The sequence below is a fragment of the Anopheles gambiae genome, chromosome 3 (genome assembly GCF_943734735.2).
Source record: "Anopheles gambiae chromosome 3, idAnoGambNW_F1_1, whole genome shotgun sequence".
NCBI lineage: Eukaryota > Metazoa > Arthropoda > Insecta > Diptera > Culicidae > Anopheles > Anopheles gambiae.
Window position 1 is genome coordinate 71,016,001 of NC_064602.1, and position 144,179 is coordinate 71,160,179.

Sequence of the window (144,179 nt, forward strand, 5' to 3'; positions counted from 1 at the left end):
ATGAACAACGAATTTATTAATTTATTTTACTTCTTTATTATTATTATTAATTAAACGGCACACCAGTCAACATAGCAGCCATTCGTTATGCTATTACTCGCTCGACGAAGATGATGCACTTCACGATATTCTATATCCTGTCACGACTTACACACTTTATGCAATAAAAAGAAGAGGCATTGATACGACAACATTCAGGAATAAATGAGAGATTATATGGGATTGAAAATATCAAAAAGTTGAATTTTCACATGTTGGAAAAAATGGCTTTAACTATTGTCAAGTCCCTCAAACATGCTGGGGTCGTGGACTTTCCGCGGAGTAATTTCCTATAGGGAAGTTCTAGACAGTTTCTCTGTAAGCTGGAGCAAAGTCAGCTGTTAGTACGTGATATTTCAATATTGTTTAGGATTCTACATTCTACGATACATTAGAAACGGTGGTTACAATTCCTAAATTCACGGCTGAATGAATCGTCGTTGCAATTGGCCAAGAATTGGTTTATTTGCTACAAGGCCGTAGAAATCAATGGGATATATTAAAATACTATACTATATTTTCCAACATGTTCTTACCTTACATAGTGTCCATCTTTCCCATATCAGCCAGATGGTTTCATACAACTAATTAAAATTACTACAATGTTCTTTTTCAGACATTCGTAAATCGTAAAATGGAAGTATAAATAAATGAAATAAAGAATTCTAAATGGTCATGTGTTCTTTTTTGCTCCTCGTTGTAATTTAAATGGCAGCTTTTGCTTTCCTTAGAAAAAAGATTTTAATTATTGAATCTCTTCTCACTTGCTTCGTTCTCTACAAAACTACCTCCCCCTTCCCAGAGTTACTTCTTAGAAACTAGATCAGCTTCCTGTATTGTACACTGTATTGCCTCCTTTTTTTATTTATATCCACCTTCTTAACCAAAAAGCACGTTTCTCTTGCTCAATTCCTTACATTCCCTCGTGCATTTCCCCCCTCGCTTACGATTCACTTCCAACCGAAAAGGGCAAGCCAAAGAAAGCTTAAAAAGCATCCAAAAGAAAACATCTTTTATACACGCACACCTTCGCTCATTTGGTCACCTATTCACGCGTTATATGTTTTCGGAACGAATATCATTGTGCGCGGGCGATGATGATTTTTTCTCTCTCCTTTCCCTGTTTCCCTTCTCTACGCACCGCTGATCGTGCGCCGATGCGCTTGGAAGTACCGATTGGCACTAGATTGGGTCACAAATTAAGCTTGACGAAGAGGAAGGAAGGAGAGCAGAATGTATTCAAGAATGTGTGTGATTTGAATAAAACTCAAACGGCCACAAAGCGATCAAACCGTTGCGCTCCTTTGAAAATGGACAACGGTTTGATGAATGGTGCGCGCGGACGCGGTAGTTTTGCTTTGATGCAAGTTTCAGTCGGTTTTATTGATTCACTCGCACAACGCCGCGTGTTCGTGTTCGTGTTCGGGGGCTTATTGTCGTTCTGATTAACCACCGCCCAGGAACAATGGTGCCCACAAATCGAGCAACGCACGCTTTACATGATACAGCTTGGTAAAGAATGTGCATAAAGCTACACAGTGGACGGGCGCACGGGATGGTTAAACACAAGCAGGAGGGTCTACATCTGCATCAATTAAAAGCAATATCACGCATGGCAGGGTAGCGGGAAGTTTGTAAATGCGATTAATCGATCGTTCCGTTTCAAGAGAGAGAAGTGTATTGTGTACTTGTAATTGTTTAATGCTCCTGTGCAAAAGCTGTGATGATCTTGAAAGAACAGTGGCGAAGTGAACCAAAACGTAAGGTTAATGTAGGATAACGCCATGTTGATTACAGGATTTCCTATCATTTTTGTAAATTCTCAATGATTATTGAAGGTTTCTCGAAATTATTAGAATTCGTCCTACGATTTTTTAGCCGTTTGGCAAATATTTTTTTGTTGATTTTGAGCACATAAACGTCAAAGCACTGTTTTTCTCCTTTGAAACACCCTATTCAGTGAACGGTCATGGTAATGATCATCCCGTCTGTTGATTACGTTTCCCTCTCTATGGTAATAATGCAGCATTATTATAAATTAAGGCAAATCCATTTCTTAGCCCAATCTTTGCTTTTCCACTGTGACCCTTATAAAAAGTCTTACAAAACCCATATTTACATGGCATGCGGATTGTACATTGCTTCACATGTTATTTTTTAATTAGAATAATCAAACATGCATTTTTGAATGGAGAATGGTTTGTAGTCTTCGATTAAGTTTAAGATTGGAAAATTGATCTGGACACAAAAAGGACAATCTAGCTAAAGGTAGACTTATTTATAGATGATTGGAATAGGATGGTTGGTTCAAAGACTATCAATCTGGATGTGAAAGAAGGATTGTAAATAGAGTTTTTTTTTTAATTATGTAAGAAAGTTCCTTAAAACGTTACATTTTATTGTAAGAGTAGGAGAAAGGGATTCGAAAATTGTAATTTTAGCGTTACGTTATTGATGGATGATGCCCTTTACTACTTCAACTCTACACTGTTTTCCTTGGGTAAATACAAAAATCATCAACACATGGCGAAGGCTTTGGTCAGAGAAGGATTAGTACCGATTACACTCGGCTAATCACTGAGTGAGCTGAGCGAGGTCGATGTCGCCAAAGAAGGTTTTATTCAATGTAGCGGAACTTGGGGCAAGTGTGCCACCTTAAGCATTTCAAGTTATAACTCACTAAAACGTGTTTTTCAAAAGCCAATTTACATCTCATAACCATTTTACATCTATTTCCTCACTTATAAATGAGTTTCGCTTGAAAAAAGTGCAAATAAAACAGTTTTTGAAGCGTTTTAAAAAGGGTCCAAAAAGACGTTGTTTTTTGGGCTATGGGGCAAGAGTGCCACTCGTATGGGGCAAGACGGCCACCTGGTTAAAATAACCGTATTTCTTAGATAATTGGAAATTATTACGTTTGTACCACTAGTGTATGTATTCCTACATGTATTTAGTCACCAATGAACCCTTTTTGACCACCAACTGTACCACAATATGGTTTGTTACTGTTCTCTTTTTCTGGCGTGGAATCCGCTCACAATAGCGCACCATTCCGCAGCACGCTACAACAATGTTTACATTTTTGACAGCTCGCGCCTATGAAAGATGGTGGCACACTTGCCCCAAACAGAGATGGCTCTTTTGCCCCAAAAGTTGTAACTTTTTTGAAATTGAATTTTTAAGTGACAAAATAAAAGTTTTTTTCAACCAACCCCACAAAAAATTTCATGTTTTCTCAGCTATACGATGGTGTAAATATTTTCTCGGTTGATTGTTCGCATGATTTTTGAGAGCTTATTTGGTTGGATTAAAAAATTATAATATTCTGCTCAATTTTGAAACTCAATATAAATCAGTTCAAAACAATGGGGAATATCGATTGGTCTATATGAAATTCGGCTCAGTATACCTAGTCATTGGAAAGGAACCAACTGTATACACAATTGATCATTAAACTAAAGTTTTTAAGGAAAAATGCTTGGTGGCACTCTTGCCCCGTATGGCACACTTGCCCCAAATTCCGCTATAGCACAATACAGCACTGCAAAGGTTGTCTCGTGATCGTGTATTGTTCGCTGAACTGAATTCGCACGATTAATTAAAGCCACTAGAAGCAAAAAAAGCTCTTTTTTATTGAGAAGCAGCTTTTTGCCTTGGCTTATTTGTTTTTAATTAGGCTGCCCTTGTCGAGAGGCAGTGAGTGATTCAACCATTGTTAAGGGTACGGGTAAGCCCATGTCACAACTTTTGTATGGGACTTTTATACTACATTTTTTTCGACAACTATCAATCAGACTGTTATTTATCTTCTGCGGACACTGTCTCATAGTCAACCTCTCGTGTGTCTGCTGTATTTTTCACGCGCTCTCTCTCTCTCCCACTTACCAACTTAGCCATTATTATGTTTCTCTTCTGCTTTCGGCCACTGATCCCATTGTGGCGTACGCTTCTATGAAAGCTCTTTCATTCCTTTCACTGTGTTGTGTTGTGCCAATTGTCCTGAAATGTCTTTGTATGCGTGTGTGTGTATGAGTTTGAGCGTTTGTAGTTCGAAAAAACCCGCTCATAATCCTTTCGCCATTGTCCAATTTCTCCTTTTACTGTACCAAAGCCCGAATGGTGGCTTCGCCACGATTTGCACCGATTTTTCGTGCTCTTCCTACTCTGCTCTTCTATGTTGGTTTTTATTTTGCCTTCATTATTTATCACTTGTAATTCTTTAGTTTTGGGGTGGGGATTAGTGCGGATGCTTGGGAATTTAGTTTCCTTTTCATTGGGATGATGGCGCGGGCAGCAGGTCTTGGCCCGGCTTACCCGGTTGTAGTTGCCCGGTGGTGGATGATGATTATGATGATGGTGTCGTTCGACCAGATGGAGGACCATCTGGAACTAATGCTGAAGAGCGGGCTCTGAAGAGGATTATTGCACGAATCGTCCCCGAGGCAATCGTTTTTGAGCTGCTCAACTCATTACCTAACTATGAGCCCTTCCCACAACTCTAGCCTGTGTTTGGGTTTTTGTTTGTGTGAGTGTGAGGGAATTGTTTGGTGATCGTCTAATGCAGCTTTAGCTGTGGTAGACATGAAGCAATGCTTTTGTGTTATAGTTTTCATGAGTTGTATATGATTGATTTATAATATTGGATAGTTTCAATATTCTATACACATCGACACACACGCACACTCAAATGATCTGTAAAGATCGCTATCTTCAAAGTTTACAGTAAAGTGCAAACGGTTTCGCTCGCACGCCATCAGCACACCGATACAGGAATGATCCTTTGCCAAAGCCGATCATGCAAATGAGCAAGAGGGATCATTCATTGAAGCCGCCTGCGACGGGAAGCTCAGCACAGCTCAACGTATGGAGAAAGGTCCGCCGTCTTGAGATCAATTTCCCTGTACCACAACCGAAGGAAGACGACGCTCCAGACAGTCTGTCGCCATTTGGGCAGCGAGAGGAAACCGTGTATCAGGTGTGTCCGTCTCCGGGACTTTTGTTAAGCAGCGGGCAAGAAAGATCTATCGTTTTGCTCCAGGTAAAAAGCAAACAACTGCAGATGATGATCGGGGTGGCTACCTTCTTTCAGGGGTTTTGTTTTTACAGGTGCTGCTGCTGCTGCGGCTGCTGTGTTAACCTTCCGGGAAGGTGTCATTTGTGCATCCTGTGCTTTTTGGTAGCAAATAGTGTTAGGTAAATATTTTTCTATAATTTTAACTGAACGCGCGACGGTGTATCCTTTCAAAGGCATTTTGCACGAGAGCACTCGAACGGGATTTTCATTCAAAATTTTGAAAGGACAGAACGTTGTTGCTCAACTATAAAGTTGTTAAAAACAAAACACAATCAAAATGTCATTAAATTTTGAGCTCAAAACAGAGATTCATGAGCCTTATTTTACCTAAAGAAATAGTTTTTTTTTAATTTTTTGTAACAGCAACTTACTCTGCATCGTTATTTTTGTGATCGTTAAGAGTACTTTATTAATGACCTCACAAAAATCTCCATTATTTCAAAAAAGATAAGGAGATGGTTACACAAAGCAAACTCTGTTGTATTTTCCACGATTTGAGCAATCTTCGTATCTTAATAATTGCGTTAATACCACAGTAACACACTTTGCTGCTAAATGTTGCCTCTAACTTATCTTTGATTGTGAGCATAATAAAGATTTTGAAATTAGAATAGAATTAGACTAAGAAATGTACATGTCCATCTTAAAATACATGATCATGTATTGCTCATGTATAGAATATTTTCCTCCGCCTGTACTGTACAGACGTTCAACTCAGAATTTGGTGCGAATATACACATCATACAGTGATCAATATGATCAATATATGCTGTTTTGTTATTCTTCTTTGGCACGTATGGGGGTACGGTCTATTCGGGGCTTGAACCCATGACGGGCATGTTGTTAAGTCGTACGAGTTGACTACTGTACCACCAGACCGGCTGTTTTGTTATACAACCTTTGAAATAAATTTGATGTAGAAATTCGCAACCAAATATTGACGGTTTCATTAACAACGCACTAGTGATAAAATAAAAGACTCGGGTTAATCTCGCTCCTTGCCTTAATCCGGCAAAAGTATTTATTTTATTCTAGCGCACACGCGCGTTAAAAAAATCCTGATTATTGATCGCAACTGGCCACTTCTTCTTGCGGTGCCACTCGCTTTCATTCGCTCAATATTCGGGAGCGGCTTTAACCTGGCTGATCATGGTGGTCTAGTTCGGCTGTCACAACTGCTTTGGCAACAGTAACCCTTCAAAACATTGATTTTCAATGCGAAACAAATTTTAGATTAATTTATGCCAAAGGAATGAAAACTCTGTTTTACTAGAAAAGTGACATTTTTTGAAGCCTTCCAAGCCAGGAAAGGAACGAGAAAAATATCTAAAAACTCCGTAAGAACCTCATGTCAATTGTTAATTGTCCAAATGGAACTAATAACATTCAATTGTAAAGTTTATATTTTTTTTCACGAAAAATAAAACGAAAAACGTAAAACCTTTTCACCTCTCCACCTGGAGGTTTTGTTGATCCCATTAAATTAGCGCTTCATCTGGCGCACAACGAATGACGATGACCTTGCGAAAATCCACTTGTACCAATTGTTTGTAGCAGTGGCATAGCAGGACATCACTAACGAAGAAAGAGAGGGGCTGGGATACAGAAAAAAAGAACGTTCTCCCCCGCAGCGGGAAAGGAAACGAAATTCCAACCCAACACAAAACACGACCAACAATGGCGTACGGCATCAAACAGTGTGCTACCGTGTGTGCCGTCTTCGGCCCATTTCTATACTCAAAACACACCATCACTATCTTTTGAAAATAACAACTAAAAGCAATGGAAAAAAATGGTAGCATTTCTCGCTTTTCTTACCCATACTCTTGGGAAAGGTGAAGAAGGGACACACCGTGTGGCAGGGAGAGGGGAGCATTACAATCCAACAATGGTACAATCGATTTTCGGAAGCCACATGCAGCTCTCCCGGTGGTGTGGCATAAAAAGTACACACTCCAAAATGGAGAATTCTGCGTTCTGTCTTCAGAGCTACTGGAAACGTAAAATTTCGATGAAAAGGTGAAGTAAAACATTATGTAGAAATATTTCACCTTACGGGTTCGTCAGAGAGCGAGAGAGATCAACGGGACAGGCAAGACAAGTGTGTCGGAGAGTGTGTGTGCCGTTGCTGACACATGACCTGGACCCTGGTGGTTTCTGTTGCTAACCCGCCATCCATGCCTATTCCCATCTGGACCGTCGAGATCCGGAAGCCTCGATTACCCCCCTCCCGAAAACACCGGGGTAGGTGGGAAATAGTTTTAATTGAGTTTCCATTGTTTCGCATATCGAACCGTTCTATCGCTGGCGGTGTTGCTGCCACTGCTGCCACTCCGCACCCCCCGGGGGCTGATGATGATACTGCAGTTGTTGTTTGGGTTGATTGTTGCGCAAAATAAAGGCGCATAGCAAAAGATAGCGCAAGGCGCAAGGGAAGCATATTCCGTTGTAGTGTGTTTGTGTGTGTGTGTCTGTGTGGAGATAGAAAAAGCGGGTAAAAAGGGCGCCGACAGCCGACTAAACAATGCGCCAAACGGCCTGTGGGGGCTTGGAAGAACTTCTGTTCGGTAGCCCGGTAGCGGCCAAATGCCACCGCCACTGTCCGATGTACTATCGATAAATTGGCTTTTATCGATTTGATTTTCCACACCGGAACGGTGCCGGTCTCCAGCAGCGAGGGGGCGGGGGGGTAGGTAGGTCGATGTGCAGGAAAGATAGAAAACGGTAGTCAGGGAAAATCCATTCTGCTGCTGGTACCGGTAGAAGTCTATTAAGAGTTGGCATATGGTACAAGGCAGGCGGTTTTCTATACTTTTTTTTTGCTATTTTGTGTGAAAGGGAAATAATTAAACACATACCTTTTGATTGAAATGAAGGGCAGAAGGAAACAATCGCTGGTGAGTTGAAGAATCACAAAAATAGTAGCATTATGTCTACGATAATAGCGTACAACAATGGGCAGTGTGCTGTTTGGATTGCTTCATAAGCGAAGATCGAATGGTCGAATGGAGCGAATTCAAGGTCTTTTAACAACTACACGTCGGTAACACGCTTAACGATGAAAAGTATATTTTAGGCCATAGTAACTCGTCAACAAGCATGTCTCCCTAATACTCCATACCAAATGCCAATCTATCGCGAACATCTTCAGTTCGCCTTCGTGGCGCAATCGGTTAGCGCGTTCGGCTGTTAACCGAAAGGTTGGTGGTTCGAGTCCACCCGGGGGCGGTGATTATTTTATTTTATTTTTATTTTGTTATGCATTGATTTGGCGATTTTGATGAAACCATAGTAAATATATGTAATTTCGATTAGTTATTATTATGTGCAGTAAGAAAAAAAGTTTTTGTGGTATAATTTTGGCTGATTGTTGTATAATTTTGGCTGATTGTTGTATAATTTTGGCTACTAGTTGTTGTTGTCGTTATTGCAAAATATACTTTTCCTTTCGCTAGCATGCGTATCTTAGCGTAATTGAAATGATTTTTCTTCTGACATTTAACTAGAATGGAAGCTTCTGGAACAATGTTTCAAAGAACTTCATTTGTTTAGACAAGTTCAGAGTACATAAAGAGTAGTAGTTTACACAATCATACAGATACAAAAGGACTGTGAATTTCAGTCATCCATATCCTACTCCACGCGTCCATATCTCTCCCCATTTTTTTGACATTTTTCCAAAGCCTCCATAGCGGTCAAAACTTGCCAACTCTATGTAAACAATAGTTTACAGTTATCAAATGTTAAATAGCTGGTTCATAAAGCTGAGTTTGAATTGTTAGATTTTGAGAGTCTGAGTTTTGCAGATTTGAGGTTTGCCTTTCCTGTGATTGCCAAACAATGAAGAAGCAATGGCAAGTTATATCTTAGAATCGTTCATTACTGTTCAACTACGAAACCTACAGAAAAGCGCTCTAGTAAGCACGAATTTCTTCAAAAAGCGATACAGTGTTATTGTAAAAAAAATACTGATATATTCATCTCACGAAAGACTGGATTACTCAGAATTTCCAGCTTCTTCCAAACAATGTTTTCTGGTATACTTTCCAGGACCACATTTCAAATACAAGCTTCTTTGTTGAAATATCGATCTTCGTGTGATCGTTAGGGATGAGTTAGGGCAAAATAGTTTATTTCATTTTATTTGTAATATAATCCTTCTTCCTCTTCTACGTGTAACAGCTACAACTATATTTTAACCTATGTAATCCTATTAAAGCATTTTTGACGTTTAAAAAGAAACGCTCAAGACATATTGCTGTATATAGTATTTGAAAGCCTCCAAATCATACATTAAACAGTTTTTTTCTGATATGCTTCATATTGGAATTAACCCTTACATCAGGTTTTACCCCTCCATCGCAACAGCTCGCAGTGGACAGGACTTTTAGAAGAGGAACATTCACACTCTTAAATCATTCTCAGATGTAAATTAATGATTTATGTACGTAACGTATGGTCTGTTTCATCAATCTTGCTTCTTCAACTGTTGACCCGATTGAAAAGGTCACGCAATCCTAAATATAAGTGAGCAACAACCATTTCGTGTATTGTGAACACTTATTTTCTGAATGCATGCATACACAAAAAAACCTGTCCTGAAACACTCAAAACCATTAACAATTCCCATAGTGTGTCAACGGTGGTGTGAAAATTCTTTCCACAATGCTCCACCACAACGCAACGCGCTTAAAATGAAAGTGTCGCAACTGTCAACTGTTTCAGGGAAACGGAAATCATTTCATTTCATTCCACAGGATGCCGGGTCCTGTGGCTTCTGGTGGACTTTTTTTTTAATTAATTACTAAGAAAGAATTCCATTTTCCCAAGGCATCATTTCCATCCTCGGCTCGGGGCGGCAGCACCTTTGGTATGGTATGGTAAGGCTGTACAGTACGGCCAAATATCGAAGCAAAAAGTTAACCGAGCCAAGCAATTCGGTTGACATTTTGCGGTCCAGCAGCGCCGATGAAAGCACCGCGCTCCGAAAAAAGCCATCCAACTGCCTGTTTGAAGTGGTGTATGAATAATTAATTAATTAAAAACATCAAGTTTTGGGTTTGGGTCTGTGTGTCTGTGTGTTTCTGTGAGCGAGAGGCACGCGTGCGTGCGTGCTTCAAGAGGGAGGGTTTTCCATTCGGTTTGGCAGCCGTCGCTGGCCGCTGGGTTTTGATGGGTGGAAAAACTCGACATCATTACAGCATAATAACCGTTGTTTGTGGTTTTCATTTGCTGTAATTGTTTTTGGACCTTTTTCCCCTCTCAAATGGCAGATTTTTTTTTCTGTGTTTTAAGGAGTTTTAATGGCAAAGACGGCGAGTGGAAAAATGGTTAACCATTGGTAAGGAAAACTTTAAGCAAAGTGTCAAGGAGCGGTGTAAATGTCAAACTCGTGTTTCGGTTTTTGTAGACTTGGCAAAGAAGAAAGTGGCATTTTAAGGTAAATTTAAACAAATTTAAGAAACAACTGTGCAACCAAAGCATTTTTGATCTCATTTCATACAATAGCTTTCTTCATTTAGTCCTTTTTATTTGTAAAGGAACTATTCACTAGAACAGTCACTCGCTACCAAGCATAATTAAAAGACGAGAGAAATAAAAAATAAAAAGAAACACACAATACAATACTGTACAATGTTTGCTGTAAAGATAAAATGCTTTTCTGTTTCGCAAACAGTACGCAACATAATGCAAACCATAGAAGAAGCAAACGTCTGGGAAAGAAATGGGATTTTTTTGCGTGTGTGTGTGCGCGCGCTCTATTTTGTAGACAGAAAATCGAAAAAGTTTCATTCGCAATTGTACAGTAGTTGAGTGCTCGGGCTGATAATAGGCAACAACAGAAAAAAACCGGCACACATACACATTCTCCCTGCGAAAACTCCCCCCTCTGGCGCTGAAGTGGTGGAGCTGGCTGATGGAAAATGGATGAAAAAGTGTAGCCAAAGCGTTGCTCCTCCAAAGAGCATTCTTCTCGGAGTCTTTTTTTTGCACTACCAGCATGCCCGCTAGGTGGTGGGCGGGAATGTTGCTTCTCACTTTCTTTTTTTTCAACTGCTCTGCTTTTTGTTGAACTGAAGAAGCAACACAAACAAGGCACGGAGCAGCTTCCCTGAGTCTCCTGGGAGGTGCGGGTGGAAGGTGTGTGGAATGTAGTGAGGGGGGATGGGGAGTACAAGCAACATAAAGCCCATCATTTTATCGTTTTCATTCGGTGAAGTAGAATGAAAGTGCTCATATTGCTCCATTTGAATGGGCGCCTTTCTTTCGCCTTTGACGGGGTCTGTCTATGGCGGATGGTGTGTTTGTGTGTCGGTTGGAATGTCGCGTCGGCAGGGATAAGGATGGAAAGGACTTGGCTGAAAGTGATGGCAGCGGCTTTTAAATACAATGTATATTTTTTTGTATTAGGTTTAAAAATTTAACTAAAAGAGCAAAATTATCTTGAAAATAGCGAATAATATAAGAAAACCTTTTTTGTAGAAATTAGATAACCTGTTCCAATGAGACATTTGAACTGTTACAGAAAGTTTGACGAGAACCAGGGTGTTTTCATCAAGCATATTTGCTATTTATCTTGCAAAGGCAAATCAGGATATTTTTAGATTGATATCACTCAAAAAGACACAGTCCACTGTACAGATTCCCAAAACTCTCTCAATACTAAGTACTAACCCCCCTTATGCACACGCACACGCGATCAAGCCTGACATTTTTTGTAGGTATTTTGGGAATTATTAAACATTAACTAAAGAGAATAAGCTCCTTGTTTGTTCAAAAAGTTAAAGTGCATGCAATACAAAGCTCGTTTCAACGTATGTAATGTAGTGTTGAGGAAATCTGATTCAGATTCATGAATCTGAATGAATCTTTAAAATGATTCAATGAATCTGAATTTCGGATGCAAAGATTCATGAATCTAGAAAGACTCTTGAATCTCGAAAGATTAATGAATTTCAAAAGATTCGTACATCTGCAAAGATTCTAAGAACTTCTCATTATGATTCTTCTTCTTCTTGGCGTAACAACCAAGCCAGTATATACAGGCTTTCGAGACTTCTTGGCAAGTCCCACGCAGCCGGAAAGTTTGCTACGGGAAGATGATCCATGCGAAGATTGAATCCATGACGGGCATGTTTTTAGTTGGGATCGTGCAAATACAATATTTGGAAACACAAACCTATCTTAAGATTCATGACGCTGAGGAGATATATAAATTTTAATGAATTTATGAATATTTTAGGTTTATGAATATTTGAAGATTCATTTATCTTTTGCGATTCATAAATCCTTGAAGATTCGTGAATCTTTAGAGATTCATCTTTGAAGAGTCTATTCGAGATTCGATTCACTCATCACTACTGATTCACATGAATGAATCTCAACGAAGGATTTATGAAACTCAACACTAGTGTACTGCGTGGCGTTTAAAATCAGATTCTTATATAAGAATAATTTATCAATCGTTCTAGCAGACTGTGTCCATGTGAGATTTAAAATACGAAAAGATTGATTGTACCGAGTCGTCGAGTGATGAAGAAACATATAAAAAAGGAAAGGAATAATGTCAATAACCTATATCATTTATAACCAACACTAAATTGCGGTACATATTTACTGTAAATCAAAATAACTGTGTTCCTTTAAATAAATATGATTTTTTCGTACTTTGCATAAATTCTGTTAAATAAACGTGTTTGCTTGCCGGAGCTCAGAAGGACCAACGTAACACGTTTATTTGTGTTTGAAATATATCTGATAGAAGAAAAATCTATTTAATGCAGTCATAGGTAATGCTGCTTTCACACACCAATTTAAAACATTTGCAGGCAATTTCATAATTAATTTCTTAAACTTTTTTGCAATAGTTTGATTGCTCTTAGTTTTACACGTCGATTCTTCTAACCTCCTTCTAAGAAAATTATCCTTCCAGCTAATTCGTCCTGTTTCTAGAATCCTCAAACATACTTCTATTACATCAACCACCTCTATTCCCCCTTTTCAACCAAACACAAACGCGCGCGCGCTCGCTCACAACAGAATGTCATTTGCATAGCGATATTTTTCCGTTTTATTGTTCGCTTTTTTGTGCTTTTTTTATCCTTAACCTGAAAAGTAAAACGGTTTCCCTATTTTCTCCCTCCATTCGCACACAGCCGAGTCCTTACCACAATTAACAACGTTCAATTCATTTGCATATGAAACCGAAATTGTTCCGATATTGAGCTCTCCGGCGCTTTTAAATGCGTTCTTTCTTTTTTATAGCGTCATGTGTGCGTGTGTTGTGTATGTTTGACGATTTTATTGTCACTTTTGTTGTCGCGCCGATGTGTGTACTGCTGCACGCTGCACGGTTGGGAAAGTCAACCCTTCGAGTGCATCAATAATGGGGAAAGCTTGTTGAAACCCGTCCAAAGAATGGCACGTTGTGTTGTGCGCGGCACGTGGTAAACACGTCAGCGTGAAAAGGTGGGTTTGCCGCGTACAGCACCGGATGCATCGTCCTTGATCAGAGGGGGGCTTAGTAGCAAATTGGAAAAATTTGTCAACATTAACAATACGTGACCATTGGGAGTACAAAAAAGGCTAATCAGTCTAATAAGCCTAAAGGGTTTTAAGTGGTTTTAGGAAAAAGGTCCTTAAGAATGGTAAAACAATCTTTTGTTTTGCAACAGCAAGTTGAACGTTGAATTGAATTTAGGTTAAAATGTAACCAGTCTCTCCCTATTTGCCCGAGCACAAACGAACATACAATGTCATGCATACCATTATTGATTTGCCACCATTGAAACTAGGTGCCTGGAGCGCTGTGTCATCTGCACTTTTGCCAAACAAATACCTAAAAAACATCCTCCCCCCAGACATACACACACAAGCTCCAATATTTCCTTTTCGAAACCTTCAAAAAATGGTGCACAAATGTGTGTAAAGTAATCCTTTAATTCCGGCTGACATTGCTCCACAACCCGGTCTCCGACGGTTCGATTTAAATGCCATTGTCGCTGAACTTCGATTTGCCTTCGCCGCACGCTCCCAACGAGCAACCTAAAACAGGCGCCCTGTTGCCACGTTTCTGCGCCAAACAGCAGCAACAGCAGCAAAAGCTTTTTTCCCCGCTTTGCTGCGGCAAGACACGGGCAGCTGTACGCATCCAAGACACAGCCAGACAGTTGACTCGCTCACGCGCGTACACGCGATACAAGCAAGCATCGCTTCCATTGCTCGTCTCCCCACTCACTCTCTCGCTTAAGTGCGCTTGCAACAAAAGACAACGCCTTCTACGTTCGTTTGTCGTGCGCAGGAGGGTGGATGGAGCCGTGAAGAAGCAGCTGCTTGACACATTCCGCAGACCCAAAAGCCAATCGGAGCGGCTGGAACAATGCGGGCATGAACACACGCGACAGCACATGCGCTAACGAGGCTCGAGGACGACCTCCTCGGCGTGTGCTGGAGGATCCTTGCGCTGTGCGGAGAGTTTTGGAGGATTTTTGCCGCCCTAATGCGCACGCGCACACGAACGGCAGCAGCTCCCCCTCGCAAAACGTCGATGGCCTCTCTCACCTGTCGCCTGAGGACGAACGAAAAACCGCCGAAACAGGTTTTGAGTCGCTGTCTCAATCCTCCTCTCTTTCTCTCTCTATCTCTCTATCGTTTGGTTCTCATTTCATCTCATTCCTTCCCAATGCTTCTCCACCGGAACGACCAGCTCCAGCGCGCGGCTGAGTAACGCAAAAAGCGTAACGCTCTCTCCGAGCTGCTTTGCATGCCGTATCGATGGTTTGCAATGGGTCGTGGCGTCGCTTCGGGCTCCATGTGTGTGCCTGTATGTACGTGTGCGTGTGTGGGGTTGTGGCTCCATCGGGTCGTGCATGTGTGTGTGTGTTTCCCGGGGGCGCACAAACCGGGTCGCAGCAAATCCTTATCGCAGTGTGGCTACTGTACCGCTGCCGGCGACGTGTAACGACGCACGCTTGGTCAAACAAAACGCGAACTCGTCCACCCAGGGACAGGCTACACACTGCACACATTTGTTGGGGCCACAGGGCGGTTTTGTGTGCACGTTGATCCTGGCTTGTGTGCTCTATTCTTTTTGTTAAGTGGCAGTGGGAAAGCGCGGGGGCCGGGGAGAGCATTACACCAGGCCCGAAAAAGCCGTCGGGTTGCCCGGATGGGTGACAAATCGATTGATACCGCGATTGACGATGGGACCCCTAACGTGTTGGGGGAGAGGATAGTCCCAAGCGAATAAACAATAGTGTGTGACTGGCGAGAGAGAGAGAGAGAGAGAGAGAGAGAGAGAGGGGGAGAGGGGGTGAGAGTGTGAATGATAGTAAACCGGGTTAGTGCGTACACGTTACATTGTGATTCACAATCAGCTTACGGTGGAGCAGTGCATTGGTGCGTGAACCGCACGGTTGCTGTAGCGCAACTAATTATAAACGGATCGCATTTCGAATATGATACAATTGTGACAGCTTTGTGGAGTAAATGTGTGTTTATTGTGTAAAAAACAACCACCAAACAATAGTGAAGAAAGAAAGCCAGCGCTTACAAAAAAAAAGAGTTATTAAGTGATTAATAAGGTGATAGAGGTGACAATAATCGATGACAAGAGTTCTCTTAGTGAAACTAAATTTCCCAAAAATTTAAAAGGAGTGGTGTGTGTTACTGTTAATTGAAAGAGGAAATTTCTTACAAGTTTTTCTCTCATATTTTAAATTTGCCATCAAAGCTGCAAGTGTGAGTATGATGTATGGAACAATTTTGTGTCTTCTTATTAATCATAAGGTTGTACTTGTAAGGCTTTTTAAGCAGGTTGTGTACTAATTGCGAGTCAAACTTCATGCGTATCCTGAAGAATGATCCGGCTAGCTGTTATAATAATACTTAAATGCAAGACAAAAAAAACATCGATTTGCTGCCCATAAACACACCTAACACAGTTGACAACAGCGATGACAAAACATGCTTTTTTGCACATCCAAATAACTTTACAAAACATAATCGATTTGTTGGTGCAGTGTATTAATAACGGGGATCTTTATATTGGAGCAAACAAAATTGAACAAACATCGCTGTATTGATGCTTTTTTTTATAGATCGTTAATGTCGTGGTGCTAATTTGATGTTACCTTCCGTTCAATGGAAGGTGTTTATGTACACTAAAATTATCATCTGTGCTGTCGGGCTACGAAAAAAAATATAATGCATGTGACGATCAAGCTAGTGAATAAACAGTTTTCAATGAATAACCAAAATGAAATAACAATTTATTGTGGAAACTCTAAGCCCCACTAAACAAAAGACGCCATGTGCTTTACTTTCCTCGTAGAATTGTTGTTCCATCATATGGGGCAGAGTCATTAGATGTACTCAAGCCTAAGATAATAAAAGGCATCTTCAGTAACACACAAGAGCAATGCATTCCAGTAATCGAATCTTCCTCATGAAGCTTCAAAAGCTTCACACAATGACAACTTCAAGTAGTGCTAGATCGTGCTCTGTAGGTGTTTGTTTTTTCACAAACCTCCGCGCGCCTAGACTGCACTAATTTTCAAATACAAAAGTGCTGTCTTAATTTCCATCTCATCCAGCACCGGCATGACGCACAAAGCCTACAAAAGCCTCCCCCGGTTTGGCTGCACGATGATAATGATTAAGAGATAGCCCAAACCAGAGCTCATCATCCGGTCGGAGTCGGAGTCATCTCCGGCTGGGAAGGTTTTGCTGTGAAGCAATCTCCGTTAAAAAGCAATATCTTCTCGTGCAACCCGACTGAGTGTTTGTTCAACATTTCAAATCAACAAGCAATACGGCACACCACGGCGACGGCGCTTGTTTGACCGTGGCTTGATGATAGGCTTTTGATTCCATTTTCAACCGAATGACACTGAAGTGTTGATGAAGTTGATCCGTCCGATTCGATGTCGTCGTCGTCGTGATGAAATGCTGTGTTCCCACTCCCCTTCCTTTCCCCACCGCAAACCGTCGATATTGATGCCCGTACGTGCGCGCGTGCCCTTGCCGTCGTCTTGCGCGGCCTAGCCGAGAAAGCCGAGAGACTGTCTAAATTTCAGATCTTACGCCGCTGTATGCGCCGCTGAATGGCAACAAAGCAGATGATGAGACTCGAGTCGAGTCAAAATGTGAACCACACAAATGCTGATGAAAGAAAAATAAACATCTTGACGGTTTGCACGGTTTGATGGTTTCGGTGCGGGGCGGTGCGGTTCGTGATTGCATCTTATCTGTGCGGTGGGTGCTTGGCAGACGGGAATTTCTACGAGGGAAGTAAGGGAGTTAAAAAGCTCTTTTTTCTATATCTTTAATTAAATTTTAACATTGTTTTGAGTACTATTTTTTGAACAGTAAGGGAAAATTAGTAAAAAAAGTTGTATTTTTCCAACAAAACGTTGATTGGGAAACAATCTCCAAGTTGTCTAAGCATAGGGACTCTAAATTTATGGATGTTTCAACTTAAGGTTGTTTCACAAGAGTTTTCACAAGAGTTTACAAAGATTATATGATAATTACATTCAACACTAAATTTTGAAAAATATGTAATTCTAAGTATTGTCTTGACGTGCTTACTGAAAAATACTTGTAGATAATTGTATCAAAATAATATCGTACGCTAATTATTATGTTTTAAGGACCGATTTCAGAATCTTCAAAATTAAATTGTAAAATGAGTAAAACCCTAGGATAAGGAGTAAAGAACATGATTTAAACAAATACAATAAGTGTAGTACGAACATCAAATAACTATTTAATGTGGTAAATCTTTGAATGCATTTTTAGAAAGCATAGAATATTATTTTCTGATGTTCAAAAAAACCAATGAAACAGTATTAAATTTGTTATGTTAACAACCTTAACAACTACCGAAATGTCTAGCTTTCTGCGGAAATGGCTTGCAAAAAAGAATGTTAGATTTTAGAACTGCGCTTCATTTTTGACTTAAAGAGACAAAGGAGGACAATGGGCTCAAATTCTTCATAAAAACAAATAAATAAATAAATTCGTTAACAGAAATCAAACGAATACTTTACAAAACAGTGGGAAGAATTCCAGCTAGAAATCCATTTAGATGGACCACAAATATGGATCCAAATACCTGTCACAACCAATGGTTGGGGTATCAAAAATGCGACAAAAAATTATAGCCTTACACTTCTCACCACATTCTATCCACATTGTACAATAACACAAGCAAAGGACCTTGCCACTTACCAACAATGCAGCTCTGCAGAGATTTTCCAATAGCGAGCGGAAAATGTTTCCGGCTCAAAAAACCAACCAGACAGAGCGACGCATTATTGCAGCGCAAATAGCCGACGGCAAAATCAAAAACCTTCGCCGTGCGCCTCGAACAAAACGTCCGCTGCTCACACTTGGTACGCAAGGAGAGCACACACACCCTCCCATAAAGCCAACCATGTGCCAGCTAACAACGTGTGCCTATACGCCCGGGAGGGAGTTGTTTTTTTTCTTCCTTCGAGTAGCGAGCAAATTATTTAATCGGATCCGTATGCTTTCGACAACAGGAGTGGCTCGAAAAACAGTGAAGGGTGTCCCATGGCAGAGACCAAAACACAGGAGGGGAAACAGATTAGGGAAGCGAGCATAATAAATATGTTAAACATTTGAGTCGTATTAGCAAATGTGAGTGTGGTGCTGCTGCCTCCGCTGGTGGTGCTGTCCATATAAGTTGTTCACACTCTCGAAGGAACTGCACCTCGCTTTGAGGCGACCTTCCCAGTTTTTGGGCAAGCACACCGCGTCGGCTTCATTACAATCGTTCGGGCATTTTACAACCTCCAAAAAACGGAACTTGCGTGCAGCGTGGAGTTTTGTGCGGATTAACCCTCAACTCTGTCTGGCTGTTCGACGACGGGGGAGCATCAGCGTGAGGAGCGAGTTTCCTTAGAAACAAACACATTTTTGTTCCCTTCTTTGCGTGCAACGGGCGGACACAGCATTGTGCTGTGTGTTGCAAGTGGGCCACGTGTCGTAATAACCAACGCCGAAGAGCTGAAACCACTTTTACGCTGAAAAGTTGGTCAAAAACGTGTGCGCCCAAGAATGAGGTCGGACACCACTCCAAAAGATGGCGGCGGATCGATTGTGTAAGGCGCGACAGTATTATTCAATTAGAGCGCGCGTTCGTCTAATTTGCCTGACGTTTTCCCTCTTCTGTTTCCGCCAAGCACGGCAGTAAAGGTGAAGAAAACCCTTTTTTTCGAGGTGAATGAAAGTGAAACTCAATCCCATTTCGGGGAGGTCAGTCAGCATGTCCTTTTCTTCCGGGGTTTGGGTGCTGGAGCTCCTGCTTCTCGCTCGCTCTCGCTCGCTCTCTCTCCCTCTCCAGGGATACAAGAACGATAGAACAAAAGCATAAAAATATCTTTCCGGCAAATAAAACCTGCACTTTGGCAACGGTTGTAAATAATGGAAGCCCTTTTGCGGCGAAGAAAAATGCTCTCAACAGTGCGTAACTTTACAACCTTTTTCTGTACTGAAGCCACACTGCTTGGAAAGTTTTCGCCACAATTACAACAATGAATCAATCACTGGGAAACGGCACCTCGTTTATGTATTGCGTTCGGTAATGATGGACAAACCGGCACGTGCTTTTTAAAACAAAACGTAGCAAAAAAATATTCATTCACTACTACAGTTGTGCCTTTCCGCTGTAAATGGCATAACCGTAAATGTCATGTTAAATGTGTTATGTAATTAATCTTAAGAAATATCCGCCATAGTTCTGACTTATTTTTGGATGTCTATTTTCAATTAAACGCATTTGAATGTGGAAAAAAACATCTTTCTTGACAAAAAAGTCCTCAGTAATTTGTTATTTTTAGAAACCTTGCTAGTTTCAAATCCAAAAGCAAGTGTGCGAGCAGTCATTAAGGAAATTTAGAGATTGCAACCATTTTAACACAAGAATTTTTATAATTTCGCCTGAAATAATACAATTGACACTTTGACAGCTGTAATTTATCCAATTTAAGATTTCAAAGATTTGCAGTACAGTCTGTTCCCGAGTTACGCGGTTTCTGCGTTCCCGACGAATCCGCGTAACTCGAATATCCGCGTATGTCGAATTTCACGTTTTTTGACTAAAATACTATTGATTACCCGTTTTTTATTTAATTTAATACTTTTATACACTTTATCATTTATTTGATATGATTCGTGGAGAAAATTCTTATATTTCTGGCTTTTAAGTAGTTTCAATTTGTTTGCAAAAATGCAATTTATACCGAACCTGAAGCAAATTGTACTGATTTGACATTTAATCTGTCAAATTTAGAAAACCGCGTATCTCCGAATCCGCGTAAGTCGAGAACCGTGCAACTCGGGAACAGACTGTATACTCAATGCAATCAAACCTTCCAAAAGAACATTTTGCAACACATATTGCATAACTTTAGGCGGTAAGGAACAAACAGATAAGGACTCAATTTAAAATTTGGAATAAAATGAACGAGAAACATGTTGGAAATGAAAATGTTATCCACAGAAAGGTTCATTAAAAAAACTAACACAAATATAATCCTGAAACGCATAAAAACAGGATTTTCCCGTGTATGGGTAACAATTTTGCTTTTATGAGTAGATCATTGAAGCATATAAAATGTTATTGTAAAGATTATTTGTTAATTAATTTGTTATTTGCTGCCCGTTCTCCTTTACTTTTGGCAAAATCCTACAGAACATTTTGTTTCCTTGTTATTACAATATGATATTTGATGCTTGTACAATTAATATTTATATCTATTAGTCGATCGATTTGAACAATATTTTACAATATACAATGTACGCTATGGGGCATAATGAGGCACTTGAACAGAATTACGATAGTTAAGCAGTTGGCGAAATCCTCGGCTCAAAAGCGTCGCTGACACCGTTGAAAGCTCGGCACATAAGTCATAACGGGTCAGAGGAGCCAAATTGCGTTCTACGATCATCGAGGGAATACAATTGAACACTACATATCAACTTGATGTCCTTATTGCGCTAACTGTGGCCGTTGTAGTTGCCCAACGATCATTTTCGCACAACGATCAAATCGAAACACTCATAAGGAAATACTCTGAAATGGACAGCCTCTAACACAATGTTTGCAATTAAAAGTGAAACTCAAGTGGAGCTTTACTTATACCGATTTATATTTTAACGCGTCAAGCAATACAATTCGAGAAACGCAAACCATGCAAGGAGGATGCTTTTTAACAACATCGCAACGGTTGAGTTTGCTGCTGCCAAACAAAACATTATGCCACCAGGGGAAGAACACTTGAAAATTGTCAATTTTATCAGCCGCTGCTGTATACTTATTGAAAATACACAACAAACACACAGCAAACACAGAGTATAAATAACGATTCACCAGTAAATGATGCAGACGCCCCATCCAATGTAACCACGGCGGATGGGAGGACAAAAGCTGCACAGAATGCGCGCGTACACTATTGGATGGCGCTTTGACTGCTCGCTTCTTTCATAACGCTTCAATGAAACGATAAACTCGCAAATGAATGTGCACTCGAAAAACATCATTAAATAAAACTTCTCCCTTCTCTCCACCACCATGGTGTTGGGAAGGCCTTTTCCTCGGTGACATTGAGCATTTTTCGTAACAATTTCGCGTCTCGTAACCACTTGCAACGCATTTGAAAAGGAAAAGGTTTTTCCCCGATTCAATGGCACAGCATCGCGGCGCGGACCACCGTTCGCCAAGTGGCCACCGAAACATTCGGTGACATTCGGTGACGTTATTAGGTAAGAGAGGAGGGTGTCGGAGAAAAACCGACGGAAAACGACGCTTATGATACCATAATTCTCCAATTATCGTGCCCCCATTCGCTGCTGCCATCGTTGCGAATGCCGGGCCCGACTCCAAACCACCCTAAGCTTTAGGTTTTGCGTTTTGCTATGATGAATGTAATAATATTTCGTCTTTTCTCTGGCTTTTTTTGTCTGTTTGTTGCTGTTCTGTCTGCACTGTTTGCGCTGTGTGCGATTGGGGGGTTGGATAGCAGGAAAATGGCACCACTTTTCCCGTTAAAAGGGAGCCGCCGGTAGGATGATAGCGTCGGAGTTTCATTCTACTTAATGCCACTCTAGGGGAAGCCTGGTTTTTTCGCCCTGTACCTGTCAGTGGGGAAGAAAGAGCCACATTGATGGCACTCTAGGGGTAGGGGCGACACAACACAATAATGTGCTGCTGGTGGTGGCATTTGTGTTTGTGTGTTTGGGACTGAACAGATTATGTCGCATTGAGTGGAGCATTATGACGCATTATTATTATTATTCGGGGGTGGCAACCGATGGATCCGCGTACGCCGCAGCCCGACCAGTCAAGAAGTTACTAATTAAAGCCATAAATTGTAACGATGCGAAAAGATGTTTTTTGCTTTCCGTTTAGCTGCTGGTGTCGGTGGTTGGATTGGAAACACATTGAGAACCAGCATAAGTTGTTAAGTGGGGTGGATGAGCTGACTTACTTTGAAGCACTCGTACAGGACAAACATACGATAAAGCGATAAATCATGTGATAATATTGAGTGAACTTTTGCCATGGTGTTTGAAGCCACAGTTAAAGCTGACAGTGTGAATGAAAGATAGTATATATGGGAAAGCCATATGGGTATTGCCACCATAAACAATTGATCAATTCATTTGATCCATTTATTGTGAGTTTTGTATGATGTCACGTCCAAGGTAATTTGAAATTATTTGGTTAATTTTCCATGCGAAAACATTGAGGATTCTATTTCATCCTAATTCAATTAAAATATGCAAAAAATCAAGAAAACTTATAGATTTTAATCCGTTCTTGCAGATTAGTCAGAAGGTTCAGACCTCTTGATTGTGATGAATAGTGATCAAACTGTATCAAACAGCGCGTCAAATGTGAACTTTTATCTTAGCTTATTTAAGGAACAATAAAAACAGATTATAAATTATAAATTATTGGCTTCGATTCATATCAATTGCTCGTCATCAAATAGTTCATCTGAATTACTTGTCTCTACATCTTCTGAAAGTACAACGTACAATATGAAAAGAAAAAGAAAGTAGAAAGTACAATATATTTATTATACAACTTAAATTTGTTTTTCTCAGTACTCAAACACAGGAAAAATAATATTTTACTCCAAAAAGTAATGGTAATAATTTACTTACACCATTTATGAGTCCGAAGAAATAATGTTAAGTTGCTTTTGAACATTGTTGAAATAGAAGGAAACAAGTCCACTAACAAGTCCACTTGGACTAACGTAACTAACCTTGACTTGATTTATTTGCTGTATGGAGTAGTTTAGACTTTTGTTTGGCCTTCATTTGCAAAAATAGTTAAATTTTTTTTTCAATAATTTATTCCAATACCATCAAAATAAAGACTTTACTTTTAAGTAACAATACAATCAATGAAAATTAAGCTTCAAACAACTTAGGGTTTTCGAAATGAACATAAAAAACGAACCCTGGTAGTGTAAAAGTACGTTAATTTGGGGAGGACAAACATTTGCAACATTTGACAAGGGGGGTCCCCGAGCACTTTTTGAATCGTTTTTTTAAATAATGCAGATATGAATGGAAAACTATATCTTTCTAAAAGTAATACATTCTTACAAATAAGTGTGTGGAATGTGTTGATAACGTTTATAGCAATCAAAAGTTGTTACGAACTTTGAAGATCATTTTTGAACGCTTACACAAACTTAACATTCTTTTTGCACTCTTATATATAAATAAAACCTCTCATGACAAGAAAGCATGAAAAAGGTCCTAGGACGTTTTTTTTTCTTTAATAAATTCGGCGATGGTCTCGATCTCAAGGAAGAAAAGTCTACAAATAAGCAAGTACAGGATAATCATTGTCGGACACTTGGATTTAAGGCAATTTTTATGTATCAGTGAAACAGGAAATCACACCAACTTTGTGTAGCGGCTTTCACTTCTCATGTACAAGATTGAGCAAACAAATGAATGTTAACGCTAGGGTTATCACACAGCTGACTGTGTGATAACAACACAGCAGTCAGAGCGCGGTATGAGCATACGCGTTATATGGATTTGAGGTGTGCGGTGCAAACTCACGAACAAGAGCGCGGACTTATCACTGGAGAGAGGCCGCGTGTTTTTTGACAGATAAGCCAGATAGATAGCGAAGAAATCAAGTGAATAATAAAGGAGAATATAAAAACAGAGTAAGACACACATTTAGTTTACAGTTTTATTTCATACACCAGAAATTCCGAATGCAGTATCCTGCGCAATCATTGGTCCTTCGAACCGGATTTCTGGACATAAAAAAAAAACTGTAAAATTTTGTGTATCGAGGTTCTTAACCTCAATCACGCGTTGCGTAAGTGAAGTGAAACACATGCTTCTAATACACTCTGTATTGTAGAAAAAAAAAAGTCTGCTGAATATTTGCTGGTTGGTGAGATGGCTACAGAAACGAAGAAAACCCAAGCGACGATTGTGACGCTGCGATCCCGAGCCCAGATGCGAGCAACAGAAGAGTTTATTAACGGGTTCAACGAGGAGAAGGCGAATCAACTGGCAGAGAGGTTATCCAATTTGGAAGCAGTTTGGAAGGCGTATGAAGCGGCTCAGTTGAAGCTGGAATCGTACGAGGAAGATGATAAGCTGCTGAACGAATTGTTCGACGCACGGAACGCGTTTTATGACAGGTATTGTTCAGCTAAGGGTTTTTTAACGTCACGTAAAACCATGGCAGTCTCTGATCTGGATGTCACGGATACGGGGAAAGGCACAAATCTGGCTAATTTACGTCTACCTAAGCTGGATTTGCCTACTTTCGATGGTAACACGACGGATTGGCTCAGTTTTAAGGATCGATTTGTGTCCATGATCGATGAGGCAGAGGACATGCCCTCCGTAATGAAGCTGCAGTACTTGTTGTCAGTGCTAAAGGGTGAAGTGTCAAAACGTTTCCAGCATGTGCAGCTTACAGCCGACAATTACAGCATAACATGGCAAGCGCTATTAGATAGGTATGATAACAAACGGGCACTAAAGCGTGAATATTTTAAGGCCCTGCATGCCATTCTGCCGATGAAGGGCGAGTCGACTGAAGAGTTACGCCGGGTTTTCGATGAATTTACTAGGCTGACCCAAGGAATGAGTGCGTTGAAAGAGCCCATAGGACAATGGGATACACCGCTGTGCAATCTGTTGTTCTATAAGTTGGATGGTAGAACCTTATTGGCTTGGGAAGAGTATACTAGTAAGGATCAGGAAGATTTGTATACCAAGTTGCAAGAGTTTTTACAAAGACGGCTGAGAATCCTTAGTGCAACAGTTCAATCGACCTATGAAGTATCAAGATCGAGTGTGGGAAAGGTAGCCGGCGTGAAGCAGCATAAGGGTATTGTGTGTGTTAGCACCGTGCCACCCGCTATCCTCCGCTGTTATGCATGTGCACAACAACACTACTTACATCAATGTGAAATGTTTAAAGGAATGCAAGTAGCTCAACGTGAGGAGGTTATCACATCGAATAAGCTGTGTCGGAATTGTTTTCGAGTTGGACATATAGCCCTGCGATGTAATTCGAAATTTAAATGCCACAAGTGTCATCAGCGCCACCACACACTCTTACATGTCGATCCGATTGTGCAAAATCCATCTCCAGATAACATTGTGGTTGCAAATACTGCCGCATCGGGAAATACTATTGTTTTACTACAAACCGCGTTGGTACAGGTGATAGATGATAATGGAAGAATGTTTGATGCAAGAGCATTGTTGGACTCTGGTTCGATGTCCAATTTCATCTCGACGGCTCTTGCAAATCGTTTAACTAATCGCAAATGTTCTGCTAGCGTATCTATTTTAGGTATTGGCCAACGTGAAAATCATATTCATGAAGCAGTAGATGTGATCGTGGCATCCAAGACGCAGCAATTCAGCACAAAGCTAAATTTTCTCATTTTAGATTCACCTACCGCACAGCTTCCCACTATGGAGGTGAATACAAATGAATGGAAGATTGAAGGATTAGTACTAGCCGATCCATTCTTTTACAAGCCAGGCCAGATTGATCTACTTATCGGTGGAGAAGCATTCTGGGCCATTCACATGAACGAACGAATCGGTGTTGGGTCTGATAAGCCAGTATTTGTGAATACTAAGTTTGGATGGACAGTTGCTGGATCGACTTCAGCAACAAGCCAGAATCGTCACGTGTCAACAAATGCAGTTGTGCGTCAGGACACGTTAGAATCGACCATCCGGCGATTCTGGGAGATAGATGCTTTACCATCCTCATCCTCGGCTTCAGACGAAGATCCATGCGAGACATTCTTCTCCGAAACTACTTCTCGCAACAACGAAGGAAGATTAGTTGTCAGATTGCCGAAAGTAAAAACATCAAGAATCAGTCTAGGGGAGTCCAAAAGTATAGCACAAAGAAGATTCTTCAACACCGAACGTAGACTACAGAAGAATCCTGAGGTATACGAGCAATATCGAATGTTCCTAAAGCAATACGAAGAGTTGGGACACATGGAATTACTTGCAGAGCCTGTAGATGATAGTATGGTCCATTGTTACTTACCGCATCATCCAGTGTTGAAGGAGTCCAGTTCAACGACGAAAGTAAGAGTAGTTTTTGACGCGTCGTGTAAAACTACATCAGGGTACTCCTTAAATGATGCGCTTCAAGTTGGTCCAACTGTTCAAGTAGATCTTTTCTCGCTGATTGTTCATTTCCGGACTCATCGAATCGCTATTAGTGCAGATGTCGAAAAAATGTATCGACAGGTTATGGTACATGTTGATGATCAGCCATTACAGAGAATTGTATGGCGTCCAAGTGCTGCAGAAGAGCTTAGAAGCTACCAATTAAAGACTGTTACTTATGGAACAGCTTCTGCTCCATTTCTAGCAACCCGAGCTTTAAAGCAAATTGCCCTCAATGCAGCTGATAAATACCCAATCGAAGCACACGCCATCACGAACAATTTCTATGTCGACGACTTTCTATCTGGTGCTAATGATGAGGAGTCTGCTGCTACGTTGCAGAAAAACGTATCCAACTTATTACAGCAGTATGGGTTTGTTCTAAGAAAGTGGGCATCGAACTCGAAACGCGTCCTAGACGATATCGCAGATGAAGATTTAGCAACCCCACGTTGTCACAATCTAGGAACTGATCCTGCTATCACTACTCTGGGACTTGTATGGTTCCCTGGAAGCGATAATTTCAGCTACAATTTCAAGAATGTCGCATTGCCTCCAACTATTACCAAACGCACACTTCTATCAGCTGTTGCTAAAATATTTGACCCTCTGGGGCTGGTTGGACCTGTTGTGTGTAAGGCAAAATTACTAATGCAACAGGCTTGGACATCTATCGACCCAATTACTGGTAAACCTATTGATTGGGATGTTAATCTTCCAACAAAACTGCAACATGCTTGGAAGGCCTTTCAACAAACGATTCATATTGTGGAGAATTTAAACATTCCACGCTACGTTTTTGGGAATGCAGGTTTAGACAAATGCGAATTTCATATATTTGGCGATGCCTCCGAAAAGGCTTACGGTTCCTGTTGCTACATACGTGCTCCTTCAGAGTCAGGGGTTTCAATTCATCTACTAGTGGCAAAGTCTAAATTGGCTCCTGTTAAAACTCATCATTCCATTGCCAAGCTTGAATTGTGTGCTGCATTATTGAGTGTGCAACTTTATGACAAAATATCGACTGCATTAAGATTCAATCCTACGAAGATTATATTTTGGAGCGATTCTACCACCGTTTTGCATTGGTTAAACGCATCACCATGTCGATGGAAGACATTCGTAGCAAATCGTACTACACAAATATTAGACGCTACGAACATTAACCAATGGAAACATATAGCGGGGATTGATAATCCAGCAGATTATATCTCCCGAGGTTTAGATCCAACGGATCTATTAGACGCAGAGAGATGGTGGTTTGGACCATCATGGCTTTCTTTACCAGAAGATCAATGGCCAGCAGGTCATTTCACTCCTTGCGAGAATGCCGACATACTAGAAGAACGTCGTAATACAATCATGTTGGCATTAGCAGCCGTTGCAGCAACATTCTCTGATGAATTATTTGCCAAATATTCATCATATACTAAGCTTCGACGCGTTTTTGCATACTGTTGCCGGTTGCTAGTTAAAACGAAACATCGTAAAGGAGCGAAGGTCTGTGTAGAATTTCCTGAAGATACTAATCCCAAATGGTTATCAACAGCGGAATTACATCTCGCAGAAGTAAACTTATGTTTATTACATCAACAACAAATGTTCCCAGACGAACTACATGCTTTGACGAATGGAAGCTTTATCTCACGATCATCGCAGTTGAGGTGGGTTAACCCAGTTTTAGGAAAAGATGGATTAATTCGGGTCGGCGGACGACTTAATTTAGCAAACCTTCCATTGTGCACAAAAAACCCAATCGTGTTGTCAGCGAAACATCGATTGACGGTTATGCTGGTTGAAGCCTGTCACAAAAGGCAACTACATGCGGGCCCACAACAAATGCTCGCCTCGTTAAGACAACGGTTCTGGATCATAGGTGCAAGAAATTTGATTCGATCGGTGTATCATCGATGCGTTACATGCTTTAAGAAACATCCAACATTTATTACTCAGACCATTGCCGACCTACCCAGCAGCAGAGTGGTTCCAGCGCCTCCGTTTTCAATATCAGGAGTGGACTACTGTGGACCCTTTTATGTAAAATTTGGAACACGGAAGACAATACCACGGAAGGTATACTTATCAATCTTTGTCTGTTTTGCGACGCGAGCAGTACATATCGAAGTAGTTAGTGATTTAACTACCCAAGCCTTTATTGCCGCGCTACAGAGATTCATCTCACGTCGTGGAAGGGTCAAGGAGCTACATTCAGACAACGGCACAGCATTTAAGGGTGCAGCAAATCTTCTCCATCAACTCTATGTACAATTGAAAACCGATCCCAAATCGCGAGAGATTATTTTCAACTGGTGTGCTGTGAACGAGATAACATGGAAGTTCATTCCACCGCGAGCTCCTCATTTTGGTGGGCTTTGGGAAGCCGCGGTAAAATCAGCAAAGCAACATCTACTTAAGGAGTTAGGATCGTCAACACTGCTTTACGATGACTTCTTGACGCTATGTGCACGTGTGGAAATGTGCCTCAATTCGCGACCACTCATTCCTATCCCCAATTCACCTGATGATCTCGACGTATTAACTCCGGGCCATTTCATCACTGGATCTAACTTTCAAATGGTGCCCGAGGTAGACGTCAAGCACATTCCGGACAATCGCTTAACACACTGGGGGCATACGCAAAAGCTAATGCAATCAATTTGGGCAAGATGGTACCCAGAGTACCTCCAGCAACTTCAAGCCAGAGCTACAAAGGTATGTAAACCACCAGTTAAGATAGAGATAGGACGAGTCGTAATTCTAAAGGAAGATCATGTTCCACCGGGCCAATGGCCACTTGCAAAGATAGTAGCGCTTCACCCAGGCAAGGACAATATAGTGCGAGTTGTTTCATTAAAAACGCCAGATGGAAAAACAATTACTCGCCCAGTCGTCAGGATAGCATTACTCCCTATAAATGAGTAGTATTAAAATAACATTGTTATTTCAAGGTAGCCGGGATGTTAACGCTAGGGTTATCACACAGCTGACTGTGTGATAACAACACAGCAGTCAGAGCGCGGTATGAGCATACGCGTTATATGGATTTGAGGTGTGCGGTGCAAACTCACGAACAAGAGCGCGGACTTATCACTGGAGAGAGGCCGCGTGTTTTTTGACAGATAAGCCAGATAGATAGCGAAGAAATCAAGTGAATAATAAAGGAGAATATAAAAACAGAGTAAGACACACATTTAGTTTACAGTTTTATTTCATACACCAGAAATTCCGAATGCAGTATCCTGCGCAATCAGACGGCCAACTGAAATTCTGATGCCTACCTTTACTTCGTTGAATCGTAACTAACTCTAACGTAACTAACCTTGACTTGATTTATTTGCTGTATGGAGTAGTTTAGACTTTTGTTTGGCCTTCATTTGCAAAAATAGTTAAATTTTTTTTTCAATAATTTATTCCAATACCATCAAAATAAAGACTTTACTTTTAAGTAACAATACAATCAATGAAAATTAAGCTTCAAACAACTTAGGGTTTTCGAAATGAACATAAAAAACGAACCCTGGTAGTGTAAAAGTACGTTAATTTGGGGAGGACAAACATTTGCAACATTTGACAAGGGGGGTCCCCGAGCACTTTTTGAATCGTTTTTTTAAATAATGCAGATATGAATGGAAAACTATATCTTTCTAAAAGTAATACATTCTTACAAATAAGTGTGTGGAATGTGTTGATAACGTTTATAGCAATCAAAAGTTGTTACGAACTTTGAAGATCATTTTTGAACGCTTACACAAACTTAACATTCTTTTTGCACTCTTATATATAAATAAAACCTCTCATGACAAGAAAGCATGAAAAAGGTCCTAGGACGTTTTTTTTTCTTTAATAAATTCGGCGATGGTCTCGATCTCAAGGAAGAAAAGTCTACAAATAAGCAAGTACAGGATAATCATTGTCGGACACTTGGATTTAAGGCAATTTTTATGTATCAGTGAAACAGGAAATCACACCAACTTTGTGTAGCGGCTTTCACTTCTCATGTACAAGATTGAGCAAACAAATGAATGTTAACGCTAGGGTTATCACACAGCTGACTGTGTGATAACAACACAGCAGTCAGAGCGCGGTATGAGCATACGCGTTATATGGATTTGAGGTGTGCGGTGCAAACTCACGAACAAGAGCGCGGACTTATCACTGGAGAGAGGCCGCGTGTTTTTTGACAGATAAGCCAGATAGATAGCGAAGAAATCAAGTGAATAATAAAGGAGAATATAAAAACAGAGTAAGACACACATTTAGTTTACAGTTTTATTTCATACACCAGAAATTCCGAATGCAGTATCCTGCGCAATCATTGGTCCTTCGAACCGGATTTCTGGACATAAAAAAAAAACTGTAAAATTTTGTGTATCGAGGTTCTTAACCTCAATCACGCGTTGCGTAAGTGAAGTGAAACACATGCTTCTAATACACTCTGTATTGTAGAAAAAAAAAGTCTGCTGAATATTTGCTGGTTGGTGAGATGGCTACAGAAACGAAGAAAACCCAAGCGACGATTGTGACGCTGCGATCCCGAGCCCAGATGCGAGCAACAGAAGAGTTTATTAACGGGTTCAACGAGGAGAAGGCGAATCAACTGGCAGAGAGGTTATCCAATTTGGAAGCAGTTTGGAAGGCGTATGAAGCGGCTCAGTTGAAGCTGGAATCGTACGAGGAAGATGATAAGCTGCTGAACGAATTGTTCGACGCACGGAACGCGTTTTATGACAGGTATTGTTCAGCTAAGGGTTTTTTAACGTCACGTAAAACCATGGCAGTCTCTGATCTGGATGTCACGGATACGGGGAAAGGCACAAATCTGGCTAATTTACGTCTACCTAAGCTGGATTTGCCTACTTTCGATGGTAACACGACGGATTGGCTCAGTTTTAAGGATCGATTTGTGTCCATGATCGATGAGGCAGAGGACATGCCCTCCGTAATGAAGCTGCAGTACTTGTTGTCAGTGCTAAAGGGTGAAGTGTCAAAACGTTTCCAGCATGTGCAGCTTACAGCCGACAATTACAGCATAACATGGCAAGCGCTATTAGATAGGTATGATAACAAACGGGCACTAAAGCGTGAATATTTTAAGGCCCTGCATGCCATTCTGCCGATGAAGGGCGAGTCGACTGAAGAGTTACGCCGGGTTTTCGATGAATTTACTAGGCTGACCCAAGGAATGAGTGCGTTGAAAGAGCCCATAGGACAATGGGATACACCGCTGTGCAATCTGTTGTTCTATAAGTTGGATGGTAGAACCTTATTGGCTTGGGAAGAGTATACTAGTAAGGATCAGGAAGATTTGTATACCAAGTTGCAAGAGTTTTTACAAAGACGGCTGAGAATCCTTAGTGCAACAGTTCAATCGACCTATGAAGTATCAAGATCGAGTGTGGGAAAGGTAGCCGGCGTGAAGCAGCATAAGGGTATTGTGTGTGTTAGCACCGTGCCACCCGCTATCCTCCGCTGTTATGCATGTGCACAACAACACTACTTACATCAATGTGAAATGTTTAAAGGAATGCAAGTAGCTCAACGTGAGGAGGTTATCACATCGAATAAGCTGTGTCGGAATTGTTTTCGAGTTGGACATATAGCCCTGCGATGTAATTCGAAATTTAAATGCCACAAGTGTCATCAGCGCCACCACACACTCTTACATGTCGATCCGATTGTGCAAAATCCATCTCCAGATAACATTGTGGTTGCAAATACTGCCGCATCGGGAAATACTATTGTTTTACTACAAACCGCGTTGGTACAGGTGATAGATGATAATGGAAGAATGTTTGATGCAAGAGCATTGTTGGACTCTGGTTCGATGTCCAATTTCATCTCGACGGCTCTTGCAAATCGTTTAACTAATCGCAAATGTTCTGCTAGCGTATCTATTTTAGGTATTGGCCAACGTGAAAATCATATTCATGAAGCAGTAGATGTGATCGTGGCATCCAAGACGCAGCAATTCAGCACAAAGCTAAATTTTCTCATTTTAGATTCACCTACCGCACAGCTTCCCACTATGGAGGTGAATACAAATGAATGGAAGATTGAAGGATTAGTACTAGCCGATCCATTCTTTTACAAGCCAGGCCAGATTGATCTACTTATCGGTGGAGAAGCATTCTGGGCCATTCACATGAACGAACGAATCGGTGTTGGGTCTGATAAGCCAGTATTTGTGAATACTAAGTTTGGATGGACAGTTGCTGGATCGACTTCAGCAACAAGCCAGAATCGTCACGTGTCAACAAATGCAGTTGTGCGTCAGGACACGTTAGAATCGACCATCCGGCGATTCTGGGAGATAGATGCTTTACCATCCTCATCCTCGGCTTCAGACGAAGATCCATGCGAGACATTCTTCTCCGAAACTACTTCTCGCAACAACGAAGGAAGATTAGTTGTCAGATTGCCGAAAGTAAAAACATCAAGAATCAGTCTAGGGGAGTCCAAAAGTATAGCACAAAGAAGATTCTTCAACACCGAACGTAGACTACAGAAGAATCCTGAGGTATACGAGCAATATCGAATGTTCCTAAAGCAATACGAAGAGTTGGGACACATGGAATTACTTGCAGAGCCTGTAGATGATAGTATGGTCCATTGTTACTTACCGCATCATCCAGTGTTGAAGGAGTCCAGTTCAACGACGAAAGTAAGAGTAGTTTTTGACGCGTCGTGTAAAACTACATCAGGGTACTCCTTAAATGATGCGCTTCAAGTTGGTCCAACTGTTCAAGTAGATCTTTTCTCGCTGATTGTTCATTTCCGGACTCATCGAATCGCTATTAGTGCAGATGTCGAAAAAATGTATCGACAGGTTATGGTACATGTTGATGATCAGCCATTACAGAGAATTGTATGGCGTCCAAGTGCTGCAGAAGAGCTTAGAAGCTACCAATTAAAGACTGTTACTTATGGAACAGCTTCTGCTCCATTTCTAGCAACCCGAGCTTTAAAGCAAATTGCCCTCAATGCAGCTGATAAATACCCAATCGAAGCACACGCCATCACGAACAATTTCTATGTCGACGACTTTCTATCTGGTGCTAATGATGAGGAGTCTGCTGCTACGTTGCAGAAAAACGTATCCAACTTATTACAGCAGTATGGGTTTGTTCTAAGAAAGTGGGCATCGAACTCGAAACGCGTCCTAGACGATATCGCAGATGAAGATTTAGCAACCCCACGTTGTCACAATCTAGGAACTGATCCTGCTATCACTACTCTGGGACTTGTATGGTTCCCTGGAAGCGATAATTTCAGCTACAATTTCAAGAATGTCGCATTGCCTCCAACTATTACCAAACGCACACTTCTATCAGCTGTTGCTAAAATATTTGACCCTCTGGGGCTGGTTGGACCTGTTGTGTGTAAGGCAAAATTACTAATGCAACAGGCTTGGACATCTATCGACCCAATTACTGGTAAACCTATTGATTGGGATGTTAATCTTCCAACAAAACTGCAACATGCTTGGAAGGCCTTTCAACAAACGATTCATATTGTGGAGAATTTAAACATTCCACGCTACGTTTTTGGGAATGCAGGTTTAGACAAATGCGAATTTCATATATTTGGCGATGCCTCCGAAAAGGCTTACGGTTCCTGTTGCTACATACGTGCTCCTTCAGAGTCAGGGGTTTCAATTCATCTACTAGTGGCAAAGTCTAAATTGGCTCCTGTTAAAACTCATCATTCCATTGCCAAGCTTGAATTGTGTGCTGCATTATTGAGTGTGCAACTTTATGACAAAATATCGACTGCATTAAGATTCAATCCTACGAAGATTATATTTTGGAGCGATTCTACCACCGTTTTGCATTGGTTAAACGCATCACCATGTCGATGGAAGACATTCGTAGCAAATCGTACTACACAAATATTAGACGCTACGAACATTAACCAATGGAAACATATAGCGGGGATTGATAATCCAGCAGATTATATCTCCCGAGGTTTAGATCCAACGGATCTATTAGACGCAGAGAGATGGTGGTTTGGACCATCATGGCTTTCTTTACCAGAAGATCAATGGCCAGCAGGTCATTTCACTCCTTGCGAGAATGCCGACATACTAGAAGAACGTCGTAATACAATCATGTTGGCATTAGCAGCCGTTGCAGCAACATTCTCTGATGAATTATTTGCCAAATATTCATCATATACTAAGCTTCGACACGTTTTTGCATACTGTTGCCGGTTGCTAGTTAAAACGAAACATCGTAAAGGAGCGAAGGTCTGTGTAGAATTTCCTGAAGATACTAATCCCAAATGGTTATCAACAGCGGAATTACATCTCGCAGAAGTAAACTTATGTTTATTACATCAACAACAAATGTTCCCAGACGAACTACATGCTTTGACGAATGGAAGCTTTATCTCACGATCATCGCAGTTGAGGTGGGTTAACCCAGTTTTAGGAAAAGATGGATTAATTCGGGTCGGCGGACGACTTAATTTAGCAAACCTTCCATTGTGCACAAAAAACCCAATCGTGTTGTCAGCGAAACATCGATTGACGGTTATGCTGGTTGAAGCCTGTCACAAAAGGCAACTACATGCGGGCCCACAACAAATGCTCGCCTCGTTAAGACAACGGTTCTGGATCATAGGTGCAAGAAATTTGATTCGATCGGTGTATCATCGATGCGTTACATGCTTTAAGAAACATCCAACATTTATTACTCAGACCATTGCCGACCTACCCAGCAGCAGAGTGGTTCCAGCGCCTCCGTTTTCAATATCAGGAGTGGACTACTGTGGACCCTTTTATGTAAAATTTGGAACACGGAAGACAATACCACGGAAGGTATACTTATCAATCTTTGTCTGTTTTGCGACGCGAGCAGTACATATCGAAGTAGTTAGTGATTTAACTACCCAAGCCTTTATTGCCGCGCTACAGAGATTCATCTCACGTCGTGGAAGGGTCAAGGAGCTACATTCAGACAACGGCACAGCATTTAAGGGTGCAGCAAATCTTCTCCATCAACTCTATGTACAATTGAAAACCGATCCCAAATCGCGAGAGATTATTTTCAACTGGTGTGCTGTGAACGAGATAACATGGAAGTTCATTCCACCGCGAGCTCCTCATTTTGGTGGGCTTTGGGAAGCCGCGGTAAAATCAGCAAAGCAACATCTACTTAAGGAGTTAGGATCGTCAACACTGCTTTACGATGACTTCTTGACGCTATGTGCACGTGTGGAAATGTGCCTCAATTCGCGACCACTCATTCCTATCCCCAATTCACCTGATGATCTCGACGTATTAACTCCGGGCCATTTCATCACTGGATCTAACTTTCAAATGGTGCCCGAGGTAGACGTCAAGCACATTCCGGACAATCGCTTAACACACTGGGGGCATACGCAAAAGCTAATGCAATCAATTTGGGCAAGATGGTACCCAGAGTACCTCCAGCAACTTCAAGCCAGAGCTACAAAGGTATGTAAACCACCAGTTAAGATAGAGATAGGACGAGTCGTAATTCTAAAGGAAGATCATGTTCCACCGGGCCAATGGCCACTTGCAAAGATAGTAGCGCTTCACCCAGGCAAGGACAATATAGTGCGAGTTGTTTCATTAAAAACGCCAGATGGAAAAACAATTACTCGCCCAGTCGTCAGGATAGCATTACTCCCTATAAATGAGTAGTATTAAAATAACATTGTTATTTCAAGGTAGCCGGGATGTTAACGCTAGGGTTATCACACAGCTGACTGTGTGATAACAACACAGCAGTCAGAGCGCGGTATGAGCATACGCGTTATATGGATTTGAGGTGTGCGGTGCAAACTCACGAACAAGAGCGCGGACTTATCACTGGAGAGAGGCCGCGTGTTTTTTGACAGATAAGCCAGATAGATAGCGAAGAAATCAAGTGAATAATAAAGGAGAATATAAAAACAGAGTAAGACACACATTTAGTTTACAGTTTTATTTCATACACCAGAAATTCCGAATGCAGTATCCTGCGCAATCAGACGGCCAACTGAAATTCTGATGCCTACCTTTACTTCGTTGAATCGTAACTAACTCTAACGTAACTAACCTTGACTTGATTTATTTGCTGTATGGAGTAGTTTAGACTTTTGTTTGGCCTTCATTTGCAAAAATAGTTAAATTTTTTTTTCAATAATTTATTCCAATACCATCAAAATAAAGACTTTACTTTTAAGTAACAATACAATCAATGAAAATTAAGCTTCAAACAACTTAGGGTTTTCGAAATGAACATAAAAAACGAACCCTGGTAGTGTAAAAGTACGTTAATTTGGGGAGGACAAACATTTGCAACATTTGACAAGGGGGGTCCCCGAGCACTTTTTGAATCGTTTTTTTAAATAATGCAGATATGAATGGAAAACTATATCTTTCTAAAAGTAATACATTCTTACAAATAAGTGTGTGGAATGTGTTGATAACGTTTATAGCAATCAAAAGTTGTTACGAACTTTGAAGATCATTTTTGAACGCTTACACAAACTTAACATTCTTTTTGCACTCTTATATATAAATAAAACCTCTCATGACAAGAAAGCATGAAAAAGGTCCTAGGACGTTTTTTTTTCTTTAATAAATTCGGCGATGGTCTCGATCTCAAGGAAGAAAAGTCTACAAATAAGCAAGTACAGGATAATCATTGTCGGACACTTGGATTTAAGGCAATTTTTATGTATCAGTGAAACAGGAAATCACACCAACTTTGTGTAGCGGCTTTCACTTCTCATGTACAAGATTGAGCAAACAAATGAATGGCAAACTCTGTTCTAAAAACACAAAAGTACATAGAATAAAATTCAGTTTTTTTGTCAGGCTTTCCAAATATGCCTTTTAAATGTACTACACCAATTGTCAGGTCGTTACAGTCATCAAATTGGTTAATATCTGGGTAACTGAATCAAGGTAGACCAACCAGATCTGTACTGAAATTTGGAAAGTCCGGAGTTTTAATAACAACACTTTATCATTTCATCGGTTGAATCATTCCCATATAAAATACTCTTAGCTTAGTAAAACGACTAAATGAGTATTTGTTTTTAAAAAACTTCTATAGAGAGTAAAAATTTTCTTGCACAGAACACTGGCTAGTATTTCAATATGGTTTGGATTTTTTGCACTACCGAAAACAACGATAATGGACATCCTAAAAATATGCCAAATATGTAAGCCTGAATACATGACGACTATTAGATAATATTATAATAATGTACTAGCTGCCATATAAAACGACAGAACAAAATCAATCCCTAATGAATTCAGGATTGTGTATTTGTTATTCGGAAAGATATTCATAATAAATGCGAAATAATTTTCGGGACTTTCTTTTTGAAACTTGGGGCCTCATTTCGATCCCCCGCTTAGGGCCCCGAGATGGATAAAATAGTATAGAATAGGTTTTCCGATTTTTTTACGGAATTCTATGAGCTGATCCTCGTTTTATGGACAATTATTTTCAAACTCAGTCTAAAGTTCACAGACGTTTTACTGCTTGCTTAAACGAAAACAGTCCCATGAATACTTCCTTCGACAATCACTTTAAATTATTCCCCGTTTTATGAGCTCTTAGCTTGCATACTCTCGAGACCTGCTAAACAAAATCGACGAACAAAAAACAAAAAAAACACCCATCTCCCTGCACACAACGGTAGCGACACAAGCATGAAGGAAAAAACGTGTCTCGAATAGGTGAAATAAAAGCCAAAAAAGTGGTGAACAAAGCGTACCGTTCAGTGCCACCCAATATATATGCCATCCTGTCTGGGACACGTACACAAACACATACCCACAAATAGTCAACATCCCAACAGGGAAACCAGCATCACCGGGACAACGCAAAACCTGCAACCATGCAACTCCCCACACCACGCGCAGCTCGGGGCGTCAGGGAAACGAGACGCTGGAAAGAGTTGTGTGTGTGTGTGTGCCCTCAAACCCCATCATCCCACCTTCCAAGCGCGCGCGCGTCTGCATTGGCAGCATTGGCTTTTCATTAGGATTCAGTTCATTATTTCATTTCAATTTTCCAATGGAACACACAAAACAACAGCCATTCTTCCAACAGTACGGGAAAAAAGGCGGCCCGTCGACGGGCGACGAAAACAATGGCGACACAATGGCGACAATGAACGGGCAGCGGCGGGCAAAAGAAGAAAAAGCGACTGAGGAGCATTCCCCTTTCAAACAACCTGTCAACCGGTGTGACACGACCGGTGGAGGTTTGTTGGGTCCGAAGGAAATGAGTCGGGTCGGGAGTTGCTTTTACAGCGGCAGTTTTCCCGAAAACAATCCCGCATCCTCATTATTTCGTTTCCGAGTGCATTGAGAGCGGGATTTAATGAAAATGGATGAATTGTCGAACCTCTGTGGGGCCTCGATTGGATCAGGTTTTCCATATCCCCTGCGGGGGGGGGGGGGGGGGGGAATGTCTATTGTTTGCCACACAGCAAGGGAAGGTTTGATTGAAATAGTGTGCCCTTAGTGTGCAACACTTGTTGTTGTTGCCGTGTTTGTGTGCTGTGAAAATCCAAAGTATTTCATTATTAAGAGCGGCCTTCCTTCCTTCCTTCCCGTCAATGTCTTCTCAATCAAATCCACTCCATCACGGAATGTGGTGTATTGAGATGCTCATTAGTCAGCGTGGGGATTTATTCGTCCGAAAATCCCGAACCATTTAGCCCCCTTCTCACTTGCTTGTCACAATCCTCAATGGTAACTCTTCATTCATCCGTTTTATGAATAGTTCGTCAAATGACGGCTGAAAGCTCTCGCACTATCATTGGACATTTGATATTCCCAATTGAAGATTTGCTTCATATTTTTTTGCTAATGCAACTATTCAAACCGATACTGTCACTTTGCAGTCTGCAGAGCTTTGGCTTTACCATCCACCCCATTGGCAGATCGCGCACACGATCGCGCAGCTTTCAATCGGGCAAGCGACGAACCCCCCCGTCCGATAGTGCTTAACGCGAGCAAGTACAATGCCAACACTGGCAAACAGGAACATTGCTGACCAATAGAGAGATTCGCGTTGTGATCTGATATATTCGTGCGGTCGTTTTCGGTGTGCTTTTTTTCTTCTCCTCATTCGCCTGCTCACCCTAAATATAACCCTTAATTGACACATTACTCACGCCCGGCCCGACAAAGCGCGCGCGAGAAACTTACTAGCCCGGGCAACACAAAAGCGGGACAACACAGGCAACACAGCAACAACAACAAAAAAGAAACCCCCCTCGAGCTGTCGGTCAACTTTGATGATTTTATCATCAATAAGCCTTGCCACGTACAATGACAAGCTCGATCAGTGTCAGCGCGCGAGTGTTTGGTGTGGTGGTGGTGCTCGCAGCAGCTCGCGTCGTTCAAAAGCTCCGTTTCAGTGCCCGCGGGGGGGTCCATTCCGTGGGTGTAAATGGCACCTACTGGAGTCTCAAGGGGGTAGAGGGAGTCCTGAGGAAGCTGTACCAGCCTGTCTAATCTCCACTAACAACGTGTTCGCCGGGGGTGCGCTGTTTTGAATCCCTTTTTCCAACGAGCAGAAAGAGAGAGCGAGAAGCGAACGGGGCAAAAAGGTGTTATGATTGATGCAATAAAGGTTCCACCGTTCCACAGTTCCCCCCTCCTTCAACCACGCCACCACCTTTTTGTATAACAACCTTGTCCAATTCGGCTCGATTCGATCTGTCAGTTTTTCTCCATTCATCGTGCCCATCGTGCCGCCGCGGCATCTCTCGCACGCCGTCGTGTCCTTTCGGTGTGGTTTGGGAGGGGTGTGGATTGAAAAGTGTCTAGCACGGTACGGCTGATTAAAACGCTACGTTTCGTGGGCAGTTTGAGCACGAAATCAATAGAAATCGCTCCACTGCCTGTTCAATCCGCGGGACCTTTACCTTTATTAATATCTTTCGCTACATTCATTGCATTCTTTCCGCCCCTGGCCCGCTATGCTTATTTAGCCGTCGTGTCTTGTGTGTGTGTGTGTGTGTTTCTCTCCTCATTTTTTCTACTACACCATCCTCTACTTTTCTCATCATTCCCTGCCACGGAGCTGTAAGCGGAACGACGCCCCATGCCAGCGCTCATTTGTGTGGATGAGTTTTGTTTTTGTGTGTGCTATTGCTGATACGAATATCATCTCAGGCGCGCAGCGATCGCATTCTTTTTCGAATGCTGCGCGACTGTTTCTCGCTTCTTTTGTAAATGATTAGAAGCTTTCAATGGGCCGGACAGATGAGGGGCGGCAGTGTGAGGGCTGCTTGACTTGTTCCCTCCTTTGTAGGGGGTTACATGCCTTTTTTCCATCGTTATCGACGCGGATACTGCTGCTGCCGGTTGTGTGTGTTGTTGAACCGACGAGTAGGACATTGAAACAATTGCTGTTGTTTTAGAGCCTTAAACTAAGTATTGTAATCATGGATCGATGAGTTAGTTAATAGTAAGGAGCGAGTAATATTAACTGCCTAATCTTTTGTGTACTTTGAAGAATTTAACGTATGTTTCAGATAAAAAATATCCGAATTCTTCACCGATTTTAAACTGTATTCTTCAACAGCATGTTATAACACACGTGTTTTGTTACTTCTATCAACTTTTCTTCAGTTTCGTTTTATTTTTCAATCTAATTTGATTTTGTTTCTCTTGAAGATCATTTGTCATAAGATCAATCCGAACAAAAGCACCCACAATGGGATGGATAATGCGATGAAAAAGACGCTTTACACATTACTTTACCTTTCCATGTTTTTGTTGTTATTTCCCCCCGCCCAAATATGCCCGACATACGAAGATCCATTTCAGAAAGCCCCCCCAAAATTTAAGGGTTGGTCCACCCGAACAAAAAGAAAACAAACACCTTTCGTTAACACAACACACCTTCTTACGATGATCCTTCCCGACAGTCCTGACCATCGTGGCCCCGGAGATCTGACATCAGCGAGAAAAAACAAAAAGGCACAAACGGAGCACGAGCAGACGATCGTTTATTCCGGCTCGTGGTCTAAGTAAGCGGACGATACAAAACGTTTTAACGATACATTTTTGTTCCTTCTCCGCCCCCCCCCCATGGTGGGAGAACAAAAGACCGTAAAAAGGGTGGCAGCTGATGGTGGTATGGAACGAAGGTGGTACATTAATCATTTTTACACCGGCATTTCAACGATCATTTAACAAGACCGAAAACGAGGACGACGACTCCCTTTTGGTCGGTGTCGGTGGTGGAAGGCAGAGGAGATGGAATTTGACGAACGATCGGTATAGAGGGTTGCTCTAGACATGCTGGCAGCACCAAGGTTTAAGATTTAGCTCAATTCAGCGGCTTTGATTATTATCAAACAGATGAGGGAGAGTGAAAAAAGCGCTTAGCGTGTCGTGTTTGTATGTGCATTATGCACAAGATGCAACTGGATGGATTGTTCAGCCTATTATGCTCTTTTTATGGTGATGGTTGGAAGAATTGAAGGTAATGGGGAGTTAATTTATCATTGTTTGAAGTACCTTATTTTAGTTTATATCTTACACAAGTGTTATCATGTAAGAATTAATACGAATGTTTAGGCAATTGTAAACTAAATAAATGATCTTTTTCTGATCTTTGAAATGATCATCATTATAAGAAATCTAAAAAAAGCGTTAATTTCCATAATTAAATGATTTTTATAAAGTCCTTCAACCTCCCTCTAGCATTAACCCTGTCGCAGGTTCAATCATATTGGCATGTCGCATATTGGCATTCCATCACCTCACCTGCCCAACACTTCCTCGACGCTCTGGAGCCTTTGCTGCGAATGAAATGGTGTGAAAATTAATTATGATAAAATTAATTAATTTTTTAACGTCTTCCACCGGCACTTAATGGGCACTCGTGCAGTTACAAAAACAGAGGTCGTTATCGTCTCCCTCCCTGTCTTTCCCTTCCTTCCCGCTGATCAGCTCGGGTGGTTGAAAATTTATTTGCCATTTGCATCATTAGCGCGCCCCCGGGGTTGAAGTGCGAATAATGGGGCAAATAATTAACGATCATTTGCGGGATCTCTCTCTTTATAGCAGCCTCAACAAGGCGGTTTGAGAGTGCGTCAAGTTGGAGCACTGTTTTTACCCTGCCGCTATTTGCAAGCCATTTTATTGTTGCTTTGTTTTGTGACCCTGGGTAAAGAGAGAGGGGATGATGTTGAGAAAGTCAGGATGCACCGGTTCGATTGAAGGGATTGAAGGTTGTTGTTTTTTTTCACTCTCTCCCTCGTTGCCGGCGGATGGGGCGAACTGATTTTAATTAATCACAACTTGAACTTTCTTCAACTGTCACTTGGAAAAGGGTTATTAGTGGGTAAGAGGGGTAAATAAACAATCCTGTTAAAGATGATAAGGTTGTTGTTTGCTTTATTTTGCATGTACTAGTTGCATGTTCACTGTTATAAACCGCTGAGCAAAAATTAAATCTTTAATAGGGTTCAATTTGTGATTGAAGGTTGAACAATTTTTAGAAACTCAAAAAATATAACAAAATTATTGTGTGTTTTAAGTTTCTTTTTTAAACTTATTCTTAGTCCTTTAAGAAACAAACAAAAGTGAAAAAATAGTGCAATTTCAAATTTTTGGCTTTGTTTATTAAAATGATGCTCATAGTACAATCAGACATGCACCAAACGCTTCAGAATATCCCTTTTTTTGCATAAATGAACAAGGGAACAGAAAAAGGGGGAACTATGATAAAATATTACACTTAATACAGTTTAACTAAACATGATGTTGATCTATTGGGGTATTCAGCAACCTAGTGCTTGTAGCACAGACCACATATTTAAGTTTGTTTTATAGTCAAAAGAAGAAACTGTCACCTATATTTGGGATACAAGCTTTTCTTATTGCAATCTCGACACGATTTGGGTCGAGAAAACGAAATCCAATATGAATTTTCCAAACAAAAATGTATCAAGCCGACGATGACTCGATTGCAAGAATGCCTGAGACAAACGCTTAACACGCTTGGCAGGTGAGGTGTTTCGTAAGCACATCCTTCTTCTTTAATAAATTCTTCCTTTAATGAAAACACTCCCACTCAATTATGTGACAGCAAGAATCTAGAGGTATTCACATTTAAAAAAAGCAGCACCATACAAATCCCCAGGCAGTGTGCTATAGAGAGCACGTGCTACCAGCAATTTCCCTTCTTCATCACACACCAATAAAACAAAGCGGCGCAATGTGTTAGAAAAGCCATTCGCCTTTTCTTCTCCTCCCAGTAGGTGCTGTCTGAGGTATCCCGGGCCCCGCAAAATTAGCATACAGACGGCATAAATGCCGATGCCGCTGACTGAGGCCTGTGCCTGTGTGCTGAAGGAGTGCTGCCGGCGGCATCGAACGCCAACACACACACACGACCACCGCTCCTGCTGATGATGATTCGAGCTCGTTCCGAAACAAATCTTATGAATTTATAATCAGCCAATGATAAATTTTAGTATTTAATTTTATTGCACCCCCTCCTCTAGCACTCCCCAAACTGCTTGATGGGGGGCTATGGAGTATTATTTTTAGAACCAAACACTCACCGCTCGCTTCTCGCTTCCGTTCTGGTGTGTGTGTGTGTGTGTGTGTGTTGGGTTGGGTGAAAAATTGGGTGATCACCGCATGATTGCCGCCGCCCTGCTGGGGTCCTGTGCTCGGCTCGGAACGTGGCAAAGTTCACGCGGGAGCGCTTGATTAAGGCCCGAGCGCTCTATAGCTTAGCATTATTAATATTCATATCTAAATTGCCACTTTCCGGCGCATTGTTTCAGCCTGTGGTGGCAAGGCACCCGCTCGGTAGCTTGTTGGTTGGTAAATTGAGGACGTTAAACGACGTTATTTTTTAAAAAATATTTGAGAAATCTGTGCTCAAAACGCAAACCCGAAATTCTATCTCTTGTTGGTGCATTTTTTCAGTGACTACAAACAATTGTAAGGAGCTTTTCGATCGACAAAAACACACTCACTCAGAAGCATCCCCTTTTCTTCTCCGACTTAACGATAACAGACTGTGATGAAATGCTCAAAATATTTAACACTCCAACCCGTTGTGTTCCGCAATCGGATTCCGGAGTCACAAAATAAAAGTGTGAAAGGAAACGATTAAAGCAACAAAGCATCTCCTCGGAATGAAGCTGCTGCTGTGTTTCGTTGCTGGGCATAATGCGACGAAACGCTAATAAACGGAATCAAAATCTTCAATAAATAATAATTAAGTTTTTATTAATGATGACCGAATCGTCGAAACCAGCGTGGCCTGCCCGGCTAATAATCAGTTCAAGGTCCGAAGAAACAGGAATGTCTTTAACTGTCGTTTTTCTCGGGGGGTTTTTACCCAGTGAGGCAAAAGGTGAGAAAAGAAGATGCGCCCGATGTTGTTAGTAAATCGGTATTGGATCGCCTCTCCACTGTCCCCCATCAACAGCAGTGTCTTGTTGTGCTGTTAATTTTGTTGAATGTTTAATCCTTTTGATGCTTTTGAGCCTTTTGAGGTGAATGAAAAGAAGCAGTGTGTCTTGTTTGCTATTCATTGACCATATCTTCTACTTAAGCCTTTAAACTACAGTCACTTAGCAGAGGAAAATAATTGCCCCCAAAAACGATGTGTAGAAGAAACGCTAGACAAAGTTTATGGCAATTGAATTCCTCTTGGAAGGCATTACAAAGGGGGATGCTGAACGTATCTCAGTGTGGAGTTCTCACACCGTCCAAAAATTCGCACAATCACACTTGTACTGTTCTACCGTTTGATTAGGCGTTATTGAAAGGCATCACTGTTTTACCACGGTTAGAACCACTGGCTGCTTCAACACGTAAACGGCCACTTGGAACACATTCCAGCGTTGGATCCTTCGGTTCAAGTAAACGACCAGTGTCAGAACTGTACGTGTCTGTGTGTATGTGGTACCTACGCCTGGGCCACCCCCCATCGAGAAGAGGTGCTTAAATCTGTCACTCAGGAATTCGTTTGATCGCGGTGGTTTTCGGGCCGTTGCAGGAAGTTGCGTGTCTGCATTCCTGACCCTCTGCTGGGCGAGCAGATTGTTTTCTTGAAGCATCCACCCCAGCGCGTTGGAGTCATTCCGTTTTGTGGATGGGTTCGATCGTGCCCGGCCGGACATTCCACGCTAAGTGAGGTGCGTGTGGTATGGTCAGACATTGTGGCGTCATGCTTTTTGGAGTGGAGTTCGATACCGGAATTTCACAGATGAATGAGTTGGAGTTAAAGAGTTGAAGGAATGAAGAAGGAATTTTCTATGAAAGAATGTATTGGTTGGTGCAATACTTTTGTTTAAAATCGTGTTGAAAATTGAACTCATTTGTAGAGAAGTATATAAATAAGTGCATTTCTTTTTATTCCGAACAGCTTCATTAAGCCAATTTCTATTTTAGCTTCATTAAGCAATTTGTAATCGCCAACCTTCTATTCCACCTAGACCGGCTACCGGCTTTGTGGACTTCCCTTGAGTTCGCAGCACGACGTAGCACATTACCGGTAGCAGCAACGCCAAAACTGAGCCAAAATGACCGCCGAGACCGGTCGCCCTGTCCATCCGTCCATCCATCCGTCCATCCATCCTGGGTGCTATGACACAGGCACTGCCCGGCCAACTATACTTGCACAACGGGGTGTCCCACCGTTTTATTGCTACTTGAATTTTATGCCTTCCCGCAGCATCAGCACCAGCAGCAGCAGCCCCAATCTTGCCGGCCACGCACCGGTGTCGCTGCCGGTTGGCGATTTGATTGGATGTTAAGGTTAATCATGATGCCAACATTTCATCTGCGCTCCACTGCGCTTCCCCTCGACGCGAGGAGATGACGCTGATAAACAAGCGTATCACTTTTCAAAGCACCGATCACGGGCGTCGCGCGGAAGATCAAGCTACAAGCGAGCGCGCAAGATTTTGTTCGACCATAAATTGGAAATTTTACAACCAAGCTGGGTAACGTTGGGTACATGGTGGGCAATAGTGGGTGCGCGGTGGCCCACTCAGTCCGTGGACGGCTGCAATTTGATTTCCAGCTTCGAGGAAGGACGTGGACGAGGCAAGAAGCAAGGGGCGTAGTAATCAACTCTACTTGTATTTTTAATCGTTTGCCTACGATCATCATGTCAGGAGCATGAGTTGGTTCTTTACGTGTGAAGGATTTGTTGTGGACGCGCTCGTTTCAAAGTGAATGACCATTTTGAAGCCAACGAAGAATTGTCATTCGACAGGCAGTCTTGGGGCACGATTGTTTGTCATTCGCTTTGAAAAGCGTATATGTTTTACTCGTACATATTTTACCAAAACTCGTATATATTTTACTGTACCAGCAAAACTCATAGACCCAAAGAAGTTTTGTTAAGAGCTGGGGAAGATCTTTAGACCCTCTTTTGGAAGTAATAATGAATGTAGAGTCTTCATGGGATATCATGAAACAACTGTAAACAATGCTGCCTGGGTGTTTCTTCAAACAAGTGTTGAAATGTATAATTTCTTATTCGTGTTAAGTCATATTTGTGAGATGGTTGGAAACATTTATTTCTCTGACTTAAGGAAGGGTCATACATCCCAGGAGGACTCAAGCGTTTCGATCTCTTCCAGTCCAGCCTATCCGCCTGATCACGGCACTCGAACGGAAGATCGAACGAAAGGTGACATGGAAGTTAATTTGATTTCTCACATTTTTATGCATGTAGGATTATTAAAAACCTCCACAACATCGATAACGTAGAGTGATTTGAATTGGTTGGCATTGGTTGGGATTTCAATATTGGCCGTTCAATTCGAAGCATCCTGTTTCATTCGACAACCGTTCGAGTGACGTAAGCATGCGGCATATGCAATTTAGACATTATGAGGACCATTAAATATAGAGGATCTATATTGTCTATCTATACAATTATCTATATCTATACTTCTACACTATTATGTCCCTGATGAGCAAATTACAAGAGATCTTTCCATTGTTTTTTTTTTTTTTTTTTAATAACTGGACAGTCTCGTGTTTCAGGCAAGAACATAGAAGTTGCTTTATGTCGACAAATCTAAAGCTACACTCATACACTCTGAAGACGTACACCCAATACAACATAATTGGAATTTATACTACATCACTAGGGATGTAATGTCAAGGCTCCAAGAAAACAGAAGGATAAACACAGAACAGAGGGAAAAACACAGAGCTCCTCCCAAGGTCTTATTTGTTTTGCCTACAGCATACAACATGTGTATCTGTGAAGTGCTCGTTACAGTGATTTTGAAAGGTATTGTAATAAAATAATAAGTCTACAGCACGTCTGTGATCATTGCAAACCTGAAGAAATTAAAACTGACATTTCTTTGAGAATTTTTGTTGTTTCTGATAACGTCCACAACATATCGAAATCAATATAGTAAATCCAAATGTACAAGATATTTCGTATCGTTATCAAACTTTAAAAGACCTAAAGCAGATGTATTCAGAATGATATGCATCACTTAAACCGTTACTTATCAATAACGAAGATGATGTGTTTTGCAAAAATAACACTTGCAAATCATCGGTCTTTCTTCGAGGAGATTTGAAGTTTATCCCATAGCATACTATCACTAACTCGAGCTTGCTTATTACTCGGCCCTTTGACCAATCTAACTAATCAATCCCGCGCCATGCAAATTACATACCAAATGCTTCCACGTCCATCCCTAACCACATCACACTTGCTTTGCTTTCTTCTGCAGCGCGGAATTGGCACCACCGTACCGTGACGACGGTGATACGCTGATTGCTCCGGTTCCCAAGGACGCACCGAGCGGTCGAGCGGCCTGTCAAATCCATCCCGACGCGCCGTCATCGCTCGACCGGATCCAGCGGATCTACGGCAAAATGATGGATCGAATACCGTCGCTATCGATACCGGGCCTATCGCTCCCGCACTCGCTCTCCATACCGACGTCCCAGTCGCTCTCGAATCAATCATCGCACGCACTGAACTCGCTCGGGCTACATTCGCAAAATTTGCATGCCTCGTCGGTGAACGCGCTGCACAACTCGCAGACGACCAATCTGCACCAGAACGTCAGTGGACTGCTGAACGGTGCGGCCGGCAATGGGTAAGTAGACAGATGAGCATGGCAACGAGTAGCTGCAGCTCATCTACCCCCTCTTTATTACCACATTATAACGGATCGAACCACTGTTTCCGCTTCTCCTGATTCCCGACCCCAACCTCCCTTCACAGCCTGCTCGGTCAGGCGATGTTGAAGAAGCCGGCCGAGGAGCACATTAAGCGACCGATGAACGCGTTCATGGTGTGGTCCCGGTTACAGCGGAGGAAAATCGCCCAGGACAACCCGAAGATGCACAACTCGGAGATCTCCAAGCGGCTCGGTAAGTGTCCTGTTTGATTTAAAACATGGGAAAAATTGAGAGGATTGCCAGTGAGTGCTGCAAAAACTTCAAACTCTGTCAATTACTGCGAAACAATCGTAGTATGCGCTGGACATTGCTAAAGGGAGTGCGTCACAGCCAAAGGTGGGGCATTGTTTCTCAACGCTTCCGCTTTACAAAAAGTCTCCCCGCCACCATCGTCATCATCATCAAGAAGATGCTTCCCATTTGCTCCATCTGCAATCATACGCTGATTGACGAAATCCTAGCGGCAAGATGTGGCCACCTGTACCACGAATCGTGCATCAGTAAGTTTATCGCCAGCTCGTTGCTGCCCTGCCCGAAGGAGGACGAAGCACAGTGGCAAAAGTGTAGTAACCGGTGGCGCTCGGGGCATACCGTCTCGCGGGAGGGACTGCGGCGCATCTACCTCAACTACGATGCGATGCAGTGCCAGAAGCGCCGCGAACTGTGCCGGCTGACGGAAGACATTGAAAAGGTGCAGAAGGAGCTACGGTCACTGCAGCAACTCGTCGAGGGTGGCAAGTGTAGCCAGTGTGGCCAGAAGGTGAAGAAGGAACCGAAACCAAGGGGCAAAAAGCGAAACATACATGGTGTGGTGAAATAGTTTGGGCGTTGTGTGACGCCGTGGAGGGGCAGGGATAGTCAACATTTTCCGTGCTTTAAATCGTGGCGTATCGATCGTAGCAACCAGTGTTGTGACAGTTGGCTATGTTGATCAAAGTAGAAAGCATACACCTTCTATTAAGCAGTATCGTAGTCCAAGACCAAAAAAAGCACCCGAAACTAACATGTACGCCTGTTGCAAGATCTGTGGCGGTATCGTAGTACAGTCGGTTTGGCTCAGCGTCTGTGGATACCTGTTTCACACCGAGTGTCTGGAGTGTTTTCACGAAAATTCCCACAAACCGTGTGCGGGCTGTGGCACCAACGAGCGGGACGGGTGTGAACATCCGCTGGACAAGACGTACACGGCCGTGTGCCTAAGGCGTGCCTCGATCGATCGGGAAGATGAAAACCATCTAGTGCTGTGGGAGCTGTTCGAGGAGGTGCTCATGCTGGAGGCGCAATGGCGGAGGGACATTTTCCTTCCCGAGCTCGGTGTGTTTCTACGTGCGTACTATGACAAAGGTTGAAGCGGAACTGCGTAGACAGGAGTAGCGTGTGTGGTTTTGAGAAGTTATGTTTATGTACACTGTTATGTTTTTGAAATAATATTAAGTTACTGTCAAACACGTGTGAAATAATTCTATTTAATTGTACAATTTAGTGTTATCAGTGGATTTTTTCAGCCTAGATTTTGTGAACCTCTTTGGCTGAGAGTTCCATAACTCTTATTACATATTGAAGCATCAAAAACTCAAGTGAATGGTTCTAGTAATATACATAGATTCGTGAAAAGATCTAAGGTCTAGAGATGGCATAGCCGAAGCGTTTGTTTTAATCCTCAAATGCCAAGATGATAAATTTTACCGGTGCAAAGTTGTTGTGAAATTAGGTCCTCGAATCTAGGATGATGAAACAAACGATTTTTAAAAGAACAGACTAGAAATAAAACTAATAGTTCAGCTAAGCGCTTCACATAGTAATGTTATGAGTCATGTCATGAACAGACAACGCTCTGAAGTACACTCTCTATTCGAGTTGTACAGATCATTATTTTGGAGAATAGTAACTTGGTACTTAGTGCTTGTGGTTTGAAATGTTGTATCAGAATTAACGCGCTCTCTTCTGCTGAAACACTTCAACTTTCTCGACACCGAAGAGTTAGAAGAACCCCTTAATACATCCCTGAACAATTCTCTTATGCTATCTAACAATCCATGATTGCTCGTGTCAGTCAACAAGTGACAGTAGGTATACTCTCTCTCTATCATCTTTCGGATGATATCGAGAGGATCATCCGAAACCAAGGATTTACGGCGAAATAGTTCAAGAGGGCGTGTGCGTGCTTTTAGAACACTGAATTGCCCTGAATGTTGTGTCACAAAAACGTAGCTCAGAAAAATACGAATTCTGCTCTTATTAGCTTGAGCGTAGTGAGCGAACATTTGTGTGGGAGAGAAACTTTTCTCAAACAATTCACCTCGGCCGGCAGCTTATTGTTGTTGCTTCAAGGACACAGGACAAACACACATACTCTGGTTGTGATACCATCTTTAGCTGTCCCGTGGAATGGCCACTCAATTATCGATTATGGCTTCATTTGCCCAATTTTTGCCTCACTTCACGTACACTCAATACACACGCACACAAGTTCCGGGGTTGTTGGTGTACTCTTCCGCAAAAGAGGAAACAATTTTGCACAAAGGATCACTTTTCCCTTTTTTCCATTACTTCTGGTGGTGACCACAGCACCACCAGTGTTGGCGTAGTTTATGAAATGTTCAACAATGGAATGTCCTCCAACCACTGGCACCACAAAACAATCTCTTTTTTGATGCGCACCCGTCCATAAGAAAGGTGAAAACGGTGAGATGCGAGCTGGAAAAAGAGAGTGGTTGCCCGTTTCCGCTTTACAAAACCGCTCTTATCCGATCTAATGTCACATGTCGCATGTTGTGCGTCAGTAATGTCCCTACTTCCCTTCACTCACTCCCTGGGCACACTTCCACCCGGCCAAGAGGTGACTGAGCCAGTGGTTTGATTGAAATCTTATCGAAAAAAACACAGCTTTTGCGTTGTGGCGTTGAGCGCTGTCGTCCTGTCGCCTTTCGGAGTTCCAGCTTACTGAACCAACCGTAAATGAAAGTAACGTGTGGCTCATTTTTTGGAATTTTCCCGACGAAGCGTTCGCCACAGTTGAATTTCCTTTCACTTTTTCAAAACCTCCAACCTTCACTTTTTTTAGGGTAGAGAATGATATTTCAATGCGAACGATGAAAAGCTACAGGAATTCCTGTTTATACTCTCCTTTTGCTTGCTTTAGCAAAACTTCAGTAACAATTTATTTCCATTCACTGGGAATATTTGTTTTGATGTTCAGTTTATGCTCATGGTTGTATGGAGTGTACAACATTGGAGAAGTGAACAGTGAGGAAAAAAACTACCTCCCAAAACGTATGCAAATAAACCGACGGAAGATTTATGTTTGCCTAACACAGTGACAAAAACAGGCAAAAAAGGAAATGGTCCAAAAAGGCGAGCAAAAAACATTCCCGCGTGTCAATAAATCTGATTCGTACATTTGGATATTTCTAACTATCTCGCCATGCTGCATTGCAGTCCGGCAGGTCCTTTTGTAACGCAACTTTGATTTAGCAGCTCACTTTGCCGTGAAAGGAACGAATATTGTGTCGTGCGCTATTGAAGGTTTCCATCGATTGTTGAAGCTTAAATTGAATAATAAAAGGGGAAAAGAATGGCAGGCAAGATTACTATCTAAGGGTTTTGATTACATGTCATGTGGTATAAACTGTTCAAGGTTAGAAGTGTTGTGCAATATGGTTTAACGTTATCAATTGTTATAGCATCCCATAGGATCAAAATAACTTAAAATTCATACAATACTTGTAATAAAATACTGGTATCGATAACATTTGAGGTTTAAAATAGGAATAAGAGAAAGAGAGAGTGAGAGAGAGAGCGAGAGCGAGAGAGAGAGAGAGCGAGAACGAGAGAAAGAGCGGATCTTGCTATTTACGTCTTTTCCTTTCTCATTCATTGTCATCTGTTTACTATTTCTTTATTTTTACTCATAATTAACGTAAAGCGTAATTTAGTGTGTCATTGAGAATAATTTCAAAGCATAAACGATATTTTTTTAAACATTCTAACAGAATATGAAAATAAACTAACCAACAACAAACATAACAAAGCAACACAACGAAAGTTGAGGAATTATACAAAAATATAGATAAAAATAAAGTGTTGCGACGATCGCTTAGCAAAGACACTTTCGGCCTGCATACGTTCCGAAAATGTATCAAAATGGAAAAACGTAGAAGGTCAAGTTCAAATGACTAAGAAAGATGAATAGAGAGTAAACAAACTAGAAATAAAATGAAAAATGTATAGCCCTAGCGAGAGTAACACAAAAACACAAGAAATCCAATAATATATAATCGATGAGTCTCATTAAAGTTCTTAAAACTTAAAACACAAAATTTCATTTCATACTTTAACACAAATTGAAACACATTTTTGCCAAAAATGTGTTTTTAAATATAAAATATGGACATTTCCAAAGAGAAATAACTTTGTTTACACTTTGTGCATCATAACAAATCAATACAATATTCGACGGTACGGTATGCGAGGGAACCATAATTGACTGAGTTGAGAAAACAATTATAGCAGGCTAGCCCGCGACGTATTGGAGGTCCGCTTAAACGACTCTAATACTGGATATGCGTTTATCATAAATTAAATTCGATTCGTTTGGCAAATAATTTAAAATCGATATTCAATCCTTCGTATAGTGAATCGGCTAAAACGGGACTTGAACGCATGGCATACAAGGTTTTATGGCGTGCGAGCTATTGACTGAACCACGGGATCTAGTTTAAACCTGTTTAAGCTGTTTTCGACCAACCTAGTGTCATTTTATTCATGGATCAGCTTTCTAGAAATTTAATATCAATTTAAAATAGAATCTTTCTCAATACTTGTTTCACCATCGTATCATATTTGTTGGGATCAAATGAACATTACTTCCACTTACAACATCCTGTTGCACAATTCGAATGCCAGTGGATGTATCCATCATCAAGAATAATGATTATTAAAACATCTCCATTCATGTGTGTGCCCTACTTCCATTCGAGTAATTATTATTTTCCCATGCAAACTTACAAATATGAACCATCGGCTGTTGCGTGCCCTTTGTCCCGCCAGCACAACAAAACGGACGTCCTGTTGCTGCACATACCGGCAGTGAATTGAACTCACTTGATGAATCCGTTCTAAGTACTTACTGAAATTACTCCCACTCCGATCGGGGCTGCATGTGCACTTAGAGCGATTTGGTGTAGTGTTCTTTTGTACAAAAAAAAACATGACTTTCCATTTTCTATCCCAAAATCGGCGTAGAACAAAATCCCTTCGCAACCACCATTGGCTGAGCAAGCCTAGTGACATGAGTTGACTTCAATTTAGAAAATTGCACACTTTTCACTACGACATAACGCTCCACAGGAAGGAGGGATTCCGAGGCAGAGAATCCCGGGATCGAATGCTACCTCACCTTCCGGTCGGTAACAAAAAACCCTCACCCACGAACCGTGCGCACCCGGAAGGAGTGACAGCGACACGTGACATTACGCCGCAAATGTCATGTTCGCGTTGTTCCATTTCATCGTTTAACAGCGCAGGAACACACTGTGGTTGACGAGATTTTGCTTTCCCCCTGTGTTTTTCTCACTTGCTATTTAAAAGGGAGGTCAATTTACAAATTTAAAATCCTGAAATCTCCTATCGTATGCGCTTCATAGCAGCATGTTGCTTCCTTCGCTCGCTTGCCTGCGCACAGAGATTGACAACCGAAGCAATGCGGCAGTGTGTGTACACATCGTTGGCGTTTTGTTTCTACAATTGGCGGAGGGTTTCGCGTGTCTCAACGTGTGTTTGGTGAATTCAATTTATATTATCATTCAATTAAAACCGATTTCGATTAAATGATGTGTTGAGAAGAGGGTTAATCTGAGTCACGTGGCTGGTAGCCGGCGCCGCAGTGACGGCGCTGTCGTCCTCAGATAGGGGCGTCTTTACACTGCAGGACCGTGGCCTTGTCCCTCTGCGCACACCGGCTACCGGGCGCAAAAGAAACGCCGTCACCAACGCCGAAAGGAAATATGATAATTTGGATTAGTTGGGTTTGAATTTATTATCTCGTCTCGTTGCTTGCGCGCGTCCCGTACGCGTCGGGAGCGCCGTGCCGCGGGTTTGTTCGGGATGCGCTTCACCGAGGATAACGGTGCCGCCGCACTGTTTGGCAACATGTCACGGCCAGATCGGAAATCGGTGTTTGATGACGTGGCGAAACTTAACAGTGCGTGCAATATGACGTGGTAGAGTGGTACCGGCGTTCGAATGGGACCGATGGTGGTCGCCGTGCGCTTTGTTTGTCAAGTTTGGTTTGGAAGGTCGTTGTGGGAATGGCAAGGAATGGTACTTTAAACAGCTTTGTGCTAGTACACTTTGGAATCCATTGCGTCCTTTTTTATTATTGACAGCTTCGTGTTGGGACAAGCTCAAACAAATCAATAACACTCCTTAAGCAGACGCGCTTCGTTCCCTTGTTTTTGAAGCCATTCAACCCTTTGACATCAAAATAAGCTGTACATTTTTTGGTACCACGATTCGTATTGATTGAAAACGTTTTTAAGGGATCTAAATTTAAGACAAATATTTGAATTTAAAGAACAACTTAAAGTAATATTGAAATACATACGTTAGTGCTGTTGTTACGCTTCAAAATTGAACAGATTGTTATTTAAAAAAAGGAAAAACGGCAAAGAGGAAATCCCCAAAGCAATATCCAAAGCAAAAATAAACAAATTAGCTTTAGCTTTACTTTAACTTACCATACGCCCATGGGGTTCAAGCCTAGAATGGACCGTCCCACTTAGCAAGGATTGACTATTGAGCAAGGATTGACTGCGTGGTAATGAATTGAGACTCGAAAGCCTGTATAGACTGGCATGTCCGCGTCGCACGTTACGCCAAATAGAAGAAGAAAATTGTCGCCCAACAATTCAGTGAATAATTTAATGCAAAAGTGGGCTCCTGTTGCTTTCACTGATTTAGTTTTTGTGTTTCATTATCAAAGTGGGGTTTTTCATTCATTCTTGAAGCAGTTTCAAAATTTTGTAATGAAAGATTTACCAACTTCTTTTCATTTATTCATTTTCTATTTAATGTTATTTCATTCATTGCTTTTCTTTATTATTTGCGCTTCTTTTCTTTATTATTTGCGCTTTTTCTTTGTTTGGATTGGTTTTGTACATACCCATACTGATTCTGCATGGCATTCTTCTATGTTTTTATTATTTTTTTTAGTTTTGTGTCTTTTTAAATTGTTATTCGTATCTATTTATCTCCCCAAATAATGAATGAAAACTGAATAACGATACATAATAAATTCAGGTTTAAGGATCAGGAAATACCAATCAAGTTGCTGTTGCTGGTATTTAGTTGTGCATAATGTTGCTCTTTGGCAATGTATACATCAATTCGAATTCGAAGTCTTGCATTTTTATAACGTAATGAATGTTTAAAACAAAATAATGTGCAATTATAATGCCATACATGAGCTTCAAACAATGTGCCAAAAGATTGCATTCTATTCACGCAACCAAACCCATAAACCAAACCTAAACAATTAATAACAAACACACAGCTATACCAGACACGGTACACTTTCGTAGCAACGTCATTCAAAGCACACAAACACAAAAAGAAAGCATATAAAAACATCCTCTCCGTGATAAACAAAAAGGGCAGTGAAGAAATTTCTTCCTGAACTGGCCAATCTGGCTCAAAACGGCACGTCCCATACCCCCCCTCCAAAACCCCCCCCCCCCTCACCATTTGCATGAACAACATTTCCGTTTTTTCGTTGCGTTTGCGTTGCGCTTGCATTGGTGCAGTGGCTGTACAATAAGGCCCATCGCTGGGGGGGGGGCACACAATACAGCCAAAAGGGGGGACACCAGCAGCATCATGGGATGTGCCACACATTGTTTCGAATTTTAAAACATTATTCAACCATATTGTACCACTGTACAGGCACATACAATGCATTCTCTCTCCTTTTCTCTCTCTATCTCTCTCTGATGATTGTGAGCCGTAGAAAGTACGTTATTGTCATATTGGTTCGGCATCGTTTTGCTGCGAATGGGCGCACGTATTATGGGGATTGTGTTGCAGAAATGCCCTTCGGTGCATACATTTTCCTGGGAAAAGCGGTACCACTACTACTACTACTACTGCCACCACTACTACGGGCTTTGACAGGCGTCGTATTGCTGCTACTATGCTTGCAAAGGTCCCTTTTTGGACCGAGTTGGTTGTTGTGAGCGCTCGTCGTTTGCAACGGGATTGCAAAATGGCATTGTTTCCATCCGAGCGGAAGTGCATTTTCAGCATGGAAAACTTCCGCTACGCTGCACACTGCAGCCCTGGGAACAGGTTTAGCAGACCGGTGTGCCGTTCGTACCCAGCCGTCTCCCCAGACTGTTATTTACCTCACAAAGCACAGGACGCTGAAGGTGGGGAGAGAGCTCTATTGTTAGAGTTTTCGGAGTTTTCTTGCCGCTGTTAGTTTGAAAAGCGATAGAAACATGTGTTGCCAGCATTGTAGTGCGCATTGTGTGTGTGTCTGTTTGTGTGTGGGATTGCACATGCGGAGTGGCTGTTCGTGGGGATGCTGTGAAAATCCTTACGATTGTGCTGTAAAGAAGAAGTACTGTGCTCTGTTGTAATGGGAAGCAACCGAAACACAAAAGCACACATTTCTTTGCCTACACATTTCCTCCAAACGTCTTGTGTGCTACAAACTCCACCGTAGTGAAAACAAGTTTCAAAGCACAAGTGAAGGTATGTGTTTCTTCTCTTTTAGAAAACACAGAGAGAAGGAGAAGGATTTTGTACCAAGAAAGACGCCATTATTGGGCACGAAGACACGGAGCATGGCTGAAGACAATACCTTTCCAGCGAAGGAAATTAGAGGAAGTGTATCAGGATATCCGAGATTATTTCTTCATCCGGTTGTGACGGGATTCGTGCTGCCAGCTCCCTTCCCTGCCCTGCTCCACTATTCAAAACTCACATTTCATGCCCATTCAGCGCACGGAAGGTAGCGTCGGTACACGCGTCCTGAATGTGATTGAAAAGTGCTCCTTTCAGGTGGAAATTCGCCATTGTTGTGTGCCCGGGGAGTGCCAGGTGGGGTACACTGTTGCGAATGGATGGATACACCGAACGCTCCACGACGGGCTTACCAACGCTCAACGCCCGGGAGGCTGAAGCAGGCAGTTGGCTGAACGTTGAGGATATACGCAGCAGCAGCAGCAAAGTGTGGATGAAATGTAGCAAACACACATTACGGGCTGTGTTCGCTTTTGCATTAATAAATCGAAAGCAAATCACATTCAAATGCACCGATCTACGCACATCTGGGTAGTCAACATTCGGTTGATTGTATTAATTAATTGAGATCATGTCTGCCCGCTCGCTGACTGACTGGTTGCACTAGACCGCAAACCCCGCAACAGCAGCAGTTGGCAAACAATAGTGCAAAGCCACGGGAAACTGACACAAACATTGCATTCAAATCATCTGCACAAATCCATCCCAACGAGCGCAATGTACTGTTTTGAAAGAGTTGTGCAGGCGTTGTAACGTTGACCCAACATTACACAAATTGAAAATCCCTTACCTCTCACTAACCGAACACATGACCACTATAGTGGTTCGTATGCGTTACGCAGTGAATTATTTGTTGATTTTAATAATTAAGCACTTGGTTTAGTGATAAACAAGTTAGGAATGTGTTTGAGTTCGGATGGTTTTAAATGTGTGGTTGCAGTCATAATGCAACCATAAGCTATTACCTAATAAATGGAGTTTAATTGGATCGAAGTTGATTTTTTGGTAGGTTATTTGCAACATGATGAAATGTCGGTTATTCAGTAAAGAAAGGGCTCACCAATGTCAAATTGAGTGTTTTGTTTTACAAATATATGTTTATCTATACTCACAAAAATAGTACAATGTTCCAATGAAAAACAAAACATTCGAATTAACATACGAAATACAAGTGAAAGTTTTGACAAAATGTCGACTTACAACACAATTAGTCCAATGGAAAGGAAAGTAACGAAAAACAATAGATTTATTTTTTCGCAAGAAACCAAAATCACTCCCTGCATCCAGCTCACTTAGTAAAACCAAAATTACTCATAAACATAATAAAAAATCTTAAAAATAAAAAGTCATCAGGTTGTGATGAAATTAACAACAGAGAGATTAAAATGATTTCTAATAAGGCAGTACTCTACCTCACAATAATATTCGATGGTTGTCTTGAACTAGGTTACTTTCCTTAGTGCAATTCCAAACCCCGGTAAAGATCACTATAATCCTGGAAACTATAGACCAATATCCCTTCTGAGCTGCATATGTAAACTATTTGAGAAAGTTATTGCACGCAATATACGTTCTCATATAGACATTAACAACATCATCCCACAGTCACAGTTTGGTTAGACATAGACATAGATTCAAAAATTATATTATAGAAAATCGGATTAGAAAAAGATCTACGGGGCTACTAGTTTTGTTGGGCACTGAAAAAGCGTTTGATTCCTTTTGACATGACGGCCTGGTATATAAACTAATTCAATCTAATTTTCCTACGTATCTTTCGGTCCTTTCTCTCTTTCTGCTTTCTTAATAATTCGGCCTTTTCTCAGCAGTCGAAAAAGCTCAGTTCATATCGATCATACTAAACCAAACTTCTTTAAGCTCATAGTGGGAGTACCACAGGGTAGTATATTATCGCCAATACTAGTCAATATATTCATCTCTGACATCCCCACTTTTATCATTTGAACTTGTTTCTACTAGATGACTTTAATGAAGTAGCAGTGGTGGTTCAATTGATACCGAAAAACGCATTAAACGCTATTATACAGACCATTGTGCGGAGATTTATTCCAGATTCATATTCAAATTCAAGATCATTAGATCTGTCCTAGTGACATATGGGTGATGGATACGTAATTCTATTTCTATAAAATAATTCAAAATTGTGTCCCTCACGTCCATTTTGGGACATGATTAGAAACCTGACAGAAAATATAAACATTCAATGGACCGAAGGACACGAGTAGTGACTAGAATTTAGAGAAGCTTTGTGGAGTTAATATAGGTTTTAGGTATTCTTTACACTAATAGCGCTACAATTGTATTATGTTATAGGCCAGGGGACTCCAAACTTTTCAGTTCAGTTCAGGGCCATCTCGCCTTGACTAGAAAATACATGGTGAATATTTCCAAAATTCTACATCTTTCTCTTATTGAAGCTTGATTTTTGCCTCGTACTAGTAAAATTTGTGCAAGTAAATTTGTTGGTTAAAATTTGTCAAAATAATATACTATTCACATTATCGTTTATATAATATTCGCGGGCCGTATTACGGGTTCTCAAGGAGCGCATGAATCCCGCTTGTTATAGTCGTTCGAAATGACTTAAATGCATTATTATTCGTACTTTGTTGACTCATATACTGCCGATAAAATACCAATAAAACAATCCTCGAACCTATAAAATGCTATCCTGGTGCTTTTTGATAGTTGAGCGAAATTCTACTGCAGCCAAACAAAAAAAAAAACTACTGCCGAAATGTGCACACAAAACAATCCTTTTTGAATTGCATTAGAAGTGCAATTCTACACGGAATGTATGTTTCCTGTATGGACGAAAATTTAGTTCACAAAACTACATTAACAAATGCTTGTATGTACTATCACACACCAAAACCTACATCATCGAAACTTTACCATAAAAACCGTTTACGATGCATCAAACAGTGAATAACACCACGCTCGGGGCTTTTAAAAACAACAACTCACCATTCCATTGTTGCACACCAGGATTCATATCACCGTAAAAATGTGTCTTTGTTTTTCCAAACCAACAAGTCTAGTTTTCACCAACTCGAAGGTGACTGAAGTAGTTAAACCAAACTTCCATAAAAAAACTCGATTCCATATCAACACACCGATATCACCGTACGATTGTAACGCTTGGCCATCCAACATACAAAGGAAAAAAAGTAAAACCAACACCCTCTAAGGGGTGGATGGGCGACCGGCCACCAGCATGGATGGTGCAGCGTCATTGTTGGTAAGGATGGTGAGCAAATATTTGTAGTTTTGCCGGTGCGCAGCAAGGCTGACGTGTAATCGGGCCTGTCCTCCTCCCTCCTGCAATCCCACACGAAGCGAGAGACATCCTTATCCACTCGTATTCAATTTCCGCAATGATTCTCATCTTTGCACCAAATGCACGAGGGTTCGAAAACAATGGTTTGTGATTTGTTTACCAATTTCAAACGGCGGCCCTTTCCGTCCCAGTGCAACGGGGCCTGTTTGCACACATTCATAGGATTCATGGTGGGACATGTAGGGTGTGCATTGTTACAACACGGGCAGGTTAAACTGGTGAGGTTAAATTGCTTAGGCTGTTTTTTTTTTGCTGTGTGTGTTGTCGGAGTCCTCACTGTTTACAACATTATTGCGAGAGTTTTACCATTTGCGATTGGGTTTTGCAAAATTAATGTGAAACCAATCAAACGGAGCCCGGTGAGCTGTGTGAAAGGTTGTGCGATTGGCATCGAAGTTCAAACTATTATGCTTCGGTAGATTTCCAATCCAAATCTATATCATTACAATGGTCGAATGGTGGGATGAAGTAACGTAGTAGTACGGCGCGGAGTGCCTTTTGTTGTACACCATGTAGGTATTCAACAAAGGAGCAAAAAAAGACGGATTCAAACATTAGTGCATCATGAACATCGTTGTAGGCTGATTTCTGGTAGCGAAATCAATACCATACGTGCCTTATGCACCGTATTATCAGCCAGAATATACAATCCCTTGCAACGTGATTAAGTTGAATGAGTGTATCCGAACAATTGAACAACAGGACTGTTTTGGTCTCAAATTTCTCGGATAATTACTGTTTACACTATACTTGACGTCTTTTGATTTACAGGCCTTAATAAAAAGACATTACTAGGGAAGATAAACCTATAAATCGCCAAAATAAGATATTATTTGTAGACTTAGACCATTCAGCGAGTGAAATGTGATACATTTTTATAACATCATTAAAACAACTTAGCATGAGATCTTTCATTTAAAAAATTTCTGTTGCTGAACTAGAAAAAAACTCAAATTCTCTATAATTTTTTCTCTTTATTCAGCTAGTTCCAATAACCTAATATATTATTCAACAACAAAACTATGTATGATATGTATATTGGAATTTCGTATGAAACACCTTCGAACAATACCAGCTAGGAAAACACAAATATTATTAAACAACCTGTTGCAAGTTCGTGATGAACAAGTAATGATAGTAACTTCCTGAGCTAAATTATGAATTATGAAAGAAGTACATTTTCATATATTAACAGAAGAGTTCATAGTTCTGGAGTTTTTGGCTCATGTCTGAAGTTTATAAAAGGATAATTGATCTTTCAACTTTAGTTAGTGATCATATTTAGCCTTATATTGACGTAGAAGGAGCTAAATCGCAACTCCCTAAACACTATTTCCGAATGTTTTATTTTATTTTATTTGAATATCATTGTGGATCGCAACACGTACACATGATTGTTCATAAAGACATTGAAGTTGCGTATTGGTTACGTCTTCAACCGATCGATAGTAAAGTTGTCTCTCGAATGGTGTACTACTTATCCAAATATTTGATGTATCTTCTTCTATTTGGCGTAAACGTCCTACGTTTATACGTATATGCCGGCCTATAAAGGTTTTCGAGACATGATTCATTACCACGAAGGCGGATAGTCAAATCCATGCTATGGCTATCCTTGACACTCCATCCTAGACTTGAACCCATGACGGGCATGTTATTGAGCCGTTCGAGTTGATGACTGTACCGCGGGACTGCCCCTGATGATTATTATCATGAAAACCATCACTCATGACGGTGCCTTCTTCGCAATCTTCCCGCACAGGTGCCGAATGGAAGCTGCTAACCGAGGACGAAAAGCGACCGTTCATCGACGAGGCGAAACGGTTGCGCGCGATGCACATGAAGGAACACCCGGACTACAAGTATCGGCCGCGCCGGAAGCCAAAACCGATCCGGCGCGATGGTTACCCGTACCCGATGACGTACCCATCGGTGCCCGTCGATGCACTGCGAGCTGGTAAGAAAGCACGGTTGTTTGGAACATTTTGATTCACTAAAGCCCGTTGTGTGTTTCCGTAGGTATTACGCCGAGTTACTTTGCACCGGGCGCACCCTACCATTTAGGAAGCCATTTATCACAGGCCAGTCCACCCACGACACAGGTGAGTTTCAATTATAGTGGAGTAAAGCGGGATTTTAGGGTACCTTCCCAGCGATTGAGCGAGCGATCACAACAGACGGAAAGACAATAGCAATGAAACATTGCATTGAACGGCGCTTAACTAAATTGGAGTTGTTTAAAATGAAGTTAGTAATGCTTTACCCACTTCCTGTATCCTTCCGAGAAGACCGCGAAGCTTCAAATTCTCGCCCCAAAATTGAATACCTCTAAATTAGATACATTAAATCCTATTGCACAGAACCATCCACTTGAGGTAAAACATTGTTACGGCTTCGATCGAGTGTCGTCTTCAATCGCGTGTGTTTTGCTCAAGTGTGGCACTCCTGTCCTGGGAAATTGAATCGTTATTACCTGTTGTTGGCATCTGTTGTCGTGGAGGAATCTCTTCCACTTCCCAGCAACACACACACAACTATCTCAACACCATCTCCAGCCGAAGAGCAGATACTGCACACAAGACAAGTTGTTGAAGTCGTCAGAGTGTGGGAGATCTAGCGCTCCCGGGTCGTTTGCAGCTCTTCGCGTCATTCAACGTTAGCTTTTAGTCAAGTAGGCCGGGCACACACATACACACACATACACACACCGGTAGCACCTTGATTGAGAAATTTGTCACTCACATGATTAGTTGTTTGTCATGGTGATGGCTCCGTTCGCTCATTCTCGCTGTGTGCCATCCTTCTTGTGTGACAGGAAATGGATGTGATTTCATAGTGGGCGACTCTGATGGTAACGCTGCTGCTGGTAACGGCAGAGTGTCAGCTGTGGGGAAGGAGTGTCTGGAAGAAGTTAATTAAGTTAATTGCGGTCGCTTTGGGAAGTTGGGAAGCTGGAAGTGACATTGTGTGAAGAAACAGTTTAATTCTTTCTGAGTACTAGACAACATCAACAATACAAAAAAACATGCTTCCTATCCTTTCAACCAGAAATCCCCACAACCTCAAACAGCAGATGGTCTGAAGGAAGAGCTTCAACAGAAGCAAACGCTAAAAAAATACCGGAGGCAAAAAAGGGAACACAAGACCACTGCTGATAGAATCGTTTTGACTGTGAAATCATCTATAATTGGAGCCGATTATGATTAAGATTTCTTCTTCGGCAGCTTTCCCAAACGCCTCTTCATAGGGGAGTGTTGCTCCGGCTATTCTACTGTCTCTCCTTTCCCGGAGCTTTTGCACCAGTTTTACGTGTTGAAGTAGTTCCATCATTCTACGCAATCTTTCCTACCCTTTTTTCGTGCCTTTCTCTCGTTCTATTTCTCTAGTAGGAACGTAGATAAATGTTTAACACACCGTAAACGGGGTTTCGAAACCCTCAATGATACCCTTCTGCCCGTGACATGTGGTCCGTGTTGATGAAGTTGTCTATACGAGACGAATCCCCATTTCGGAACCGAGCGTGTAGGAGCCATTGCAGAGGGAGAAAGAGATGTTGGGATGGGAAAGCATAACGGCTGTGGTTTTAAAATGATTACAAGATTAATTTGATGATTTAACACTTTAGTGGTTTTCGGCCCTTCCGTAGCACATCCAGCACGTAACTGCTTTTCCTTTGCCTTCTGCTCTCTGTTGCCTGACTGTCTTTACACCGTCTTTCGCGCAGTTGTTGTAACGCTTTCACGCGCTTGTTTTTCCTGATCGCTGGTGGTGGTTGATCGCACTGGTGCTGTGGTGGTTAAGGTTCCATCCTCCTTCGCCAGAGTGTAGAGTTAATCGGGAGGAGCTTTTACCCTTGTTTTCTTGTGGTTTTGTTTCGATACACACCACTCCAACACCATGTCGGGATCTTCCGCGAGTGCACAGGCTTAAGTGATAATTCGACGGTTTCTACCGATGGCCGATCAAATTATAGGAATTATCTGCTGTCCGGGGCTGGCGTAGTTATTTTTTCATTTATTTCGATCGATTTTTTTCCGGCCTACACCGATCACCGGATGATCGCGCGGACCATGACCGGGCACGTTGCGCCACATCAGCGCTCTTCTTCTGCGGTACCTTTCTTGCTTCCTTCCTTCTGCTGGTAGTAGCTGCGTACGGTAGCACCACCAACACAACGCACAAAATCACGTCTTGCCCGCGCTCGGTAAACGGCGTTAAACGGCGATTGGGATGATTGTTTTAAGCGGGTCAGATTTGTGATTAAACGGTGCATTTAAAGGGGCGGCTTTTGATTGATGGGATTGGTTGTTTGTATCACCTCTGCCCACGGTTACGGACTTTGATTGGGAAGAGGTTGGTGTGAACAATTACACACCGATCGTACAGCAATCTGTCATGATAGTTTAATACGGTTCAGGAGGTTTGAGATTGGGTATTAAGTTGTTAGCGTTTCTGTCAGTGATGTAAAGTATCTTGTAGAATAAAAGAGTTGGAATGAATATATTGTGAATATATATAATATAACAAGATGCATGTGTTTTGCACTGTTACATTGAACTACTTCAAACATTTCATTTAAGATTGAGTAGTAATAGAGGTTCTTTCAGTTCTATCAGGCATTAAGCTTGAAGATTTGGGTAGAAGAATTTTTTTTTTTCAAAGAAATGTATGTTTAATTCAAATAATATAAGCTCAATCCTTACTCAACTTATTGATGTTACTACCAAAACTTTACAAGTTGTTGCGATTATTTAATGATTTGAAATAATGAAAAGTGCTAAAAGGGATAAAATACCAAAGCAGCATATAATACTTATTTTGAACATAAAAGACATGGTCAGACTCACTATGAATTGCCTCTGTCACTAAAGCTGTAAATTTTTAGGATTTAGGTCCATTTTAAATAAATTTTTAGCCGGTCTCGTAGTACAGTCGTCAACTCGTACGACTTAACAACATGCCCGTCATGGGTTCAATCCCCAAATAGACCGCGCCGCCATACGTAGGACTGACTATCCTGCTATGGGGGGAATCAATTAGTCACTGAAAGCCAAGCCCACAAGTGGGTACAGGCAGGCCTTGACCGACATCGGTTATTGAGCCAAAGAAGAAGAAGAAGAAGAAGGTCCATTTTATTGAAGAACTTCTTTAATTCGTTTAATTTGAAGGCTTCAAAATTGCATAGATCAATCCCGTATATACGATATTTTATATACAGGATATAATATAGACTAAACTATAGACACTAAAGAATAACTGTTTTAATGCCCAATTTTTAGACGGATCAGGCCTTTCCCAAAAATCGAAGAAATAAATTCACGGGTTCATACGGTAATGTATCAAAGATCCATGGACAACATTCGGATACGAAAACACAAAATCTTCTCACGACATTCCGATCGTCGGACAATACATCGCCACCGCAACACCTGATTTTGGTTTACAGCTACCGATTTACCCACATTTAACCTTTCTTCTCTCCTCTCCTAAACCTGCCCTGGAAACCCACCGAATCCATCTGCATCGTCATCGGCATGTTTGCTCCTTCTGAGAATCAAGACGTTCAAACTTCTCATTAGCGAAACGGTTCGAACGAGCCCTCCGAAGCATTCCAGCAGCCAAATGCAGCGCGCTTCATTCATTGGAAGGTCGAATCGATTCCGAGGATCGAATTTTCCACCACATTCGCTGCGGACCGTTCGATTTTCTCTCGGCCGTTTCGTCTCGTTCGAACCGCTAACATCTTCATCTAACGAGTGAAAATCGATTTCTTGTGACCGAGCGAGTGGGGATGGGGGGAGGGTGATGGTCTATCTGATGGATCATTGAAATTGATCCAATTTCTCACTCGATGAGAAGGAGCCAACGCAGCCGTTTGGCTGGGCTGGGAAAAGCCATGAGCCATGATTAGGATGATTTTCACTCGCTCGATGCGCTGGATTAATCGTAGCTTCTGGGCCGTTCTAGAGCCGAGAAAGCAACGAGCTGCTGCAATCAACTAAGATCAACAATTTTCCCATGAATTTGGGAGATTCTGCTACCGCGCATGGTAGGTGCGTGTGTTTGGACAATGCGGAAAATTGCTAAAAACAACAATAGCGGGTTCCGTTTCCTAGTTTTGTTTCTCACGGCATACTCACATTCTGGCACTTGAGTTTATTTTTTATATAGGGCACAGTATGAAAAAATAAACGCATATTGCAGGCGAAAGCAAACACTCCAAGCTCCAATGGCAGATCGGTGCGCGGCTGAACAACTATACCGCCATTGATTTGAAATATCAACAAAAGTGTCGTTTTGTTCCTCCTCATTTTTTAAAGGGGCACCCAACCGAATGATTCCCTGTCTCCGCTTTGAAATTGTGGGGTGGGTGTCGTTGTCAAAATCTAAACAATCCATTGTTAGCACGCAAACGCAAACACTACACCGCACCATTTGCGTACAATTACGGAGTGCTTCGGTGTCGAGGTTTGGTGTAATTATTACGTACATAGAAGCGCGCAAGCATACACCCCTTTGGATGGGCGCCTCAAGGGAAAGGAGCGCCTAACCTTAACGTGGACTCTAAACGGATGATGATGTCATATACACACACCCTTGTAAGAGCGGGACATTACCGAAACGGTTCTCAAATACGCCAGGGATGATTTCCTTTCTGCCCTCTCGCGTTGAAGTGGTGGATGGTTTTTATTTTCTTTGTAAGGATAAAAAACCATAATACTAGGTTTGTTTGTTTAGATGACTGTGTGAAAGGTGATTGTTGCAACTCGATTTGACGACATTGCACCATTGCCGGGGGCGAAGCAATCGTTATTTGTGCTTGTGTTTGCTTATGGGAGAGGGTGAACTGTGCGCTTTCTAGTTCGGGTGTCGCGTCGCGGGAGTTACAGAAAATGGGAAGGTGGAAATTGAATTTTAAATTTACATTTATTTATTATTTTTATCATGAATCGTTAGTCGAGATTGGGGAAAAGGACAGATGAATGGAGACATAATTCAAAAATAAAATTAAAAATTGGAAAGGATTATTAAAAACAAGTTGAAAGAGTAGATATAAGTCTCTTTGATGGTATTATTGATTGTAAATATAATTGTAAAATAGAACATCATTTTTTTTCATTTTATATTCTGAATAATCATTGAACTTTATTCATTCTACATCATAAGTTCGATTCTCAACTCTTTTAATAATCAGTATTGTAAATAAACCTTTTTACGATTTTAAACCCCTAAGACAACGGATACTTCTTTTGCAGGGTTTTGTATGCTTAAACAATATTTAGATTATTTATAAATTACTTTCACAATTTTCCAAAATTCCTACACATACTTCCCTAATTTATTTATCACGACTTATGTTGTTCCACAACTAAATTGTTCTAGCATTTTTTTGCTTTTAGATTATTTCATGAATATGTTTGAGTAATTTTTCCATTATTTTGACATCAAACGCAATATTTTTCAATTTCTATCAAGATATTTTGAATATTTCTAGTTTTTATTGCTATTTTTAGCTCAGTTTGTTTCTTAAAAATGTGACAACTTTCAACAATCTCTGTAGTGTATTGATTTTTACAGTAAATGGCAAATTACGGCTCGCGAGCTTTTAGACATTTTTAGTCTAACCTCATTTATTTCATTCTTCAAGTGGAGCTATACAAGCATTTTGAAAGAAATTGAGCATTTTCGGTCGCAAAATATGACGACCACTAGGGTAAAACAATACATCACACTAAAAGTGAGAATATCGTACTTTTACCAGTTTTTCGTATTATATTCATGTGAAACAATCATTTTATAATTTTTACATTTATATACTAATACAGCGTCAAACCATTTCCTTGTCTTTGCATCAATCTAAACCCTGTTCCCTTTAACCGGGTAACGCTTTGAACTGGTCAAGTGCAACAGGCAAACGAAAAAAGAAAGAAAGCTCCCACAGCATAAGCTATCATTTTCCAAGCCAATCGCGAGCATCGCTGCAGAAATAACATGCCACCACCAGCAGTGCAGTGGTTCAACAATGTCAGTCAGGCAATTGCGGTTGATTGACTGGCTGCTGACTGGGCTGCCTCCAGTTTAAATTGCTATACAAGTGCAGTGGAAGGACCTGGAGACCACAAAAGGCTGTCTTTAAACTCGTTGAACTTTCAGCGCGTTGAGCTAGTTTCCAATGGTAGCTAAATAAATCGATACGATTGTTATACGGCGCGCGATGATAAGAAGCGCCCGAGCTACCGCGAATCGAGATAGAATTTTCCGCTCGTCATTCCCAGCACCAGCAGCAGCACCAGCGAACGTCAGGAGAACAATAGCTGTGAAATCCTAAACAAACATACAAACTCATGGTGGTGGGTACTTGAAAGTACAAAAAGCCCATACCCCGCGCATCCCACCGTAGATACAACCGTCATAGATACAATTATGAGAAACCCTTCCCCCCCGGTGAAGGCACACACAAACGTGTTGAAGAGAAATTGAAAATATTGTATTTATCGCATCATTTCTTTTAATAATATACCATTACAAAATTCATCATCACCTTGTTTGCGCCAATCATCCGCGTGTGTGTGTGTGTTTTTGTGTGGTTGGAATCTTTCTCAGGCCCCGGGTCCCAAGAGGCCTTGTTTCGATTCACCCCCAATAATTACCCCCAAACGGGACGAGCGCATCATTGCGCGCTGCGATAATGTTTCAAACAATCTGTGCCCATTTATTCAACCTGCACAACCGGCAACCGAGACAGGTTCGACAGCGGTAGCGCCGCCATCGTTAGCTGAAGCTGGTGCTGGGGTTTGGTACCGAGGGTGCAAGATATAATTATGTTTTTAACACGTTGCTCTTTCTACTGTATCATTACTTGGGGGTCGGATCGCACACGGGCAGCCTAAATCTTTGTGGCCTTCAACTGGGGAAGATTACTATTTGAGGTTGTTTGGGGGGATGTCTTTCGATAGCTGCTGTAGCGGTGGCTTATGGAAGCTTATTCTCTTAGTGTGTTGTTTTTGCTACCTTGTGTCTTACACCAGAATAATCACATCAAATTACTCAATGACTTAATTCTTTTAACGGTTTTATATTGAATCGTGTCCAAAAGATTGATATCCACAAATTCTTGAATGATCTATTCCTCATAAAACACGTAGATACATAGCAATAAGTATAATAAGTTGAAACAATGCCACACACGATTCTGCAGACTCTGTTTAAGTACGTATTTAAACCCTTTTTTAACTAAAAAGCTATTGCTTCAATGACCTAATAACACATGTTTACACATACATCTTCAAATCTATGTCAACTTTGTTGATGGATTAACATAACTCGAAGAAAAGGATATTAGATACATTGAAACATGGCCTAATATTGATATCAGAATGATCCATGATATTAGAAAGATCAAGAAAGACCAGGCTAATGTGTTGCATTTTAGGACCAATTAGGCCCTGAGACTCTATTTAAGCATGAGACCTTGTTGAAATATCAAAATTGAGTACGTTGACACATAGAAAGCTTCTAGTATGTTAAAAAAAAAATTTAAAGATTCATCGGCATTTTTCAAGACTAGTGATGTGTTCTTTGGAGAGCACCCACGACTCCGATTCGACTCCAGGTATTGTTAGTCCAATTCCGACTCCTAAAAAATCTGAACCACTAATTCCGCCCGGGTTAGGGTTTGTCCGGAGTCACCCGGAGTCGTTCGAAGTTGTCCGGAGTCGACCGGAGTGAGACTCATTCGGAGTCGACCGGAATCGGAGTCGGTCGGAGTCAACAGGAGCCATCCGGTGCAATGTGCTTGTGATCAGGCATTTCAATTCGTTGTGTTTTTTGCCTTTCATTTTGCGCGTGTACTTCGTATACAGGGCTTTGTTTCGAAGGTCACCTCCGACCCCAACCGATACCGGACGACTCCAGAGGACTTAAGGCGACCCCGAAAGACTCATGATTACTCCAACTCCGGGCGATTCCGTGCGATTCCAGGCGACTGCGGATTTTGCTAGGCGAACCTACGTTCCGGAGTCGGTCCTGGAATTATCGGAGTCGGGTCGGAGTCGATTTCGGATTTTTGCCAACTTTACCCATGACTAGTTCACCATTCTATGAATTTAAGTTGATAATAGTATTCGCAGAAGAACCTGTTTTTTTATTAGTTTGTTCGATTTATGGCGTAGGTATAAACTCTGATAACTTAGTTTACACAAGAACCTAGGGAGAATCTAGATAGATACGTTCTATTCGTTCTAAAGATACGTTCTTACGATTGAGAAAACATCCCACCAAACTTTTCAACTTCTTCCCACAAGAAACCCAAGAATAGCTTCCCCTCTTGCACGAAAATTCTCAAAAGCTAAACAAAGACTCGGCTACAACCACAACACAACACTAACAACCCGAGGCAATTGCCTTTTGTCACCCGAGCTGTCCATAAGAACTGGAGTTTGTTTTGATTTGATTACGGGTCTGCTGCAGCACCATGAAAATGGAACCCAGATAAGGTGTTTTTAATGTAACAAAAATATTCCCTTCGCAATACAAGCAAATTATAGTCTCAGCCTTTTGCCCCAAGGACATCTGACTCTCTCTCTTACACACGAGCGCTCAAGACGCGCTTCCTGGCTCAGTGAGAAAATCGCAAAACAAAACGCCAGCTGCCATTTGTTTGGCACGCCACCTCGAGGACTTGCATGGGAATGTGCTGACACGGTAGCATTTTAGGGTGCAGGCTCACCCAACAACATAATCAAGACGTACGTTTTGGCTCCTTTTGCACAACGCAAAGAAGTCAAGCGGCTTGAATGGGTGTGTGTGTGTGTTTGCACTTTCACGAACACGGTCGATGGAGGGATATTTGCAAAGGGCAAGACAAAATGCAACAATGCAAACGCACACCGGAAACTGACCAAACGCCCTTAAAACGCCCCATAAACCGTCTAATTATTGTCCATTAGCTTGTGGTGCTAACAAAAGAGAGGGGAGGGTTTGCATTAGTTTTTGCAACATTTCGCAAGGAATTCCGTGGGCTTCAGTTGCCCTTCAAAGGAAGCAGTGAGTTAAAAGAAAATTGTATGAATGGAGAGCAAAAGCCGGAGAAAAGAATGTGATTATTGATGCAATTGATAGGTCATGCAAATTAAATGGAGTTATTTGCTACATGGACTGCATTCGTTCAGTCTTATAAACACTATGAAAAATTATCAAATTCAACAGTTAATTAAGTTCATTTTTTGCTGGCGTTTCTTTGTTGAATATGTAAGTTATCTGTTAGAAAGTAATACTGTAAAATCATGACACTCACACAAAAAGCTTATTTATACAAAAATCAGAAACATCATTTAGTTAAGAAAAACAATGAAATTCTATAAACAAATCAACAAATATAAAACTCATTGAAAAACAACTCAAAAGCACATACTCAATGCAAAACGATTGCAAATTAAAAGAAAAGAGAGACAAAATGAAAAGCGCAAAAGCAGCAACGGCAACAAAAGGAGCCTTTAAGAAATGAGCTCAAATGAAAGAATACACTGACAAAAGATGACACTCAAACAATGGTCGCTTAACGAGCGTCTCGTTCACGCTCGATCACGTTCGCGAATGTGGCAGCAAGGTGTTGAAAAAAAGAAAGAAAAAGAATACATCGCGACACAGAAGAACGGAATAAGCACACATACACATTACCTTAAAGGCGGTGCTTTTGAGGGGTTGCCAAGACGCCCGCCCGCCACTGGGTGGGAGGCAAAAGAAAGGGAAGGGAAAAAGAAACACTACCAAGGAGCAACAATAACGGCGCATTCATTACTGGTTATTTATTTGAAGTTATTTATTATTTTCTTGTTATTTAAATTCATAAACCTCCGCTCACCTCTCATACACTTCCTCCGTCAGCCTGCTGTTGTCTTGTTTTGCCCTCTCCTCCTTTTGTCGACTTTGCATTAACAAGAGTCGTCATCTGTTTCGCACATCAGTGAGTATCATCACACTAATGCAAATGCACTTCGGTTGCAGTTTTCGAGCGACCTTCGCAATGCGTCACTATGGTGACACTGGACGGCGTGGGAAGTGGGTAATGTATTGCAAGGAGCGTGTCTATGACATCTCTATCGTCTCTCACAACCGCAGACAAATTTGATGTCTAATCAACTTGATCGCAGCGAGGATTTGTTACCTTCAATTTGATTGGAGTTCTTGGGTCTAAAGTCTTTGTTTCTGAAGCAAAGTTAACATTATTTTGGTTTGGTGACCTTCAGAAGGCTGTAACTAATTATTATATACATAAATGTAGGCTGTTAAAATTGGTATATGACGATTAACCATTATAAAATCCTTGATATGCTTATGGTAGTTTAGAAGACTTAAAGATGATCAAAGATGCACATAGACAGAAAGATGACCAAATTATTCACCAATTCCAAACGGTAGAGCCTTCAATTCTATCTTGAATCCATCCTCCTACTTTGTACACCCAGTGAGTGATGCAATGTTGGATTAGTGTCATTAAAACAGGCAAGCGTTTTAGATATCGCTAAAGATAAGACACCAAATCCAAGCGCGCGGTGGCACATGGCCGTAAATGTCTTACATGCTTCATCAGCCACCTCTATTCAAGCTCACTCCCTCTCGTTCTGCTTTCTGCAGAATCTCTGTTCCAAAGACGGCACACTAATTTGAATATTATAACAGCACAGCACACATGGAGGGGGCGTCCGCTTCTTTTTGCAATATCCTCTTCTCTCCATGTCGCTTCCAGTTGGCGTGAATATCCGAGTCGTACCGATCTCGACACCAACAGTGTGGCATGTGGCGAGCAGCAGCGATCGAATGCCACCGTCACCCGTCTTCCCTGGAGCAATGCGAGGAAGCTGCATACTGGCGGGTATCATATTTTAGCTTCTTGTTTTCGGGGATTATCGAATTTTTCATTTCGCACTAGTGGTTAGGTGCAGATTTTTGACGGTTTTTTTTTGTGAGCGAAAGAACACGCTTTTGATTGCATTGGGTAAGCGCATATAGAATTCTGGACATATTGTGGAAAACAGTCCAACGATGATAAGTTTAAGAACAATACTCTAAAGCTTGTGTGTGCTTGTAGAAACATTGATCACTGACTTCTGGGCACTGAACAGATCGCACAATATACCCGCTTTATTGGTTTATGAATTTATTGATCTCATCACCCTCCCCCATGCTACGATAGAGATACGTTGCTCTCAAAGATCGACACACAAATCCTTCACTTGCGCTTTACTGCTTTACAGCCAGGGCTATCAGTTCTTAAAGCATTTGCATTCCAACACACGGATTGGCTCATCCGCGTAGTATGGATTAAGCGAAACTGTTTTCATGGTACCCTGTTGTTGTGCGTTAAACATCTCTTCAAAGCAGTATGAAGATGGTCGCTGCTGCCGGAAGTGGGAGCAATATAAAGATCGGTCTTTTTATAGAACTGACCATTGTAGCTTGATATTGTAAAGCGGATCACGAGCGAGATGATGTTTAAATCCAAAATCGTTGAGCTTTACCTCTTTATAGACTATCATGGGATGAAGATAAAAAGAAAGACTCATATAGCATATAATGCCAATAAAACTAAACTTTCTTGTAATCTCTCCACGCAATATGTTTTTTACTAACTATCTCGCTTTCCTTTTGTTCTACTCCATCCCCAGTCATCGATCTCTTCCCAGATGGACGTGTCGAAGTTTGCGCTCGACCGTAGCGCGTACCTCAACACGGCCGCTGCCGGTGCCCTCTACGATACGGCCAAATCGCAGACCAACCCGTACAGCGCCTATCTCGATCCTACCTCCGTCCTGACGAAGGCATATTTCGACTCCAAGATGTACCAGGATCGGGCCCAGGCCGCAGCAAACTACGCGTTTGACATTTCCAAAATCTACGGCACCACTGCGCAGCAACAGCAGCAACAGCTCGGAAGCAGCAGTAGCACTAGCAGCGGTAGCAGTAGCCAACAGCAGCAACAACAACAACACCAGCAGCAGCAACAACAACAACAACACCAACAGCATCAACAGCATCAACAGCATCAGCTTCAACAGTCACCGCATCATCTACACCATCCACTGCATCATCAGCATCAGCTCCAGAATGGTGCCGCTTCTGGGGGGCTAGACGAGCGAGAATCAACGCCCCAGCTGGGTGACGTCACGCCCGACATTAAGCCTCAGATCGTGGAACCCCTGGAGGGTTCGCCGCTGCACAGTCATAGCTACGGGGTGGGACTGTTGGGTGTCGGTGGTGGTGCTTCTGCTGCTACTACCAGTGGATTGTATCAGTATTCGGCCGCAGCAATGGCCGCTAGTCAAGCGGCTGCGAATGGTAGCAGTGGTGGTGGTGGTGGCTCTAGTGGTGGCGGTGGAGGCAATAGTGGTTCTGGCGGTGGTGGAGGTGCTGCTGGCGAATATCGACGACCACTGACCGTCATCTTTTGACCCAACTCCGAGCTAATGGTTGATCGAGACTATTAAAATAATGGTTGACATTGGTCGCAGAACCCCACAGAAGTATACGAAATCGCTCGGATGATGCATCAAGAGAAGGGAAACAAATGCTCAAAGATTTGTTTGTTTTATTTATTCTCATACAAGTTGTGCAATAAAGGGTTTTTTGCCAGAGGCTTCAAAACGAGTCTTCTAAATAGTAAAGAAAAAACAACAAAATAGACAAATTGTAGTCAAGACCATGGCTGGTCCGCGAAACATTTTAAAACGAAAATAATCAAAGTATTATCTCTCTTTCTCTCTGTTCCATTGGGGGAACAATTCAATCTTAATAAACGTGTTCAGAACGGTAGGATGCTACTGCAAGACAGACAGACCGATAGGAACGAAAGACAAGAATGGTCTTATAAAATCACAAACAAAACACATTAATCAATAGCTTAAATAATGCAACATAACAGGAAGAAAATGAGGCAAACGTAAGAACATACTCGTACGATATGGTATGGAACGCGTGAGAGGCTTGGCGGTAAATGTAAGGGATATACGATTGAACAGAAGGAAGAATAAAAAACAAACAGCAGAATATGATCGATCAAACGAAAATGCAACAGAAATAATGATAATTTTAGAAACGATAATACTTCATAAGAAAGAAAAAACAAATAATTAAGTTACAGTTGAATAAAAACAAGCGAAAACATTTCGGAACAAATTACAAACGCGTGGCTGGTTGATTATTAGTGTTCAAAAGAAAGAATTTTTCGTGTGAGATTTATTCATGATTGTTTGAAGATATTAGAAATATGTCCTATTGCTTCCTATTGCTTCCATTGGTATGAAATGAAAAAGAAACTAACAAACCGGTAGAATTTATGAATGCGAATGTGTCGGACCGCTCAATTTCAATTCAAATTTAACGAAATGTTAAGAGCGCCCTCTATTCGTGAAGAATCAAACCTGCTAGAACGTTACACATGCGTTAGAATATCAGTTACGCCTGGTTGTATGCAATATAGGGTCGTGTAACGTTTCTGTCTCGCAGCGAAAGTAACGCTTGGCTCTTTTCGAATGGTGTTAGCTCTTTTAGCCAAACATATTGAAATATAAGTAGTTTAATCACAACATATCCTTTTTTGTCGCTAGTATACGTTACATAAGACTCAACATAATAAATTAAACAAATTAAATTCATGAAGTGGGATATGACGAGACACATGAATCAATTTGGCTAAAACCCCTGTACATATTACGCTAGTACAATTTCTATCCGACAGAGAGCGTTTTTTAAATTATTTTAAAAGCTAGATGTCGCTAAATTATCTTAGATTGTTTTAGAATGCATTCGGAACCAACGAGTACGATATCATTCAAACGTGGTTCCACATAACTTTCAAATGCTTTTGTGAAATTATCATACTTAGTATGATATATATTGATGAGTATATATTGATGGATGAAATGCAACTTTAAATTTACAACATTTATATGTTTTGTTCGAAACAACTAATCTGAATTGAGTAATTACTTGATTTTATGACACTGATGAAGAAATGGTGCAATTCAAGCTGTATTGCCACAAGAGTGTTTTGCTTTGACATGATGGAAAATAAAAATTATTTTCCATCAATTGTAAACTTCAGTTGAAACCGTTATAAAATTAGAAATAAAATAAGCATAAAAAGCAAACCCACACACCACGCGCTTACTCATTGAATACAGCACTCCAACCTTATTGTGCCTAATGACCGTGCTAAATTCCTTTTCCGAGTCGAATTCCAAACATTCGAAAGAAAAACGCTTTCCTTCACACGGCAAACCCACGCATGATTATGCCTTTCTTCATCGTCAAATGACGCGATTTCCACATCGTTGCTCCTGCGGGCAGAACACGCAAAAGAAACGTTTATTCATTAGAACGAAAGTTTCGTCATCTACCCGGCAGCCTAGGAGGGGCATTGCTTTGTGACAATAGAAATCTATTTTATTGATGCTCAAAATTGACAAAATTCGTGTTCGTGTCGTATGTGGTTTCGCGGAAGACAAACTCCTGTCAAATGTGAAGCGATGGAGGGAGCATTAGCGCGACAAGGCAAACACCTCTGAGTGCAGAAATCTATTAAAAACTCTCTTCAATTGGCTATTGTTAAATTTCGGCGAAATTGCGTACCGTGATGCTTATGCGTAAATGGGCAAAATTCATGTCGGGGAAATACGCCTTTCCCTGCAGCGGTATGAAAGGACGCTCTGTCAGGGAATTCAATTGGAAAAGAAGGCGCGTAGATGCTACCGCCAAGCCTGTTCAGCGGAAATCTTTTATAAAGCAATTGTGAAATCCATTTCTACAGCCGCGCTGTGGTCATTCTTCTGGATCAGTGGTCGGAAATTGTGTAGCCATCGGAGAGTGATAAAATGGTGAACTGCATTATTCTTTGATAATTTTATTTCATTTTTGGGAAATTTTAACTAGCCAATGTTTCGTAACTTGATGAGTGTATCGTAGAAAAATCAATAGAATTTATCTTTTCACTATCTTTTGCAAGCGAAATTCATCATACCGATACCATCTACAAGAACAGATATGATATCAGCCACCTTTTCCTAATCATCTTGAGTTATAGTATAGTAATCATTACTCAACCAAAATACAAAGAAGGTATGGTGGACAACATGGCATTATTATACTAATTACTATTTGGATTATCATTTTACTTTGCTTTTTGCGCCTCTTGGTGAAATTTTATATTCGGGGAAGTTTATCTGAAATCCTGACTTATATTTATATGGTCTTGATTCCCCCCATTCGGTCGGGCCAGTCTCGTGGTACGGTCGTCAACTTGTATGACTTAAATACATACCCGTCATGGGTTCAAACCTTGAATGGACCGTACCCCCATATGTAAGACTGATATATCTTGCTACGGTAATAAACGAGTCACTGAAAGCCAAGCCCATTAAAGGTACAGGCATGACTTGACCAACAACAGTTTGTTGTGCCAAAGACTAAGAAGAATTACTAAGGATATTTTTACCCTATATTTACCCCTTTTTAAGCTCAAGTGATAAGTGCTGAAAAATGTTACAGTCAATGTCATAAAAATATCTAACTGGAACAAAATCCATGTAAGCGTCACGTACTCAATTGTGATGACCAGAGGTGATACTGAAAACGATTGGTGGGACCAATACATGCTTCGTGACATTTTTGCGACCATCGCTTTGTCAGTCACTTTGTCTTCACTTTTTTTACTGTTCAGCAAAATGTCACTGACATAGTCATGACAAATTCTGGCTGATACAAAATCATGTCAGCGTCACGAGCTCTACAAAGCATATTACTTAGTATATCAGGTTACCCACAGAACAGGAATCGAGCTACACTTTTAGTACAGTAAACTAAGGTGTATTACAGGGTTTACCAAGTCACTTTGCGATGTGAGCTGCACAATTCATCTCACTTGAAACGTATTTCTATTCTGACGTGCTACTTCATTTGGCCCGAAATAATTTTCTATTCCGCCGCATTCATTTTCATCCATTATATGAAGTCTTTTCACAGGGGATGTTAGCTGGAGCCGTCCGCGATGTTTACATTTTTTTCAAAAATAAATTTTTGGGCTTTTAGTGCTGATTTGTGATACAAGTATGTTGTTTAACAAAGCATAGAAGTTTATCTTTGCTCCGCTGTAGCATTCTAGCCGAAAAATGGATTATTCGTTGAGATAGTAGCAGTTGAACCTGCTCAATCAAATCTGCTAATAACTCAATGAATAACCCATGTTTCGGCTAGAATGCTACAGCGGAGCAAAGATAAACTTCTATTCTTTGTTAAACAACATACTTATATCACAAATCAGCACTAAAAGCCCAAAAATTTATTTTTGAAAAAAACGTAAACATCGCGTACGGCTCCAGCTAACATCCCCTGTGAAAAGACTTCATATAATGGATGAAAATGAATGCGGCGGAATAGAAAATTATTTCGGGCCAAATGAAGTAGCACGTCAGAATAGAAATACGTCTCAAGTGAGATGAATTGTGCAGCTCACATCGCAAAGTGACTTGGTAAACCCTGTATGTATACCGCAGTATGATTCTTCTTCTTCTTCTTTGGCTCAACAACCGTTGTCGGTCAAGACCTGCCTTTACCTCTTGTGGGCTTTGGCTTTCAGTGACTAATTGATTTCCCCCCATAGCAGGATAGTCAATCCTACGTATGGCGGCACGGTCTATTTGGGGCTTGAACCCATGACGGGCATGTTGTTAAGTCGTACGAGTTGACGACTGTACTACGAGACCGGCCTCCCGCAGTATGATTACTAATTATAAAAATAATTCTTCATGACCCAAAGCATTGCAATGTTGAAACAAAGAGAAAGTTTTAGTATAAACCTACAAGGAATGCAATATTCTGCATCACTACAGCACGATTTACTGCATTAATTTGATCTGTTTCACTATCAAAATTGTTCGGAGGATCATCATGACATCATTATCATCAATGTTTTCATAATATATCAATTATTATATTCACTTACATTTTGTATTGCTAATCTCACTCATATGACAACACATCTCTAAATCGTATACTTCAAATAAAATTGCCAACCACTGCTCTAGGCGCTGTCTGCCAAACTACACAACAGCCGTACAAGCAACATCGATCTCCTCGCGACATCTTTTTCCGGTCAATCGAGCCTCCGAGGACGTCCGAGCGCTACAAGCACATCATGGACACAAGCCACGAACCCCTTCCGAAAAAAGACGGTACCGTTTTCCTGATTGAATAACAATGATGTCTTCCTGTTTTTCCTCCAGCCAGACCATGGCACAATATTCTACAAGGTACACGCTATAGACACACACCAATCCTTCCACAGCAAGCGCGAAAAGGTACAAAAACAGACAAGAGTGTCCCTCCGTGATGGGTACGTCATCAAATTAGCGCATTTTCTCCACCGTGTTCGGTGTCGGGTGGTGCTGTGCAAAAGGTGCTGTTTCCTTACCTTCCCCTTCCAGACAAACACCTCCTAGGGCAATAAAATCTGAATAAATGTTAGCTTGCAGAAAAGGTTCAAACCAAAACCGCGCTCTCACTCTCTCTCTCGCTCGTGCCTCATTCCCATTTGTGTCTCCTTCTAAGCCGACTGTTCCAAGTACGCCTGGTGTGTGAGTGTGTTGCAGCATTCCCAACCAAACACGTTCTCGATGACACCTTTCGGCTGGAAAGGATGAGGGACATCAGCCCCAAGCCCAGCACAGCACCAAGTGAAACGTCTCCGACGATGCGGACAATGTTTTTGTTATCAGAATAACACAGTGAAGCCATTTGTTTTCGAATAATGGACATTATTCTCTATTATTCCCTTTTTATAGCATACCTTACCTCGTATCCCGGCCCACCGCTTGGTGCACCACAAACATTGGGCATACAAAATTGAGATGGAAAAACGGGACCAAACCATACACCACGACGCTCTTAGTGCTTGCTATGATAGGTTGTGATTTTACTTTGCTTGTTTCCACCGTTTTAGGAGGATGCTGATGCGAACGGCAGGGTGGGCAGTAAGCCGGTAACAAACGCATCCCTACCGAACACAAAGAGGACGATTGAAGTTTTTTTCACACTCTCTCTCTCTTCGATTCTGTGCGGCTGTGTGCGCGGTTAGACAAGAGAGTGGTTGGCCAAATGCGTCGGATACGCTCTACAAGTGCCAGGGCAGAGTGGGGCCCTCGGATACGGTTAGAAAATAGGAAACCTCAAGCATGAACATGAGCAGCGGATTAAATCTACATACTCATACGCATCGACGGTTCTTCTGCCTGTCCTGCTGTCGCACACCGTGGCCAGGAGATAAAAAATGAGATCCGTTTTTTGCATACTCCCCCCCGAACAACACACATGTACGTCGGAACGGGGTGATTTATTTTAATCCTCCTGACTTAATAGAATTCGATTTTGTAAGACATTGCGACGACATCCGTCTCGATCGTAGGGAGAGTTGTTCGATTTCCGCAGATCGGTTTGCGACGCCCTCAACACCCTTTTCGTACACGGGACAAGAATGGAAATCAAAGGTGGAACGAACGATACTGAAGGAAGGATTTGATTGAGCGAACAAAAGTAGGAATCAATACACACCTAATCTTATTTAGCTTTGTTCGATTGTGGTAATATTTTGCATACCTTTTTGAAAAAGGAAAAGCTAGATACAATTGTTGGTTTGCGTTATTGTGGCTCTTGAAAAACTTCGAAGCAAAGGAGATTCAAAAGTTTTTGAGAAGCAAATTCTGGAACAAGGTAACTATTTTCATGCAGTTCGAGCAGTGATTTGTTAAATAGTTTCAAGCTCCCAGAGGATGGCACAACAGGTTGTACTAAATGCTTGGTTACAGGATATCTTCATTCTCAATGCTTTATAAACTACAATTGTTACCACAACATTCCCGCCTAGATAATAGCATATATATAACCCGAATAAGTCGTTTTCTATAGTTGAATACCGTGACAAATATTTGTCAGGGAGAAAACAACGTAAAAAAGGCAGTACGTATATACTTTTGAAGGCTTTAAGTCATGTTTAGTAACAAAGAACAATAGCACATTGCAGGGTTTTCCACGATTCATTGGTTGGTTGTGGTAATTTTGTGGGTCCGTCTCACGAGTTATTCACCGTTTTCCACATATTTTTGGGTCCGTCTCGCGATTTGTTGAAATCGTCCCAATGGAAATCAACAAAACTAATACCAAAAATTATGAATAGCTTAAAATAAATCATGACAATAATGAAAAATCTATAAAAATTAACCAAAAAATTTCTGGAAAAAAAGAGAAAAATACCTTGGGAGACCATGTAATGTTCTCGGCATAACGTTTGAATAAAAAAAATCACAAAAAATTGGTGATTTTTTATGACTTCATCTTAAAATGTTTTAACTTTCTTCCTTAGTTACCTATGAGTCCCTGGAAAAAAATTTGACATCTCTATCAGTTGAACTAATCATGATAGCCAAAAAAGTGAGACAACTTAGTTTAAAAGCATGCGTGGTCAAAGAACTGCACCATGTAGCGCCTAAAACGGACTCCGTGCGATAATTTGTGCACGTCATATGAGCCTGTACCGGCATCTACAACATCACAGTATTAGACAACAATTAGAGCATAGCAAGAAGGCCCGGGATCAAATGACCGACGACCCTTCGCACCTTGGATGCCAAAGGAAGCTGAAAATGAATGACCGAGAGACAAGTGGCTACATCGTTGCATTAGCTTGTCCGGGAGGTCGATGCAATCCGCCAAACAGTGAAATAGTACCTGGAAAATATCAACAAATATCTCAGGAAGCAAAAACCGCGTCGTTCACAGGCTTCGCATCGTCAAGCAATGGCTCCAAAATTCAATTCGACCATTTATAACGAATTTCGGCTGAATTTGAATGAAACCCTAGTCCGGTCCAACATGCCTCAGCTGTGTTCCATCGAAATTTTCTGGACAAACATGATCCAAAAGCTCGTTTTTGCAGATTTTTGCAAGAAAGTTTAAATAATTACCTTTCAAATGCTGTTCATGGAAAGAAATGATCTCGCTTAGTTTATTTTTGTACAACCAGCTGAACAAATGTCATTTTTTACTGCAAACGTTACAAAAAACATGTTGAAAAACTATAGAAAATTGAGTATAAGGAGTATGATGCGCCAAAACGACTCTAAAATGTCAATTTATGACTAGAAACGTAGTACTTCGATCTTGTTTAACAAATGTAGAACCTTTTTCATTCTTGTATTCTTTAACTTGCTTTTTTATTACTATTTTATTATTATTATTATTATTATTATTATTATTATTATTTTACACTTTTGAGATCATCTATAGGCTGCACAATACCAATAAGTAATATTGAAGGAGACACTGGGATCCTATATGAAAAACAAATGATAAATCTAGTGAGAAAATTGAAAGATTTTTGAATTAAATTTATTTTTGAGATATTTGAATTTTTTTTTTTTGGTTTTACTAACCCTTTTTCTATAACATTTTAGCATTTTACATCTGAAATTATGCTGCTTTCACATACACCTTCAAAAGGCGACAACTTTACTTCCTTTCTTATGGTTCTTAAGAGCTATTCTTCATTTCTTCATCCTCACAACCCAGAATGCAATGACAAAACACAGATATGTAACGCAATTTTTACACTTTCTGATGCTGTCCATCCACCCAACATCTTCATCCCACGCGCCCAAATACCCTCCGATACAAAAGGACGCTACTTTTTCGTTTCCCGATTATCGCTGGCAGAAAAAAGGCTCCTTCAATCGACGCGAAAAGCCCAAAGGCAATTTGTATGTGGTGACCAGCAAAGAAACCAAGCAAAAAAACACTGCAAGTGGTACCACCGGGTCTGCTGGGAAATTCAATATATCTGTCGCCATGGGCAACAACAATGGAGACACACACAGGGGCACACAGAAAAACACACTACCGGTCAGGGAGGATGGTACAAAGAAGATGGAAAATCAATTCGATTTCACTTCCCCAGCCCCGCAGCTCAAAACCTCACACAATGCCATTCACAGTTTTCAAAACATAGTATTAAGGACAATATCTTCATTTGCCTGGTGGTAGGAACAGCAACACAGATACACACACCAAACAGGAAAAAAGGAGCTAAACCAACCAAGTGTAAGCGGGAATACGCTCCAGGGATATTTCGGATATACATTGTGAAACGTGTTAAAGGGCGCGTTGGAATGGTATTTGTTGCTAAATAGGATGGAACACTATAACAAATAAGTGGAGTTTCTTGGGAATACGCTGGAAAGGTGTGAGAAAGGACGTATAAAATAAGCGAGCAATACTGCGAGTGGACGATAATAATGACAAGTGACAGCATGGCCGTCCCGTTGAACATTTTATAATGCATGAAGCGCGATTTGAATCTACCCTCGAATGGAAGTGTTTTCCGACCAAAGGCTAACCTCGTCCAAGCGGTACCAACGATCTTTCTGAGCATCGGGATCAATAAGTGTGGGGCAGTACTGAGTTGAAGTAAATTAAAAAAAAAATAATAATAATAATAATATAAAAAAAAAAATAAAATAAAAAAAAAAATAAAAAAAAAAAATAAATAAAAAAAATAAATAAATAAATAAATAAATAAATAAATTAAAAAAAAATAAAAAAAAAAATAAAAAATAAATAAAAATAAAAAAAATATTATATTGCATCAATAATAATCATAATAATAAAAAAGCTCATCAGGTTCAATTCAGGTTACCACTAACATCATGGAACTCCGATCCCGTGCAGGCCCGGTAGAATGCAGTCTCGGGGCAAGGCCAAAGAAGCCGGCAATGCCTACAGTGGCATGCAGGGAGTCACGACAGCCACTGTCTTTCCGAGCTAACACTAGCAGCACGGCGCGAGTAACAGAGGCGAGCGAGCTGAGACTACAGCTCGATGAGACGCGCAGGGAGAAAGCTGAGCTGCAGGCTCTCGTATTGCAGCTCCAAACTCAACTGGAATCCATGCGCCAACAGTTGGTAGAGAGCTCGGAGCGTGCGGACCGACAGGCCAAAGAAGCACGCGAAGACTCCTTACGTCGCGAGAACTTTCTTCGAGAGGAAGTAGATCGGCGAGCAAAGGAAATGCGTGAGGAAGCAAGAAAAGATCGAGAACTCATTGCCAAGATGATGCAGCGCCAGCGTGAGCAGCCGAATACACAAGAACGGCAAACGCGAAAGCAGCAGGATCAGCAATGTCAGCAACAATCGTCACAGCCATCGTCACAACAACAAAAGCCGCACCGCCAGGTAGTGAGCAACGAAGTGAATGAAGGAGCATCAACGTCGGCAGGTATAGTTGAGGACCCATTTACTGAGGTGGTTAAACGAGGGTCGCGTCGCTGGCAAGAAATTCGGGCAGAGCGTCGAGAGCAACAGCAGCACCAACAGCAATTGCAGACAACCTCGATTGCGGGTGGACGGCTATCGGTTGATGATCATCAGCCACTGCAGCAAAAGAATCTGCAGCAGCAGAGTCGCGAGCAGCTCAACAAGGAGCAGCATCGTCCAGCCCGTAAACAACCGGATAAAATCTTCGTGGCGCCGGCAGCTGGAGTGACGTACTTTACCCTGTACCAGAAGGTTCGGCTGAATCCGAATTTGGTGGAGGAGAATAACCTGATTCGTCGTGGAAATCGCTCCTCAAGGGATCACCTACGCCTCCTGCTGAAACATGGTGCCGATGCTGGAGCCCTCCTGGGCAAAATACAAGAGGCCGTCGGCGAAAGCGGTATTGCACGTGTCGTAGCAGATATGGGGGAAGTCATCATACCAAACATTGACATGCTGGCTACGGAGGCAGATATCCGCAAGGCGCTTCAAATTGCCTTGGAAAAAGAGGCGATACTGGCCTCAATCAATGTCTGGGAGCAGCGTGATGGCTCACTACGTGCGCGTGTGAAATTGCCTCGTAGTGACGCCAACTATCTCATCGACAAGCGGCTTATAATTGGTTTTTCTAGCTGTAAGGTGCGCGAAGCACCGAAGCCATCTGCCGAGTCGCGTCGATGCTTTCGATGCCTTGAACGCGGCCACATGGTCCGAGAATGTCAGGGGACGGACCGATCTAGTCTGTGTATTCGCTGTGGTGCAGCCGATCACAAGGCGGTGAACTGCACCAATGACGTTAAGTGCCTGTTATGTGGCGGCCCGCATCGAATTGCCGCCGCCTCCTGCGCTGTTACATCAATCCCCTGTTAATGGATATCTTGCAGATAAACATTAATAAGTGCAGGATTGCGCAGGACCTTGCGCTAAATACCATGCGTGTAGAGAAGGCGGACGTATTGCTTTTGTCAGAGTTATATGCAGTCCCTCAGAACAACGGAAACTGGGTAGTTGACAGGGACAGGTCGGTGGCCATCGTGACGAGTGGGGTGCGCTATCCAATACAACGTATTCGCAGCGTTACAGTTCCTGGTATCGTCGTAGCGGATGTGAACGGGATAACAATTGTATGTTGTTATGTGAAACCAAATGTCAGTGTCCGGCAGTTTGAGGAAATTATGGAAAGGATAGACATACTTATCCGTGGCCATCCGAGAGTGCTGTTGGCAGGTGACTTCAACGCCTGGCACACAGCGTGGGGGAGTGAACGCACTAAGCCGAAAGGCAGTGCGCTTTTACAGCTGGTTAATGATCTGGGACTTGAGGTATTGAATATCGGGACATCCCACACATTCCGGGGCTGTGGATCAGCACGGCCCAGTAGGATAGACGTAGCTTTTGCCAGTCCGTCCATCTGTCGTCCAGACCTAGCAGCAAACCCTGCAACCTGCTGGCGGATCCTGTCACGATACTCCTATTCTGACCATGTTTACATCCGCTACACAGTTGGAGAACAGCCACCGAGGGAACAGCAATCAGGGACAGCGAGAAGACAACGCACAGCAGTGCGGTTGGCCGGGACGCGATGGAACACACGTCAGTTCGATCCTACACTCTTCGAGTCAGCACTGCAGTCAACCCGGTTTGAGGACCGGGCTACGCATGCGAAGAGTCTGATTGAGTCACTGACAAGAGCCTGCGATGAGACGATGTCGCGCGTGTTCCCATCACAAGACCACACCGGTCGGCCAGCGTATTGGTGGACTCCGGCCATTGAAGAGTTGGTGAACGAGTGCCGTATCGCAGAACAGCGGCGATTAGCTTCACCCACCGATCCCGATATTTCAGCATTGGATCGACAGGCTCGTCATGCGTTGAAGACTGCGATTAAGGCGAGCAAGAAACAGTTCTTTGACCGAATGCTTCAAGCGTTGCATGATGATGAGACGGGACAGTGCATCCGTAAAGTCCTGTATCGCCTACAGCCCTCTCGGACAGCGCAAGAACGGGATCCGGTGGTATTGGAGAGCGTTGTATCGACGTTGTTTCCGGATCATCCTCCAGCAGAGTGGCCAACTGAGGACGAACATGAAGTTGGCAACAGGGCGCCGCTTCGTGAGGTTACTGATTTGGAGCTGCAGATTATCGCCAGCGGTATGCAACCTAGGAAAGCCCCTGGTCTTGATGGCGTGCCGAACGCTGCATTGGCGTCTGCCATTAAGAACTATCCAAGACCCTTTCGACAAGTGTATCAGGAGTGCCTAGACAGGTCATGCTTCCCAGAACAATGGAAAAAGCAGCGGCTGGTACTCCTGCCCAAGCCGGGCAAGCCACCGGGGGATCCATCGTCCTTTCGCCCGATATGCCTGCTGGACAACGCGGGCAAAACGTTCGAAAGATTGTTGCTGGATCGCTTGAATGAGCACCTGGAAGATTCAGATAATCCACAACTGTCTGAATACCAATACGGTTTTCGGCGTGGGAGATCGACATTGCTGGCAATCCAACAGGTGGTAAATGCGGGCAGACGAGCCATGTCGTTCGGGCGCACAAACAACCGTGATCGGCGCTGCCTCATGGTTGTCGCGCTCGACGTGCGCAACGCGTTTAACACCGCCAGCTGGCAATGTATTGCTGAGGCCCTCAGGGATAAAGGAGTTCCCCTGCAATTGCGTAACATTCTGCAGGATTATTTCACTGACAGGGAACTGACGTACGATACAACAGATGGTCCCGTAACGCGTCGGGTCTCGGCCGGCTGTCCACAGGGATCTATATTGGGTCCTACGCTTTGGAACGTCGGATACGACGGCGTGTTACGGTTGGAGCTTCCTGAAGGTGCACAGGCAGTGGGGTTCGCAGACGATTTGGCAATTTTGGCGGCAGGAACCACGCCAGAACACGCGGCAGCAATTGCAGAGGAGGCAGTAGAAAGAGTGCACGCATGGATGCGACAACATCACCTGCAATTAGCACCAGAAAAGACGGAATGCGTCATGATTTCCAGCCTCCGTCGAGGGCATCCAGAGATCCCGATAAGGGTTGGTGGAATTGAGATCCGCTCCAAGCAGGCGATCCGCTATCTGGGGGTCATGATTCATGACCACCTTCTTTGGCGACCACACGTGACGATGGCAGTGGAAAAGGCCAACCGCGTTGTGAAGGTCGTGATCAACGTAATGAGGAACCACAGCGGGCCCCGGGTAGCTAAGCGGAGATTGCTTGCCGGGGTGTCTGAAGCGATTATTCGCTACGGTGCACCCATCTGGGCCGAGGCCACGGATCGCCAGTGGTGCCGGCGGATGCTGGCAAGCGTCCAGCGACCTCTGGCGCAGCGAGTCGTATGCGGATTCAGATCCATGAGCTACAGCGTAGCTGTACTCATGGCAAGGCTCATCCCTCATCACCTTTTGATAAAGGAAGACGCGAGATGCCACCAACGGTACTTCGCCGACCCGGAAGCAAGCCGTGCTGTCATCCGACGTGAGGAACGCGCGGTGACGCTGGAGGTATGGCAACGGGAGTGGGATGCGAACGCATCGAATCCAGGAGCCAGCCGTTACGCACGTTGGGCACACAGATTGATCCCCGAGGTGCATTCATGGATGGCACAGAAGCGGGGTGAGGTGGACTTTCATCTTGCCCAGATACTCTCGGGACACGGATTTTTCCGAGAGTTTCTGCATGTATGCGGCTTCGCTCCATCCCCAGAATGCCCGGAATGTACAGGCTCGGTTGAGTCAGTGGTTCACGTGTTGTTCCACTGTCCGAGGTTTGCAGAGGTTCGGCGCGACCTACTGGAGATGGGAGTGGACGGTTCTATAACAGAGGAGAACCTCGGACAAATGTTGCTGAAAAGTTCAGACTCTTGGATCCGCATTCAGGAAGTAGCATGCCGCATCACCACGGTGCTGCAAGTGCGCTGGAGAGAAGATGAGGCGGCGCTGAATACGCTTGCTAATTCCACATCCGCAGAGGCGACAGTCAACGCTGAACAGATGCAGGACGACCCGGCTGCAGCCCGACGAGCGGCCCGTAACCGTCAAGCAAGGGCCCGGAGAGCGCAGGAACGCGTGGAGCAGCTTGGGGACGTGGAATTGGCGTCGGCGTTCAGGCAGTTGTACGGTCCAGCAGCCAGCGATGCGACATCATCAATTCCGGCAGCAGTGCCTTTGCTATTGGAGGCAACAGCAACAGTAGACCCTACACCAGTAGCAGCAGCCGTAGCAGTAGCAGAAGCAGCAACATCATCGGCAGCTGCGGCAGCACCACGAGTAGCAGCTGAGGTTGCACCCTTTTCAGCAACCACCGGAATGGCGCCGCCGTCATCACCGTCATCACCAAATCTCTCTCCCAGACGTCGGAGACAAGCGCAGCGGCAGGCCAGAGCACATATGCCCCCCGGCAGACAACAGAATGGTAGAGCAGTGCCTTCTGCAGAGGAGCTGGAGAGTCGTCGCCAGCGACAACGAGAAATGGAGAGAGCCCGACGACAACGGCAGCGGAGGGCGAGGGATAGTCAGGCCGTCACGATCCCTTTTTCGCCATTACCATCGGACGAAATGCAAGAAAGGAGATCTACACTAACAGCAGATGAGGAAGCTGCTATCAGCATGGAGGCAACATCGGGGCGTTAAACAATCCGCAGTAGGTAGGGTGGTTAGAAGAGTTACGGAAGGACAGTAAGGTCTCACGGGAAAAAAAAATCGAAGGAATACGACACAGTATCGTTTAATTTGTTAGCGAGTTAAATTAATTTTATCACTAATAAAGAAAGGAAGGTCTGTATGGACGGTTAAACCTGGTGGGTAAATCCCTAACGGGTAATTCCCACTGGGAGGCGCAAGCAGTTGGGAACGAATGAATATTGGAACTAATAAACTGCTTATTTATATTAAAAAAAAAAAACAGGAAAAAAGGATCATATCGCAGTCGGGGGACTGGTGTGGTAGTGTCTTCCTGCAATAAGTAAGGCGGGTCGCAAATGAAATCCGAGATGCTTGGCATGGGTTTGGTTCGGGACTGTTATCTTCTTATCAATTTTTTACGCCCGCTTTCACACTGACCCACCTCCAGCCACTGCATAAGTGCACACGGGGGCACGTGCGGTGAGCATAAAAAGAGCGCTATAAATTTCTTTGCCGCACACTTTCCATCGGGGGCTTTGCATTTATTCACCGCCAGTTATGACCAGCGGTCGGTTTGGGTTTTCTTTTTTTATTGTTTGAGGTGGTGGGAAAGCCCACCAATTTGCCCACTGTTGCAGGTTTGGAAGTTTAGTTCTTTATTCTTATTTATCGCTCGAGTAGTTTGTCTTTTCAATAGTTACGCGTAGCTCCGTAGTTTGTTTTTCTATTTTGCTATTTCTTGATTGATGCAAACTATTTTATTTTATTTTTATTATTTTGCTATTACCTCTTAGTGTATTTTTACTTTTATTTAAACGCCACTACATATTTTTCTGTTTAAATTTTCATTTGTGTTATGAAGGTTAATAGCAAATATCTGTTTATGATAAGTAAATATAATGTAATATAAATACATGAAATCAAAAGTGACACGAAAAATTAAGACTTTTACACAGTTTATAAACCGTACTTCAGAGAAGGAATTTGTTACTTAAAAAAGTTTAATAAACTGATAATCTTAAACGCAAAACGAAAAAAAAACAAAAGGAATATAAACGAAACATTGCAACAAACCAGTCATCTACCAATTGGTGTCAATTGAATAGAACATCCAAATGCTAACTATAGAATAAGATTGGAGCAATGAATTAAAAAAATTAATAAGGTTATTTTATAATATGAAAAAAAAACAAATGAGAATATACTTCAACGCAATGACTAGAACAAAACATTATATTTGTGACGCTAATTTTTTCATTAACGGAGTTTAAAAAAAATATATAAATCATAAAATTCAATCAATTGTTTTCCAACAATTATTTTAAGATAAAACAAAACACATACAAATAGCAATTGTTTAATACTGTAGCTCATCACTATCGTACATGATCGTCGTTCCCTGCTCACCATCAAATAATTCACCATTAAATGTTGCCAGTGTTTCACCTACCGATTCTAATCAATTTAAGTTTACAGCAAACGTTTGCCATAATTTGCGACCATTTTATCGGTCCCGATAGGGATAGGTGGACGATTGTTACACCACCGCAGCAACAACAAAAACCCCTCATACTGTGCCGAAATGCGGTCAGAAAGTTCGTTGTTCGATGCCATTCAGCGAACCAACCAATCAATCGGCCGATAGAATTTCAATTTTCAAATTGCTCTAACAAAGGGTCCATTACTGTACACACCAATGCCCGTATTGTATCAAGCGTAGTAGTATTTATGATCGGTAGGTGCCCAATTGGCACAACCCTTTTTGCAGATTCTCACTGAAACCATTCCAGTGCAGATGATAGCGATCCCATCGGACTGATGCCTTCTTTCTATCGACTACCCCTTTAATGCATCCCATACTAGCAGCGGACTAGGACGTACAGAAACAGGGCACAGTGTTGCAGCGTCCCCCTGCATGGCTAAGCGTCTAACTTATTGTTATGGCATTTATAATCCGTCCTTCAGTGTGGGGATTATAATTCTTTATTGCCGAACGGTGGCATCGGCAGGCGTGCGTACGGATATCCCGCCAGAAGCGTTCACGTGCCGCGCCTCACGCTCGCTTGCGCAAAGCGAAGGTCATGAGGCGTGCTTCACCATTGCTCTCCCATTTTGTGTGTGTATGCGATGGGTAATATAGGCACACATATTCGGGTCGGTAGGGCGATGATTAGACTCCGATAATGACGGGATTGTGTTTATTGTTTACAGTGTGTCTATGATGATTATTCATAACCGAAAATCTTCATCTTCGGAACCGCCGCGAACCGAGTGCTGGTGAGGTGGGGTGCGATTGCGTTTAAAGCGAAGGGGAAACCCGAGTGTTGTTGCATACATTCCTGTGCGTGCGGGAACAGAAAAGATTGTTGGTAGGGACTGTTGAGGAACTGTTCAATTGAAAAAGCGTGCAACGAATTAGTTCCGTCTGGTGAAGTGGGCACATATTAATGTGCTCTGCCGTGCAGTATAGGTGCACCCAGTGGAGATGAGTGAAGTTTTCCATGTGCTTCCGGCAGCAATCGAAGAGTAGCAGCGAATGAATCTACTTACTGACCTGCGGTACAGTAAATCTTTTCTTTCGAATGAGGCATACGAAATGGGAGATACGCATAAACAGAGGCTTTTTCACTATTCTACTTAAACCAAACCGGAGTAGAGAATGTTTGTAAACATAACGATTGTGTGAAACAGGAAACGTGGAGTAAATTCACGTAAAGCAACTGAGCCGAGATAATTTATTGTCATTGAAAATGGCCACAATTAGGCTGACCAGACGTTCCATATTGAACGGGACAATCCCGTTTTTTGTTAAACCAAAAGTGATATCCTGTCGTTTATGTACAAAAAATCTAATTTCTCCCGTTTTTGTATGTACTGGTCTAATGGCAATTATATATAACCTTTATCATTATGGAGATTAAAAACCGTCGCGAACAATTACATTTATATCCGTAGAGGTACTATTTCATCTACAAAGGTAGAGGTACTCATCGAGATGCGCGGTTCAAAATCGCATAAGCCTTGATCAAAAAATCTTCTTGGTTGCAAACTTCCTTTTTCTTGCAATTTTCTTGGTTGCAAACTTCATGGTCGCAAACTTCCTCTGCTCAGAGTTCTTGGTCACAATCTTCTTGTTTGCAAACTTCCTGGTCGTAATCTTCCTGGTCACAGATTTCTTGGTCGCAAAATCCTTGGTCACAAAAATCTCGGTCGCAAAATGCTTGGTGACAAATTTCTTGGTCGAAAACCCTTGGTGGCCAAATCCTTGGTCGCAGAATTCTTGGTCGCAAAATTATTGATCGCAAAATCCTTGGTCACAAACTTCTTGGTTTCTAACTTGTTGATCGTAAAATGGTTGGTCACAAAATTTTTAGTCGCAACATCTTCGGACGCAATTTCTTGGTCGCAAACTGTCTGATCGCAGAATTCTTGGTCGCAAAATGCTTGGACGCACAATTGTGACACAGGCGAGTCGTTAACTGCGAGTTGTTAACTGCGACAATTGAACAATTGTACATATTTGCTAGAACAAAAACCTTATAATTTTTAAGATTTTAAAACGTCCCTTAGCAAATAAGAAACATACCATGCTGATAAGCAGAGATAAATATTTTTCAGTATGATTCTAAATAAGTAGTATTTCAACATTTCACAAGAAACAATATAAGTTCATGATATTTAAATGATGAAAAATATATTTGTTTTTAACATAAAACTATCGAAAGCAAATATAAAAAATGTAATCATAATGATATGTTATTTTCTTTTTACCCTCTTTGAAAAACTATCAAGTTTGAAAGCGTCCCTGTTAACCAGTAAACATGTGTTTTTTAGACTAGAGCAGAAGAAAGTAGAGTAGCAATAAAAATAAAACATTAAGTGTTATCAATCAGAAACGAATAAAACAGCATATCATTTCATGCACAAAACCCACACATAGTACACAGCGCAATGTAGTCATAAAAGCACATCATACAACAACCAAAACACAATGGCCCGTTTGTGTGTGCGATGGCATCTCGAAACCAGCATTCCAACCACAAATGAGTTGTCAATAAACATTTTCCCATCATCATCATCATCATCATCATCATCATCATCGCTGCCTGCTCATAGGTCGCAAGCAGCACAACAACAACAACAGCAAAAACCACACAACACCACCGCTACAGAAAACCACCGGAACCACGTGTTGCGCGCGTTTACCACGCTTGCTACAATTCCGCAACAAGAGTACTTTGGCGCGTCTAACACTCACGTGGTTTCTCTCCGCGCGTGGCGCGCCAAAAAGGAGGACATTGTTCGAGCGGCATCCTTTGTTAGCTCTAGGTTGTGTTTGTGTGAGTTAAGAGTAAAGGATATGCTCAGGCAGTAGCATCTCAGCACAAAGAAAAATGTCAACCAACACAACCAAATCACGGGAGCGATTTTCCCTGTCGAACCCCCACAATTTTCCCAACCACATTTTCTTTGTCCTCTCTCTCCCCTGTTTCGGCGGCGAGCGAGAGCGACCCCGCTTTTCGTGGCAGGCGGAAAACCACACCCGCTAATTTTTCTTATTGGCTGCTCTCTGCTGAGCTCCCCTCGGCAGCGCACAAAACACAATGCGCCGGTATGGAAAAATGGATGTCATTTTCATCCAGGCTCGTTCGCTCTCTCGCTCTTTCTTTCGCTCTTTCTCTTTTTCCGCCTTGTCGCACCCACGATTGCAGTACGTTGTATTGTTTTCCTGCTTTGTCACACCGAAGAAACGAGTTTAGATTTACACAATGATGGCCGCGCGCGCTCGGGCTCGTATCAGCGCTCAGTGTTTTGTGTCCCCCATTGCTGCTTTTGTTCGGATGGATCCACCCGACAATGGATGCTTTCTTTCTGCCTCCCATTGGATTGTTCCGAGGCACTCGTTTGCCAGCCATAGTGTGCCACACAGAGCCCTAACGCTTTCAAGAGACATGTAAGCATTTTGTCCTGTTTCATTTGATATTTTTATACGTTTTGTATGGTTTGTTTGTGCGTTTTCTCTGCGTCAGGGAGGTTTTTTTTACGATCGCTACTCACCGAACGCAAGAAGCATATGGGCAGAACTTATCGATTGTTTGTATAGCAACAAAACCCCGCCGTGCCTTGCGTGTACTTTCTTCCGTTTTGTCCCCTCCTTTCCTAGCCTTGCGGCGTATTTTATGGGAAAGAAAAACATCTCACACAGTAACAACAGCAACGACGACAAAGGGAAGAGAAAGAGACTAAAATAAAGCCAACAAACTGGTTGAAAGGGCCAACGCAACACACACACGCACACACAAAACATGAAAAACAGACATTTTTTCTTGGGCTTCGCACAGCAAACACGTTTACTTTATGATAAACATGCAACAGTAACAAACGGCACCATAATAATAATTGCTCGGGAGGAGTTGGATAAAGAGCAGATAACGTCGAATGGAGAAAAATACACACACACAAACACCATTATGACATTGGCCCGATCCAATACAGGATAACACACGCTTTGTGGCAGGATAAATGGGATCGAGCTGAACCCGTTTGAAGATATAAACAAATCCTAAACAAATCCTGAAGACACGAAGACACCTCAGAAACACCTCACAAGAGGCTCGGGCGTTCGAATAAAATTACCTCTAATTATCTCCGATTTCCGGTTCCCCTTGTTGCCCGGTGTGTAGCCATTAAAAGAGAAACAACACTTCCCAAACACCGGCCATGATCCTGATGGCTACTTATGCTGCTCTCATCGTACTTCCCCCCAATCATACCCGCCGAGTGGCGTGTGCTTGTCTGCTGGGGAAAAAAGGTTTGATTGTCTGTTTTCCACGTGCTTGTCGCTTTGTGCGCAAGACTGCTTTTTCCACCCACAAATGGGAATTTCTATTCTTTTCGTTTTTCTTTTTTTTCGCTTTGAAACAAGACATGGTTTTTACTGTTGTCGTTTGAACTGAAAGAAAACACGCACACAAGCGTAGTGTGGAAAACGAGTTGGGAAAAGAGAATCCGATCGTTTGTTGTCTCGCTCGCTGCCGGTACGACAATCGGAGAGTGTGGCTCTGGTTAACGTATTTTCACACATCTGGGAGCATAACCTGCACCCGCACTAGAGTAGCGTAATATTTATGTTTTGTGCCTGAGTTCTACCAGCACCAGCATCAACACACACACCAGCAACAAAGCAGAATGTGTTTGCTGGGCGGTGTTGCTTTACTGTTGTTGCGTGACGATTCAATGAATGGTTAAAAAGTCGTACAAAAGCAGCGTACATAAATGGATTGTATTGGCGCTGTCCAGTAGTAAGCAATGACTAGTAGGGTTTTGGATATACATTTTATTAACACATGATGTTCTAAGTGTTTTAATGACATAGCTGATTATTTTCTTTTATAAAATAGCGAACGAATAGCTTATAAATTGTCATATCGTATAAAAAGGACTATTGGACTATTATTGACTGTAATAATAATAACAATAATAATAAAAATAATAGTAATAATAATAAAAATAATAATAATAATAATAATAATTATTATTATTATTATTATTATTATTATTATTATTATTATTATTATAATTTTAATAATAATAATAATAATAAAATTAAAAATAATAATAATTATAATAATAATTAAAATAATAATAATTATTATTTTAATTTAAAATAATTTAATAATTTAAATTTTAATTTTAATAATTTAAAAAATAATAATAATTATAGTAATAATAATAATGATAAAAATAATAAAAATAATAATGATAATAATATGAATAATAATAATAATGAAAATAATAATATTAATAATATCAATACAAATTATAATAACTTTACTTTGTTCCATCTTTCATCCAATTACTTCCGTTCAAATTAAGCATTAATTTGTATTCAAGATCACAACGACGAACCTTTAGCGGTGATACCTCTGAATTTGTGATGTGAATATTTACAAAAATATTTGACTATATTTGGCACATTATTTAACACGAAATTGAGACAAACAGAGTTAGAAAACACCACATAACCAAAAATAACCATTACGTTATAGACACACAAAAAAACACAAAAGCTATGCTTTCCGCCACGTTGCAACTGATTATATGATTCGTGTAGAATCCTTATTTTGATAATTGAGAAGACGCCTGACAATCTTTACATAATATTTTAACGGTACATTTATTCCAAATGAGTTCGTGTTTATTTTCTTTAAGCTGTAGCAGCAGCTGTAGATAGAACGTTAAAAATAATAAAGCTGTACGTTTTTTTTTTAGATTTTAGATTAGCAGTTTGGAATAATTTACAGATCATGGAAATTTCACGGATTTTTCTTTCGTTATATTGTACAGTCTTTCGATCACAAAAGCCCCATTCAAAGCCATTTCAACACTTTTTTTTTATAGATATTATTTGTTATGAGATACACATTTCGGAACGAAAGAAACTACAACAAACTTTGAGTAATTCGTTTATTGACATTCATGCAGCACATTAGATATTTTCCAAAAAAAGTAAAAAAGCAACTAAAATGAAGAGCTGTAAAGGAATGCTGAAGTTTCATTCATGAAACTGCGCTACTACTACACCACAAAACAGGATGCTTCAAAGCAACAACACCTCAATCCCGCTTGTATATATAATGTGTTGCGTCTAAAAAAATCCTTCAAACGAGAGAAAAGCTACACATTACACATCAAAAACACAAAACTGTCCGCCTCCTGAAGTGCGGGTGACCGAACGCTCTCAACCTCTCCACATGCTTACACACGCCGCATATCATCTGGCATAAGAGCTATCCTTTTCAGCCGTGCATCATTTATGAGCCTTCGCGCCCATTTCATTCGCCCACATGCGAAACCAACACAACATCTCGCTTGTGCACCGTGCCAAACACACATGTGCGTAAAACACCGAGCGTTTGTGTTTTTTGGTTGTTAGATCCTCCACAAACAACAACGCATCTGCGAGGACGACAACGAGCGAGCCGGACGGATGGAAAATGATTTTTCCTGCTTTTCACTTTTGACTCTCACGTATACGTACACACGCACCCACACAAAAGGATGCTTTTCATGCTCTTCAATCTTAGTCGAGCACATTGCAGTTTATCAATAAAGAGAGAAATAGAGTGAGAGAGAGAGACTTGCGTTCTCTTTTTTTGTTCCATTATTGTATGTGTTTTTCTGCTCCTTTCTGGTCTCCCGGAACGCCACCGTTCTTCACATTCTGGCCAAGCACACATAAACACACGCATACACACCCAAAACGGGCAAAAGTGCGAGAGCGAACGCAATGTGGGTTCACGTGCACCGCTCATTCACACCCAGCTCCGCTTAGTCTTTCCCTGTTTTTTATCAAAATATCAACAGTGGAACAGATTATGATAGGGACCATTATGCGCTTAGAACCCAGCGTGAAAACATCGGAATCTCTCAGCGCGTCCCAATCACGCTCGAGCCCGTGCCCGAGACAGTCAGCCAGCCAGTCAGTCACTCACTCAGTCAGACAAACCCGTTGCTCCACACGCCAACATCTGCACGAGATGTCCGATCGCGTATCGCGTGTTGGGTAGTCGCGTTTTGGGTGGTGGCGTTACATTGCGTTTCCACGGGTCACTGGATTGCTTTTCCAGCTCATGATTAGTGGCTATTGACAGTTGTGGGTTATTTGAGTGCGTCTGTGGTTAGGTGTTTGTTCTCCGCGTGGTCAAAATGACACCCGCGTGTGGTGATAGTGAAGCGTTTAATCGGCCGCCAGTTTCCGGATTGTAGAGCTCGGCGTATGAGTGTGGCATGTGTGTTAATTGGTTTGATAGGGAAAGAGCAGCGGAATAGAGCCACCACCATCAATCGAATTTGGTGGAGTTTGTGCCGGCTAAGATACAATTGTAAAACGCGCAGATAAGACCACTTCTCCTGTTGGTGTGTGAAAGCGCCTCGTGATAACCAGCTCCAGCGCACGAGATCCCGTGTGTGTTGTCTACTAAAGACCACGCAAATAAGGAAGCGATAAACGGTGAAACGGTTTATGAGAAGACATCTCGTCAGTCGAGCGATACCTATTGTCTCTATTGTTTGTGTGCGTGTTTGTGTTTGAAAGTAGGCGAAACAAGTGCTTTCTAGACCACTCAATCCAAAACCCCTCCATCATCACCATGGACATGACGATGGCATCGAAGAATCACAGCCCCGCCAGCGCCGGCGAACACATCAAGCGACCGATGAACGCGTTCATGGTGTGGTCCCGCGGTCAGCGCCGCAAGATGGCACAGGACAATCCGAAGATGCACAATTCGGAGATTTCCAAAAATCTCGGCGCCCAATGGAAGCTGCTTACTGAGGGCGAAAAGCGACCCTTCATCGATGAAGCCAAGCGGTTAAGGTAAGCTGACCTCTCTAATTCCCGACGGCATTATTCATCCCTTCGATAATGATGATGAGGCAAATTTGCGAATTGTCGTAAATATCTCAAGGTCCCATTTGAGGTGCCCCAAAATTGCACAAGAACTCTCCCTGAGTCACGCTATTTTTATTTGTTCGCTGTGTTTGTGTTTACATCACATGAACAAAGCAAGGTGAAGGGACTAATGAGCGTGGAGAAGAGAGAGAGAGAGAGAGAGAAAGAGCTGATCCGAAGACATTATGAGGTGATAAGCGACCACCCAATAACCACCACAATCCCACGCTTTACGATGGTGACGATGATGATGATGATGATGATGATGGTTCACTTTCAACCGCCCCCCTCCCCCCAACAAAAGTGCCTCCTGCTATCGATCATCATAAACGTGCAAACGGAATTGTAACAAATGATTTTAATGCCCGGTTTGATCGATTTCTCCTGGATAGGCTTAAGCCCTATTCCGCGAAGCCCATTACTAATTTTGCTGATATTAGGGCATTGTTGCGGAGGTTACGATTTCGCTGTATTCCTATTATACTAGTGCAGTAATTTAATCGCAGGGATTATGGCGACGCGAAGGGTGATTTGCAGTTTATCGTTACGGTGTAAAAGATTAAACCGGGATTTTGATTGTACTAAAAGTGCTGTACTATCGATAGAGGGATTTATGTTTTACCTTCATTTGTGAGAGCGATATAATTCATTGCTTTACGGATATTTTCTTGGAAGTTGACTCAAAAATTCAGTGCCAACAGTTATTTGCTGCGCTTTATTTTTCAAAAAAAGTTATGAAGCTTTGGTTTTTAGTACAATTTGTTCTAAACATACGTTGTATGTAATATGACCAGAAATTATGAAAACTTAATAAAAAGTGACAAATATAAGAGTTAACTTAGCAAATTAGCTTAGTATTCGAAATAACATAAGGAGACAAAGTATAACCAGAACTACGAAGGATAGCCAAGATAACCACCTGGACATAAAAATGGACAGGAACAGGGAAATAGGTATAAATACAATTTTCGATAGAAATAGAGTTCAGCAAAACAGTTTGTCCCATGAAGTGAATAAGAATAAGTGATACCAAAATACTAAGTAGATGCATAACCGGGCCTGGCACTCTGTTTCCAATTGTTGAATACTTCGGCTAAGGCTTTAGCAGGAAATTAGATCGAACATAACACCTGGCAGGAACAGAAACAAGTATGAGTTATACTAAAAAATATATAAAAAAAATAAATAAAGCAAATAAAATATCGCTTGCCTGGGTTTTTGTATATAACTATGAAATTTGACTGCGCAGCCGTTTAAACGGGCTAAATTAACTAGTAAAGAGATAAAAATAGTTTTGTAGTACACATATCTAGGTAAAATGCTCGAACAAACCATAAAAGCTGGAATTACTACTTTTTACACAACTTCCTTTAGAAACGCTTACAATTGAATCCGCGTTTTGTGAAGAAGTTTAATCACTTTCAAATACAACATTAAAAACTGTCATAAAGTGTAATTAAAACAGAAAGTTAACAAAGTTACAAAATAACATAGAATTGTACCATCTAAAGAAGAAATAGTAAACAGCTCAATATGTGCACAGTGCTGCGATACACAGTGCTGTATCAAGAATTACCTCTAAGAACTGAAAAATACATATTAACACGTGCCACTTCAATTGATAGCAGAACCTACTTTTACAAGAAAATAAACCTAAATAAAGTAGACGGACAAACAATTATATTGCGTGTTGAGCCCCGTAATTTTTTCGTAACATTAATTCAAATTGAGGGCACCAAATTGGCCCAAGTTTTCGAACAATAATTCAAATTGAGGACACCCAAATTTTGGCAAACAAATGTTACACAAAACTCCCCACACATGTGCCACAATGCCTTGGGTTATTTTTTGTTCAAAAACTGGTTCACATTATTTGCAGTATTTGTCGCAGAATAAAACAAAAACAAACATCTCACTGTACACGTTCCGGCACTTTATAATTGTACAGCTGCGGGCACAAAAGCTAGAACGTTCCACCTACATGTGTTTGGCGGCTTTCAGGAACACAACACTTTTATGCATACATGGTGATCGTGTGATGGATTTGGCCAATCAAAACCAGATGTATTTTATCGGCCACGAGTATCGGCCGGCAGATGAAAGAGAGCCAGAACAAAATCTAGAACAATCGAGTTGATGATAGTGTAATAGCGAGATGGAAAAGAGACGAGGAAGAAATATCCCCAGTAAATGCAACGAACATTGAGCTAGTTGCTGTATTGAGATGAATATTTTGAATATTACTTAAAGCAATTATTACTTCTAGACCACAACATGTGCCACGAAGCTTACGCGTTGTACGATAAATCCATTTTAGTGTTCGCCTATACCATTCTCATTAGTTTCCATTACTTTGATGCGTTGAACATAACGAACTATTGTGATGATTGTAGTCGGAGAAAGCAGAGGAAAGGAAAACATCTTTACAAAAAAAAAAAAACTAAATAAAAAAACTAAAGCCCCTTATATGCACACACATGCACCCAGATGCTTCTCTTTGGTGGCGATCCTTTGCCGACAGCACACAGCCAATGACGACCAATGTCGGCACAAGTAAACAAGAGAATATGAATGAAACACGGTTCAGACGGCACAGGAAATCTGGAACGAATTTAAAGCCTAAAGCCGAACGGAAATCTCGACTCGCGTGTATGACAGAACAGACCCTCTGTTGCTCGCTGATGGATTTTCATCATTCTTTCTCGTTTCGGGACAATATTTACAACTGACGTGACACCCTGCCACCCGACCGGGGACGTCGGTTGACAGTTTCAACAGTGTGCTAGCCCAAGCCCAAACATCCCTACCGAGCTTCGAGGACACTCTGGCTGCACTAAACAATCATAATTTGCATTCGTTGTCAAGTGATGAACAAAGGAGAACCCCTCCCCTGGTTTCGAACGAAACGAGCACAAAATATGACGATTGGTCAAGTAGGGATGTGAAGTAGCGCTGTTGATTGTTTACCAATGTTTCTTCTAGAAGCCCCTGGCCAGGACACACTTGTGACAAATGACACTTTTGCATCTGTTCGAGAAGAAAAGTGAACTGAATACGATTTACCCTTTTTTCGGTTTAAACAGTTTTGAGAGATTTCCGTTCGAGTGGTTTTCTATTGACTGTTTAATTAATCTGGATGACATATAGGAAAATAATTCAATTGAAAGACACACAAAATCAAGAATGTTCGCGTATGTGTTGATAAAGCGTAGCTTACTTAAGCAGGCATCTAAATCTCCCGTGCAAACAGGCATACGTCATGGACAAATAATGAATAATCACGGAAGGGTGGATTATAACGGCCGTGATAAGGGATTTGTTTTCATTATTCGCGGAAAAATACTCAATATTAATGAAGACGTTGCCTCCCACGATGAACTTATCAGTGAGCCTCTAAATTGATTTTCAAAGAAAGAAGAAAGATTTACATTACGTTGAAAATATATTCATGTTCCTGCAGAATTTCGTGCTCCTTATAGCCAAGAGTGTTGAGACAATGAAAATTGACAATATTGATTCTAGTCTCATAATTCATTAACTACATCATTGTAAAATAGTTTAAATTTTTAGGTACAAGTATCTCTGAAGGCGTAGAATAATAGAGATATAGTATAGAAGTTGAAACAAGGTTAGAAACACATTTACTGCTTTATTAGGAGCATTTTCAAGCATTTAGGCCCTTCACGATTCTAGTCAGTTTTTTGTATGGAGTTTGACAGCTGAAGGCTGATATCATGTAAACACTTTATACAAAACCACACATAAAACTAGCCTGCAATTTTCAGTCTAGATTATTTTAGCCTCAAAGCCAGAATTATATTCGAGTACCTGTTCGAAAAGATGTCAAAACAAGGTCGTGTATGCATTTATCGCAATGTGCATTAGAGAAATCAGGTGGGGAATCTAGAATCAAAGAGTATGTAAACCAGGTACTCTCATGGTACGTTTTTTATAACTAAATTTGAATAACATTTTTTGACAGGACGGGTGAACACTTTTGCGCAAACAAGCTTCCTGGAGGCTTGACGAATACACAAAACACTCTTGAAATCTTCATTAAGAAGCAGAAGTGATAAAAATCAGCCTTCTAAACCCATACACCTTCGGATAAGCCTACCTGTATGTTATACCGACTTAGATAGCTGCTCGAAAACTGCTATACAATGCAAACAGCTGACAGGCTGAAATTTCAGCCAACTAACTTAAAACGGGAAGGACCCCATTGTCGGGAATTAGCAACGTATTTGTAACAATTACACTCTATTAAATCTAAGAATTGACGAAAAAAGGGAAAATTTGGTAGAGCAAATTAAAACAATACAAAACGCCTAAATAACTTAAAAGATATTTGTTTTCAACATTCATTGACCAGCAAAATGTCGTACTTGATTAAAAACGTTCTTATGACGCATACATTTAATTAAGACATATTTGTAGTTGAATAAATGACGAGAAGACTATAGTGGTTCTAGTGGAAGTAGCCTGTAACAGATTTTTTTAAGTCTGAAATATGCACAAACATGAAATTATTTTCACCAAACGAGTATTTTCACATGACAAGTAATTTAATTGTATACATTAAATATCATATTCAAGCTTATTAAAACAAATCTAAAACCCAAAGCTCTTTTTCATTTTTACGCTACTTCAATCCACTGCTTTACTGACAATTATCATTCCGTATTCCCCATTTTGCCGTACAAATTACACTTTCACTTATTGCTTTTCATATCCCTCTCTGACCTACCACACACACCAAGCGGGAAGAGCAACACCGGACCTTACATGCCCGGTAGCTAAACGGTACACGTTGTCCAGGGAAATATATCCTTTCCGGGTAGGAAATGGACAGTAATTAAGCGAATGAAACGACTTAATTACTTCCCCCCACTGGCAGGATCATCCGACTGGCATTCCTACGACCGGAAAAACACTTTTATAAACAAAGCCACACAAGAAGCCAGACGTAATGAGATTATTAATGATTTAGTTAGTCTCCAGTCTGGTGTTGATTCTTCTGATGATACACTTTTATCACAAAACGAAAGATTGTCAATTTTTCCAGTCCTTCTATTAAGTACTGTTATACATCTCTAATCATCATGCACTTTAACATGGCAGAATGATGTTAGCTTCCCCCTCGCACAATATTGTCCCATTGTTCCACCAGAGAAAGGATTCATTATTTACGCATTGACTAAGTGTTAGCACACACACACTGCAATTCCGATGCATTGCATTCCAGTGCAGTTCCGATGACGTCTGTGTGCAATGTGCAGAACACCGACAGTCCGTCTCCAGCCGACAGGCACACGCCGGAGTTAAAACAAACGAACCCAGGGGTGTCGATAAAACGCTCCAAATTGCTGCCTTTTTGTGTGTCGGGCAGCCACGACACACACACACACAAAATGCAGGCCTTTTAGCCGGCAAAGCCTCTATTGTATAAGGCTTAAATGTTCTCATCGGGACTGTGTTGTGTTTCAATTTTAAGCCCATTGTGCTCCGACACTGGCCCCTTCTTCGCAAAGACAAACAATCAAGTTGGCAACGGGACCGACAGAGTGGTTCACTCGTTCAGCAATCGTGTATCCAACAAGCCGAACGGAGTGCAATCGCTTTTGACAAAGGGGAGCGCCCCTTGTAGTGGCGAAAAAGCGAACAGTGTGGCGAATGTTTGCTGATTTCTTTCGGAAATCATGAAGCTAGAGCCTTGATTACATTAAGCTTAGCTTTGGCACCAGAAAGATCCCTCCAACTAATAGATACATTGTGGTGGACACGAGAGCGAGCGGAATTGTGTGTGCCAGACAAGGACATTTTATTTAATGTCGGCTCGAACTACGAACTTTTTCCGTAACCGATCATCAGGCAACGGAGAGGGAAAAGAAAAACAGAAACAGATAAAAGACACTCACACGAGGCGGCACTAGAGCAAATAAACAATTCCGGCAACGAAGCTATTCATCCACGGACACATGTGTGTCTGTGAGCCAAAAAAGAGCATAGAGCAGTCAGCAACGATCTTAACGCAAACATCTGGAAAAGAATCCTGCCGGTGTGATATCCATCCAAAAAGGAGCCTGCGAAGAGAGACCAGCAGAATAATACAGATAAATTTATTAGTTTCTGTGTTATTCTTTGTATGGGGTTCGTTGTTTCGTCCTGAAAAAGGAAGTCCTTGACTCACGCCCGCTATTATGGCAGCGAGATCAAGTGGCAACACTAAATTACAATGAGAAAAGCCAACGAGCGAGCGGAAAAAAGCGCTATCTAGGATGAATAGGGAAGGCAACCGCAATGAGAATGTGTCTGTGCCTATCTCAAACCAAGTCAAGGATTCATGTTACACCGAACTAATTTAGAGCTCATGTTTTGCGCGTACACACACTCGAGATATTGAGGTTTAATGCGTTTTTGGTGAGTCTTGTTTCCTCTTTGTTTGTTACATGGCAATGGCGAGATGAATGGTTCTTGTGTTTTTCCCGTTGTTTTTTACCCTGTTCGTGTGAGTAAATGACTTTTGAAACGAGACCGTAACCTAAGGAAGAGATAAAACTCATTGCTACTGATGCAACAACAGACACTGTCCCCATAAAATGCTTTACGTGAGTGAGATAACACAGAAGAAGACACTTATGGAAACTCGCTGCGGATGCGCAGCTTCTGCTTATCGAGTGTTTTCCTCAAAACGTTTACCATCTTTTACAGTGTGCTTTTTTTTTTTTTTTTTTTTTTTTTCTTTGGCTCAACAACCGATGTTGGTCAAGGCCTGCCTGTACCCACTTGTGGGCTTTGGCTTTCAGTGACTAATTGATTCCCCCCCATAGCAGGATAGTCAGTCCTACGTATGGCGGCGCGGTCTATTTGGGGATTGAACCCATGACGGGCATGTTGTTAAGTCGTACGAGTTGACGACTGTACTACGAGACCGGCTCAACAGTGTGCTAGCAAACACAAAATAAAATATCCCTTTTTTAGAACCACAGAAATCACAAAACGGACATTTAGACACACAAAATTATGCCTTCAGTTATTGTGATGGAAGTCGGAATTCCTAACATGCTTTTAAATTCGCGAGTGAAGCTCCTCACCACAAACATGGCTTTCGTACGCTATCGCAGATGATTTTGCAAACAATAAAGATGACACTTATCGATATGACGACCTCCCGTTCCGTTCCTTTTCTTTTCCGTGTCATATCTGATAAGCGTTGTTGCGCGCATTTTTCAACAATCCGGAACAATACACACACACGCATACTGAAATCATGCATGCAACCACGTGGGGAAGGTGCACAAAAAGAAACGTGCACACCTTCCGGCCGTATCATGAAACGGCATTTACACCTTCGTTTAGTCAGCAACAAAATCCCCTTATCAGGTCGTCAGCACTGTTGGCATAGTGTCGACAGAGATAGCCACTTTAACACAGCGGGAATGAAGGATAGTCGGGAGGGTGGTGGAAGGTGTTACGTTTCTTCCGGACGCTGTATCACACTGCACCAAAAACGCTTGAGATTGCAGAAATTTGCTTCCATGCTTCTAAGCTAAACGATAAAAAAACGGTCGATCAATATTGTATATTGCAGTCTTCAATTCTGTACTTTACAATTGAGCTCATTTTTAAACGACAAAAATGGTCTTTCAATTCATTGATGTCAAAGGTAATGTTTGACATGAATTTTTCAATTAAATAACTTTTTACCATAAATTATAAAAAAAAATATTCAAGTTATAAAAAAACGATAAAAAAAATCCCAGCTCATAGTGCAGATCATACGTACAATTACAGTACTTTTACAGGGTTTCTCTAGCCATTCAAATTCAATCTCTTAAAATACCTTTCAAAAATAACTATGGAAACTCCAATGATCTGTGGTTGGTTGCTTTGTATATGTTCGATACACATTTGACATTGGTGAATTGGGATTTTACGTATTGGAAATGAAGCTTCCAGCTCTAAGCTGGTTAGAGCAACCCTGTAATTTCATTTGGGAACAAATTTTCCTTATTCAGACACTTATCCATCATCTTCATGTTTTAATGTAACTTCAGCAAATTAATCTATCTTCTTTCTGAAATAGTTTGAATTATATTCGTGTTTTCTTCTTTAAAGCAGAATGACAATGTTTTAGTTTTAATAGCGCAATTTATATTTTAAATCTAATTCTTTGACATTCGACGTCTGATTTGACGTTTTCTTCATCTTGCTCAAGGTGGATTAAAAATATCAGGTGGTGTAATCTAGAGAATTTTGACAATTCGTCACTTGAAGTAAGGTTCCCAGGATTCAAAAGTTGTTTACGTGTATTTAATTTGATAATATAATTTATCTACCACATTTGTTTTAAGTATATATACTTTAAAAATATATTTTGAGCCTTGCGAGTTCTTATTCAATCTTAAAACATAGATTCAAGTGTGTTATTTCGTGTTATTTTGTGAATTTATTGTATAATTTATTGTATTTTCGACATGTTTGAGGATAAAAACTAATAAATCATTTAAATTTCCTATTTTAACATTTATTCCTCATTATTTACGAGACACATGGACAATTTAAGTGAGATTAGAACTCTTGCTCACATGATTTTAAATTTCGTGATGAAACAAATAATCAAATATTTTGTTTTTATAACTCATTTTTTCGATAAAATTAATATACATAGACAAAATGCACGTAGTAACAAAGAAGTCTGTTCTATTTGACATGCCTTATGTGCGGAAACCAATGGTTAACGGTATGAAAATGACGTAAAGTCCCTCAACTATGGCGACCCCCCAAAGGCCCTTTTCCACCACCTGGTATGTTTAATCCACCTTGATCTTGATTTTGATGCAGATCCTGATCTGACTGGGTTATTTAAAAATATTGATTGTCGCATCAATTACACACTGTTTCATTAGTTGCGAAAAGGTTTGACTAACAATAAATGGGTAATTGTGAGTGTGTAAATATAACTTTATCAAAACCGGTAAAAAAAACTTAAAATGATAAAAACTACAGTAAAACATCTATCAAAAGAACAGCAATCCATCTAAACTTTAAATTCGATTTAAATTGACCCAAAGCGATGTTCTTACATTGTTTTGTAAGAGCTTTGCTTTGACTATTTTGACTTGTTTGATGTCAACAGCAATGGAATTTACAGCAAAACAAACCATGTTGATAAAGACAACCCTTTTTTGCAACGAAATTCATTCACAAATTTGCACAACCGTAAATTTTACACAAATTTTACGTGTTACTCTTCATCACTCCGTATTAACACCAAAAAAGTTGCTTCCCCCCTCCGTTGGATTTCTTTCAACAAATTGGTTCCCCAATTCAATTTCATGCATGCGAAAGCCTTACATCCGCATTAGCAATGGTGCCTGTTTCGTCACGGCACATTCGTCAAACCAACCTATCGGAAAGATTACAAGCCGTGGGTAAGTACGGCAGTAACACCACATCAAATTGTCGCCAATGAGTGTAAATCAGGCTGGTTTCCTTACGATTCCTTTCCGGCTTAAAACGCTGATACCCGTACTCGCAGACATTGATTTCAACAGAAAAATCACATCCATGAGTCGCCATTCACTCGGCGCAAAAAATAGACCACATACAACAGCATCAACACGCGCACACCCACAAAAAATGAAACAATCATCGCCCGAGCGGAACAAAAGTAGCATAATGAGCGAACAAATGGTACGCTCGATGAAATAATGAAAAACAGGATCAAATTAATTTCCAGCCTCCATCCGCTCCGCCATTGTTGGAGGCGATTGTTGGATTTGCGTATACAAATCGCGCTGTCATAATCCCTCTCACTTTGTAGTGAGCATCGCTCGAACACCGCCAATGGTAAATGGGGATGAGGAGGAAAAGATTTTTCCTCTTTTTAAAAAGGCGTGTGCGAAAAGCCCATCCCACGCCCAACAACGCCACACCGTTTTTCTCCCATGCTTCGGATGATCATTTAGGCTTCTCGTAGGTTGCGCGTGGTGGCGCGTGTGTCTCTGTTCGCCCCTGAGTGCGTGCGTGCCTGTGTGCGTATTATTTTATTTCATTTTGTAGCGCATTTCATTGTGCCGTATGCAATTAATAGCGCAATTGTCACGCATTGTTATCGCGTGGAGTTGTTTTTGCAGGAGTTGTTCAGAACGGGGTGGGGAACATTCGCGTTTTGGAACGATGCTAACAAACGAACTGCCAGTTTTCTAAAGGTCCTGCTGTGGACGAACCAGTCAGTCAGCCAGTGTGTTCTGAAAAAGGAACAAACGAATCTTTTTCATCCAATTTTATGTTTGCTTTGGTGGTGCGGCGCACACGGTTCGGGATGATGCAAACGTTTATTTGATTATTTTACCGGATTATCCTTAACTCATTCGATTTATTATGAGTAGAGGACAACAAAAGAGGCTAAATTGCTAGACGCTTAACTTTACACGAATAATCCTGCAATAACATTCGCAAACTAAAGGGTCACCAAAGGTTATGAACTCTTATTGTGTTGGGAATGATTTAACAACATACAAAAAAAAACTCAAAAAAGGAAAATTCAGAATTCGCTTACAACGTTTTCCATGAAATATGAATTTGAAATATCATCTTACCATTCTATCAAGCTTCCATTGCACTCTGATATGAAATCTTCAATTTTCCCAAGAAAATGAAAGAAGACCGCTACAATTATTCATTTCTCGGAATTATATCGCGCGGGAATCAACAGTCAAACCCGTCCACGCTTATCAGCAAAAGGCTACCAATGCACACAATGCATACACAATGGTGATGTTGCTTTCGAACTCAACACACAGGATCATCAAATTCTCCGAACCCATTTCGATTCCAACGTGTTCGATACGCAATGAAAGGCAAACATGGAAATTATCGATTACGAAATTACCCTCTCTCTCTCTCTCACACACGGGGTAAGGGAACGAGCGGCTGTGCCGTCGTTGTTGATTCAATGTCAACACGTTGGACTGATAAGTTTCGTGTTAATTTCAATGCCTTTTCCCTCGGTGCGGTTTGGTGCGGCAGCTGGGCGACCTCAGAGCGACCCTCATGGGAGGCGAATGGATAGCAAAAAAAAACACCGATGTTTTAGGATGTATATTTTATCTTTAGTTTGAACAAAACCCGCGGCGGTTCGAATTGATTCTTTGTAGCGATCAATGAAATATTTACTTTAATGTCAGTAAAATATACCTTAAAACAGTTTTGTTTGATGAAGTGATTAATAGAAGATTTGGATAGACATCTAAGACTTTTGATGTACGATTTAAAATGCAGTGTCACTATGATTTATTGAACAAAAATGTGAATATGTTCTTTATGATTATCTACATTTGTGTTCTTCACCGTATTCCTAACCATCTCTTTAGGAATTTACGATGTATTTCTAGTAATAATCTTTTTTTGTCCACTTTACCGATGTCTATAATCTTATTTTACTAACTAAACCAAAGAGATTTACGTCCAACATATGGATTTTTATGGAAGCTTTAACGATATTCAACACACTTGGATATCGAGTCTGTTCCCGAGCTTCGAAGATATCAGGGTAGTTCGAATATCGCATTACCTAGAGCCTAGAACCAAAGTAACTAAGAAATCAATTTTTTATATAGCGGAACTTGGGGCAAGTGTGTCACCTTAAGCATTTCAAGTTATAACTCACTAAAACGTGTTTTTCGAAAGCCGATTTAAATCTCATAACCATTTTACATGTATTTCCTCACTTATAAATGAGTTTCGCTTGAAAAACGTGCAAACAAAATTGTTTTTGAAGCGTTTTAAAAAGGGTCCAAAAAGACGTTGTTTTTTGGGCTATGGGGCAAGAGTGCCACTCGTATGGGGCAAGACGGCCACCTGGTTAAAATAACCGTATTTCTTAGATAATTGGAAATTATTACGTTTGTACCACTAGTGTATGTATTCCTACATGTATTTAGTCAACAATGAACCCCTTTTCACCACAAACTGTATCGCAATATGGGTTGTTGCTGGTCTGTTTTTCCGGAGTAGAATCCGCTCGTAAAAGCGGACCATACCACTGAACGCTACAACAATGTTTACATTTTTGACAGCTCGCGCCTATGAAAGATGGTGGCACACTTGCCCCAAACAGAGATGGCACACTTGCCCCAAAAGTTGTAACTTTTTTGAAATTGAATTTTTCAGTGACAAAAAGAAAGTTTTTTTCAACTAACCCCACAAAAAAATTCACGTTTTCTCAGCTATACGGTGGTGTAAATATTTTCTCGGTTGATTGTTCGCATGATTTTTGAGAGCTTATTTGGTTGGATTAAAAAATTATAATATTCTGCTCAATTTTGAAACTCAATATAAATCAGTTCAAAACAGTGGGGAATATCGATTGGTCTATATGAAATTCGGCTCAGTATACCTAGTCATTGGAAAGGAACCAACTGTATACACAATTGATCATTAAACTAAAGCTTTTAAGGAAAAATGCTAGGTGGCACTCTTGCCCCGTATGGCACACTTGTCCCAAATTCCGCTACGTTTATAGACATCTGTCGCCTATATCTCTTGATTGTTATCATGGTTATGATCTGTGATCATGCAGAAGTTATCTAATATTGGGGCCCTTCACGGTTCTCGTCAGTTTTTTGTATGGAGTTTGTCAGTTGGAGGTTGAAATCATGTAATTTTTTGTCATTTTTTGACAGGACGGGTGAAAACTTTTGCTCAAGCAGGCTTTCTGGTAGCTTGACAAATACACAAAATATTCTTAAAATCTTCATTCAGAAGCAGAACCGATACAAATCAGCCTTCCAAACATCAGTTTGTTTACCGATGACAAGTTCATCGTCTTGTACTAAAAACATAATTTGACTATGATTGAACAGTTTACTACATTCTCACACACTTCTTATTGCAATTTCAATATCGTTTAATAATAGTTCTGTTCTCTATTCTCTTTTCCAGAGCCCTACACATGAAGGAACATCCCGACTACAAGTACCGGCCGCGAAGGAAACCCAAACCGCTGGTAAAATCGCCCACCCCAAACAGCGCCAACCACCCGAACGGTACCGGTCCGTCCTCAGCGAAGGAGCCCGCCCCCCAGTCACAGTCCCCGGTCGGCCGGACATCCTTCAGCCCGACCCAGCTGACGACCCCGGTCGGACTACCGCCCGGTATCTTCCCGTCCTACCACTTCGCCTACGATCTGCACCAGAAAGCGTTCTGGAACCTGTACGGACCCCACCTGCTGTCCACCGTCGTACCGTCCGCGTATGCCGTGCCTCCCCATGCCGCCCTGCCACTGTCCTACATTAAGCCGCCGAAAGCGTCACCTCCCTCGCCGATCGCACCACCGTCCCCGATACAGTCCGGCAACATTATCTGACCTACGCCACTGCGCTACAGCGCCGAGCATAATGTTTAGGGAGCGTAGTGTTTGCAATTCTCTCCATCTCACGATACATATCGGCATTTCCGCAAGGTGGCGCAGCACCGTAGAGAGCCCTGTGTATGATAGTGTTATGTCGTGTCCTTCGTATAAATGACTCCAATTTCTCAGCGGTTCTTCATGACAAGAAGGTATAGCGAATAGTGTCGCACGAATTAATTTTGCAATATTATCAACATAAAAGGTTTTTCATGAAAAAACAACAAGATATTTATTACTCTATCCAGCCTCAATCCCTGTTTCCTTTCTTTTTAGTACACACTTTTCACTCACTTTCACACTCTTTATCTCTCGCGCACAATCAAATCGTTGTCTATCGGCTAAGACTTTCTTGATGGTAGTGTTTATTTTTAAAAGCTCGTAACAGGTAGTCTAATTAATTACAATCAATCATATCTCATCGGGTGAGGCGATCATGGTGTAAAAATGTAATAATCCCCAATCGCTCCCGAGGAAGCGTTCTAACCGTGCGGGGTAATTGCGTACTGCTCCACAGCGTCCGTTCTTCAATCTATGAAGACACTAAACCTGGGGCGTAATGTGTTAATTTTTAGGAAGGCGATAAAAGGCCATGTAAAATGCTGTTTATCTGTATGTGTATAGAGTAAATAAGTGGAGACAAACAATGGGTCAAACAAATCTGTAGGATGATGAAAGGGGTATCCATTATTGTTTTCAAGCAATGGGAGTTCCCGCGCACTCCAGGTGAGGTACTAAAAGCAAAACAACACAAAACAATGGCGAGAGTAAGGAGCAAAGAAGGGGGCAAAATGACTAACGCAAACCAAAATAAAACCACCTGGTTTGGGGGCTTCGAAAAGCCCTTCTATTTCTGCTTCTCCCTGTACGATAAATGGTCGAGGGAGAGAAAGAGAGGAGAAACAGAAACAGTTACGGCATGATAACGGATTGTGTACATTGTGATAAGAGAGTAGTGTGAACCGAGCGTTGAAACCGAGCGTCCCGTGTTACAGAGCCATATCAGTACGAAGCGAGTGAAAGCAAATACCGCACAACGGCACCAGGTTGACCGCATTTCAAACACTCGACGAAGTTAGCATTCTATTCAGCGCTTCAGACTTCTTTCTTACGGAGGATTTCTGAGTTGTGTGCAAGGAGTATTAGGTTGCTCAATTTATGTTATAAGTGTACAGTGACATGTAAGACACATAAGCCCAGTGAATTTCAGATCAAGTCTTAATACATTTCCGGTCTCTTGAATTTTCCCGCTAGTTTACAAAGAACACGGAGAAAGAATTCGAGAGAAAAGGAAATGTGTCAAAATTATAAATCAAAATTGTTACCTTATTATGATTAGTTAACTCATCGGTGTATATTTTAAGTAAGCAATAGAGGGAAGAAAACAACAGCTCAAATCAAGAACCAGAAAAAACACACGTTTGTAAAGGGAAAACACGTTAGTCACACACGCACACACGTGGGGTCGCTCTGGGCCCCATTTGGCAGAGGCTCTCTTTTTGTCAGTGTTTAGTGTCATACACTATCAATAAAGACAGTTTTAAGTAAATCGAAAACACTGATTGTTTTTTTTTTTTGTTATTTGCACAATTGTTCTGATTATTGGAATTATATTTGGACTTCAAGAGAGGCAAACCCCGGAAACTCTCATACTTTCAGTAGTATACATGCAATAGCCAAAAAATTATACTAAAGAATGATGGTATCTTGATTCAAAAAATAAAATTACAAGTATTTTCTAAAGTTGATTTTGTGTCACAAACTTCAACTAACGAATTTACGGTAGTTTGAGGAGAAAAGGCTTTATTCATTTTTGCATGTTTTTTGCAGTTTTTTGCAGAGTGATATTTAATTTCTAAAATGTTCTGCAAGGAAAACACGGCAAAATAATTGGTCGTAAAGGTTGATTCAAATTGAAGTTTATCATCTGTTAAGGATATCATAATCTTGACACAGTTGTTATTGTCTTAGTTTTACCATCTCATTAATGAGAATTCTCGTTAAAATGTGCTAGAATAATTCTATTTTCCAAACTACACACCAAAATTTTGCTAGACCTACTTTTTTTTTCTTCGAGTATTTGTTCTCGAATCTCCCCCAAGAAGTTCGAACTCTTTTTTTCTGTGTAGTAAACCTGAGTATCTCCGTGGGAGTTTCATTTCAGATCACAATTCTCAATCATTCTGCGAATATCCTAACGTCGTCTGTGTTCAAAAATAACAATCCAATGCCCTATAAATAGCATCTACAGAAAGAAAACAGGTTTCTCCATCTTCAAAAGAAAGAAAATACTACGAAAGAGATACTATTATAAAGTAATGTTTTTATTTCCAATTAGGAACTCTTCTGGATATCCTAATTTCTTGCAGCTTTCAAGCCCAAATATTCAAAGCAATTATTATAACTTCATGTAAAATATCACTTTTATTCTCACTGTTCCCCGAAAAAGCAACACCTCCCTCAAAATCAAAGCCATCCTTTCATCAATTGTTGCATTCACGTTATTGTTGTGCGTACACAATAGCCGGCCCAGCGAGGACAGAATACGGGGACCAGTTTTTGCACAAAACGCCCGCGTATTATTCCCGACTTTTCACCGGATGACCATCATTTGCTTTGTTACAGGGCCGCTGGACGTGATCGGTGTTGCCAAAAAGGGGTACACAACCCTTGCACAGTGCAAAACTGTATGTATGTGCCGGAGATAAAAGCACCCAAAGGGCGCGCGCACATGTATCTCATCGGGGCAACATTTTTCGTCACAAACAACCCATCATCATCAGCAGCATCCTCGCACACACAGTTCAAAGCTCACACAGCATCCATCGGCATCGCATGTAAATAACAAAGCGAATTTAAATATAAAAAAATCAATCAAAATCTCACCTCGATCGAGAACCGGTGGGAATACACACACACAAGCGGGAGGATGGAATGATGATTCTTTTATTAACACTCATTGTTATCCGTTTGCGTACGTGCGACGTGAGGGTGGACGACGGCGACAGGTGACACAGCGATGCGTGAATTGACTCTTAATGTGCTCGCTTTTCCCTCTTGTATGATGTGCAGAGGAGAACGTGAAGCACCCGCAAAAGAATAGCCCATTTTTGGCCCACTTCCGGTTTCTGCCAAATGATAACGGAAGCCGTAACCCCCGAGCTAACGACTGGCAGGTCGAACTGGAGTACAATCGGGAACTTAGGCCGCGAACCCCAAAAGGTGCTCATAAAGGTGACATTCAAATCACGTTTAGCTGCCACTTGCTACCTCAAATTCTCACCTGCGGACCATGGAGTTAGCTTAGTGCTATACGAATATCCATTGGTTGGTCGTTTGTTTACCATTTCCGAAGTAAAATCCTGTTCCACAAAAAGTCACTTTTCAATTTGCTTTACACAGCTCAAGGCATAAACAAAGACGGCTTAAATCTCGGTCCCCTTGTCTTTTGGGAAAATTAATTTCCCCCTCATTTACCCTTGAACGGTAGCATACTTTCCCTTTCTTAGAGGCTTATCAACACTCCCTGTGTGTCTGTATGACAAGGGGAAAATTGAAAGAAACAAATCGGCTCAAGATGCGGGTGAAGAAGAGTTGCACAGTGGAGTTTGAGGTGGAAATTGAATTTATGTAATTTTGAAAACATACGCAGCTTATTAAAAATCATTGATCGTATTTGATATTTATTTTATTAATAATATAAACTGTGATTCAAAGAAGTATATGTATTATTTTAGTTGGAAAGAAACCTTTTTAAAGCATTACTAAAAAGTTATATATCATTAAATTTAATATATAATTTAGTTATTAAAGTTACAATAACTTATATATATACTAAATATATAATTGCAATAAAACATGAAAAAGAAAAATAATCAGCATAAAAGTTCAATTTTGACTACTATAATTCACAATTTTCCGCATGACGCACACTAAAATAATAGACTGGTACGTAAAGTCAAACACAGAAAAGGAGCCGAGGGGGAAGATTGAAGTGGCAAAATAAATAAGAAATTATTACTCCACGTGCAGCGGCGGTGCTCGTCGGTTTATCTGACAATTTTTCCAAAACCGTCAGAAGAAGCACCGACCCCTCTCGGTTGGTTCTCTAGAGCTGTTTTCATTGACATCAACACCGCAACCGTTTACCGATGGAAATCAACCGAGCAAATTGTTGTTGTTCACACCGGCGTTCGCACACAGCGGGTGAAAAACGCCTACAGCGCCCCGTTTGCGTGTGTGTGGAAAAGGACCCTACCCTACCGCACAAATCTGTACAAATACTGCCTTTCTCGTAGCTCCTCGCAGGGTGTAGTGGCGAAGAATCAACTCCCAGTGCCGTTGATCGTTTGAGCCTGGGCGGAGAGGTGGAACAATCAAACGGTAATCACTTCATTTCGGGACGAGCTTCAGTCTCACTGTGTGTGTCAGGGGTTGTTAGGGGGTTGAAGAGCGATGATGATGAAGTTGCCACTGCGGGGGTAAAAACACAGGGGAATGAAAGGCGCGCAAAAGTGAAACAAATGAAGTGCAACGAAAGTGAAGTGTTGCTGCTGTTGCTGCTTATCGCTTTGCTTAATGTTTGCACAAAACATCAAGGCGTGGAAGATAACACGCTTGCTTGGTTGGTTAAATGGTGGGAGTTAGGTTATGATTTGTAGCGAAATAGGGCGGTTAATGTAAAGAAGCATAAAAGCATTATGAGCAAGTTAAATAAGACACGAGCTTGAAAGAATTGGAAGAATGTGTTCGTGCTAAGCAAAAGCCTCGTTCTGAGGATTTTGAAAATACGAATTGAAAAGTTCGGCTAACTTCACTTGGAATCTTTGGGTTTTATTTATTTCGGTTCTTGTCTGCCAAACAGTCACCAAGAATCAACACAAACAGTCCTGCAACACCCACCCCAGTCCCACACAAAAGCCACCCGACCCGGACCATTCAGCTGCCCGAAAAAGAAAAGGAACCAAACAAACGAACAAACAAGCATTAAATCATAATAAGCTTCTTTTGTACCTAATTAAGTTTTCCAAAAACCCAGCATCACCACCCGCTGCTAGAACGTTTAAGATTTGGTGAAAAATGCCATTCGCTGCCACGCCATTTCTAGAGGTGCCTTCTTTTGTGCAAAGTGCGGAAGATTGTGTGTGCGCGCCATAAAAACGGTATCAGCGATAATGAAGCAATTTTCCGGGATCTTCGTCGGGTCTTTTCTTCGGGACGGGCGCACCATTCCACTGGAGCCATAAAATGGGACCAGCCAAAAGTTCGGCACAAAGTGGATGAGGAGGAAGCCTTCCTTGGTTCTTTTTTTGCTTTTCTTTGAGCAATATTATGTTGCGTTATGCGACAAACGGTCAGAAAAGAAGGACCCGAAAGGCGGGTGGGTTAAGTGGAAACCAGAGAGATGTTAGATTATTTTACAGATTATGTTTTCCTTTGTTGGAAAGGAGAACAAACTTTTTCCCAATACTTAGAAGGTGAAATTTTAAGAAAAAAAAACACACACACACGCGTATATAATCTTGTAAGTGAAATTCAACGTTCAACGCTTTCCACCAATCGCAAACCTTAGAGCGGGGGCTTGTTCGATGTTAGCTGGCTGGGTTCTTCTGTAGCGTCGTGCCCCCAATGAATGGTGGCTCATTTGCAGCTGAATTCGTACTAATTCCCGGTGAAGCAATTATCCAGTGAACACATTTTTCCCAATCTGCTCGAAAAGGCGGCATCAAAAGGCAGCAGTGTGTAAGCGCCAGCCAGTCAACTTCATTAACTGGCAATTTTACAGCAAAGGTTTTAGAGCGTGATTGAATTAGAATAATTTGATAACCGCGCAGCAGCAAACAGTTGACGATGAAGCACCATTTTACAATGGGAAAAATCACCGAGAGCTACTGTGCCAAAGAGAAGTTACTTTGTTGAAATATAATAACATAATAAAGCGGCAAGCATTTTCCAAGTTTTCAAACATTCTTTACAATTCTTATACTTAATATCTTTATTTCATAAGCTACAAACAAAACACTTCCTTAAGTAGCAAATGCCAGATTTCCCCGATTGCTACAACACCGATAAGAATCGCCTTATTTCCGGTCAAACGGTTTTATTGTGCGGTTGGCGTCGTTTGAGCCTGCTCCGAGGAACCCGGAAATGCCGAACGAAACGAAATTTGATACTTGTGTTTGGTCGGATGCTGTGGTGGTACAGAAACAAATAAAAGCCACACAAAAGGACACCGCCCAGAAAGAAATGGTTTGATTGTACACAGTAGTGTTAAACAATAAGTGAGAGAAGCAGGGCTAGAAACAAAATATACTTGCTAAAAGAGTCTTTGGTCTTTTGGTGGCATTAGAATGGTTCGATAAGAACTTCAGAGGGAAGGTAAGAGTGAATTCATCTTCGATTGACTTATGACATTTGTTTATCTGATAATACGTTTGATTTGTGGGTTTGAAGCATCTGATTAAATCCCCAGAAAATGCTCCTGTTTGGTGAAAAGTATGTTTTTTTCCAAGCCATTAAAGACATTCAGAAATAAGTCCTAGCAGTTCCATCATCACAAAAGGCGATCATCGTACAAAGCACTGGTGTAGATATCAAACGTGCAGTTCCTTTTGGCAGATATCTTTTTACGTTAACTTGGTAATTTTTATGTTAAAATAACATGCAATAGAATTAAATCAAGAATTACAAACTTAGTTACGATCAAAGTAAAAATATAAGCATTTTCAAGTTGTGAGTACTAATCTTCAAGCTTCATTCTAACTCTGTACACATATTTTGATCTAATTGATCCCGCTAGTGAATGGGGCATGCATAATCATTTTTAATACTGTTGTCCATGAAAACTATTATTCAGACTTTTAAAGTCTACTCCTATTTTCTACATTATTGTTGCTGGTTCATTATTCTACCGTTCGCCGTAATGGGCTCTCGTATAGTTAGATGTTCATCCTAAAATACACTGTTTGATAATGCTTGATAGTACCTTCATTGGTGTCTTCAGGATCGTCCAAAGTTATTGGAGAATGCGCGTTATTATATGGTCGATTTGATGACCTGATTCGTTTTCCATCGGCACAACCTGTAGAATGACACAGGATCCTGTCATTTGTGTGTGTACACTGTGGCATGTTTGAGGCGAGCCTTACATATGGTGTACTCAAGCATACATAATACAAAAAACTTTATGAAAAGGACGAACCCAGAGAACTCCTCCCCCTACGGCAGCAACAAAATTGAAATTGACTACATTAGCCAACATAATACAAGGTGCTGGGTGCCCCCCGGTAATCATGTACTGTTACACACTGCAACAGGACTCTTTCTTTCGCCCGGAATATGCAAATTAAATAGAAAACAAGCGTTTTTAAGCTGTCTTATTATTAATTTTTTTCATAAGAGACGCTAAAAAATCCGTCACTTGTCGTGGGCTTCGACGAAAGAGTGACCTTGCATCTTTCGCTTAGCCTAGATCGGGATCCTTCGGAAATGCTCAACCCGATCTGTGATAGACGTTGACCACACTAAACACTGTCTGTGTCGTCCTCTTTCGGGAATCACAAGAAATAACACTGTGCCAGCGAATCGACCGTTAATAATAATTAACATGTACAGAGGGCCTCAACTATTCTTACTGCTTAGGGTCACCGACACTGTAAACCTGCCATTGATTAGACTTATAACATATCTGAGCTCAAATTGAATCAGTAACATTTCACTTATTTCACAGATTAATAAAGGATTCAGCCTGCCACTCTGAATACTATCCACGGCCATTTCAGGGATACAAAAACAATTTGGATACAACCTTCCAATGTAAAAACAATTTATCTTGGAATCTTCACGCAAGACATGTCATAAACTTGGAAGCTCAATAGTTAGATTATCATACAGCTAACACAGTTGTTACCATATCAACAGGATCTATAACTATCATCAGTTATGCGTGTATGGCTATAATTCTCTGAGTATGTTTGGTTTTCCTCCAGTTATTGTAATTTTAAGTTATTGTAAAAATTAATTACAACAATAGTTGTGTTGTTGCGCGATTTGCAATTAAAACGATTATGAGCTTGTTAGGTTCGAAAAGATCCCAATTGTTAATGATTAAAAATAAATTTCATGCCATCGTTAAAAATCTATTATTTCATATACCTTTCAATATTCCACAAATAATGTCGTTCTATCGTGGTCTGTTCTACATTCAATGAGCATATACAATTGAAATTAGTTTAGCACTCTGTACAGCAAACACTCTCACTTGGACCCCAGCGGTAATGGATTATTATTGTCGTATCGAACTTTATCGATTCATCAAACCACATTTACACTAGGTATCCGTACAAAAGCAGCATGATCATGCCCGACGAAAAAAAAACAGTTCCCCCTTCTGTTTGAGTACAAAAACTCGCCTGCAACGACAATGAATTCTTCCTCCAATTGATAAGCACAGCAAATACACAAGAAACACTCACAACCGCACAACAATATTGCGCTTTGCATTCGCACAAAGGCTGGGTTGGTTGGTTGGTTGGTTGGTTCCTTCGCTGGTGTTTATGCTCCTATTTGCTTTTGTTCGTTTGCCGATAACCGAACAGTTTTATGGTTCACGATCAGTTTATCAATAGAACTCATTGATTCGGTTTGCAAGGGTTGGGTTTCGTTTCGCTGTATCTGTGTGTAAAAATGTAAGATAAAAATGGTTGTTTTTCTATTTTCCGTGCATCGTTTAGTTTGATTATCTTTCGGGGTTTGTTCCACGAAGGCACAACAATCATAAAAGCGCTATCGAAACAGAACATTTCGAATGCATAGTAAATATTTCGACATTAGTCATACACGAAACCAAAAAAATGGGCAGGGCGTGGATATTTAGATCAGTCTGCTGATTTCGAATTAATTGCTCGCGAACGTACCCTATCCTTGGCTGCAACTACATCCGATTGTCGCTTTATGTTTCTCGAGTGTAAGGAAACTACATTCGAAACATCTACCAACAAGTGTCGCTGCCACTCCATTTGGTTTGCCCACACTAGCGTGCGTTGTCATTTCAGTCTCCGGCGGGTACCGGCTGGCATGGAGAAATATATTATTTGCGATATCTATCCTTACACGACACCCTCTTCGCTCTCGGTCTACCCAAATGGAACGCAATCGCGCGATTTTTCTTCCGCCTTCAGCGTGAACCTTGCTACTGAAGTACTTTGTCGAGGGAAAACAAGCGGGAAAACAAGTGGCTCTGTTTTACCATGAATTCCAACAGAATGCACCATTTCCGCCCGAAACTTATGCCGGAAGGTAAAATTGAGCAAAAGCGCTGAACACTTTCCAGCGGAAATACTTGAACGCGCGCCGCACACCACTTTGCGCGGTGCTTTGCGCGATGTTTACGCTCAGGAATGTCTAAACTTTTGCAACGCGGTAATTTATCGTTGCGGCAAACATCCGGGTGCATACACACACAGCCACACACAGTTTGGGTGAAGCGCTTCGTTTGTTTAGAGCCACAATTTATACCGATTGCTTGGCAAACTTCACTTCGCGGAAAGAAAACTCTTCCCCAAAAAGATGTACAGCATCGCTTAACTGCGTCACTAATGCAGCGGTATTTAACCGTTGCCGAGCGAGCTTCGGTGGTTTGATAATTGTACTTATAAAATGAGGAACATAATGAGGAAAGGAAATAATGTGCCCAAGTGGAAGGATGTACACTTTCCGTGTAGTATTAATCGGACGGGATATAAAGGGGGAAAGAAGAGTTATTTTTGTTTCAGTTTTGTTTTCACTAATTAATATTAATCATACATTTTCGTTCAATTATCTTTTCTCTCAAATCTCATGTCTGAAATTCACAAACAAATATCCAAACCCTACCTTGAGAGGAAATATCATCAAGATGCAACTGAAGAGAGTGTCGCTGAAAATCGTTTTTTCGCAGAAAATCAACCAGAACACAGCACATGTGTATCGTGGAGTTTTAGTATTTAGTACGATGGTTATCCCTTCTCGCGCATCAGAATGGTGATAAGTTAAATGTGTTTCTAAGTACCCGTGAACCGAACATGTAAAACTGGAGGAACAAAACTAATGTGTCGAAAATACGGGGAAGAAAAGGAGCTCTTCTAAGGATAGCATAGAACTCTTAAGGAAAAAAAGAGCTCCTCTTTTGAAAGCAATTCCGCCAGCAAATGATAAGTCAATGGAAGGGAACTTTAGAAAAAACGGTCTAATTGTTTGGAAACCCACGGTTTCCTAAAAAAATTGAGTAGCATTTAAAAAAGACTAGAATATTTTAAAAATGCTTCAACGATTATCGCTCGTGATGAAGCATGCTATGATTGTTTATCATTCATTTTTTAATGTAAAAAATACGGAACAAATCGAAAAATAAACCTCTAAATTCACCCGAGAACACAAGACGGGACAACAATATTCCAGGGTGGTGCGTTTAATAACACAGAATGTAGAATTGGTGCAAGTTAGGTCGTAGTACTAGCTGAAGTTTCTAACAATCAAACTTAGCAGCTGCTTCTGCTTCGAGTTGATATAATCCCTAAAACTTGCAGCCAGTTTTCCCAAATGATAGTCGTATCAATAAAATTGTGGCTGTTGCAGTATAAATTTGTTCCAAAAAAAAATCATCAATGACATCCAGAATCGCTTCTGCAGACGAGGCCCGAGAAAAGGAGGAATTCCTCATACAATTTCTCACCCGACGCTCCAGTAAGGCCTACATTAGCCGGACGGCTTAAGACTTCCAATCGTGTTCATCCTTTACCGCTTAAGAACAAGGTAACAAAGGTCGTTAACATAGATAGAGAAGAAAGATGGTCCGAAGTATCATCCTTATTGACGATGGCGGTATTCGTATTAGTTTTTGTATATTTCTTCTTCTTCTTCTTTTTGGCTCAACAACCGATGTCGGTCAAGGCCTGCCTGTACCCACTTGTGGGCTTGGCTTTCAGTGACTAATTGATTCGCCCCCATAGCAGGATAGTCAGTCCTACGTATGGCGGCGCGGTCTATTTGGGGATTGAACCCATGACGGGCATTTTGTTAAGTCGTACGAGTTGACGACTGTACTACGATACCGGCATTTTGTATATTTAGTCATCTGATTATAACGAGCCTACATAACTATACGTAAGACTAACTTGACACGATAAAATAGGCCAACATGTTAACTTGCTGATATTCATAATTGCTTTCTAAGGCTGCGATCTGCGCAATGCAACTTCGTCAAAAACTTTGCGCAAATGTCAAGGTCACAACACTGAAAAGTTCTGGCCATACCCAATCTCGTATACTATTACTGGGGTCCTTTCCGTTTTAAGTTCTTAGGCTGAAATTTCAGCCTGTCAGCTGTTTGCATTTCATAGCAGTTTTCGAGCAGCTATCTAAGTAGGTATAATATACAGGTGGGTTTATCCCAAGGTGTATGAATTTAGAAGGCTGATTTTTATCGCTTCTGTTTCTGAATGAAGATTCTAAGTGTTTTGTGTATTCGTCAAGCCTCCAGAAAACTTGTTTGAACAAAATTTGTCACCCATTCTGTCAAAAAGTGATATTCAAATTTGGTTATAAAAAACATGCTATGAGACCACCTGGACTTCATACACTTTGATTCTGGATTCCATCATTTGATCTTTGCACCTTGGGATAAATGTGAACATCACCTTGTTTTGCTATTTTTCGAGCAGGTACTCAAATCTAATTCTAGTTTTGAGGCTAGAATAAGCTAGACTAAAAATTGCAGGCTAGTTTTGTGTGTGGATTTGTATGGAGTGTTTACATGATTTCATCCTCCAACTGTCAAACTCCATACAAAAAGCTCACTAGAATCGTGAAGGGCCCCACTGTCAGATTTCCCGGTCAAGTTAACTAAAAAAACGGTGTATGAACTATTTCTAACCCTAAGTCGCTTGTTGCAAATGTTTTGGAATTCAATCGATATCCTTAGTTCCTGTTGTCTCGTCATTTTCCTATAGCAGACCAACACCGTACTGAACATTCTTAGTTCTTAAGTTTGCTCCTGTTGGATCTTCGCCAAATTTGAAATTGAATTTTCAATATTAGTCCTAGTTTCAAAGACTATTCCTTTTTATGTACATGTTCTTAATCCTAGGTCGATTGCATGGAATTCCAATGCTCCAAGAACTCAAAGAATCACAACATTTACATGATCAAACTATTTCTTCCGATCACCCCAAATAAATTTTAATAATATTTTCAATAAATGTCTCATCCATATCTAGAAAGAATCCTTTCCCATAGTAACTGTTAAGCGCTAAGCAATATTGAAAAAAAAAAAAACAATTCTTTGAAAAATGTTATTCCTTGCTCTCTGAACGTATCATTTCTTGACGAATCAAAAGCTCCCAGTTGCACCTCACCAACTGACGGCTTCTCGATGGTTGGTGTACAATGATAACAGCGCTCGAGTATGGTGTACCGTCACACCACCTCACCAGGCACAGAGAAAAGAAAGCCATTCTTTTTGGCTTTTCTCTACCACTCCGGAATACTAACAAACCATCCGAGGTCGAGAACGGGACACAAAAAAGAACAAAAAAGAACGATACCGTCTATGGGACAACACTCCACGCGTCCGCCACCAAAGTCGCAAAGGAAAAAAAGGGAAAAGCTTGAGACATTAGCTAAAAATGAAACCACATCCCCAGTGGTGCACAGGCATTCGCTCTGCAGCTCTTATCCACGCTGCTGTCAATTTGCTTGTGGCCTTTTCTTTTCAAGCCACCTCTCAGCGACACAAAGAAGAGGTGGCTCAGCTCACGCCCTGCCCTTGGCTGGTGGCAAAAAAGGAGCCAATGAAAGGAGCCATTATGTTGGGCCGGAGTTTCCTTTCTTCCTGTCTTTGTGTTTGGCATATAATGGCACACACCGAGAGTGAGCTGCACAAAACGTTAACGATGTTATCACGGATATATATCTTTCCTATTGCACACCCTCCGTTTGCCCTTCCATTCTGGGTTTTTTTTTAATACATCCACACACACTCGCCAATGTTTTTCCCCATCCGGTCTGGTTGGTCTGGGTGTCGTTCGAACGCAGCGGCCATCCAAACTGTACGATCCATTTTCTTTTCTTATTTTTTCCACCGAGGAACGAAGGTTTCATTTATTGCACCACCCAATCTTTCTTTCTTTCTGCGGGTGGAGCGTTTGTCTTTTCCATTCCCTTTTTTGTTGTGGTGCCACAAAGGACCTTCTCGCACTAAAAGTGGTCCATAAAAAGGCCCTTGACAGATCTTTAATATTACAACGCTCCCGGTGCAGGCAGGCGGGCCCGTGTCGTACTGGGCACGCTGTGCGGGGAGAGTGTACGAGTTGATTTTCTCATTTTATCGGTACGTGTTTCATTTCCGGGTCTTTTTTCCGGAGGTTTTTGGTAGAATGGTTCTGGAAAGTGCAACCGAAAAACGCTCCTTCTTGAAAGAACAGGTTGTCGTTTATAGTTGGTTGAACTGGTTTCTTGTTACTCTTGATTTACTCAATATTTGTTTGTTTTTTTACACTAGTTATAGAAATTTATTATTTAACTTTTCGCTTCAGAGCAGATCTCTTTTAAATAAAATCAAGAATAGTTGAAGCTCAACCACAATTTGAACTGTTCAAGTAAAAAATGGGTAATAATTGTATTTTGAATAAAAATTGGAAATCTGTTTCGAAAGAATTGCTTTCCAATGGGCGGGATCCTAACGAACGTCCCAGATCATCCACAAGGATCCGAGAAACCATCACCTTCTTAATCTTAATCGCTTTTCATCGCGGCACGGTAAAAAAAGGACACCAAACACATCCAATCTCAGCCTCATAAAGCTTTCCATTTGCTGCTGAAGCTTTTACCAATCACACAATCGAATTTAGGACCCATAATGAACGAAGAAGCTGAAAACACATTTACGACCCGATCATCCCGTGCTTAATCAGGTAAAAAATTGTCCCATAATTTTGATACATATAAGTATAACACGAGTCACGAGAAAGGAAGAGCTTTTTTATTATTGAAAATACACACGTGAGAAAACTCATTTGCTGGGATGGGAAAAGGTACGATCGTAAAACTGATTTCCTCGCGTCTACGTACGTTGGGGCCGACATACGAGGTTGTGGAGAATTATATTTCGATTAATTCATCCTACCGTGTACATCACACTTTGCCCTATTTACACCTTTGGTGATTGCTTTCGTACTTGGCACCAGCGATAAATGAGATGCTTCGTGCTTCGTTGAGCGATACCGATGAATTTGGAAAATGGATACACTCATTATTTCGTCAGGACCAACATTTCTTTCGCTAGAAAGGCAATATCAATCAATCATTTTGCAATTCTTTCCCGTATGAATCGTGTAAAATAAATACGGTTTTGCGGCAGGCAACCCACCGATGGTTGGTAAAGGATTTAAAAAGGCTTCCCGTTTTTTAAGGTGTGACTTTGGTGCCGCCGCACGCTTACGATCGCTGTACCAGAAAAGCTTTGCCGTCAACCGAATCACCGCACATTGAGCAGCTATTCTGCGGATACAAAAAGCAAGAAAAAAAAACGCCGAGGAATAAGAATTGTGTTGGAAAATCCTTTTCCACGCGTTGCTATTCACAACAAACACCGGCGCGCTATGTGATGGGATTGAGAAGAATTGGTGCAGTGGAAATTCCTCCATTGAATAACGCAACTATTTTGTGCTGGTTTCATGTGAAGTCTTTGTAAAGGGATATAAAGCATATCCTTTTACATTCTTCGGTACATTCTTCCATACAACAAAGCGAATGTATCGTATTGGGTGGAAATTTCGAATGGAAAATTCGTAATGGTGGTAGAGCCAATGTTGACAAAATGTTGTCGCTAAGCTCTTTCGAATCGAAGGAGCGAGAACGAGTTGAAAGAAACAAGTGTAAGATGAATTGTACTTTGAGAATATGCCAGTAGAAACACATTTTCGTATCAAAATCATTGGATTGGTTTTAAAGGCAGCAAAATCTTCTATACCAAATCTTTCAAATCAATTTCAAACAAAATAAGCTTCAGTTACTAATAATAACCTTAACGAACAATATCCCAAAAACTGCTTAAAAGCCCATTTTAAACAAAGCACTACAGCACACCGAACAATTCCTCCACAACCAGCATACACCCGGAGCAAACTATTTCCATTCCGGGCAAAAATTGAATTACTAGGCTCCATTTTGTTGGCAGGATGAGCAGTCGACTAAAATATGGTTAGCTTTCAGCACCTGTTCCACCACCAACCGACCTGATGGGACACCGAGTCTACGGAAATTTTCCATTTGTGCCGATGCTACGCTCAATTACCTTTATCACACCTTTTTAAACAGTAGAATGACTATTATAGTAATTTTCAATATAGAAAATATGATTATCATTGTTACCGGAGCGTGATCGTTCGGTGCTGGTTGGAGTGTTTCCCCGTGAGGACAACCGCTTGATGATGGGATGGGCAGGGGGGTATGGACGGCAACACACACAACGAGGCTGCGCAACAATGGTGGTCGGCACACGGCAGGTTTGTCACCTTGTCTATTTACTTCTCCGAACTTCTATGTGCTTGGCATGACCTTAGGCACAGCACGTTCGTTCGTTCGTTCGTTGTTTCTCGTTTGCATATTCTGGCGTTAGTGGCATTTCCCCCTGGGTGGTAGGAACGTTCTACAGCAAAGGTGTAGAAACACGTTTCACAACGCATAAGGAAAGTATGCTCCAAGCGAAACATTCGCAAGTGCGACTGAAGAGAACAGCTTGAGTATAATTAGATTTGAAAAAAAGGAAAATTGATTGATTCCTAACGCATTTTTGGAAGCATGATAATTTAATTAGTACTTTATTACTTAAGGCATAGCATTTCATCAAAAAACTTTTTTTTTAGTATTAAATATTAGTGAAAAGTTCCATTGAACAACATATAAAATCTAACAAGTTTTAATTTTATGTTTTATTTCATCAGTTATTTGCTGCAGCAATAGAATCCTACTAATTTATCCTACTAATCATACTTAGTTACAAACTATAGGGTCGTTAAGGATTTCCAATGTTTTTTACTAGAATTTTGACATTCGTTTGTACCCCAGACCTCATACTTTTCAAACTCAAATATATTCCCGTTTTCCCGGGTTGTATCCATTTGACAATTACCAACATAGATGCATTTTAAAATCGTTTTATTTTATTTTTTCTGTTTGAAATGGGTTATAGTACGTTTAATAAATTGTAAAACATCGAATCAAACAGTTTTTAACCTTTCTTGACACAATATATATCCTTGATCAAACCAAAAAAATCATTGATGCGCTAACCTGATCAAGCATGCAACGAATCCGGATTTGTTTGCTTTTTTTCAGCCTGAAATAAACTAGGCTGAAAATTTGAGGATAGTTTGGTGTGAGGTTTTATAGTGTTGACTTGATTTCAGCCGCCAAGTGTCAAAGCCTAGTATCGTAAAACCACCTATATACAGTTTTTCTATCTAGGTTTTTTTTTACAAACAGTACAGGCTTTTCCAAGTCACTTTCGCATGTGCACATAAAAATACACCTCCTCCAAGATGTTTTTCAACAACTGTCAATTGGTGTATTTGAATCATAATATAATTGCAGCTCTTACACATGATTTTCAACACATCACAAAGAACTGTCAAATTCTATCCAGCTTGAGACGTGTTGAAAATCATATAGAAGAACCGAAACATTACAGGGTTTCCAAGTCAGTTTCATATGTAAACGTTGTTATTCATCGCGAGCAAGATGTTAATGCACATCAATTTGATATTTTTAATTTTCATCATAATTTGATATTTTCATCAGCATGATTTTCAATACACAACAAAGAACTGTCAAACTCAATCCAGTTTAAACCGTGTTGAAAATCATACTGATAAAATTAAATATTATTATGATGGAAATGAAATATCAGATTGATGCGGATTGTAGCACGCGGTAAATAACTATGTTTACATTCGAAAGTCACTTGGAAAACCCTGTATTGTGATGCAAATACAGCATTTGACAGCTGTTGAAAAACATCTCGCAATCAATTAAAAATGTTGTAGACTTTGAAAATTGACTCGGAAACCCCTGTAAGGAAACAATAATTAATAATATTTATTAATCGACTTATGTTAACGAAATGTGGTCAAATGATTATGGCTCTTTATAAGACAAACTATGCATAACAAAAACATTAAAATAATTATAATTTGTTTAAGTGTTATAAAAATCCACTTCAGTTGAACACATCATCCATTAATTAGGTAATGAATATACAAACTGGCTAATGAATGTTGAACAAATGACAGTTGAGAAATTCAGTTTTCAAGCTGTATAGACCAAAGATTCCTATTTTTAAACAATATGTTACTGCATATCATCAATATGATTTTCAAACCCTTTGGATGCATACAATTAGAGCTTCATACGGATGAGTTTAGTCATGCAAAACGCACTTTAACCCAACCGAGTTATACGTTGTTATGTTTATACTGTCCTGCAAGAGTATATATTGTTGAAAATCATCTTTACAAAACAAATAATTTCAAAAATAGTCCTTATGATACTGTAATTGTTATGATTTTTCCATATGCCATTTTTATGTACCAATCATAAAGCAATTTATTTTGCAGTTGCGAGAAATCGCGTCCCTCTAATAGGGCACAAAACAACAACAATATAGCAGAGATGCGCGAGAATTCAAACGGCGTAAAGCCTAACGAACCATACCGTAAATGAAAATGAGTTTTCTCCGCTTCCCTACATAAACACGGTTTGTGCTGAATCGAATCAGCACAGTAAAGAGACAGCATATACATGCAAACACTGTGTTACTTGCAGTAGTAACACCCGCCATTGACCGGTCGCGGTATGAAACAAACCAAACCAGAAGAACAGCAAATAACAACTGTAATCACATTGAAAATGGCATTATAGCACTGCTTGCCTTTCCCCGCCAGGCATAGAGAGGTGGTGGAAAGTGTCATAAAGGTGTGAAAATTGAAATTGTTCCAAACAATTTTTCCATCCCGCCCCAGCGCTTCTCTCACTCGTCGGAGTTCGCCGGTACATTGGATCGTCCCGCGTGTTTGCGACATCAGTTATCAGTCATCAAACATCAACTAGAAAAATAAAACGATTGCAAAGGAAACAGACAGAGCAATAGAGAGAGAGAAATAGAGAGGAAATAAAAAAAAGACACAAACATCCCCTTCAGGGATTAGGAAGGAGCATCATGCGTGATAAAAAAAAATAAACGGGGAGCGCCAGAGAAAAACATTCACAACCGCCGTCCTTGTTCGCGGGATGGCGTTTATTTTCAACATGAGCGCTTTTGTCTATTCCGCAGGGTATTTTTGCATTCGAGTGGTTCGTCGTTATGTTTGAGTGATTTTTTCCAATTTTCCACCATTTTACTATGATGCCGGCTGGTCGTTTAGTCGATCCAGCCCCACAACAACCGGTAACAAAAAAGGGAACCACCGAAGTCACCCCATCAATGCTCCCCATCTGTCCATTATCGCCACATGGGCACTCATGGGCGTCCCTCGAGGGAGAGAGGACAGCTATACGAACTGAAAGCATTTCAACGCTCGCCCAATGGCAGTGTCAAAAGCAATTTGTCCACCATTTAGCTATCATATTTGCCGGCATCTGATGGACTTTGGCAATGCTATGATACAGTACCGTTGGGTACTGCTGATCGTAGGCGCCCGGATTCGGTGCAAGGATAATATGATTAATGTTCATTTCGCGGAATGGACGTTGGTTCGCTTTTGGGAGGTTTTTTTCATAATGGAACAAGGGATATTTGGTTTTTGCTAAATTTAAACTATAATCGTTTACCACTCCATTTATGAAACAAAAATGGGAGTACTAAAGCACGATTTTACGATAAAATACTGTTGTTTATGACAATAATAATAAATTTGGTCAAATATTTCATCATACACATTTACGTCATACGTCATTTCAATAATTAAACGGAAATTTAAAACTTTTCATTTAACTTGTTTCAAAATTGTAACTTATTTCATTATTCCCACTGTGTAAAATGTATTCATATGCAGCTGATAGTACTAATTAATTAACAGTGTGAAATATTTAAACACAAAGAAATGTTACTTATATATAGCTCTAAATTTAAATACAAATAAAATAGTTTTTTCGGAGTCTTTCAAATTAAAAACACTCATCAATATTACAAAATTAATATTAAGAACAGAATGTATAATAATTAGATGTTAAATAAATATCATAACAATGCCGCTTTAACTACTTACTTAACAGTCTTTTTAAAGCTCTCGGGTATCACGGCTCTTTGGGAAAACATGTTCAACAATTAAATACGTCTAAATTCTTGAGTTTTGGAATATATAAGTAAAACTGTCTTTTACATCAATTGAAACAATAAGAATCTTCATAACATAATATGTTAATATGTTAAAAAAGTGCACTGGTAGTCTAATAACATTATTATTCATCCAGTTGCATGAAATATTTCAACAAAAGCAACGTCCTACTGCAAATTGAATTGATTGTGCTTTTTGAATTGTGCTCTTAAAAAAACTTTCAACAAATTTCTCAATATTCATTCCCGAAGGTACTGCGCATTGCTCATTGAGTTTTTACAAAATGCGAACTATTTTATTTTTTGTTTAAAAAAAAGAAAAATCTCTTTATAAAAAAACAACAACCAAAATGCTCTCCGGTGTCTGTACGACATAACGCAAAAACTCGGGCACAATCCCTCAAAAATTAAGAACGTTCGTCCCATCCCCCACCACAAACCAAAACCGTACTTACGTGATAGTAAAACTAAGGATTATCGCTTTTTCTCTCCCGTTCACTCGTTATGCTAATGTAGCACGTTTAGCAACAAAATCCCGCGACGGTGGCTCTTTGTTAGTGAATCGTGCGTAGCTGTGGAAACAACAAAAAAGGGTGGAACAAAATGGTCCGATTTAGTAGGTAAGATGGGAATGCCTTAGCGCGCGATGGCTTATGAACGGTGAACGGCACTTACGTTTCCCTGTACTTGGCAATGTCCCGCGGCGAGAGTGACGGTCTCGTGCTACTAAACGCTTCGGCTAGATGGCGCTGGCTCACCGTTATCTGCTCAGGCACTTTCTACAACAACAAAAATGACGAGAAAACAAAATCATTAGGACCACCGGCAGACGATCAGGGTCCTATTCTTATGATCTTTCACACACAGGGAGAGTGTGTATGTTGTCGGAGTGGAACATTTTCATCAACGCCTCACAACCCAACATCGTAAGCATCACCAACGACGAAGACGACGGCAACGCTCATCATAATAATCGTTGAGAAATATTAAACTGCTAAAAAACGAACGTACGAACGAACCGGCAGCTAAGCACTGTCTTTATTTCTATCGCCCGGCTGCCACGCTACCGCTATCTTCACATATGCATTTACATAATCGGCAGCTCATCATCGGCTTTACACCGCGCAACAGTGAAAGTGCAGCTGTACCAAGAAAAGACCACCAGCAGTAGGGGATATCATAAACCCCTTCCCCCAAAACACGGTGTGTCACACCGCTGAACACGCTGGGAAAGAATGAACTCGAGAACAATCTCCTCGACACAAACAACTTCACCTGCGAGTTCCAGCACATTACGCCCCACCAGAAACGCTCGGGACAGAATGATCCGTTTACACCAAGTTCACTTTGTCACAGGATATTAGGAGTCGCGCACAACGGTACGGACGCGACATCCAGAGCTAATATCACTTAGCTCGCGACACGGGAAACGCGGAAAAAGCGCTTATCTACGCGTTCGCGTTGCGAAAGTTTTGCCACGAACGTTGCGTTCCGCCCGCCACCGGAATGGATGGAAAGTAATTAAGCCTTCCTTACCGCACCAGCTGATGGTACTGATCCGACGTGGACGTGGCCTGACAAACACACACACAAAGTCAACGAAAAGAAGGGACCCGTGCATCGCAAAAGTCGTTCCAAAGACGTTAGCGAATAATTAAAATCCTGTAATTAAACGCTACTCAGTTTCATAGTTCCATTCTCGCTCTCGAGAGAGCCGTCTTGCCCGTTGGGATGTGGTTAGATAAGTAGACGTGGCATCAACTGTACGAACGGGGTTTGGTGCATTATTGCTATTAAAAAGGGGCGCTGCTTCGGGTGTCGGTAATTATCATTCAGCGAATAAAACGCGGAACAAAACCGGCAAACGATTGCTGGCGTCGATAGAGAGAGAGATTTAGTTTCAATGACACATAATAATCAATAGGAAACCTTCCGATGCTTAGAACGAGTTCTTATGTAAATTATTTGATTTGCATGATTTACAACAGTTTCCATATTTCTGTCCTTTTTAACATCGTATTTTTTAGAGTACTATTCTCCTATTTGGTAAGAAAATCACGTAAAAATCGTTTGGACTTTACTTACCTCTGGATCATTGCTAAGACACTCCTGCACCGCCAGCATGTTTGCCGTCGTTAAAATGCTTCTAATGTCCGCTCCGGTGTAGTATTCCGACTTTACTGCAAACTCGCGCAAATCAACGTCCTTGTCGAGCGTCAGCGATTTGCTGTGATTGCTAAAAATCTCCAACCGTGCAGTCTTTGCAAAGGAAAAAGCAAAAAAATACGTCACCAATTTGGGTGACAATCCTTTTATGACCACCTGCACTTACCACACCCGGCAGAGTGCATTCCACCAAACGATCGATACGCCCGGAGCGCAACAGAGCCGGATCGAGCAGCTCGGGCCGCGAGGTCGCCCCTATCACAGTCACGCCCTGCAGCCCCTCCACACCGTCCAGCTCCGTTAGCAGCTGATTCACGACCCGATCGGTCACACCGGTCGAATCGTGGCCACGGCGCGGCGCCAAGCTGTCAAACTCGTCGAAAAACAGCACACAAGGTTTGGCACTGCGCGCCCGATCGAACAGATTGCGCACATTTTCCTCACTCTGACCGATGTACTTCGCCAGCAGCTCGGGACCCTTCACCGAAATCATGCGCAGATTCCACGTTTTGGCCAATTTCGATACTGAAAGAAGATGACTTTATAAAATCAATCCATTTTCTACATCGAAACCAATTCTAAAGCACATACCTAGATACGTTTTACCCGTTCCGGGCGGCCCAAACAGCAGTATGCCGGCCTGATTCCGGAGCGGCGATGCTTCAAAAATCTTCGGAAATCGGGTCGGCCACATCAGCACCTCCTGGAACACCTCGATCGCACCCTCCAGGCCCGGCACTTTATCGCCCGGCACCTCATCGTCCTCCTCCTCCAGCTCGTCGGTCGCCTGCTGTTTGTGGTTCTCGATACCCACCAAACAGTACCGATTGGTGACGTCCAGCGCCTCCGACACCATCGCCTCCGTCACGAACGGGAACTTGCCGTCCTGCTTGTACGCGTAAAACACGGCCCGATCGACGAGCTGCACCAGGCTGCCGATGGCGTACCCTTCGGTTTGATTCGCGAGCCGCTTCCAATCGATGCGCCGGTCCAGCTTGCACTGCCGCTGGACGAACAGGCTTTTCAGGGCCGCTTCCCGATCCGCCTTGTCCAGGTTCGGCAGCTTGACGTGCTGCTGGAAGAGATGGTAGCCGCGGGACGAGTGCAGCCGGCGGTTCAGGTTGGAAGAGCTGCTGATCGACGCGATGACCGCGATCGGATTGTTGCCGGTAAACTCTTCGATCTGCTTGCGAATCATGTCCGACACTCTGTTGGGGAGAGAAAAATAAGGATTTTAAAAACGAATTCGACCAACATTAAAGATCGGCGACGACCTTACTTATTGTGATATTCAGCATCGGGTGTATTCTGATCGCCCGGCTGGTGGGCTAGCACGTCCAATCCGTCCATAAATAGCACCGCGGGACTGTGGAACATGCAGAGGTAGAGAGTATGCCGCAGATCCTTCTGTATCGAGTCCGGTTTGCGGCCCTTGTGCTTGGCACAGTCGAACGTGGTCGAGAAACAGTAGAACGGCACTTCCGCCAGTCGTTTCAGTATGTTGTCGCACACCGTTTTCCTTCCACTCTGTGACGATCCTTCAAGAAAAAAGAAGAATAGAATAAATAAATTAATAATTAAACCAAGAAAGCAATTGATTACAGAGAAACTACTCTCGAATGGTGCGAATTTTTCGCTACCGCCCCCGAGGACTGTAGAACTTCGTTAATTCCAAGCGCAAATCATCATCCTTCCCCAGCGTAATCACTTACAATGGTGTGAATGGAAATACTGCTACGGAAATTTGTGAATTATTCGCTAGGCGATTCCAAGACACTTTCCGCCGTGACGTCACCGATCCTGATTTAATCAGAACTGCACACCAGTTTGTGCCATCAACCCATGCCTTCCGGTTTTCAATGAAAACTCGTTTAAAGACGCTATTGACGACATTCCTGCGTCCACTTTTAAACAGATGCACTAATCCGTTCACTGTGCAAAATCTTCGACGTTTAGAACAAACGTCTTTCCCGTGCGTCTTGGAAAGTCTCATGGCTGGTACCCATCCACAAAAAGGCGATAAAACTGCTGCATCCAACTATCGTTTAATCACTTCCCTCTGCGTCTGCGCTAAAGTCTTCGAGATGCTCGTTTACGAACCGCTCTTAGCCAGTGTTTCGAATTATATAAGTCCAGTTCAAAACGTTTTCACACCCAAAAGATTCACACCAGTAAGCATCTGGCACACCGCGATAGAACCCGTGATGCAAGTCGATGCAATCTACACAGACGTCAAAGCGGCATTTGATTTAATCCCGCACTCAAAAATAGGATATATTGGGGCTCCATCGACTATGGCATGATTGGGATCCTATCCATGGTTGGAACTCATAATCAATGCTGTAAAATGTCATGAGCATCACGAGATTTTCACTAACGAAAACAATGAACATATCCGTAGTAGCTTGAAGCTTATTGCTGATACTCAATAAAAGTGCGTCATGACATGCCGAACGCGACATGCGAATTCTTGAGTTCAACGCTATACTCTGACCGACAAGCTTAGCTTAATGCCGGCAGATACGAAGCTCAAATCAGCTCACGAACACAGCTGAGAAAATCAGAGGTAAGACTCAAACAGTTGGTGGTCCAATCACATGCTTGGTGACATTTTCTTTAGCGCCCAACTCTAGATCACTCACTTGGTCACGACATTTTGTGTCTGTGATATTGACGACATGACGACAAACATGCTCATTATGTTTCTTGGAACCACTCACAAGCACCATGACCATCGCGATGATCACCGACTGAAAATGTCGCGACCAAGTGACTGACCAAGAGTTAGTTGCACACAATGTCACCAACTGTTTGAGGCTCGCCTCTTATCATCACAGAGGCTCATAACGCTGATATGATTTTGTTTCAGCCGGAATTTGGCATGACTATGTCAGTGACATTTTGCAAAACTGATCACAGCAAAAAATATCATGACATAGTGACTGACCAAGCGATGGTCGCAAAAATGTCACGAAGCATGTATTGGTCACATCAATCGTATTGAGTATCACCTCTGGCCATCACAATTGAGTACATGACGCTGACATGGATATTGTTTCAGTAAGATTGTTTATGGCATTGACAGTGACATTTTGCAGTACTGCTCATAATCCTCTCGTCAGCTAAAGCTATTTTCAGGAGTGCCCCATATATGACAAAATCTTTCACTCGCACTATGGCACTAAACTGTTTCTCCAAATTCAAACTTCTAGCGACCGAGCACGCCTACAAAGCATTTTGGGCTCTTTCTTTGTGTGGTGCACAAGAAACTGCCTCTAGCTCAGCATCGAAAAATGTACTACTATCATATTCAGCCGTACCACTGGTAGCACTGAAGGAAGCTTGTTTTGGTCATCGAGGGAATGGTCTAGCCAGAGCTCAAATTTAAGTAGTTTTTTCACCTCTTTTTGATGCGAAAATGACTGAAATACTTTCACAACATATTTTTCTATTAATTACAATCTTTTTCAGTCCAGTTTAAGCAAAGAACAAGGAAAAAATAACATATTTTCTGAAGCGGTTCCAAATTGTTTGGTAAAATGCTTCAGTCAGCCGCCCCCAGATGCGCTAGTGAAAATTGAAATTACAGAGAGAACGACCAATGTAACCTGGCCTTTATGCAATAACTCTAACTTATTGTAAATAATGTAAATGTGTTGCGGTATTAAATAAATGAAATAAATGATTGCTCTCACCTGCAATGAACATATTGCACTGCTGCGGCACCTTACACCGTGCATCCAAGCAAAGTGCGTACTTGAGCCGATCGGTACACTCCTCCACGATGCGTTCAATCTTTTCGATCTTCACCAGCTTACATTCCTCAACCGATTCCGCGTCCTTAAGCGCAGCCGGCTTCTTTTTGGTCCCTTCTACATCCGAGTATCCTGCTACCGGTTTCACCTCACCGGTACAGCAAATCTTGCTGTGCCGCAGTATTGTACTGTTGATCAAGCAGTACTTTAACGCCGGTGGCTGCAGCTTTAACGTAAGATAGTACTCCGGCAGCTTAAACAGCTGCTCCTGGTTCAGCAGCAGCGCATGGATCTTCGAGTTGTGCAACACAAACTGTTTAAACTTCTCCACAATGTCCTCCTCAATGATCGGCGCTACTTTTGTCGCCGGCAGCAGCTCAATCCGATCCACTATGTTGAGCGCGTTGCGAATGGGTTTGAGCGTTACCTTCTCGCCGTGATTTATTTCCAGCTGCTCCATCAGCCGATCATTTATTTCCACCGTCGGGTAAGCGTTCCTGGGGAACCGTTCACCATCCCCCGCCAGCCGCACGTTCACGTAGTACTCCCGGTTGTCGTTCGTCGTTAGCAGGAACGGTTTGTTAATGTCCATCGTCGCGGGCACGTTCTCCTTCGTCGTGTGTATGTCGCACAGCTGCGTCGTACTGCGCCGACTGTTCCACACGCCCCGGATCACCCGAAACTCGTACACTTTCGCCACATTCTGGCCGAGCGTTTCGATCAGCCCATCGAGGTGGACCGTTTTGCTCGGCTCTCGCTTCGGGCTGTCGATGGGGCTCGATCCCTGCTCCTTCGGGGAAGCAGCAGGTGTTTCGTACGCCATAAAGTTCGCCATCGATTTGCTCGTCTGCAGCCGATTCAGGTGGCGTTCGAGGTCTTTTTCGAAGGAAGAATTGCGCACCGCCGTTTGCGCGCTCATGCCGGCCACCGAACCGGACGATGAATTACTTCCACTGGTGGAGGATCGTTGAAGCGAGTTTTTGGGTGGCAGGCCCGGAAGGATTCCATTCTCCTTATTGCCTTCGAGCGTTTTCTGCCACGACATTGGCCGTTTTTTGACACTTTCCGCCGCGGACAGTATGCCGGGATCGTGTGAAGGGGCGGTGCTGGAAAGCGTAGTCCCTGCCAGACCGTTCTCTAAGGCGCTGATGTACTCGCTCGACTTTTTGCGCTCCATGTTGCGCTGCCGGACGAGTTCCGCGATGTTCAGGTTGGTATTGCTGCGCGTAAGCTTCGGTATTTCCTGCTTGGCAGGGCTGTTCAGCCCAGGAAGCTTTTTGTACGGTTCCACCACCAGCTCGGTGTCGTTTTCCAACCGGCCAAAGGGCAGCGTGGGAATTATGAATTCTGTAGATGAAAATATGATTAAAATTGCATTCTTCTATGGACAATTGATAAAAATATTCATACTTATTTTGATTTTAATGCTTATTGAGTCATTGATCCACACGACCAGATTCTGTCCTTTCGTGACGATCCTCGTTTGATCGAGCAGAATTGATTGAATGCGGCTGCTGCTGATTTGCTGAAAAAACACCAAAAACAAACCTCTTTAAAACCGTCGCATTCCTAAACGCGGAAAGGCGACACCAACCGACCAACACACACACCCACACTTACCAACATTTCCCAGTCCTTTTCGCTCGCGGCGCTCACCTCCACCCGCTTCAACGATCGCACATCCATGATCATCGCCACCATCACGGCGTCGCCCTCCTTCAGGTCCATCGAGCGGGCCACCTGCGCGTTGATGCCGATATGGTTCTCGGCCAGCCCGCCTCCCCCGTACGGGGCCCACGACACGTAGTACGTGTCGATGCGATGCGTCAGACAGAGACACCCGTTTTTCTAAAAATAAACCCAACATACCAGCGCCCCGGCCGCGGCCCCCACACGCGGGACACCATCATTATGAAAGATAGTTTATTAGCAATAATTGAGGAATGTTTCCGGGGGTAAGATGTGGGCGACAAAAAAGGACCCATAGAAAGGCATGAACCATAGGTATTTGGCAGTATCTTTTTGTTACTTACATAGCTCGAAAGCATCCGGTAGTAGCTGTCCGGTAGCGTGACATAATTGTTTCGGAACGGCGAATAGGAAACGGTCAACGATCGACGGAACATTTCTCGCAGCGGACGGAGCGGCACACCCGGCGTCGGTTCTGTTTACACTGTAATTAACACGAAACAGAATGCGAGGTGTGACCTTTGAACCTTTTTTTTTCGTCACTACCACAAGCACCATCTACTAACCTAACGAAATTTATGTCGTGTAATGGAAAGACTCGTAAATAGAAAACCGATAACTTATCGCGGCATTTGTTTTGAACCCGCACGGACAGCTGATGGGGAACTGTCACTTGCGCCCAAAGAGCATTTTCGTGCAGCCAGTTCTGTCAAACACCCCGATTTGACATTTAGCCGAATTGGCAGGGTTTTTATTTACAGTCTTTCCCCGAGTTACGCGAATAATGCGTTCCGGAGACATTCGCGTGACTCGGTTTTTGGCGTAAGTCGAATATCACGTTTTGCTGCCAATATATAGTTAATTAATGATGATTTTTCATAGAATTTAGTTTATTTATGTGATTTATAACTCATTGAATGTAATTCGTGTGGAAAATAAGGTTGTTTCTGTCTTGTTAGTTACATAAAACTTTTGGAAAAATTGCATGTTTTCTTTTCATTTAACAATTAATGGAGATAATTGTAATGATTTGACAAATAAACTGTCAAAAATAAAAATTTGCGCCACTCGAATTCGCGTAACTTGAGCGTCGCGTAACTCGGGGAAAGACTGTATTTTAATTCTTCTTTAGACAATTAAACCGAATTCGGAAATAACAAAAATAAAAGAATAAATTCAATCCCAAACAAACTGTCCTGCACATAAAGTAACCCCTACGAACCCTGCCTGCACTGTCCCGTTTTGACGTGACTTTGTTTTGGTTTTTCCGTAGCGTGAATGTCGTGAATGTTTCTGCCCTAAAAGTTGCCGTGTTTTTTTATAAGTAAAAAGTACACAAAAAGTTGCCCCTCCCGTTTACCATACCGCCCCCAAGAATATGGTCATCTTGACGATGGATTCCGAGGACGATGAAGATCTGGACATCGATTGGAACAACATTGAAACGATCAAAAAGTTCGACTCAGGTAACCTTCGGCCTGAAGGTTTCAGTATTTCTGCAGAATATTCTAGAAAATGCTCGAACTTATACGAATTCTGTACCGTTTATCTAGCAAGCTCCACGAATCTACTGTCCATCGTGACGCGAACCACTGCCGAGCTGCACAGCAATGAGCGTTCGCTGCAGACGCGCATTGCCACGAAAGCGTCCGCGCCGGTCAGCCTGCTGGTGGAGAGCCTGCTGCAGCAGCTGTGTGCCCTGCTCGAGCCGGATGCGGAGCGGTCGCGCGTTCTCTACAAAACCATCTGCGACCGGTTGCATGCGGTCAATCTGATCGACGAAACGTACACGATGGGCGAGTTCGAGATGATGCGCAGCCAGTACCAGAAGGCACTATACCATCTGGTTAGCATTGCCCGGGGGCGCGACCTGCCCGTTGTGCTGCCGGATTTGCAAGAGTATTGGCCACTGCCGGCGGGGCTGGAGTGGTCCCGGTACTATCGGGAGTTTGAGGAGCTTTCGTTCATTGCCGGCGGAGGGTTCGGCAAGGTTTACCGGTCTCGCAACAAGCTGGACGATATTGTGTACGCGGTGAAGAAGGTTACGATCCGGTCGACCACGATCAAGAACGTGCTGGTACATCTGGCGGAAGTGAAAACGTTGGCGAGCTTGAATCACATCAACATCGTACCGTACAAAGCGGCGTGGCTCGAGCCGTTAATGTCCCCGGGGAAGAACAGCGTTAACAGTACGTCGACAATGGATGAAGCGGATGGATCAGGCTCTTCGGAGGAAGAGGAGGAGGATGAGGATGGAGAAGGAACACGTGATATAAGTGACTCGTTGCGCCGACCCGAGCACGATTCGGACGAGTTTAGCATCCTGTTCGAAAGGAGCAACGGTGAGGAACAGCAGGAGCAGGAGAGCAGCGAAGAGGCACGAAACCAAATAGCGGAAGTTGAGGAAACATCAAGAAGTGTCGTCAGCATTGAAGAGTCCCAGGCACACATTAATCTGAAGTGGGCCACACTGTACATTCAGATGACGCTGTGCCACTTGACACTGCGCGAATGGCTCGATCAGCGCAACGCTACCGACAACTTTACCCAATTCTATTCCGATTTCTTGCACAATCGCTTGCACAACGAGCTGGGCATTGTGAACTCAATCCCGCGGAATTCGTTCTGTCGCCAAAGCTCACAGATTTCCGACACGACCAACACCGACAGTGTGCTGTTCGATAGAGAATCGCCAGTCCGCCGCAATTCGGAACCCTCCAAAGATGACTCGCTAACCGACGGGCACGTGCAGCACCTTGACATCGTGATCGACGTCTTCCAGCAGCTGCTCAACGGGCTCAACTACATTCACTCCCGCGGCATCGTTCACCACGACATAAAACCGAGCAACATTTTCGTAAGCCTTTCGCACCACGACTCCAAGCTGTGCATCCAGCTGGGCGATTTCGGCCTAGCTTGCCCCCTGCAAAGCTCCCACGTTGGCGTTGGCTTTGGTACACCGCTCTACGCCGCACCGGAACAGCTTGCCGGGCAATGCGACCCAAAGTCGGACATCTACTCGCTTGGCATCATACTGCTCGAACTGCTCGTACCGTTCTCCACCGACATGGAGCGGGCGGAAACGATCAAACAGGTACGGCGCGGCATATTTCCACCCGATTTGGATCGTGACTTTATCGCGCTGCTGAAGAGCTTGCTGCAGTTGCAGCCTGCTAAACGGCCCGGCATGCAGGATCTGGTCGAAGCGGTCAATCGGATTCGAATCAATCGCGATCGGGTGATTTCGGAGCTGCGCCGCAGCTTGTCGCTGCGGGAGGAGGAGATCGCCTGTTTGCGCACGCAGATCGACGAGCAGCAGCGTGCTCAGCACGAGACGGAGGAGGAGCGGACGCTGCTGGAGCAGCGTACCACGCGGTCGCTGATCGTGAAGGAGCAGGAGCTGATCTACATGAGCATGGAGATGCAGAACAAGGAGATTCAGCTGCGCAGCAAGGATATGGAGCTGCGCAGTAAGGACGAGGAGATCAAGAAGCTAAAGGAGATGCTTCGCTCGTACCAGGAGCGGGAAGAGAAGGCACAACACCAACAGCAACAGCAGGACCTACAAGATGTGAGCAAACGACCGTAAGCGACCTTGCCTTCATCCTACTTTTACGGTTGCGACGGTAACAGTAGCTCACTGGGATATTTAAGTAATGGGAAGTTTCGTTAAATTATTAGTGTGCCCAAGCATCCTATAGGCAAAAGAAGACTTACTTTTAGTTTAAGGTAGGCATGTGTGATACGATGTCGTCAATAAATTGCTCATTCAAACAATTTTTCAATACTGTTCGTTACAAAAGGATGAATCATCCTACTTAGTAGTTCCCAATTTTGGATATATTCAGCCCCCAATTTAGAGTATCAGATTTTGCTACTGCTCCAGCGAATAATAAGGGAAAATTTAAAAGCAAGTAATTATGAGATGCTCCTGAAAACTGTCCAAACTACCAATAGTACATACAGTTTGCAATAAATCATATAATACTTAAGCGCCTAGTTTCAAGACTGGATTAACTTTAAACTATTTTAGTTTTCATTTGCTTATATCTGAATGTAGCGTTGTTTTAATGATCATTTAACCTAAATTGCTTCTAAATAATGTAAAAAAAGAAGGGTAACTCCTAATTATATTGTGATTCTTTAGCCTTTTGTGTGATCAT

At 41.7% G+C, this 144,179-nt stretch overlaps 4 protein-coding genes and 1 non-coding gene across 7 annotated transcripts; 4 read left to right on the forward strand and 1 right to left on the reverse strand.

Annotated features, from left to right (window-relative positions):
- The first annotated feature begins 8,267 nt into the window (after positions 1–8,267).
- On the forward strand, positions 8,268–8,341 carry Trnan-guu (transfer RNA asparagine (anticodon GUU)). The gene has a single exon. It is a non-coding gene; the product is annotated as a tRNA-Asn (tRNA).
- Positions 8,342–14,893: 6,552 nt separating this feature from the next.
- LOC4577582 (transcription factor Sox-19a) lies at positions 14,894–76,007 on the forward strand. 3 transcript variants are annotated; one of them, XM_061653712.1, is made up of 6 exons: positions 14,894–15,864; positions 48,572–48,943; positions 49,072–49,220; positions 62,954–63,148; positions 63,211–63,293; positions 74,859–76,007. In XM_061653712.1, the coding sequence occupies exons 1-6, from the start codon at positions 15,860–15,862 to the stop codon at positions 75,639–75,641; spliced, it is 1,587 nt and encodes a 528-aa protein (XP_061509696.1). In that variant the 5' UTR covers positions 14,894–15,859; the 3' UTR covers positions 75,642–76,007. The 3 variants fall into 3 exon arrangements, with proteins under 3 accessions (XP_061509696.1, XP_061509697.1, XP_061509694.1); XM_061653713.1 differs by having other exon boundaries at positions 14,896–15,853; XM_061653710.1 differs by lacking the exon at positions 14,894–15,864 and adding an exon at positions 46,337–46,619.
- A 22,088-nt stretch (positions 76,008–98,095) lies between these two features.
- Positions 98,096–114,593, forward strand: LOC1271029 (transcription factor Sox-14). Its single transcript, XM_061657420.1, has 2 exons — positions 98,096–99,548; positions 112,572–114,593. The coding sequence occupies exons 1-2, from the start codon at positions 99,322–99,324 to the stop codon at positions 112,993–112,995; spliced, it is 651 nt and encodes a 216-aa protein (XP_061513404.1). The 5' UTR covers positions 98,096–99,321; the 3' UTR covers positions 112,996–114,593.
- An 18,082-nt stretch (positions 114,594–132,675) lies between these two features.
- LOC1271027 (peroxisomal ATPase PEX1) lies at positions 132,676–140,707 on the reverse strand. Its single transcript, XM_061657560.1, has 11 exons — positions 140,583–140,707; positions 140,361–140,500; positions 139,948–140,175; positions 139,738–139,852; positions 138,268–139,674; positions 135,852–136,110; positions 135,164–135,780; positions 134,739–135,097; positions 134,492–134,665; positions 133,082–133,185; positions 132,676–132,978 (listed from the first exon to the last, which is right to left on the reverse strand). The coding sequence occupies exons 2-11, from the start codon at positions 140,451–140,453 to the stop codon at positions 132,909–132,911; spliced, it is 3,426 nt and encodes a 1,141-aa protein (XP_061513544.1). The 5' UTR covers positions 140,454–140,500; positions 140,583–140,707; the 3' UTR covers positions 132,676–132,908.
- A 546-nt stretch (positions 140,708–141,253) lies between these two features.
- LOC1271026 (eukaryotic translation initiation factor 2-alpha kinase 1) lies at positions 141,254–144,040 on the forward strand. Its single transcript, XM_061657855.1, has 2 exons — positions 141,254–141,482; positions 141,570–144,040. Exons 1-2 carry the CDS (start codon positions 141,395–141,397, stop codon positions 143,603–143,605), a joined length of 2,124 nt encoding a protein of 707 aa, XP_061513839.1. The 5' UTR covers positions 141,254–141,394; the 3' UTR covers positions 143,606–144,040.
- Positions 144,041–144,179: the final 139 nt, after the last annotated feature.

What these genes read in the sequence shown, in the direction of transcription:
- LOC1271029 (XM_061657420.1), top strand. Translation starts at nt 99,322, where the DNA reads ATGGACATGACGATGGCATCGAAGAATCACAGCCCCGCCAGCGCCGGC. An exon ending in GATGAAGCCAAGCGGTTAAG is followed by an intron (nt 99,549 to 112,571) that starts GTAAGCTGACCT and finishes TCTCTTTTCCAG; the next exon opens with AGCCCTACACATGAAGGAAC.
- LOC1271026 (XM_061657855.1), top strand. Translation starts at nt 141,395, where the DNA reads ATGGTCATCTTGACGATGGATTCCGAGGACGATGAAGATCTGGACATC. An exon ending in GATCAAAAAGTTCGACTCAG is followed by an intron (nt 141,483 to 141,569) that starts GTAACCTTCGGC and finishes CCGTTTATCTAG; the next exon opens with CAAGCTCCACGAATCTACTG.
- LOC4577582 (XM_061653710.1), top strand. An exon ending in GGAGATCTCCAAGCGGCTCG is followed by an intron (nt 49,221 to 62,953) that starts GTAAGTGTCCTG and finishes CTTCCCGCACAG; the next exon opens with GTGCCGAATGGAAGCTGCTA. An exon ending in CGTCGATGCACTGCGAGCTG is followed by an intron (nt 63,149 to 63,210) that starts GTAAGAAAGCAC and finishes GTGTTTCCGTAG; the next exon opens with GTATTACGCCGAGTTACTTT.
- LOC1271027 (XM_061657560.1), bottom strand. Translation starts at nt 140,453, where the DNA reads ATGTTCCGTCGATCGTTGACCGTTTCCTATTCGCCGTTCCGAAACAAT. An exon ending in GTGCAATATGTTCATTGCAG is followed by an intron (nt 136,111 to 138,267) that starts GTGAGAGCAATC and finishes TTTTTCTTGAAG; the next exon opens with GATCGTCACAGAGTGGAAGG. An exon ending in AACGGGTAAAACGTATCTAG is followed by an intron (nt 135,098 to 135,163) that starts GTATGTGCTTTA and finishes ATCTTCTTTCAG; the next exon opens with TATCGAAATTGGCCAAAACG.